The 131,954-nt window shown below is 29.4% G+C and overlaps 3 protein-coding genes across 3 annotated transcripts; all 3 read right to left on the reverse strand.

Annotated features, from left to right (window-relative positions):
• Nucleotides 1-489: 489 nt before the first annotated feature.
• Nucleotides 490-60,767, reverse strand: LOC136972896 (epidermal growth factor receptor-like). The gene is given in 28 exon segments (XM_067267554.1): nt 490-1,615; nt 12,465-12,632; nt 12,739-12,937; nt 13,032-13,303; nt 15,213-15,359; nt 15,440-15,515; nt 15,592-15,683; nt 15,790-15,853; nt 15,930-16,115; nt 16,189-16,287; nt 16,375-16,512; nt 16,603-16,738; nt 16,824-16,936; nt 19,594-19,845; nt 19,925-20,026; nt 22,601-22,688; nt 22,773-22,897; nt 25,978-26,047; nt 32,438-32,570; nt 32,664-32,973; nt 32,975-33,038; nt 33,117-33,240; nt 33,347-33,590; nt 33,687-33,877; nt 34,794-34,931; nt 35,005-35,215; nt 35,306-35,430; nt 60,574-60,767. Coding segments are annotated over 28 exon segments (4,206 nt in total). The 5' UTR covers nt 60,653-60,767; the 3' UTR covers nt 490-1,355.
• Nucleotides 60,768-64,834: 4,067 nt separating this feature from the next.
• On the reverse strand, nt 64,835-81,281 carry LOC136972908 (outer dynein arm-docking complex subunit 4-like). Its single transcript, XM_067267571.1, has 10 exons — nt 81,068-81,281; nt 78,830-78,961; nt 77,910-78,063; nt 77,670-77,695; nt 77,433-77,607; nt 76,873-77,127; nt 76,106-76,313; nt 75,941-76,027; nt 65,540-65,736; nt 64,835-65,464 (listed from the first exon to the last, which is right to left on the reverse strand). The coding sequence occupies exons 1-10, from the start codon at nt 81,197-81,199 to the stop codon at nt 64,845-64,847; spliced, it is 1,986 nt and encodes a 661-aa protein (XP_067123672.1). The 5' UTR covers nt 81,200-81,281; the 3' UTR covers nt 64,835-64,844.
• Nucleotides 81,282-91,097: 9,816 nt separating this feature from the next.
• On the reverse strand, nt 91,098-121,709 carry LOC136972909 (metabotropic glycine receptor-like). The gene is made up of 7 exons (XM_067267572.1): nt 121,379-121,709; nt 119,378-120,335; nt 114,168-114,276; nt 111,295-111,654; nt 109,369-109,437; nt 96,813-96,922; nt 91,098-91,329 (listed from the first exon to the last, which is right to left on the reverse strand). The coding sequence occupies exons 2-7, from the start codon at nt 120,247-120,249 to the stop codon at nt 91,098-91,100; spliced, it is 1,752 nt and encodes a 583-aa protein (XP_067123673.1). The 5' UTR covers nt 120,250-120,335; nt 121,379-121,709.
• Nucleotides 121,710-131,954: the final 10,245 nt, after the last annotated feature.

Below are 131,954 nucleotides of genomic sequence, written 5' to 3' on the forward strand. Positions count from 1 at the left end.
AAAATAATAATAATTCTTGAATTATAATTATACTGATACCATCTTAATTGCTAACTCAAGTAAACTCAAAGATTTACTTTTTCACAATTTAAAATTATTAGAGAATACGTCAGATTAATGGGGATAGAAAGGCGGTTAAAAAGAAACTCAGTCGTTACAAACTATTGGAAATTGTAGACATCACAAAGTACAGAAATTAATCAGTTAGCATTCTAACCATAATACATAATACCATTCGGCTTTAGCAGTATAAACCAAACTCTACAAGTAAATATTAATTTAAAAGAGCATGCTTTATAACATGGAAAGTCTACGAAATTGATATTTATTTTTTTTCCGAAATACAACTGGTATTGCTTTTAGTGACGACAAACTTTGCATAGACCAAAACAATAGCTTGTTGCATGTATAATTCATTAGAATAATAAAGAATATTGTGCATTTAGTAAGTCGTATAAAACGATCTCCGGTAAAAATATAAGTCATCAGTACGTACAACTACATAGTTTATTTATTACCACATAAAAATATCTTATGCAAAAATATACATCCACAACCCTTATGCAGTTTTCTGCTTTTCACTATACAAAAACATCACTGACATCAAAGAATTATGTAGACATTCTACACAACGCGCACATCAGTTGGAAAGTGGACTATTTTCTATTAAAAAAAAAAATCTCTGAATATTTTATATTCCAGCACTTTAAAAAATTTTCCAAAATGTTAAAAAATTTATAGTAACAAATTGCAATAAAATCACAGCGTTATAAAAAACGTAAGTAGTTTTTTAAGTATATTCTGTTTTCTGTTAAGTACCAGACATTAGAATATTTGTACATTTTTATGGAATGCTTACAACATAATTAAAATGATTTAGCTCCTTTATTACATCATGCCATAAGATTTATCAAAACACAATAAAAAAAAATAACTTGCAATCTGTACAATATGGCACTTCGGTTCGTTTTTTGCTGGTAGTCCTAATACTTTGTGGAATAAAAAAAATGGTCCGCTTCATCAACTGTTATAGTGATTGACGATTCCTGTCTGAGTTCATTTTAAAAATGTCTTTAAAACAGGCACTTTGAAGTAAAGATGAACACAAAAATCTACACGTATGAAAAATAAGGCACTTCAGCATGGATATGTACAACAAATGCTGGCAAATTGGTCCTCTCTTCTTTGTTTTCTTTAATACCACACTGATGTCCTTTTGTATAAATAGCAAATTGGCTGCTAAATTATGCTGTAGAGCACTAAGTTATAAAAATTTGGCCATCAGAATAAAAAATCTGACAGACAGCATTAGAACTGTTCTGTACGTCTTTCGTGCAATAGATTAACATAATTTTTCACACTGTGGTTTCACTTCTACAGTGATTCAGCGGTTGGAGTTCTCGCTTCAGTCTGTCGTAATCGTTATAGTATTCGTGCTCGTCGATGTCTTCGTCACTACTATTATTTCTTCGCGGTAACGATTGTGTATTAATATAATCGTGGTCCCTGTTCATTATATGATATTCCAAATTATCCAGGCCTTGAACAGGGGATTTTACAGGAACAAAGTCAGGCATGTAACAAGAATAATCTTTGGGATGAACGTCATTTGGGTCTGTAAGAAAGAAAAGGTTATCGTAATTGTTTAAATATTAATTTCCTCTATTTACTCCTATGTAAATAAATCATCATCATCATCCCAATTTGATAACAATATTTATAACATTGTATATAATAATTTATATATATATATATATTATATATATACAACTAAACATTTATGTTAAATTTTTGTAAATATATTGCAAAATATTTTTTTATTAAGTTAAATATAAATCATTAAGTCAGAAAATTGTTTTTCTGTAGTTTGATCCAAATATTTATTAAATCTGATAACGTCTTATGTACTGTACATTATATATTAAGACCAAGCTTAATAAAAAATTTCATATTATTCAGTTTATTACTAATTTCTTGGAAAATTAACTGATCAGTTCTTAATATAATTAAAAAATACATTTCTTACAAAATAAATTTAATTAAATATCATTTGAATTTGATTTTTGTGGTTGTATAAATTGATAATTTCAGGCATTAATAGTGAGGTTGAGGCCGAAGTTTTAAACGCGAAAACGTGTACGTCGGACACTGCTTTCCCGTAAGCCTAGAAGTTTGACAATGGCATTTGGAATGTCGAGCACGATTCCACTGACCATTCCAAATGCCATTGTAAAACTTCTAGGCTTATTGGAAAGTGGCACCAAACGTCCGACGTACACGTTTTTGCGTTTAAAACTTCGGCCTCAACCTCGCTAGTATTAAAAAACAGTGTATCAAACTATTGAAATGATGATTAAGATTTATTGTGGCGATGAAAAGATCTTACAAGAAAATAATAGTTGTAAGAATCACATAATAACGGGCTTGTTTTTGTGTAAATGTACAGCAAAATATTAAGGAAAAACTTATTATTCAAACAAGCATGTAATTTTCTAAATTTTTAATTCTTTAAGGAACCATTAATAAAATACAAGAAGACTATTTGGAGAATAAATAGTTTTAGTATGTTCATTTAAGTATATTTTTACAGAAAATAATGTTCATATAATTGTTAATTTTCAAGAAATCTTATTTTAATACAGTGAAGTAATAAAATTTACTGTAATTTTCTAAATACTGATAGAATTATTGATTTATTTTTAATTATTTGGAATTATTAACCTAAAAAATTACCTTCATTCATATTAATGCTTAAGCAATATTTGATTGATTGTGAATAACTGAAATTAAATTTGAATCTGTTCAACTATTTTAAACACTTTTAAGTACTAATTTTAAAAATGTTGTGGTTTTTTGGGCAGTAAAATTTATCCTTTTACCCTCAGTTACTATATTACTTAATTACTAAGATGATAATTATTTCAATTCCACTATTTTAAAAATATAATTTGCTCGTATTTTCTTAATTTTTTGCTCTTTAATTAGCAATGGGTTTCGGGGGCAAATTCAAGTGTCTTTTTTATGAGTTCAAATCTGGTAGTAATGCAGCTCTGCTTTCATGTAGGATTTTTTAAGTGTAGTAGAGGGTTTTATTAGCAAATATGACAACAATGGCTTGTAAAATTCCATTCTGTTAACACAAGTCTTCAAGATAGACCACATTCTGGCTATTCAGAAATCATTGACAAAGACAATCTGGGATCACCCATCAATTTAAACCCTTGCTGTACAATGTAAGAAATTGTACACAAGCAAAAGTGAATAATATAACTGTGGCCATCTTTGGCAAACTGGATAGGTGAAAAATTGGATAAATATTGAGTTTGTAAGAAAGATTCCTCATGAACTCAATAAAAAGACAAGATTTCTTGCTTATTCCTCCATTCATTACTGGTGTTAAGAAACTAGAATGTGCCATTGTTTCTACTTACTCATAACCAAGGATCAAGAGTTAAGAGTCAAAAGTCGATCAATAAACATTCATGTACTAAAAGTAAAGTGAATGATAGAGTTAGAAGAATTAATCAATTAACTCTTGATCCTTGTTTGTAAATACAGCTATTAATGAGGAGTAAATCATGTTTGTTAATCCTTAATGATGTGAACAATAATTAAATAAGTATAAACCACTTAAATGCAAATTTTATTCAAAGATATGGTGTTGCTTAGTTTTTGGTAGTTATGTTGCACATTATCCATTATGAACTAACACCAGATCAGACTTGTTACAAAAATATACTGCCATCAACATATTATGGAACAAACAAACAAACTGTGATAAAACAGCGAGCTTTAGACAATAGGAAAGTTTACAGTAATATGTAACCATACAATGCAAAAATAACATTCCAGAAGCTACAGAATTTGGGATATGAAATTCTTATTTATCCACCAGCGTTATTTGTCAGTCATCTCTGACAAATTAGGACTTATATTCGCCACTCGTCAACTTTTTACAAAATGGGTTGCTTTGATAAACAAAAGAATGTGATAAATGAATTTGCTGATTTAATTCTCCAATAGCTGCCTAGCTTTTTAATCATAGATGTTGGTAGTTCATATTTTGAAATATTCTGTAATTAAATGAATTTTGTTTGTTTTTTCAATTTGCCTTTTAACAAACAACACCACTGCTCTCAATCTGATATAAGAAACAAGGAAACAAAACTCCCACTAATTACTCATAATATACACAAATTTTGTATATAACATATATAGAGTTTATTAAAATAGAAACAACAAAATGAAAGATGTGAAACTGTTTATAAACTGAAGAAATGAAAGAAACCATTGTTTTGCAACCAGAAATGCATTTTAGTCACAAAATAACAGTTTTCAGATAAGAATTGACTTTGCATCTATTATTATTAATTATATAATGAGTTTCCCTTTCTGCCATACTGTGTTATTGTAAAAGTCGTTCCGATTAATCATGCTATATTAGCATTCTAATCACCATAATATTATTTTCACATTTTGAATATATGTGATTATGTTGGATGTCAACTGCAAGGAGAGGAAATACTGGCTGAAGTCAGGCATTCTAGTTAAAAGCTGTAATGCAGTATTATTATTTTTTAACTCTTTCTGCCCTGTGGGCCTCTTTTAGCAAGCCCATTATGGGTTTGGCCAGGCCCAGAATGGGGTGACCTCTCGGCCATCCGGCCCTCGTGTTGAATTAGTGCTCAGCATACGATCTACGTGAGAAAAATTACTTGATATTCATTCATTTTATTGTGAAGCAAACGACAATGACACAGGTACAATGAATTTATCAGGAACTATTTCTACAGAGACGACCACCACAACAGATAATATATACCTAATTTTACGGACTATAAGACACACCTTAATTTTGGACGCAATTTTTCAAAGAAAAAAATGTATCTTATAGTGCGTAAATTATGATACATCTGATAGCATTTGTGCAAAATAAGATCACTTCAGCTAAAAAGACAGATGCACTATACAGAAGAGACTAACTCATAATATTGACTTTAAAGAAAGGTTTTACAATATTTACAGGTAAACCATATGTTATAAATGTTGTTATATCAGCATAAAAAAATGCTTGGTATAAATTATACTATAAGTGAGTTACCATTTGATTGTATCAGGATAACTGATATGTCAGTTTTGAAAACTGGCAAACTCTGATCACATATGCAAGAGTTTTAACCTCTTCTTCTTGCAGAAAAGTGCATAAGCACTATAAGAAGAAGGCAAAATTAAAATTTGTTATTAAAAGATAGCTGATCTAATTAATTATCTCATCCATACTGAATTTCAAAACAATGTGAATTTTTGTTTGCATAGCCATTTCAATAGTTCATTTAAGAGAGAAAAATGGTGTATTAAGATACCTCCAAGTATAAATACAAGAATTCTTTGGAGTCCTAAAAGAAATGTTCCAGATTCACATTCAGCAAAGATGAGTTATCATTGAGATCATGAAGTGGAAATAACTATTATCCACTTCCTTCTATGGTTTGAACTAGGCAATAAGAATTTCTTCTTCTTTTCTGTCAAAGATGATTTGGTAGAACTTGATTTAATCAGTGAGAATAAAAACCAATCTTGGTTGATTGCTTGAACTTAAATTCCTTGGGTTAGTTTATAGAAAGTAGTAAGGATGGAGACAATTCTATTTTCTCTTCCGAAGGTGAGAATACTGGCAAGTGTCAACATTTGCCTAATGAACCAGTTCTAAAGACGATACTGGAAAAAAAAACAACCTTCACAGAAGAGAAAATTTCTGAGCTCACTACATTCAAATCAGTACATATTGACAATTCTCCTCTTTTTACAATGAATTTAAAAGGAATTATATTGTTATTTCCGGTGTGGATTTAAGATTTAAGATGTAAGATTTTATTCCAGATGTGGATTTAATAAAAAAAACACTGAAGAATTTCTTAAATCGTTTAGAAGGAAAAAATGAAAAAACATCTTGAAAATTGTTATAAAATTCCGAAATCTATCTAATTTAGCAGAACTTAATGACTTAACTTTTAGATCTAGAATGACATGTAAAAATTTCTACTGCATGTTAAGAGGGCAAGATCATCAAATAAAACTGCCTATTTAAAAAATCCAGCAATGAGTTGTATAACTTTTCTGACTATCATGAGATCTTATTTAGAAAATAACTTTTATATTTTTAATTATTATAAAATGACTAAAAACTTAATTTTGAGGGTAGGGATAAGTTTTATAAAAAAGAAAAAGTATAAATGTTAATAATGAGTAAAATTGTCATTAAGTTTGACCCTACTGGAGATATACATGACCCCCTTTATCTCCCCACCTTCTTGACCTTTAACCACCAAAATTTAATAGCACCAATGCTCCTCATATACAAGTCACCATGCAAAATTTTGTTACTTAATCTTTACCCCATCCTGAGATATTAAGCGAAATAGATGCCGACATGTACACGTACCCATGGAACTTTTTTGCTGTTTATTTGACTTTTTTTTGGATTTGGGAGGTGTCAAAATGTAGAGATTTGCAATAAACTTTGACATGATTCCAATATTTCATCTTGTCGTGTATACAGAACAGTCGGCAAAGTAAAAGCAAACTGTCTGATAATTAACAAAGATTTTAGATGGTTCTAGTAAACAGGATGAGATTAATAATATACTTTCAATGAGAATTTTTTCTTTAATTGCCAGGAAACATTGAGTTTAATTACAATTGACGAGATTTCATAGATATTTTTCAAACTTATGATATCTTTGTTATAGTTGAACCTGGCTAATTTTTTATTATAGAAGAAAGTTTTCCATCTTGAACCCAAATTTATCTATTTTTAAACAATTAACAAGGAAATCGGTTTTAGTCCAGACCAAACTTTATAGTGGTTGAGCTCAATTTTGATATAAATTTGTTATCGTAACATACTAATTTGGTTATTGTCCTTGTTTATTTAAATATCCTTAATTATGATGAATTACTAACTGAATTAGAAAATTTGATACAATCTTTTCTCCAGAATGATATATTTATAACAGGCTATGTTAATGCTAGAATAGGTGAGGAATTGGATACTATTTATTCTAGCTCTAATACTAAAACATTAATTCTTGTAAATCCAATGATCTAATACTTAACCAAAGAGAGAGAAAAATATTTACAGTTGATTAAATCTTACAAACTATAAATTTATTAAACTTAATCGCCATAGTGATAATGATTATCTGGCAAATTTTACTTTCATTTCATCAAATGGTATGTCAGTAATCAAGTAACCAACACCTTATTTGTTGCAGAGGGAGTTTATTAAACAAATGAATGTTTTCGATCTACGCCATAGATCATCTATGATCTATGGAGCAGATCGAAAATGTTTGTTTTTTAATAAACTCCCTCGACAACGAATAAGGTTTTGGTTACTTGATTAATTAATTTTGCTGAGTATGTTTCTGTTCAATATGTCAGTAACAGAACTGGTAACATTACATAATAGTCTACAAGATGAATTGCAGGTCTTCAATGTTCTAGATAAATTTGGATCATTCAGATCATTTTCTGACTTCTATGATATTTAATTTTGGCACAGAAAACAACAGTACGGAAACTACAGAAAACCCAAAACATACAGAATCAGGATATGCTCGTGTATTTCATTAGTTACTTCATTACATAAATCATTGAAGACAAATTTTTCATTAAATGTTCAAGATTTTTACTTGGAGTTTTTGGAAGTTTTGTTAACTTCAGCAGCCCAGTGTAGAATGTCATTTGGAAGTTTTGTTAACTTCAGCAGCCCAGTGTGGAATGTCATTTGGAAGTTTTGTTAACTTCAGCAGCCCGGTGTGGAATGTCATTTGGAAGTTTTGTTAACTTCAGCAGCCCAGTGTAGAATGTCATTTGGAAGTTTTGTTAACTTCAGCAGCCCGGTGTAGAATGTCATTTGGAAGTTTTGTTAACTTCAGCAGCCCAGTGTGGAATGTCATTTGGAAGTTTTGTTAACTTCAGCAGCCCGGTGTAGAATGTCATTTGGAAGTTTTGTTAACTTCAGCAGCCCAGTGTAGAATGTCATTTGGAAGTTTTGTTAACTTCAGCAGCCCGGTGTAGAATGTCATTTGGAAGTTTTGTTAACTTCAGCAGCCCGGTGTAGAATGTCATTTGGAAGTTTTGTTAACTTCAGCAGCCCAGTGTGGAATGTCATTTGGAAGTTTTGTTAACTTCAGCAGCCCGGTGTAGAATGTCATTTGGAAGTTTTGTTAACTTCAGCAGCCCGGTGTAGAATGTCATTTGGAAGTTTTGTTAACTTCAGCAGCCCGGTGTAGAATGTCAAAAGGAGTCGAGTCCAAATGTTATTTTTTTTTCTGGGTTTTGTTTTATAGATATCAATTAATTTGGGAATTTTTGATTTCGTTTAAGCATAGAAACTGCACCTCCCAGTTCTAAATTCCAAAAGCTACTTATGTGACTGATTGACACTTGTGGGGATGTCATTGTCAATCTAAAATGGTATCTCCAATTAAGCAATGATCAAAAGGAATTTAAAGAGAAGTCACTTAATTGCATTGTTATCAATTTCTAAACTCAGTAATGTATAAAAAAATTGGACTGACAGCTGTCAGAAACAGATTTGATAAGAATTAAAATTAAATGTTAGCATGTACTGTACTGTACGTATGTAAATGGGATAGTGAACTGAACTAGTTTCAGGACATAGAAGACAATGGAGAAACCTGAATACAGATTAGATGAAGCCACCAGTACAAGGTAGAGCAAGGTAATACTTTCAAGCACAAAGTTTAGTGAGTAAATTGCTCAAATTTCTGGCATTCCTAGTGTGATGGTTAGGCTGTTTAGATCCTAGAAGTTTTTGTAAGTGATGTGATTTTGAGCTATTTTGTTGGTTCTTGTGGAGATTAAAGTTTAAGTTATATTAAGTTCCCAATTGTCAGGAAAGTTTTATGATTATTAATTTTGGTTTTGATTTTGGATTAATTATAGTTCTGTTTTTTTATAACTTATTGGTTTGGTGTAAATTATTACCAAACTAACTTTGTCTTATGAATTAGAATTGTATGTATTTGCTTTGGGTCTATTTTTTTTAATTTAATAAATAATTTTTTTTTTTTATAAGTTATCATTTGCTTTGACAAGTAATCATTTACTGAACAAGTGTGTTTGAATGCAGGCAAAGAGAAAAAAAAATAACAAAATCCAGGCCTGGCAATTGTTTGTACCCATTTTTCATTTACATAACACCATTTATTAGATTTAGTTCTGGGCAGATCAAATGGTGCATTACAAGACTGACAAAATTGTTTGTGATTAAAGAAAAGAAGGAATTATTCTTTGAAGATATCCCTTAAGAATAAAACCAGAGATTTGTTGAATGAATATTGCAATTAGAAGATTTGATTCCGGAATCCCGAATATCGGGATCCCAACCACATTTTAGTCCCAAAATTTTCGGGATTAAGTTTTCCTGATTCCGGGATTTTCGGGATTGACATTATTTTAAAAAGTTGCAAAATAGACGGCATGAAGCAAAACGTTCAGTGCCAGCCTCTTAAAAGAATTACTTGCCTATCATTTCAATATAAAACTTCTTGTATTTTGAACTAAAATGATAGGCAAGCAGTTCTCACTGGATTACCTAGTAATATACTTCATTTTTGCATTTTTGAATTTTTGCAGGCGCCAATCGATTTTCTGGCGGAGTCGAGAGCACTTTTGGTTGGCTGTAGAGTTCTAACATGACCCTTCAAAAATTCTAATAAGTCATTCAATGGAGGAATATCATCACCCTTAAATGAACGCTCCCACCAGCCTCTGGTTGGTGCATCTAATTTAAATTGAATAATAAACATAAATAATATGCTCGAGAACTCACCTATATTAAAATTTAGAGTTTCTAAGGATCGAATACACTCTGTAGTCGATTAAACAAAATTGTAACACATGTCAGGTGTGTTTATGTTATCTAGCATTGATGTACAGTACAGTCCACAGCACTGTCACACGTGTCAGGTATGTTATGTAACTGTAATCTTAAGAACGCGAGGTGAGATCTTCCCATCTAGTGCTCAGTGCATTTTACCTGTCAATGTGTCAGACATCTTGTTTTGCCAGCGGATTTTAGTAGCGTTTGTTGGCGCAAACGCTACTAAATAATTCCGAATAAATAATCCCAAAATCCTGGGATTAGAAATAACAACTGGGATCGAATTCCCTAATTGCAATGCACAACAAGTACAAAAGAATTGGTCATTAGTTAACAAATTCAAAACCAAGATACATATTGTAAACATAATTTCATGTGAAGTCTGGTTAAATTTCTTGAGAAAAAAAGTTTTTTGATCTTCACATGGTTATTTTTTTTTAAATAACCTTTCTATTAGATATATTTCTCTCTTAGATTATCCAATCTCTCAAGCAGAACTAGAATATGCTGTCAGAAAATTAAAAACTTCATAAATCACCCAGTTTAGATAATATTAGAAATGAAATGATCAAATACTTTTCTATTGGAATATTAACTGATATTTTAAATATATTTAATTTGTTTAAATCTAGTGGTGAATTTCTTTTAAAGGAATTAGGTCAATTCCAATAAATTATCATCCAATAGCTTTAACTGATACACTAAGAAAATTGTTCTCTATTATATTGAAAAAAATGCCTTCAACTTTGTATGGAAGAGTATGATATCATTATTCCTTTCAAAAAACTTTTGTTAAAAACAGAGGATTTGAATATAACTTGTTTATAACATCACCATTTAATTAGTTTTGACTATTTCATGCATTAATAAGATTAAGTATCTTATATGCATTTCGTGTATGGAACTAGGCATATCATTTCTTCTTAACTTATTAAATATATGCTTCTGGAAAAAAATTATTGTAATATCAAATAATGATTGTAAACAACTGACATACAACAAACTTTTATTATTGAGTAACACTGCATCTTTGGAGAAGTGGCCCACCACTATCAAAAAAGTACTAAATAATCTTGTATTATTCTTTGCCAGCTGTTTATTTACATTTTCTTAATGAGAAATCTTTTATCACTGCCTATGAACAAAGTTAAAAGATATTTAACATCCTGTAGCCGATATATATTTGCAAAAGGAAGATTACATTTTCAAACTTTAGATAACGTCCCTTAAGTCCATCTATTTACTCATTATCTAATGTAAGCTACAAAATTAAATCATTAATTATTCAGTTTCATTTAAATAGATACATGATTATACTAAATGCAAAAAGAATTAGTAGGCTCTATATCAAATAATGCCAAATGTTCTTTATGTAAAATAATGATAGTGACTATGGTAAACCATTTGTTTTTTGTATTGTGAACCACTTTCTGAAATGAGATTCTTTATTCTTGAACCTGTTTTCAATTACACTGTTTTACTGGATGACAGTATCAGTACAACAATATTTTACAAGCTGTATAATTTTGTATAAACCATTGTAAAAGAAATTTGCTATATCAATTAATAAAGCATTATTTGGGCAGTGGAATAGTTTTAAATCTTTTCACAGCTGGTTTTATATTAGTAAATAACACCGACAAATTTGCTCTTTTAGCATTCTAATTTTATCAAACATTTTGACCCGAAGCAGATCCCATTAGGATCAAAAGTATTTCTCATGGTATATTTTTGAAGGTTCTCTTGGTTGTGGAATAGTTTAAAAATCTACCAACTCCAACTCCGATTTTAACAATTTAAAAAGTTCAATTGAATTATTTCTTATGTATAATCTCATTGCCATGTATATACAATTGTAATAAAAAATAATGATAATGATTCTCAAATTATTTTTAAAAAATACGAATAAAATAATTTTTGATGGCTCCAACTCGAAATCTGCCTAAAATACCATAAATCCACAATTCTGACTCTATACCCTGTTATTATTATTATTTATATTAAAAAAAATTTATTAGATATTAAAATATTTGGTTAATGTTACCTATGGTTCCAAAATGGTGGCTCGCCTGTGATTCAAGGAAACAGAAGAAAGAAAAGGGGACGCACGTTCTAACCTAACCTATTCTAATAAATTACCATAATTATTACCAACCAAATTATTAGAATAGGTTAGGTTAGAACGTGCATCCCCACTGTTTTCTTTCTTGTTTCCTTGAATCAGAGACGAGCCGCCATTTTGGAACCATAGGTAACATTAACCAAAATTAATTTTTGCTTCTGTTTCATAAATTATTCTATAGTTCTAGTTTATGTCATCCAAAAACAAAACCCACACTGAACAGTTTACAAGTTAAACAACAGATATAAATAATAAAATTACTGTTATTAGACTAGTTGTATTTTTTTTTTTAAATCTAGTTTTTCAGTAAGTTTAATATCACAACATTTATTTTCATTATTTCTTATTTACTTAACTATGAATATAATACTAACGTATTGTATTTATTTTATACTACACTTTAATTGCAAAATATTGCCAATTACTTACCAGTAAATTTTGTATCACCAATGAGATCCATATACCCTGCAGAATGATTGTGTAATTGTGGAGATGGCATCAAGTAATCATCTTCATCTACTTGCAATTCCAACTGTCTAGTTTTTGTATCTTTTGGCAATGTAGGACAATTGTATATAGAGAGGCCATTATCACCTTCTGTAAATTCAATAATTACATTTAAAAAAAAAACAGATTATACTTTATATACTTTTGTATTTAATAAGATATCTAGACTTTTAAATATTATAATCTTGCTATGTACCTTTATTCAAAACTTTAAGGGGATCTGAACAATATCTGGAATTAATGCTATTAGTCCAAGGATGTCCAGGAATGTTGTTCATGTTGGTTCCTTCAAGATAGGAATATTTACGATTTGACTGATTATGATGGAGATTGGGGGAATTGTTAGGAGACTCGTTTGTTAATTCACCATCAAATCCTCTTTCATCCATAAATTTCTAAAACAAAAATTTATTAATTTGGCACAGTTAATAATTTATTATTATAACAATAACAAATTTATTTCTTGAAATGTTAAAGCTTATATCTTACAGTGACTGGTGTAGGAGGTTGAGCTGTATCAGTTGTAGATGGTTGTAATTTGGGCTGCAAATATTCTTCAGCATCCATTATGATTTCTGGACCTTCATTTGGCATACTGAGGGTACGAATTAATTCTTTTTCATCTTGTGGAGTGTAACTAGGTAAACGCATGAGTTTATCTCCTGGAATGACCAAGTAACGACCTGGATCACGAGCCATTTTAGCAAATTCATCAGAAAGTTCTTTAAAAGAAGGTCTTGATTCTGCATCTAACATCCAACCTATATAAAGAAGTTTAAAGAAAATAAATCATAATATAACTGTATAAGTTAACATTATGTTTATTATTAATAATTATGTTTAAAAGCTACATAAATTAAAAATTGAACTGCACTCAGATAAATTAAATATAAAATAAAATAACAAACATTCTATTTAAGTAAATATATTTGCTGGCTTTTGAATATAGAAACTTTTTTAACAGATAAATTTGAATTTAAAAGTTTTAATAATACATTAATACAAAACACACTGTTGGAAGATGCCTAGTGCAGACAATATTCACAATTTCTGGTCCAGAAAATTTACATCTGAGCACAGGAAATAGCCAAACATATCTTACACACACAATCAACAATCCACAAGATGTGTCAAAATTTTTTACACAGGACATCACATATATGAAACCCAAAAATGAGAACACCACACACCCTACTCAATACAGAGCAATCACATGCCTTTCTACAATCTACAAAATACTCACTTCCTGAAATTGGTTAGTTATACATTGAACACACAAAACTAGAACAACTTCAAAGGAAAACAAACAATATTAACAAAACACATCAAACATTACCCCAAGGGTCGATTTACACACAACAGTGACGTGCCAGCACAGTGATCGTTTGGTGCAGTAAACATTGATAAATATCACACATAGCCAATCAGAGTTTCATCTACGACACTTGTATGATTGACAGAATACAGATCACGTGTCTTAGATGAAACTCTGATTGGCTATGTGTGATATTTATTGATGCTTACTGCACCAAATGGTCACTGTGCCGGCATGTCACTGTTGTGTCAAAAATCAGCCCTAAATCATCATAGAGATAGAAGACAAAATCTCACACATACAGTAAATCTGCACTACAAAGTGAGAGTTTTTCTATAGAAAACAAAAAACAACAATTACACAAAGCAATAACTGTTACAGGGAAAAACAGTACACCATTAAACTTAAGCAACACTGACCTGGATCTGGCACACCAGTCTTAGTCTCAGAGGATTGCCACGTTAAGCATCCTATCAATCTCAGCCAGGATCACTGACTCATGGATGCCTCTTTGGAGAGACAGAAGAGTTTATGATTCCATAGAAGACTAGGTCATAATTATAAGAGTTCAGAAGGCACATTTTAAAAGATAACACTTTCACAAAAACATGCATAATGTGACACTTGTAGGAAGTGTTGCATTAAGCATGAAACCATAGAACACATCGCATCTGGTTGCAAGCTTCTAACACAAAATTTTATTTGCATCAACATACCCAAATAGCAAATATAATACATCAAAGTGCTGAGCAGAAAAACAAACTACTACACATCTAGGAATATTACAAATATACACCTTGGACAGTCATAAAAAAACAACACAAAAAATATATTATGACCATACCATAATCAGACAAAACAATCCATTATAATAGGCCAGACATTTTTCATTGACCAAAAAAAAAAACCACATACATCATAAATAGAGTTATACCAAACACCCACAACAGACAAAATATATACACTGAAAAAATTAGGAAATACTCAGAATTTGCTCTGAGGAGAACGGATGGGTGGGTATATATTACGCCAGTAATACTTGCACAGGCATCATACCACATACATTACACAAAAGTCCCAAAATATTAGGACTTCACAATAACAAATATATCACTCTACTAAAGGCTGCCATACTAAACACATATCTTATAGCCAGGAAATTCTTACATAAACAAAACATTTGTTTTCTGTAGTAATGCCTTGGGTTGCACTAGGCTCTAGTACATACGCCATATGGGATACATTCCAACAATAATAATAATAATAAAATTAAAACTAAAAAGTCATTTTAATGAATGTTTATAAATATAATAATAAGTATGTTATTAACATCTAAATGTTTTAAAAAAACTTACACTTGATCATAATCATGTAAACATCAATAGTACAAATAGATGGCTGTGGTAAGCGCTCTCCCTTTTCTAAAAGATCGGGAACTTCACGTGCCGAAATATTTTCATATGGTCGACCTCCATAGGTAAGCAATTCCCAAACAGTCACACCTAAAAACAATTTTCATTTATAATTAATATATTTTCAAAATAAAATTTTTAAATTTAATAAATAACTAAGTAAAACGTACCAAAAGCCCAAACGTCACTTTTGTGTGTGAATATACGATGTTGAATACATTCCAGTGCCAACCACTTTATGGGCATCTTTAAAGATATTAATTCAATTAAGATAAAATGTTTTATAATTATTAAAAGAATTTATAAATAAAATATTTTTTACCTTCCCACCAGCTGCTTTATATTCATCTTCATTAATGTCTAATAACTTTGCTAAACCAAAATCAGTTATTTTAACACATCCAGGTGTTTGCACTGAAATTAATATGAATTACTTTTATTTCCGAATAACAAAAATTGTAATTTATGCCGAACTATAGTTTAAATTGTGTCGTTTGAAATTATATTATATATCACTTACACAAGACATTCCTTAATGCAAGATCTCGATGAACCATTCGCCTCTCTTCCAGGTAAGCCATTCCCTAAAAAAAGTAATAATTTTAAAATTGTGCGACAAATTTAAATATTATTTAGAACACACAGCAGCAACCAACTTACTCTTGCTATTTGAGCACACCAGTTTAACAATGGTTTTGAACCAATTTTATCCTTATTGTTACGTACATAATCAAGAAGACAACCGAGAGGCATTAATTGCGTTACCAACATCAGTTGTGATGCCATGCAAACGGCTAATAATTTAAGCAAGTTGGGATGATCTACACTAGCCATTATATATGCCTCCTGAAAACATGACATATCATTAATATATTATATAAAAATTCAAAAATATTTCATTTTTAGACAAATAAATTACCTCTAAAAATTCTTTATTAGTATTAGGACAAGTTCCTTCTCGTAAAACTTTAATAGCTACTGGTATTTTGACATTTTCGCCTTCGGGAACCCAAACCCCCTATTGAAATTTTTAAATTATTTTAAAATTTAATGCAAATTTTCTTTTTAATTTTAAAATTAGGCTCATAATTTTTTGTTTACTTACTTTATGAACAGTACCAAATGCTCCATATCCTAAAATTCCTCCTTTTCTTAATTCAGCTTCTTTCACAATCCTTAATTTTGCCAAATTTGGTTTGATGTTTGACGGTTTCAATGGTTCATCTTCAAAGCCAGTCATTCTCTGAGATATTTAAATTAATAACTTTCAACTTTTAATTTAACAGTAACATGTTAAATACTTAATAAGTAATGATATAAATATTGAAATTACCATTGTCATTTTCATTGTATTTTCTTTGGTTTTTGCTCTCTGCAACCACTGGTAACTGAAAAATGCTAAGAATCCACCAAAAAGTAATAAGCATCCTACAACACCTCCCAAAATAGCAGGAATTTGGTTTTCATCCCTAAATATATTTAAGTATTTTTCAATGTAGTGTTATAAGAGAATACTTTAATAAATATCTAAATATATATTTTAATGAAACATACATTCCATGTACTGCAAAATACGAAGGATCAACATCAGTACAATATGGATCTTTGGTATCATCGTCAAATTTCTTATACGGCCTATCAGATGGACAGGATGCAGTGCAATTAAACTGAAATTTAGAAATTAAAATTTGAAGATTCTATATATTTTTAAAAACATTTCTTAAAAGTCATAATAAATAAGCTTTTGTTCCTTTCTTGTTGGGATGCAAACTATATTCCAATTAGAAAATTCTTGGGAATTCAATAATCCTGCATCTGCAGGTGTGTAGGAATGCTACTGGTAATTCAACGATCCAAAACTACATATTGTTGAATTACCAGTAGTATTCCTAAACACCTGCAGATGCGGGATTACGGAATTATCAGGGATTTTCTAATTTAGCTTTTTGTTATTTATCTATGATTTGTATAAATTTTCTATATCAGTGCTTCATCCAAGACTAGTGCAAATCCGTGAGTCATATAGTCTCTGGAAAGTTTTCAGTTCAGGAAAGAAAATGCAATTCAAAACAACATATAATTTTGATAATTACATCATACTGATGTAGTATATATGCACTTAAATACCAACACCAGAAATGGACAGTAGTTAACTACTAGTTACAATTACTCTCCCAATTTAGTAATTAAATTAGTAATTAAACTACTAGTTAACTACACGTTTAGTTTCAACTACTCTTAACTATTCTGTAATTTTTGTTTTTATTCATTATAATATTGTTTTGGAGCAATCTATTGTCTTAGTGTATTAAGCAGTGCAAACATGTCTCATTTTCAATATAAGCTTCTAATCTGTATTATCAATTAATTTGTAATAATAACTATGAACGTTGCTGGCTTTACTGTTATAATTCCAGATTCACCACACACTTTTTTCAATTTTTATTTAATTAATACCTAAATGGGAACCAGTTTTCCATAAAAATCCTCTTGAGAGACATAATCTCCATCCAAGTGTTGCATTGCATTAAGCCATCAATCCAATCCACTTCTAGTTTGACTGTGTTACACAACTACTGGTATGTAAAGAATAATGTTTAAAATACAAAACTACAGGGTGCGGCGCCAAAATCCAGACAAAATGCAATTTCAAATTCCCGCCATTCTGTACCACCGGTAGATGTCGTGTTTGGCGTTCAAATAGCTTGACATGTGTATTAAACCATTTTAACCGCGAAACAGTCGCCATGTTGAAACAAAGTGCTGAGTATAACCGAAGAGCCGCGATTATCGAAAGTATTCGCGCTGGGCGCTCAGCGACAGAAATTATTCGGTTCTTCGGATACCCGAGATCGACTGTTTATGATGTCGTTGCAAAATACAATCAGTCGGAGAAGTCAAATGAAGGTTTTGCAACACTGGCAAGGAAAATTCACTCGAAGGAGCGCATTATCAGAACCCCTGAAATCATTCAACGGGCTCAGGAGCTGATTTTTGAGGATCCAGGTCAGTCGATCCGAAAATTGTCGTTGGTTGTTGGTGTGAGCGAGAAAACTATGCGTAGAATCGTTGAGGAGGACCTCCGCTACAAGTCTTACACAATTAAAGTGAGACAGATGCTTTCTGAAGCTGCCAGGACAAAGCGAGTTGAACGCTGTAACCTGCTTTTGTGTTCCTTAAAAAACAATGCTGCCGGACGACTCAGATTTTTTTCTGACGAGAAAATTTTTACTGTTGATGCGAAAATCAATCGAAGAAATGACTCGATGGCTTGCCCACGACCCAGAAGATGTCCCTGTTATTGCAAAAACGAAATTTCCGGCGAATGTTCATGTGCTAGGTGTTGTGTCCAGTGAGGGTGATGTCATGCCACCGTATTTCTTTAACAAAGGGGAAAATGTCACAAAAGATGTTTATTTGCATGCTCTGTCAAATGTAGTGAAGCCATGGATGGAAACTGTGTCATCTGGAAAGCCGTATGTTTTCCAGCAGGATGGTGCGCCCGCCCACACAAGTCATTTGGTGCAAAATTGGTTGTCGGATAACGTCGACATGTTTTGGTCAAAAGAATTCTGGCCTCCCAACAGCCCAGATTTAAATCCTCTGGACTTCTACGTATGGAGCGTAGTTGAAAGGGTCACAAACAAGACCAGACATGCAAACATCACATCGTTGAGAGCCGCTATTGATGCGGCATTCACCAATATCGACCGTGAGACATTAAAGCGCGCATGCGCACGATTCAGACCGAGAATAGAGGCTGTCATTCAAGCAGGAGGGAGCTATATTGAATAAATGTATTCTGTATGACATTGCAAACAATGTGATTTAAAAAAATTTGTAAACCTTTTCGTTTTTTCAATAAGAAATATGTTTGAAAAAAATGTATAATTTGTCCGGATTTTGGCGCCGCACCCTGTATACCTTGGAATTTGCACATTTCACTGCAATAATGCAGTGGAGCATGTTTTCCTTGGACAAATTTTAACACCTAGTAAATGCATAATATCAGATGAAAAATTTGTAAAACTTGTATTCTGAGACATCAATTAAGAAAGATATGAAAGTGTTAATGATAAAGTATGTATAGTAGATACAGAGTACTAATACAGTACAAAATACAATAATACAGCAAATATAGCAAAAAATATGGTACCAGTCTATGGCAAACTGAGGAATATATTCCCAGTCCATCACATCAATTTGTTTGAGAAGTATTGCTGTATATGAAACTATTTAAAAGTTTTATTCATTACTTAATTATTATTATTTAATAATATAAATTATGTTATATTTAGTAAAATATTTATATTATTATTCTCACCATTGAATGATTTTGTCCAATATGTATGCGAAAATTTCTGCATGTTATACATTCTAGTGTAGTAGGCCCATAACAGCCTCTACATTCTTCTGCACATTTTACACATTGATGATTTGCTTCATCTGCAAAATGATCTCTTGGACATCTATCTTCACATTGTTCTCCTGCACTGTAGTGCAAACAGTCACACATAGAGACATGAATGCCATAAGATGTGCAATTTTTGCATCGTTGATGACATTTTCGACAAATCTAAATAATACAATAATTTTATAAATATAGTTTCATTCGAGTTAATACAAATTTAAGTTTTTACCAAAATTAAATTTACCGATTTTCCAGTTAGAGATTTCAATGGACCCTCTTCCTGAGGACCAATGTAATCGGGATAATAACCATCAGGACAAGGTTCGTCTGCTTTAAGGCATTGTTCCTAATATAAAAAATTTTAAATGTTATTTTAGAATTATTTAAATTATTAAATCTGCTTATGTATTTCAATTCTACTGAACATTTGTTTGTAATAAACTAAGAGTAAACCTTATGAAGCCAGTAGTAGTTTTTAGATTCCAAAGTTACTGTTTAGTTCGATATTCAATTTAACAAAATTGTAACACGTGTGTTTATGTTACGTATTGTTGATGTACAGTCCACAGCTCTGTCACACGTGTCAGGTGTGTTGTGTAACTATAGACTTGAGAATGCGGGGAGAGATCTTCCTGCCTAGAGAGGGAAAAATTGTGCTTTTCCCTTTGGTGTGGCTGGGCAGTGCTAACCGGAGTGTTTAGCTGTGCTGACCAGTGTGTGTAGCTGTGCTGACCAGAGTGTGTGGCTGTGTGGCTGCCAAAGAACCAGTGTTGTGCCTTTATTAATTAATTGTCGGGTGCCTGAATGTTACTCGCTTGTGGAGTGCCAGAGTGTTACTCACTAGTGTTGAAAATAAATTACAAATAGTGTTGTTGTTGTGTTATAAATAATTTGTGTACTGTGTTTAAAACATGTAAACAGCAACATGTTAAAACATTTTACAGTTACTAAAACTAAAACAAAGATCATTCAGAATAATGTTTGTTCTCGTAAATGTGAATAATTTCCTTATGTTTCTATATTCAACGGTTGACTCAACAGTGAATTTTCCATAGAGTCCCTCTGTTGAACGATCTGATGTCATGTTTTGTAGAAAAAAGAAACATTTCCATTGAAAGGGCACTTTTCGTGATGGTCAACTTAATTAAGGAGAAGGCAACGATTGCGACTGTTTTGCTAAATAATTAAACTAACTCGCTTAACCATTATTCGAATAAATCCTTTTATTCAAATGAACCCTTATCTGTAACATTTTCTAGTATACTGGGTCTTTCTTTAATAATTTTAATTAATTTCTTGAATATTTATATCATTAGGAAGACTTAAAGAGGGCCAAATATCAGTCATGATCAATTTTGGACGAATGAAAAAAATCTTAATATTTCGATATTGACCAAATTATCCAACATAATCGTGCAATCACATGTTTTATTATATACAGGTCGTTCATTAATCTGTCCACGATTACAGCATCCACAGCAAGAGCGAATAAATAGTTTCTATAAGAGAAATTTACTTTTCCTTGGAAGCCGCCATGCTAGTTTGTTGAATACTTGACGGTCTTTCAGACTGTTGGACTCAACGGTGAAACAGCGCTGACGTCACTAGCCTCAACAGAGAACTCAACAGTCCATTTAAAAACATTTTCTTCTCACTGTTAAGTCAACCGTTGAATATAGAAACGTACGGTTTATTGAAATATACGAATTGCAGTAAATTATTCAAATTCATATTTGCAAGCTTTTTAAAATGGAAATGATTAGATTACAATCAAAAAAATTGTTTTAAAATAATTATTATTTATCTGAATTAAACTATCTATTAATATGGTGCAAATATTTATATTCTAATAATAGTATTGATTAATTAAATTCTAAAATTTCAAATTCCAATGAATATTCATATTTGAATTTATTCATTATATAATGAAAACAACTCCAACTTCTTCAAAGCACATTTTAGTTATTATTAAGTGGATTTTTTATATTCTTTAAAGCTGGGAAATTTAATCAACAAATTTAAGTTTGAAATTGCTACATCGATATCAATCAGTTTTTATAAACATACCGTATATTTCCGTGGATAAAATGATAATCATAAAAAAGGCCCCCAAAATCCGAGGTCGTCTTATAGGACAGATACAAAAAAATTAGATAGTTTTAATTTATATAAATTTCAATTATAAAAAAAACAGACAAACCGTAATTATTTACTAGTAGAGAGTAGGGCACGTCCACAAAATAGAATAACCCATAAGACATTTTTGTGAATAGTCGAGGTCATTACCCGAATGCCCAAATCGGTGCGAACGTTTGCAACAATAGCGAGGTAGAAAATAAAATTTGTTCATTCGAAAAATTACGAATAGGACATAATTCCGTATACGCTATACAGTATTATTATCCAGATGATGATCGCCGATCTAAACTAAATTCATATGCCATTGATAGTTTGGGGATCGTCTTATAGGACGGATATATGCTAAAACTATAAAACTTTGTCGAAAATTTATACCTCATCTTATCTGAAGGTTGTCTTATCCGTGGAAATATACGGTTTTTAAATATGATATCAGAATCATAATATTAAGCTTAATAAAAAAAATTACATTTGTATTGTAAGAATTTAACAATTTTCCTTCTAAGAATAGGAAAGTTAGTTTTTTAATGTATTAATAAGCTTAAAGTAGATAAAGGTTTATTATGTGTTAATATCATTCAATACAACCATATCCACTACATTCTTTTCAAAAATTATTTCTGACAATTAAATTTTCGTCTTTATATTGTATAGAATATTAATATAAACAAATGACGAGACATTTTTTTTTTAAATTTCATTATTCAAATTGACAAATTATATTTATTAATACAGGAGACAAAAAATGAAATTTATTTTAAAATTCCTAAAAGATACTCACAACAACATTGGGATCTAATGCACTAACAATAGCTTTTTCACACGAGTTGCATCCTCGTCCTCCAATTGTATTATCTGGACCAGTACATCTGTTTAAATATTTTAATTTATATCAATTATAAACGAATTTACTGTATATTATTAAAATAATGTAATAAAAGTTATATTTTTACCCTCCAATGCAATTCTTATGACAGGGTAGGCATTCGCCATTATCATTATATTTCGTTTCAGGACATTCGGCATAACAATATGGTCCATCTCTGACATGACGGCACTGACTACAATTTCCAGGACCCTAAAATAAATATTTAATTTCGAAGAAATAAGAACCGACAAACTCATAATATGAACTAAAAGTGAATTAAATTTGTTAATCAAGAATATTAATTTTACTATTAATTCTCATTTCACGTGTAGGATAATCGCAATTAATTAATACGACGGAAGGATTTTCTTTTGGATTTTTTTAGATCCGCAAAGACTGCGACACTGCTTATTTCTAATATAAAATTGATTTTTAATTACTTCATAATCAGCTTAAAAGAAAATTGATTGTTTTATAAACTGAAATTTATTTAATTTATATTAAACTGACTGGATTGTTATTACTATAGTATGGAGCGTAAACACTAACTCAGTTCATATTAACATTTATTACATAAAATTCAAGGCTGTCAAATATGATTAAAGTTCTTATCATCTTTTGAAATCGTTTACTGGAATGATTTCAAAATACTACTGATTTTATACAGGTATTGAAATTTGAAAGTTTGAATTTATCTTTAAAAAGATAAAATTTTTATCTAAAATTCATTTAGAAGAAAAATAAAATGAAATTATAAAATTGTTTAAATCATTTATCATGTATACTATAAATAAATCAGGTATCATCTCTTCCTGTAATTAACCCGACTTAATTATAAAAAAAAAAAATCACCGTTACTGATTTCTTCGCATAATATAACCCCCACACGTTTATAGGGAAAAAAGAAGGTAATTAGGTAAAAAAAAAATCCAAAAATACATTTTATTGCGAGATCGCCATTTCAACCATATTTGCAACTTATTGCAAACATTTCAAATCAAAACGGCCGGTTTCATATTTGCTTATTTTCAGACAACTATTAGTTTTCCATTAAGGATAAACATAAAATTATTTAATAATGTTAATTATTAAACAAAATTTGAAAAATTAAATAAAATTAAAAAGTAACTTTTTTGCAACTTTATGTAGATGTTCCTTAATTTGAAAATGCAATTATGATCAGAGAGCTGTAATTCTGAAATCATTTTTAATCCTTAAATCAGTGCTGAACAAGTAATACAAACTGTCAGCAAAAAGTTAATAGTTGTATAATAATAAAAAGATATCAATATATGTTTAAAAATATAAAATACAATGCTGAATACTAAATCAATTCAAATAAAATGGAACTTAACAAAACATTATCATGAGATAATATGTATCAAAACATATAAACATGTATTAAAATGAGTGTCTTTGTTCATTTTTCTGAAAGATCTGATGAATACCTCTGACTAAAAAGAAATTTTCTATCAGATTTCTTTAAAAAAAAAAAAAAAAACTATTAGAACTACTTGTATTTGATAGTATGGGACACATTCTATACTCAATAATGACAAAAATTAATTATTAAATTTACAAAAGCATAAAGTTCAATAGACTACAATGTCCTACCCTGATTAGAGGAAAAGAACCTACCAGAAAACTTTAATCGACACTCCATTAAATTATAATGCAATGGTTTTAAGCTCTCATATAGTTAACCAATACAGCTAAAAACATTCTTGTCAGTTTTACGATCCTATTTTATATACATCAGTGATAACATACTGGTTTTTATATTTTACTGGTTTTATTTTGAATCATAAATTTCTATATTTGCATTCTTATTATGGTATATTTGATAACTCAACTACAGTATTTTGTCACTCTCTGCCACAAACATATAAAGGACAAACTGTCTGCATCAAATGTCTAGAAAATGCATACTGAATACACCAACAGAGTATACTGTATATGTAACACCAACTATATAGCACTCATCTGTAAACCTGATAGATATTCAAAAAACAGTTCAGATGATAATACATGTCAGTTACTATTAAAATATATATATATAGCAAATAAAAAGCAAACTTTAGATATTTGAAAATAAAAAGATAGGAAACTTTCTCAATCTGAAATCCTATAGATTCAGACAGAATCTAGCAGATCAGTTTGTTGTAAAATTATTAACTAAATTTTGTATAAGTTATTCTTTTATGCGGCAAAAATAAACTTTTTTTTTTTCATTTAAATTCATTATTCATTATTTTATAAATTGGAAAAGCAGATAAAAATAAATATTTTAATAAATAATAAGTTATTTATTGAAAATTGTGATGATACTATGAGTGTGGTTTTTTTTCAAGCTCCGATGGCCCATAAAACAAAGACAAGTGTAATAACAAAATAAATTTATTACTAAAAGTTAGGTACAAACATGATTACTTTTTGACATAATCACTGTGAAGATTGAGGTATTTGTCATATCGGTGGATGACCTTTTCCATCCCTTGTCATAGAATGTTGCCACCAGTGAATCGAGATGGCCTTAACAATGTTGTTTTGAAGATCATCATTAGTCTCATACCTCTGCCCTGCTAGCCACGTTTTCGGTTCAGGAAAGAGGTAGAAATCTTCATCACCTTTAAACACCCAGCATACAGCCCCGATTTAGCGCCAAGTGACTTCCACCTCTTTCCCGAACAGGAAAAGTGACTAGGAGGGCAGAGGTTTGAGACTAATGACGATGTTCATAACAATGTTAGGGCCCATCTCAAGTCATTGGCGGCAATGTTCTATGACAAAGGAATGGAAAAGCTCATCCACAGATATGACAAATGCCTCAATCTTCACGGTGATTACGTCAAAAAGTAACCATGTTTGTACCTAACTTTTGGTAATAGATTCATTTTGTTATTTACACTTGTCTTTTTTTAATGGACCATCAGAGCTTGAAAAAAATAACAGCATACGTATATACATTTTTACAAAGGCTTCTTACAAAAGCTGTACTTTGATTTGCGTATCATTATATAATATAGTTTATCACATTTTTTAAGAATTTACTCTCAATATGTATGTCAAAAAGTCAATAATAAAAATTACTATAAATAGTATAATATAAACTATAATTGTAAAATGCTTAATTCTGTAATATTTAAAAAGTTATATATACAAATTAATACCACTCAAATTGTTTTTCCCCCCTACAATTATATGATTTGTATGTAACAAACCATTTTAAATATAGAAAAATTTTGAATTTAAATAACGAATAATTTTACATTCAATTTGAACAAACTTACTGGTCCATAACATTCACCAAGACATTCTTCATCACATGGTTTACATTCTTTATTTCCTGCATCATAAATTCTAGAGAAAGAAATAATTAATTTTAAATGATTTATTAACATAAACAAGAAAACTAATATTAAAGTAGATGACAATAACAATAGAATGTAGGAACAGGGTTTCATTGTACAATGAAGCACTTTTACTGCATTGCTGCTGCAGATATATTATGGTGTTAAATAATTAACATTATTAATATTTAATAGTAGCAAAACAGAATTTCATTAATGTCAAATAAAATTGTCTTTAATTCTTCACCCAAAAACCTAATAACCAGTGCCAGTCCACTTAAATTATATGGCAAACGTTTTCGGACACTTTACTGTGACCCTTCCTCCTATAATTTAAGTGGACTGGCACCGGTTATTAGGTTTTTGGGTGAAGAATTATTTGCAATCCGGTGTTTTAGTAGGAGTTTATTAAAATTGTCTTATTAAATGATATTAAAAAAAGAAGTTTTATCATCATCAATATCTAATTATAACATGAAATTTTTGAAATTGAAAAATCTCAATCTTCTAAATAATGTAAATGTATTAGATTCATTAGAGGAAAGTTCAATTTCCTAGTTTTATCTGTAATTTGTTTATAGACAGAGTGATCATAACTATATAGTAGGTATTCAGAGCTCTCTTTAGAAAAGCTATTGGGCAAATCGCATCCAAATTTGGAAACATTGTCCTGAGTAGGCAGTTTTGATTTAGGAACATTTTTTGCTTCGAAATTCAGCTGCTAGAGTAAAATTTGGTACTGCTGTTCCTTAATGTTCATACTGCATACATTTTCTAACAAATTTCAAGAGTTAGGAAATAAAGTGCAATAATTTTATTTCAATTATAGATATGGAATAAACAATTAGAAGAGTTTAGCAAGTAATCTGTGACACGCTAAATAAACATCACCACTGCTTATCTGCTGAAGAATTGTTAACCACTCTGCAGTGATCGACGGATATATCCATCAAGGGCGATCACGTGGCAGCGGTTAACGACATCTATATCCGCATAGAAATTTTGCAGATATCGCCAAAAATTACAATGGAAAAAAATTCACATAAAAAAGGAATTATATGACAATAAAAAAAGATTTTTCTTTACTAGACATAACTGTTTAAAAGAATTTTTTTGAAACAGAAACGAGAAAACGCATGGGAAAATTCTTAAAAATTTCCCACGTTAATTCTCCACTACATCATGGTAGCTCAATATCTGACCAACCCACTGTAGAAAGGTTAAGAATGCTTTGTGACTACTTTTATACCCAAGATTTGTTAGAAAACTTTTATAATATGGGACACTTTAATGAAACAGAAGTACTATTTTCACCCGAATGACTGAATTTTAAAGTAAAAAGTTTCTCGAAAATGAAAACTACATACCCAGGACAATACATATGGAAAACTGAGGTTAGTCCAATAGTTCATTCTACAGTGTTCTGAAACACCTATTCTTTTAATTATAATCACACTATAATGAAATTACAAGATACAGGATTTTCAAAAAGTGTCTTCACATTGGGTGTTGTAGGTTGTAGTTGCCCCTTCCAGCTCAGTAGTTGGTTTTGGATGATACTTGTACATCCGGTGGCATTGTGTGTGCTCCACTATCCCACAGCCACATACAGGTGGTTTAATGCATTGTTTATACGTGCATCACGTCTTGGTTCGATTTAACCTACAACACCCATTACTTAGAAACTTTTTAAACACACTGCATTATGATATAACTCAATTGGCTTAAGATCAAGAAGTTTTAAATGATTTTTAAACTGCATTCCATAGTTATACAAAACTTATATTCTATATATTTAAAATTAAATTATAAATTTCAAAATACATATAAAAACTAATAAAAATATTTAGATTAATGAAACAACAACAAAATTCTAATGTTTTAAAGTTTTTGTTCATCATCATAAACATGTCTAACAAACAAAAATTGGAACACAAAGAAAATGTACATTGTTTTGGAAATAAGATATAAACAAATAAAAATATAATGCTTACAGGGAATAAATTATTGTATAATTAACAGAAGTAATTATAAAATAACAAAAAAGGGTTGATAAACATGTTCATTTTTATAGTTCTGCAGGAAATCAACCATTTCCAAGAGTTTTTTAAGCAAGTGGAATCTCTCAGATTTACATTGTAATTTAAGCTTCTTTGGTAGTGCCAAAGATTCTGTTGTTTTAATATTTTCATCACAATTTAATATTTCTAAAAGATTTGCTTTATCCTATAGAACATCAAAATTCTTACTTAAAGTGTTTTCTGATAGTTTGCTATTGATGATTCTTCTTTTGACATCTATAAGTTTTCATAATGTTCTTAATTTACTCCAAATAAATTTTTAATAAATTTTATTACATCTAAAATGATAAGCATTATCTTTCTGTATCACCTATCCGTTTAATCACTACATTTTTTCTTATTGGCAATTGATAAGATTTAGATAAAATTGCTTGTTTTTTCCCCCTCTGACTTTTTTTACTGTTTTGTTTAGATAAAATAAACAGCATAATAGTAATAATTTAGATATTCTTTAAAACTTTAATGATATGGGAACGTATATCAATCTTTTTATGGAAAAACTTATTTATTTAGGAAACTACCAAAAATTATTTATAGGCAAATAAATAAATTTGTTCTGTTCATCCAATATGACATTCACCAGAGATCAAGAACCACTCAGAAGATAATTTTAATTTAAATAAAATTTATAATTTTAATAAATAAAATATCTGTGAATTAAAATTGTCTTCTGAGTGCTTCTTGACCTCTGGTGAATGTCGCATTGGAAGAACAGAACAAATTCGTTTATTTGCCTATAAACCCCTTTTCAATGGTTTCATAAATAAGTGATTATATCTCAGTGGCGTAGCAAACGTATCTGGTGCCAAGGGCACGACACTTTATAGGCACCCCCTCCCCTCTCCAGAAACACATATAGTTTGTCTTGGAGACCATTTGGGTGCCCCTCTGCGAGTGACGCCCTGTGTGTGATACACTCCCTTTCCCCCCTTGCTACGCCACTGTTACATCTGGTAAATATTGCCGATTTTAGCTTTGTATTAAAAAAATTATGATGTGTAATAACTACTAATTAGAAGTATTATACCAATAAAAATAATATAAATTTGGTAAAAAAAAAAAATAGTATATATTCTTCCAATGAAATAATTATTGTAATCATAAATATGTTTTAATTACATTTTGAATTAATACAGACTGTTTATGAAAAATATAAATCGTATTACTAAATAGCTTAATATTTACGCTAGCAAGAATTTAGAATTTCTGCTGACTTATATTTTTTGTGTGGATATTTTCAGATTAATTTGATATCTAATAATGTCTTTACTGAATCAAAACATTCAAGATACAAATCACATCATCATAATAGAGTTATTCACATAATTTTAATACACTACTCAAAGATTTTTATCAAATTTTTAAATAAATAACTTATTAAGGTTTTAATATAAATCTCTATAGATAAGTAATAGTTGTTATCATAATGACAGATGAATACCAATAATAATAATAATATATAATTCTTAGTAGAAATGATACTAGAAATATAAAATTAACTTAGATATCCAGCAACTTCAACCTTTAAATTTCCGGTACAAACGACGAAAATTAACAGAAAAAAACTAACGTTTTCGAATCTCCATCGAGATCTTCCTCAGGTTCGTTAATGGAATGTCATGAGAATAGAACTTTATATGTACCGGTAGTCACGGGTGAAGTTTGTTAACTTAGATATTTGATTGCCTGATGATGATCATTTAAAATAACAAAAAATGCTTGCTTAATTCAAAATAACAGTTAATTTCCTTGCCGCCAAAAGGTTTTTGTGGCGATTATTTGTAAAAATTAATCGTTAAGATAGTGAGTTTTTACATACAAATATTAACGTACGTGCAATTAAAACTTAAGCCAATCAATATATAACCGGTTATTAATAATTTAGATTGAATTAACAGATAGTTTCATATGGACCTACATTATAAATATTATAATTATATAATTTATAAACTGTAGTTATTATAGAAGTACAAAGCCACTATTTGATGTAGAAATTTAATATGCTAAATTTTTTTAAATAAAAAGAAAAATATATTAAGAAAAACATAAGACTAATATCTATAGTTGCAACCGACTACAGATGTTGCGCGGTTCATATTGTATCTGCTTCTACATAAGCAAAATTGTGTATTAAATGATGTACTAAAAATGTCGATTCATAAAATATGAATCTAACAAAAAAAAAAAAAAAATGCAACATATTTTAGATTAAAAGATTACTTTTTTTTTAAATTTAAACTGTGATTTTCTTTAAAGAAATGTATTGATTCAAATTACAAAGAAAGACTCTTTCAAATCTCCATTAGTAATTAAACTACTAACCAACATATATTATATATCTAGAAATAAGAAATTAGATACAGTTAAAAGATACAGTCGCTATATTATACAAAAACAGAAATAGTGAAATTTCTAATAATGTTTTCCATAAAGATCAGAATACTACATATAATACTATATATAAAACATTAGGAAAGAAAGAAAGAAAGAAAGACTATATATAAAAGTTTAATTAATTAGATTAAATTCTCATATCTATGATTTAATGTGTCAATCTTTCTAAAGGGTTCTTTTCATATATTTTTTTAATTAATTAGTATATTTTTATAGATATTTGAGTATTTATTGAATTTGGTGATTCTATCAAATCCAAAAAAAATACCAGTAAATGTAAAAAAAAATTCCGAATTTTTCATTTTTTTTATTTTATAAATGTATTGCCAAAAATTTCTGTAAAACAATTAACAAAGACAAATTCTTTACAATATTCAATTATATATTTTATATTAATTTTTTATAATACAACAATACTAATAACTGACTTACCAAAAATTCATATCTGTGTAATTTAATATGATAGATATAATATAGCTTTAAAATATATAATACAATGATATATAAATAAAAGGAAAAGCAATATTATTTTATTTTTATGCCCAACTGAGACTAAATTTTATTCTTTTTGCAACAAATAAAATGATTATTTAATGCATTATTACATTTTAAAAAGCTTATAATGCATAAAAATTACTGAAATATAATACAAATTAAACATTTTAAATATGGTATAGTAACAATGCTAAAGAGGTCTTATTGATGGTAACTTGGGGTTGCCCAGTGGAGAACATATAGAATTTTAATGTAAATGGTTTATATATTCTATCCTATAACCCATCTACAATAATTTATATGCAATATACATATTGTAAATTTATAATCATATATATATTATATTTTTTTTCATCAAAGTTTTAAGTGAAATAATTCAGGTTTAGTAGAAGGTATAATACTAAGAGAAAATTCTTTATCAAAAGATGTCTATTATTAAAACTATAGTACAGTTTATATTCATTCTGTAATTAGTAAATTTTAAATTAACTTCAGTTTCCACAAAGTAAAATGAAAACAAAATAGAATAACACATGAAAGAAAATCAGTCTTGCCAACTGCATTTTTTGAGAAATTTGACTGTTATTTCAAATTTTATAGGAAAACAAGGTTCATACCCACTTTCCTATATAGTTTTCAAGTGGGCCAAATATTTCTCCCATTATGGCACAAGTTTAAATACTATTCTCATAGAACATGTCTAGTTGCTTATGCAACAACAGTCAAATGGCTGTCTTCACATCTACATCACTTTCCAAGTGATGAAGATGTGAACACAGCCAACAGTTTAAAATAGCAAACACTTTAAAAGTGACCAGTTAACACCTACTTGAGGAGGTCAAAATGGTGATAAAAAAATGGCCTGATCTGAGCATCCTGGAAGCTCATCATTTAGTTTCCAAATTTCTCACATTAACTCACATCTTGCCATGACAGACAACTGTCCCCACACAAAGCACTCATTTTTCAATAAATTTTGCTCATATTCTTGTCAGGTGCTCACAAAAAGCAAATCACAGTTCTGTGTTCCTCCAGTGTAGAAATTGACAGATGATCCACCATTTTTGAATGCCCAAGTTTCCACTGCATCTCGCCAGACAGCATTGGAAACTGCTGGGGCAACACAGAAGAAACAGTCCTCTCATATGTACTGTACATTTCAAAATTTTACAACTATAATTATTTTTCAAGAAAACATGCAGTTGACAAAGACTTTTCCATTTCCTCTTGTACATTGTTTCATGGAATAAAAACTTGTTCAAGATATTAAATTTAATTATTAACACATATTTTTATATTTTGCTATATAGTTACATTTTCTTTTATAAAACTGTTATAATTAATAACATTTTTACAAATTAAAAAAAAAAAACAAAGTTTTGTAAGAAGAAAATATGTTAAGTTTCTAGTTTATAACAGTTTTTACTCACCCGTTGGAAGTATTACAACTTTCTACACAAGTATCACCTAAGCGATAGGAAGCACATGAAAGACATTCTTCTGGTCCTAAACCCCAACAACCATCCTTAGAACATTGGGGATCACATACTAGACCGTTCCGTTCTGTAATAAAATTAATAAATTTTATAATTCATAATTTATATTTTATTGTTTCATGTGTATTATAAAATAAATGAAACGTAATATGATACTAACTACAATCTTCTTTGTCAGCATTTCTCTCCAGGAAATTATTGTTGTTGTTTGAACCCGAATGTGTAATTCTGTTCCAATCAATAGAATTAGCAAAACATAACTCTTGATTTTCCAAAATTGCAATTATTCCCGATCTCACTTTCTTCAAAGAATGCAAATTTAGTGATTTAAGAGATGTTTTCACTATATACAATGCTGCTGATAATTCTGTCAATTGTCTTCCGTCTATGATTTCCAGATTGCGAAAATAACTTAAATTCGTAAAATCTCGATGAGAACCCTGTATACTAACAAAGCCAGTTACTTCTTTTTAATGTACTGAACACTTCTAATTTACTTGGATGCATTTTTCCATGTAAAGGACCAAATGTGAAACTATTGTTAAAAAATTAAGAAAATGTTAAAAATGAAAGAAATTTGATATTTGTTATTTCAGAAAATTCTTTAACGTACTTGCTATAAACTTCTTGAAATCCACCAAATGATGAATCGAGAATAGTGAGAGATCCTTCTATAATAGTACATCCTCTAAAACTATCAATATTATCTGCATGAACAACGTCAATTCCTTGACAATCTGAAAATTATTATTTTTTTTATTTATAAAACATTTACATAAGCATTTTCATGTTATATATTAATATGGGCATTTTTCCAGATTATTGTTTGAATAAATTACTAACTTTTAGGACAAGGACCATCACATGGTACACATTCACCATCTTCTGCTTTCTTGTTTGGGGGACAAGATCGAACACAAGCACCACTGTCTCTCAACAAATGTTCTGGACATGTCTTAACACACGTTGCTCCATAAGCATATTTCCCGTCGGGATTACTCTCCCAGGAATAAGTTGCTGGATTATATCTTCTCATCGGAGGGCATTCTTGTTTGCAAACACTGTCGTCGTAGAAATTCCGGCAAGCCTAAAATTTTCAGTAAATTTATTTAGTTTTTGTATATGAAGTACATCAAAATTTACAAAAGAAAAATAATGACATAAACAGTTTGGAAATATTTACCAAACAGTCACTCATAGTTGGTCCAGTGCAACCACCTGCACAAAATAAATGACAGCATTCTCTTGGTTTTGGACCAAAACAACGCCCTTGATGACATTGAGGGGAACAGTTAATTTTTGAAAATTGTTGACAATTTTCTGACCCTTCTCCCCAGCAAGATTGATGAGGACAAGACTGATCACAAGGAGGACCTACAAAAATAAATATTATAGTAATTTAATAATGTTTTTCAAATATATTATTTTGAATTATTTAACTTCTCACAGAAGTAAGATTCCGGTAGTTTTATAATTAATATATAATGTATGATTTATTAAATACGTATTAATAAATCATTATAAGGAAGTAACAACATACAGAATTATCTATGTATGTACAGAAGGTTTTAGGAATCTTAATCAAAATAATTGTTTACGATTAGCAAAAAAATTTATTACAAATTAAATTTCAATTTTGAAATAAGAATTAAAACTTAAGTTTCTTTCTTTTCGTAAGAGTAATTTTCTACGCGAATATTTAAAAATGTTTCCATTACAAAATAAAGAGCTAAGTATGATAGAAGTAATCATAAGTTTAGGTTTAAGAAATCCATGCAAGATTCAACATTATGCTGATTAAATTATCCAAAATAGGCCAAGGTTTTTTAATTTTAAAGTAGATGCTATTGTTGCATACGGTCATTATCTCCCTGATCTTTCTTGAAATAATTTACACCTGTCTATGAAAAATTGGCAAACAATGTTGCATGATTAGGGAGATAATTTTTTGCCAAATTAAACTGAAATTTTTAAAGTTATTATAATTATTCAATTTTTTTAAACTTTATTTTACGCAAGTTTGGTTACCTATAGATTTTGTTCTATTTAATTTGATACAAACAAACTATTCTTTCTTATGTAATATAAACAAAAATACACACACTATATTTTTAAGAACACTAAACGAGATTTAAGTTTTTAAATTAATTAGCAAAAATTCTTTTAAACTATTTAACTGTTACATAAAGAAATATTTAATATTTTTATATTAAAAACTTCCCTTAATTTTACATAAAGTCATACTTTAAGTCATTCTAACAATTTAATAATATATTTTTTTTAAACTTACATTCTCTTTCTGGTTGAGTGAAATTATAAACATAAATAATTTTGGCTCCCAATCCAGTAAGAATTTCTTCCCAATTTATTGTTCTCATATGACAAAGGTTATAATTGTTGAAAAATCCCACGCTTCCCGACAAAATATCTGAAAAGATATAAAAGATTTTATTGACGAGTTTAAAACAAAATGACAATAAAACTGTGTCTAAAAAACAAACCTCTTAAAGAAGGCATTTCTAAATTATCCATTGTGCTGAGAGTGACCAAAAGAGCAAACTGTTCTTCTCTGACATTCAATTTAAATAAGGTACGACCCCTGATAATCATAAGTTTCGGAAGTATAATTCTTTTAATATTAACATGCGATATTAAAACATATCCAGTAACTTCTCTTATCTCTTTTAAGAAGGACAAATCCAAACTTTCATCCTAAGATTAACATACAGATATATAATAAACATATATAGATATACAATGTATAATTAGAAATTCATCGCAGTTTTTTTATTCAAAATTTACCTGTATCCATGTTAATTCTAAATTTCCGTCCACGTATGTACAGTTCGTATATCTGTCTCGTAAATTTTGATAGTGATGTTCGCGATTCGAAGGAACAGACATTCTTCCATTTGTACCAATACATACTGAAAATAAAATATAAAAAAAAAGCATTCCATTTTTTTTCTTAACGCAAACTGTTCTGTTTTTAATTCAGATAAATTACTTTAAAAAATTTATATAAATCTGCTGCAGAATGAAGAAACTTTTCAAATAATTCACATATAATTTTTAGGCAAAAGAATCCATTCCATGATAAAATTTTCTATTAGAATCATATTATTTGCTGGAGAATTTTGTTGGCTGTAATTTAACAGTTAATAATTTTAACAAAGTATTTTCTAACTGTATTTGTATTATCAATTTTCCATATGAATAACAGTAATAATAATTACAATAAACTAATGTAATGTTTTTAAAATTCACACCTCATTAAAAGATTCATAACAAATAAAAATACACATGAAACGTTTATGAAAATATTATGACGGTAGTCACAATATTATTTTATATATATATATATATATATATTTAAGAAAAGAATTCCAAAAATTATCATAAAAAAAATAATTAAATCATCTTCGACGTATAGCTGCCTCGTGTGGAATGCAAATCCACATTTAAGATAATATTAAAAAATGAAAACTAACTTTTTCCTCTCGGAAAATATTTTTCTTGTTCCGCTACTTTATTGGCGTAGGGGATAGGAAGAGCACCATTAACACACAACAGATGTATAAGTAACAATGAAGTCCACATCTTCATCATGTACAGCATATACAATTTAGGATTCAGGAACAAAAACAATGAGGTAACATTGTATAAGGCACTTTGTAAATATGTACAGAATTGCATGTTTTGTACCACCTAAGTAAGCACCACAAGTCCAGAATATATCCTGGAAAGCTTTCGCATGGCGAACTATTGGATAACAGAAATTTTTGACAGTTTATGCAGTCATATTTAATTTTTCGATGTATGTACATATTACTGAGTTAGTTCTTGACATGAGGTAGAATAAAATATCCACTTTGGAAATATGGATTTAACGAGTTCTGTAAAAAAGAAAAAAAAGTTAAATATAAATGCTGCCTAACTTAATGATTGATGCAATGGTACAGAAGATATCGTTCGTGCGAAATCATAGTAAGAAAAACTGCGGGGATATCATTAGAATTCAGATAACTAATAGGAAAACAAGTAACTGATGGTAACACACTATTATACAAAAAAAAAAAAAAAAAAATTAGGAGCCCTTCCCACATATGCGAGATAATTCTACGCGATAAATCCAGAATGGCAAGATTTTTTTAGATAAATCATTAACGGCAATAATAGACGGCATATGAAGAAGTACTAATGAAGTAATCAATTTAGATTTCAGACATGCAATCATTTAACTTGGATTTATTCAACCCGGACGAGTTCATTACAGAGGTGGTTGCTTCCGAGAAGTCAAAATTAGAGTAGTTCGTCTATTTTATTGTTTTAAGAAAGTAAGGAATGGAATTTTCCTTCAGGTGCGTCGTCTCGTAAAACAACTCGAGTGTTTTAAACTATTAGAACGGCTCTGGGGCAGTTTACCAGGAACAGATATAACCTACGCACCGGCGCAATTTTCTACAAAAAATTATTAGCTTCATTATCAGATTTTTATCTGGACAAGTTTTTACTTATAATGTGTAAGTATAATCAAAAATGATAATTAACTCCTCATTTATTGCACGGGTAATTGCAATTTTGTGTGACGAAACCTCCGCATCCAGACTAATTTAATATCTTAGATGGTCCCCGCCTTTCAAAAACTTTGGAATAAAGGATTGCAATTCCCAGAAAGAAGAGTGATTTTTAAATGAACTTCTTACAAAAACGAAAGAAAAGAGGAAGAAAACAAAACAAAAAAAAAAAAAAAACAGTTAAAAACGTAAAAGTTTAAAACTGTTAATGGATTATCGGAAGGGCATAACAAAAGGGCTTCTCTTCATTATTATAACGAACAGATGTAAACGAATAAAATACAATTTCCGTTGAAGTGACTATGGCGTGTTGGAGAAGTGGCCGCGATTCACTAGACTACATCCAGTCACGTTATAATTATATAAACCAAGTGGTCGGTTCAGTTTTTTGAACCTCCTTTCCGAACGTGGGATACTAGGATGTTTACGAGCTATCGTGCGAAAGCCTTACAGCCACACTGTTAAAACTTTTCTATAGTTTTTCTCAATACTCTATTGTTCTGTTTTGAATGTTAATCATTCTTCATTGTTTTCTGTATTCGAAGATTTTGTCTCGTTAGCATACGAGTGTGAAATAGTCGTCTCGGAGGAAAATTTGTTATGCGGCCAATTCTAAGACTTGGTCGTGTTACAAAGGGGAAAGAAATTGCGTGTGGTGAAACATCCGAAAGAAAAATAATTTACAATTCCATTATTTTAATTTTCCGCAGACATATTTTTATTGTCTCGATTTTTAACTAGTAAAACAGAGGATCGACTTTCGATGTTTCGTTTTGCTATCAAAATACATTAGTACTAAGAAAAACAAACAAACAAACAGTGTCGAAAGAATTTCTTTCGGGTTTGACGGCAAATTTTTTAACTTTTCTCGAATTACTTTATTGTTTTAAGAAGTTTTGTTATTGTTCCTAGATTATAAAGCGTTTTGGTGTTTTACGAAACAAAAATAAAACTGCAGAAATTTAAAAGAATTCAAAGGAAAATCTATAATAGAATCGACCAGTTTATCGCTTGTTTAGTCCAGGTAAAGATAAATGGAGGAGAATTAGCTCCGAGCAGTTTTCGGGTCATCAGCTTAGCGCCCATAGCTGGCAAATAGAAAATGGCTGATATTTGTGACGAATTTCCCGCACGATTTCTAGTAAAAATAAGGTCGATACGTTTTGTAATATTCTACGAAAACCGTGGAATATTACAAAACTTTTACGAAAATCTTACGTACGAGTACATTCACCCGTGCGCGTACTGTACCTCCGTTTGTCTCGCTACTAGAGATTAATCTTAGCATAATCGACTCCCCTCAGTGGAAGGCATGGGCATTATAACAGTGGGGGTTTGACTTCTAATGAATTTCCGTAAGATGAGATATGATTCGTTCCACAGAATGAAAGATATTCTTTCCTAAGGCTACGGCTAAGCGAGATGACTTAAAATCTATATTTATAGCTTATTGTACTCGTACTTAAAAACTCTGGAAGTCCAAACGAGGTAAGACAACTCTTGTAAAAATAAAAAACAATTGTTAATAATTAAAATTTCTACTCGGAAATTAAGCTAATTTCAAACAAGTTTTAAATTATTTTCATAAAAAAACATTTCCAGAAATATGGGAAAATCGGTTACAATCTGAAAATACCGGTTTTTTTTTTACTCAGAAACATATCCTTGTAATATTTATTCGTAAGGAGGAAAGAAAAAAAATCAACAGAAAACTTGGCCAATAACATACGTAAAAAACTAAAGTATGCGTTATTGTGCCTCTGTTCCACTCCAACCAAGTCCTTAATTAAACGGGACGTAACCTTCGATATAAAGCGGTGCCCAACAATCACGACTCCATTAAGATGTACTATTTAATTACTAATACGAATATTAATTAGGCGAAAAGTATATACAACTCGAAAATAATGGAAATTACGAAAGGATGTTCGATTTAAATATCATTAAATAAATAAGAAGTAGGCGCCAATCTTCGACTAGAAAAGAACAGAAGTCGTCTTTGGCGCCAAAATTCGATTTCCAGTTCTGCAAGATTTTTGCCAACTTTTCCAAGAACTATAGACGATATCTTATCGTATTGCCCACCAATATAACAAGTTAGTTGCGTAGTAAAATAGATTAGAATGTTCGAAGGCGGGAATATTTGACTAAAAACGGGCTAGGAGGAAAGACGGAAAACTTACCACCGCCAAAGAATTGATGGAATAAATTATTTATATTTAGTTGTTGGAAAAGGGAGGGAAATTTACAACTTCGTAGTAGTAAACGACTTCTGTGAACTAACTAAATAGTCAATTATGTCATCTAAAAAGGCCACTTTATAGATAAATAATCTTATCGAAAACGTTTTTACTTATCAATATTCTTAAAAGCAATTCGAGATAATGATTTAGTTTGCGTCGTAATCGCTATGTACGCATTGAGAAACTATGCAAATAATTCCTTATAAAAAAAAAAAACTATATAAACACATCGAACTTTATTGTTTTAGCGATAAAAATCGAATCGAAAATTTTAATTGCGTATTTTCGTGCCTAAGAATCGGTCATTTGCCAGGAAAATCTGCGCTTTATTATTATTTTCTGTTTTCGATGAAATGAAATTTGAATTTTTTTTAAAAACCACGTAATTTTGACGGCAGAGAAGCGAAAATCTGTTTATGCTAGACAGTTGATGTAAAACTTGAAACCGAAATGATCGGAATGCCGACCAGGAACAACTAACCTAGCATATACATGGTTGAAGTCCAACACCTCTCTACGAAGGCGTTCGGAGGATTGAATTACTTTAAGCTGGCAGTACCAAGTGGCGTCTGAACTGACCGGGAAGTTATTCCGCGCAAAATTGTTTCTACACTGTCGAGAAATGATCGGTTTACTAACAGCGGGACATGTGCTACGTAACGCTAAGTAACGCATCGATGGTGCATCGATTCCAAGTACTTTACTAAATTAATCCGGTATTTTTTCTACGTAATAAAAAGTAGAGTAATTTGAAATTAATGTAAATTTAACAACGACAATATATATATTTTTTTCATAATAGAGAACAATTTGTTTTCTTTTTTTTTAATCCTCCAGCGGCCCTACCCTTCCTAGTATTATAAAAAAAAAAAAAACTTAAAAGCAACAGGTTTCCGCGTTCGGCAAAGGTTGTGAGAACCTCTCCAGGTAGCAGAGTTCTCCCCTCTGAAGTTTCTCATTGTTGGTAACCTGCTGGGGAAGTTAAATTTGGCCCTATTTTTTTTTTCTTCTTATAGTCGACTACAATCAGGTTTCTCGTTCATACACAGTATATATAGAAGCTTTTCCAAAAACGAAACAGCTACAGTTAATTATAGTAACAGTTTACAAATATGAAATAATGTTTTATTAATGATTAAATCGAGTACAATTAATACGCACACGCATAAATGACGTTCTAAAGTAACTCGTGTGTGGTGATTATACAAGAAGAAAACAATAGAAAATGTTTGTAAAAGAATACGAACTATGTGTTTGACAATAGTATTATAATTTGTAAGTTTACCAGCCGAAGTGGCTGGTAAAATCAATAAATAATTCGTTGTTACTAATCGTAATCGTGTTTCAAAGGGGAAAAAACTTTTATAAATAAGTAAAATCGATGCCAGACACGAATCGTTACACAAATAACGCGTATATTGCAAAAATTAACTGGAATATTTCAACAAAATGTAGAACATTTATCCTATTATTGCTCAAAGTTTATCCTCAATAATTTTCGTTGTTATTTTCCCCTAAAATATTTTACACGAAAAGTATTTTCGTTCCATAATCGTGTCTTTAAATAAAATTTTATTTATTTCAAAACACGAAAAAAAAAATCAAAAATTCCTAATAATAGATAGAAGCAATAGTATTTTATATACTTTTTTTTATTCCTGTACTTTACGTAGCTCTAAAAATGTCAATTTGTCCATGATTTTTCGTAATGAAAAAGTGAAAAACACAACAACAGAAATCGAAAAAGTTGGTCCTATATAATAAAGGATAAGAACAATTAAATGGACTGATGTTACTATATACAGTATGTGTTTACGATTACGTGTGATCATTGTCTGCATTTTTTATGAATAAAGTATTCCAGAGGCTGGTGAAGTACGAAATTTCTTACTATTAGTAAGGAATTTTGTACTTCTGGAACTACTCTACTTGTATTAGACTACTGTTTCACGCAGATTCCAGGAAATTATTCGATACATTCTATTAGTTTGACGAGCATATATTTTCGTGTATAATTTCTCTATACAATTAAGTAATATATTGTATGTAAATTATATAAGCTCGATATCGATCCCTTTATCAAAAACAATATGAGAATAAATATACATTCTCTAAGAATGCAAACAAATACCTTCATTTATACCGAGCTTATTTTATGTACAAGTATACGCATTTCTTTCCCTATCTTTTTCGAATCATTATATTATCTTAATTATCAAAGAATCACTGTCAAGTCCTTTTAAAAATTTTACAGTTTAACCGAAACATTCCCAAATTTATGCTATCGAATGTAACGTATCCGAATCAAACTAGTTTCACGATGGAAAAACGGACATCGCATTTGAAACGTAGCGCCGTGACTGGTTGATTCGGATCGTTGGTTCCTGTTTGTGATGGAAAAAGAGAAGAAAAAAAATTTAGCTGGTGACATTCCATCCGAAAAGATGACTCCCCTCGGGCCACGCATCGTTCTGCACTATTAAATTTTCTATGCGGTAAAAATACTGGCGATTGTGCGGAAGTGGTACTAACTGGCTAATAATTGACACTAAAGACGTATCGGTGGCTAACATATTTCATAGAGTAAACAAAATTGATTAATCTTAAATTGTTAGTATATATTCTCTTATAATAATAAATATAGTAGATTAAATATTGAGGTTATACATCATAAATAACGAATAACCTAATATATATATTTTTTTCTCACGTATATAAGTTTTACAATTAAGTTTTTCTATAGCACAGAAGAAATGTTTTTAAAAGGATTAATAAGGAATGAAATTTTATATATTTAAATTTACTTTTTAAGACTAAACCTGAATAAATAAATTCGAGATTTTCTAGATTATTTTGTTCTTTAGTGTATACTAATATATTTACTGTAATGATAATTAACAAATTGCTATTTATACCTAATGATTAATCATAAAAGAAGAAAATTCGATTTCGAATTGCGATTAGCATTCTTTTATTATGTACTAGAACAAAGGTTCTCACGAGTCGATCTTTTTTTTTAGCCAATGGCACAATATTAACAAGTTTTGGTAGCATGCCAATGGGCTAGTGCCGCATCAAAGGTGCTCTTGACGTATACAAGAAAATGTAGCATTAAAGACATATATTTTTTTTAATAAATAGCATTAAAAAGATAGAAACAATTGGCATTTTTTAAAGTCTTCCGATACTACTATGAGAAGTTCGCGACCACCGATTGAGAAGCATTACATAGTTTTTCCTTATAGCAACTATTGTATATGTCGGAAGGGAGGGGTCGTCTCTTCGCGAACTCTAGATGAAGGAGATACACATCCTTATGAATACAAACGGCTCTAAAAATGTAAATATTAGAGGAAAACGGATTCGAAAATAAGAAAAAAAGATCAATTATAATCTTCAGGAAACGCTTTTTGAAAGTTCAAAGATCGTTTTTTCCTTTTAAACCCGTAATAAAACCATAATTTGGGGTATTATCGATATCATACTTTAACTATCAGCAACAACGTATTTCACGATGTCAGAAAACGGTCAGATCTGTTTACAGAAACTTTATCTACTTTAATTCCGAGCATAAAACATAAAAAAAAACTACAACTACTAAATCTTCAAATCCTTTCGGTCAGACAAAGACAGTTGAACAAACTTCTAAGTTGAGATTACAATATTTGTTTACGCAAATTCCATTTCTATCCAATCCCAATTGGTTTCTTTTGGTCTCCAATCTCTACCCCCCTACAGGTAGAACAAGGTAGAGCGAAAACAGCCCCGGGCATTTCTATTTAAACATGTTTTTCTGTAACGTTCGCCAATCAGGAGCGAGGCCATAATCACAAATCAGGTGATTTAGAAATTATCATTAAACGTTTGAGTTTGTAACTCAAGTATGTAACCAAGGCAATTAACAAAAAGTCAAGAAAAAATAAAAGAATGTATTTACAATGTGTCTTTAGTACACGGCGTTAAGTAATTCGAGAAAAAATACCGATACTCGATTTGAAAAATAAATAAATTCGCCGATACATTTATACTCGTGCCAAAATACCTGACAGGTAACACAGAAACGCCAAGTAGTAGTAGTAGCAGGTAACCTAAAGAAAATAAAAGTTTGCGAAAGTAGGCTGTACTTGTAAGTCAACCGCAGGAACTTGTGCAGCTGGCAAAAACACACCAGGTATACTCTTAACTAATCTTTGACCCAAGCTAAATCAGGGGAAATGGTATCGCGCAACGTCACTTAGAACGATACGTAACTGTCATTGCATCAATCTATCGAAAGTAGCAATAAAAATAAATCGAATTAAGTGACGTGAAAAACTTACCTGGCACTCGGAGTCTTTCGATGACAACAACAATCCCGACCAGCGGGCAGATAAAACTACCTGTAGACGAACTGTACACACATACTTTCAACTGGCAACACTTACAGAAGAATTCGACACATCCAAACGCGCAGCTACATCATCCGTAACTGGACACTGCAAAGTCGTGTGCGCCAAATAGAAATGCACGCGATCTTTCACCTCTTCTTCGTTGGTACAGTCGTTCGCTCGAGTTGCGGAGCGACTCGATCAGAGAGGCCCTCCTCGCAACTCCAGGTAAGTTATCAAGGAATGCTGGGAAGGAGCTGTCCTGCCTGAGGCGCGGCAACACTTCACTTGTATCGCTTTGAGTTAGCAATGCATCTATCGAAACAAACTAACAAAGAACTTTTGCATTTTCCAAATGATTAAATCGTTTTCTCCTTTTTTCTCTCTCTCTCTTGCATTAAAATTTAGAAAATAATACCAAAAGAAAAAAATTATCTCTTTGTTCGTTCTCCTAGTAACTGATATTCGAGTAGTTTCTTATCAACAAAGTAGGCGTTATCTTTTAAATTATTCATAACAAATAAAATACATTGCGATACACAGACCCGTAACATTTTTCTCGCAAATCCAATCCGATTGCATACATATTTTCCTTATTTCGTAGGAAAATACGATTATTATTATTTATTTTTATATGGAATTGTTATATATTAAAAAAAAACAATGAATAATTCTCGAAGTAATGTTTTAAAAATTAATAAAAACTTCGCTCGACGTATGAAGAAAAGGGGAAAATGGGCACATTACAATTTGCATAAGTTGTCGCAGGGGTCATTTGTACACGGGTGACCGTGCAATCTGTGATGTCATAAACAAAACATATTATTAATAAAGTACAATTGAATACACTGCGATTGTTTCGGATTTTATGATTAATATACATTAAAAAATTATAAACGGGTTAATTAGTTTATGCAGTTTAAAGATATTTTTATTTCCAGTTCGGTTTATTTGACGCGACGTTAAAAAATAATTATCTTCACTGATTATCAATTAAAAAAGGACTTAATAAATAAATAAATAAATAAAAACCTTAATGAACTGTAATCAATCTTCGCATATTAAATGTATTACTTTTCATCGCGATTGCTATAAGATTACTCGATAAAAAAACGGAATTTCGGGATTTATTTTAGAATAATATTTATACCTTTTCTTAAAATAATCAATTAGTTGTTAAATTTAATAAGATTATACCCAAAACCAAGCGATCTATTCTATTAATTCTACGGGCAATTTTTGTTTTTAATAATTATTACAACTATAAATTGTATGATTGACGTATTAAATGTGTAAAATTACATATTTATAAATCGATTTACACGAAAACGTACGTCTATCCATACGGCTTTTCATCCTTAAAGTGAAAATTTTAAACAAATTAAAGGTCGATGTTACCTATGGTTCCAAGATGGCGGCTCGTCTCTGATTCCAGCAAATAGAAGAAGGGAAACAGTGGGGACGGACGTTCTAACCTAACGTAACCTATTCTAATAAATTACCATAATTATTACCAACAAAATTATTAGAATAGGTTAGGTTAGGTCCAGTTTCCTTGCTGAAATCAGGCGAGCCGCCATCTTGGAACCATAAATAACATTAACCAAATTTTAAAAAGACCGGATTTAATTTAAGATCATCTTCTTAATTCGCTTACTTATTGTATGTATTTTATTACATACAAAACTCGAATAAGATGCATAAAATAAATATAAATTTATATTTTTCTTTTGTTATAAATAAATTTTAAATTAAGTCAATAAAAACTACAAATACGAACGAATCGACTTCGAAAATAAAGTTAATGTTTAACGAAGTGCGTTTACCTACCGAACCATTGTTTTATTCTTTCGAGTGAACTTTTAAGAAATCCTTAAACAATAAACAGTAGTAATCTGCGAAAGTTTTTAAAACAGCTAAAGGCAAAAAAAAAGATGCTAGCGAAATGTTGTAAACAAGGGTGCAGCGAGACATCAGTTTACTGCTTTTAAGAAAGTTTGCGCTCACTTAAACACACCTGCAACTCATAGGTGAGGTATGTCCTATATTTGCAGTGGATAAAGTAAGAGATTTTCTATTCGCTTTCCGAAAAACTATATGCTCATTTTGGTTATATATATATTAAATAGAATTTAATATGTCTTTAGGTATAAAATATTTATTTTATTTAAGATCTTATTAACACTTTTAATCATTCAGATGGAGTAATATAATCAAAGTGAAGGTCAAATTTCACAACCGAATCTTTGTAAGTTTATTTCATTAAATGGCCTAATAAAATAATTTATCACCGATTCAAAAGACAGTAATTAATATATAACAACAGGAAATTTTGTCGCTTAAAGTGACACTAAACCTATAGATCTTACTCCCATATAAAATTAATTTAACCATAAACTGTCTAAAACGTTAGAAAAATTGTCAAATTAATCAAAACTAGGAGACGTATTCTATTTTCAAGGAGAAAAGGTGTCATTGGTAATGACATCAACGAACACGTGCGTAGAACTAAAACTAAAATAGCAATGCCCACCTGTATATACACTAAGGTGCAATTCTGTCAGAACCCTAACAAATTTCGCGGAACGACTCATACAATAGACCCTCCAATATACAATGTATCGAATTTTTATGACTCTTGAATAGTTGGGTACCCACAAAACAGAATAATCGAGAATGCACGTATATTATTAATTGATAACGAAGCTTCAAGAATGGATTAAAACAGTCTAGCGGAGTCGAGTTGATAGACGGGTGTTTAGAAACAACGTAAGGGATTGTGCTTAAAATATTTACGATACAAGCACAGCCGTCTGGTTATTTATATATCGATATATACAGATAATATTATACATTACTATTGCAATGATGATAAATACTAGATTTTTTTTTTATTTTATAGATAACAGTTTCTATAAAATGATGTTAAACTTTTTATCAAAATTGTAAGAAAAGATAAAGTAGACAAATAAGAGACTATTTTAGAACTGAATTAGTACACAATTTAAAAATATTAGCCAATGCAAATTTTCTATTTCGAATTTAAATTGAAAATACAGTTTACGAAGTCGGAGATAATTATATGATTTGAGGAAGTTCCATTTGTGCAGCTAGCCGTAAAAATATTTATATTGTTCATCTGACAAAAAAAATCATAATCGAACAAATAATATAGTAAGGATTTAGTCTAATAAATTTTTTCCTATGTAATAAATGAGTGCAGTGAAGCACGACGATCTGATTAACTAATCTTCATCGTCACTTTGAAGTCGGATTGGATTTGTTACGCGAGAAAGCATCTGACAATGGGCTACACTACCAGCTTCAATTTTCTCCATTATGGGCGAGTCTGACCCATAATGGACAAAATGAAGGGCCAGGATGAATGAGGATAGGGATAACTACCCATGAAAAATCAGGCTGATCCTCGTTGATTTCAAATCCTAATCCTCAAGAGAACCTCCACTTGATTACTACAGAACTCGGACTGTCATAGTATTTATAATTTGCCTATTAGACTGTTATTAAAAGCATCTTTTATATAAGTATGAACAACTTAAAATAATAATTACGGTGTAAGCACTACTCTGAAATGATTCATTTTCATGTTAAAAAAACATTTTAAATGATTCTCTTTACTGAATTAGATGTCATTGTCTGTCATCTCAATGAGTCAACAAACTTCAGATATTAAGAGACTCGGAAAAAAATTCAATGGTGATGTCATTCTTAAGCAAGGAACAATCAAGATCCGATGCTATCGCGGATACTTTAACTACCCTACCATCGCGTATACGAAGTCACATGACCAATTACATTCACCCCTAGCTAGTTGTATAGGTGAGTAACCATTGTATGGTTGTTCGATCGATATATATGAAGATCCTCCGGGGGAAAAAAAAACTGTTTACTGTGAGTCGAATAGACGAGTCATATAAAAGAAGAGCTCGGGTTATCGGGTGGATAATAGTTGAATGACTGACGTAATATAATCGGACGTAATCAAAAGAGAGAAATCTGAAGTTATTTAAAGCCGTTAACAAAGTAAACTATTATAAAAAGCCAGTTTACACGATCAGTTAATTTCTTAGGGAATTACGTGTAAAAAACGGTCAAGGTAAGCCGTAGTCCAGTAGAGTCCAGCTGACATAGAGAAAAAGTGATACAGGAAACAGTTGAACTTGATCCACTTGTTTCACGAAAGAGGAAAGACGGCGCCAAGGATTTGTCATATTGCAGTTCAGTGTACTCCCATTGGTTAACAAAGAGGGAAAACTGATTAGGAAAAATATATTCAAAATGTTATTTTTCTCTGTCTGTCAGTTTTTATATAGATTTCGTTTTCCTCGAAGCCGTTAATTTCGGAATTATATTATAAGTCGTTTCTGTTAAACGCGACGTTAAAAAAAAAGTTTCATTCTTTATAGGGCTAATGTATTTACGAGTTTTAGAATATGCATAAGGCCGGGAAATAACGACGGTAGAAATAATATATTTTCGAAATGAAAAACGCCAGCAATGTCGAAATTTACAGCGCGAAGTGGAGGAAATGTAAGGAATTAGTTTCTGGAGGGCAACGGGCCGAAGTGAAGATCACGAAAAGTGTATAAATATGTAACTAAAATTCTTGAGATAATATCTAGGTGAGAGAAATGGTGTGCGGGCTCGCTCTATAATAAACGAGAAAGACAGTATGAACAGAAGTAGAGAAAGGATGGATCGGAAAACCGGTTTGACTAAGGGGATAAATAGAAGCAACGATATTCCGAAGGGAAAATTTGGGATGGAACAATAGGTGAAGAGGGGAACCTTTTCTTATCGTCGGGGAGACGTTTGGAAGATACTGGTTTGTATAATAAAAAACCAACCCAAAATCCTTACCCATCCCGCATCACCTTTAAGCTTTGTCTAGCCGAGAATCAGAGTACGAGTTCCCATCGTTTTTGAAATCGTTTGGTCGCAAACATCTCAATTTATCTGGCGATTCTGAATTTATTTAAAATCGAAATTTATTAATGAAAACAAGTGTAATACAGTGTGAAGGAGTAAGCTGTGGCGAAATCTGCCACCGGTCGGGTGCAAAAAAACAATCATTTTCTAAACTGCACTTCCTCCGGATTCGAACTTTTATCGTTCTCCCGTCAATTAAGAGAAAAACACAAAACTCGTTTATCGCCAAATATTTTTATGTATTCAAATTTATAGAACAATGGCGACAACAAAAGTGGCAGATGAAAAAAAAGTCCAGACCACAATGGAACGCAGAAAAGCGAAGCGATTAAGCCTCCAATTAAATAATATAAGCGAGATATGAAAGAATTAACAGCAAAAAAGTGCTGCTCTGAGGCTTCGTGACTAGTCTAGAGGCGGTCTATCCCTGGGCGTTCTGCATACGTCATATCGGAGCCAAAGCCAGAGCTAACCAGTCATTAATGTTCATATCACTGCAGCTATACATCATTGCTTAGTCCGTTTTTACAGTTCGGCCGAGGGAGTCGTGAGTGGCCTTGTATGGCAGCATTCCTCAACAGGTTTTCGTGATCTGTTGTCGGGTCAACACCATGCCATTGGTCCATGTTATTTCCTATTAATTACGTATTGCTCACTACTTTTTCTACTACCTCTCTGTTTCGAAAATCGTCTCTGAGGTGGTTATCGCCTTCGGATGCCATTTGGACGTTGTTTTGTCTACTCGTCAAGTATCTTGTGTTCAATGAGTCATAAATTTACAAACATCAAAATGTCGATGTATGTTTTTACAAAAATAAACAGTAAATTTTCATCCGATCCATTCGGAAAATATATTAAGAAAGAAAACTCTGCCTTCGTCTTTCGAAGTGTAAAAATAAACCTCTTCGGCATCAAAAACTCAAAATACATATTACATTTACGTTAAAACCTTCAAAATATTCTTGTCTTTCCGTTAATTGTCACCGAGCGATGTGATATTAGAGAAGGCTCGAAGTCCAACTAAATAAGTAAATAACGTATCTATATCTCATTTCGTTAGCAACATATCAATTCTCCTGTTGCTATAGAATTGATAAAAACAAAAAAAAAATCTAATATGGAGAAGGATCTGCCAGTGTAACGAAGACGAACGATGCCGTAGCGCAGTATGTTATATATTTTTTTATTAAACTTACTTCGAATAATCGTTATCGGTGGAAAAAGTCCAAAAGTCATCGTTCGTTTCATTATAAATTTCATTGCGGTCGATAAAAATACCATGCAAAACAACAGCAACGATCGATATACAATGTTCGACTTTGGGTTTTTCTACCTTTAATAAACATGGTTACAAAGTATAATAATAATAAAACAAAGACTGTTACAATGGAAGTCACATCGAAGAAGGTTAAATAAATAAATAAACTTTTTCTAATTATCAATAAAAAATAAAAACGAACATATACAGAATAAACACGCGTAGGTTATAAAATACAACGGTAGAGAAAACAGCAAAATGAAAAGCCACGTCAAAGAGTATAATTATCGACACTTTTCTCCTTTGGGAACTATAAATGATTCCCATCGAATTGCCCGAAAAGACGACCCTTCACAACAAAGAGGTCTTGTTGGGTGTAAATTCCAACGCTTTCCATTAGGGGGTTGACCACGAGTAAGGGCGAACGAAACCCAACTGACCTTGATAGAACAGGATGGTTCGTAAACGTGAACAGTTAACTCGGAGGATAATCATCTCGCACATCTAGCCATCGTTTTGGCGCCAAAAGTGACGTCAGATCTCTATTTATCGGCTTTGTTTTCAGGCTAATAAGTTAGATCGAGTTCATTTAGGTGTAACGAACGTCGCCAGCCAATTACAAAAACGATTTAATTTAATATCTATTACAATATTAAGTTATTAGTCAATGTGGAATAAACTTTAAAATCTCTTTACGTTCTCCCGAAGTTACGAAGATCTTAAATCATTCTTTACGTGTGTTTACGTAACTGAACTTTAGTGAACTTCCCGATTGTTTGCAACTTTTGAAAATTAGAGTTTTTACCATACAAACAGATGAGTATTTAACGTACAGCGTCATAAGGACACCGCCCTGGGTGGTCGCCTCGACCGTCCACGCAGACACTTCGTCCTTGCACTCTCCTAAATCACAGTTCGAATCGTCAAGGTCGGTCCTACGACTCGGGAGACAACCGACTTTTCGATAACGTCACAAATCCCCTTCGTCGCTTAACAATAAATAAATCACGCTCGTCTTTTCTTTTACATTGTAAAAAATAAAAAATAATACCAATAAAAATATACGAGTCCGACTTTCAATATCGATAGATAGGAAATCCGTACCAAAAGTAATAATAAAGAAGTGGGTGTTTTTAATGTTCTTTCGACATCTGTTCCATCTTAACCTCGTTCCGAACATTGTGAGAGGCGCAATGAAGTGGGAAATGAAAATTATCGGGGTGACAATCTGTCCCATTTACGCCGCACATGTCACTATGCACGACAAATCGAACAGGATACGACTACCGAAAACAAAAAGAAATATACCCAAACATTTCTTTCTAATGATCGCGACCTACAAGAAAAAAAAAGTGTGGAAAGTAAAAATAAATTGGTAAGGGGCGCTTGTTGATCTAATTTGCTTGTAAAAAAAAATACAAAACAATTAGTTTCTCAGAGATACCGGTAGTTTATATACAATTCAATAAATACAACTATTTTTTATCCTTCTTTTGAATGACTCAGAATTTGAAAACGTTTCAAAATACTAATGTAATCTTAGAACTAATGATCAATGTAATTTTTACATCGGATAAAGGAGTTATATATTAATAAACTATTTTTAAAATATTACTTTCCTTTAAAACAAAGGCGAAAGAAGAAAAAAAAAAAGCCCCTTTCTGTAACAAATCTCGAATAACTCTGACCCGACATTTCTAGCCTGGGGAAGTTCTGGGCCTTCTAAAGTCACGAATGTATTCCAGTTATTTCTCATAAACATTCTCCACTTCGGCCTGCCACGCACAACTATTTCCCCCGAATTTGATTTTTTTTTAATTTTTATATTTATTACAGTATTATAAAAACAACGAGCTCCAACGGACATAAGACGCATATATTAATTAATATACTTTCACCTACTGTTACCGATAAGGCGTAGGTGTATTTATGTCCACCTCTTCACCCGTTTGGAGTTGGCAGGTACTGTTTTTCCTGTTTGACAACAGAAGTTGGCACACTTCGACGAAATCAAAATTGACAGCTCGGCTCTAAGTAAAACCGAATACTTTGCTAACAAAGAAAAATCATTGTGACAGCTGAAGATGATTCAACCGAACGTGAGCCGATTCCCTCATAAGCTTTCCCATTATGTTGTTTTTGGAGAAGAAAAACTAGTCTCAATTCCTGCAGCTTCAGACTCGAGTCGAGCAGTCGATGGCCTTTAAGCGCCACTCGCGCCATCTAGTAGCTGGCAACTGAAACAAAAATATTGCCATCCCGAAGTTTCATTTATTTCTTCCTAAACTAATCCTCTATTTATAGATTTTATACATAAATAATTATTCGGATTAGGATTTACACGCGAAACTATGAGGCGCGGAGGTGTAAAAAATCTCTTATAACTAGTATCGATTATCAATTGATGATTGTATATCGGACAAGACGTATCGGTAGATATTATTTTAGTTTAGGAAACGTTAGGGGGAAACCATTCCACCGCCAATTTCGTTCGGCACGCCGAAACAACTGAACCACGCCAAATTATTCCACGGCTTGTTTATGGAATGAGTATTGCCATCTGTTGTCAAGGAGGAGAACTGAGTGGGGAACCAGTTGGGTAGTCGAGTCGGCCTTGGCAAATGATCCGATACACCGATACAAAAACGGAAGTTTCCGATATCTTAATGCCAACGTCTGTCGTCTATACACTAAGATTGGCGTATGAAGCATGTTTTTTTACGGCGATGTAACTAGATATTCGAGTATCACTTCCTGATGGTTATAATCGGGATTAAGAGTGTTTTGGGGCCGTCTTGGCCTACTTAACAAAACCACCATTCAGCTAATGTAATTAACTTTTATAATTTTATACATGATATTTCCGAATAAATCTATTTAAAGCACTAACATTCTTACTTTTTGAATCATTTGCGGTAGCGCGATTATCTCACAAACACACACATACACACAAAAAAAAAAAAAAAAATGTAATAATGGTAGTCGGAAGTTTGAATGGGATTTCGAAAAATCGCAAGGTGAGCCAAGAGGGAAATCGGTTTAGCCCCCGTACTGACTATCACTAGAATGACTTATAACACAGGTGGGAATCTGGCCAAGACTTTTATAACAGGAAGTGGCAAGAAGAAAGAAGAGTGGGGAGAAGAGAAAAAAACTAAGTTGGGGTATATTCCTGACTAGACTGAACTCTAGCTAAGATCTATAGTAGTACATTGATCGGTTTACGGATCTTTTCGTTTAGAAAACTTGTAAAATATAATTTATTGAATCATAAAATTGAAAAAACTGGATGTTTTTATATAAGTATGACTAATGAAGATTTTTAATTACTCTTATTTTATGAAACTTCAAAAATTCGTGCAGTTAAGCTGTATTGTTGATTTACAGATGCCTGTAAATATTTAATAATCAAATAAACCAATTATTAGTGTTTCATTTCTATAATTCCATTACTTACAAGTATTGATTTTTTATTTGTTTTATATAATAGACATTATTTAAGAATATATTATATCAAATAAATATTAGTTTATATTCTCTATTATAAATTATTTATTTATTTAATATAATATAAAATACTTAACAAAATATTTACTATATATATTATTAGAAACAAGCCAAATTGTTGTTTTTACTTTATCTACCTGATGTTTTTACATAGTAATTAACAAAGATTTGACCTAAATTTCGAGATTTTTTTAACTAAAAAATTGATTTTTTTGTCAACTTCTTACACTTGATCCATATTAATATAAACATACATTTCGGAGTAAGTAAACCAATCCGTGTAAAGTTTACTTTCGATTTTTGAACGAAAGAGAAAACTGCTGCCTATAAATATAACCGGTTCTATAAAAAAAAAATAAAAAAACAAATGTTTTACTTTAATTAAAATACAATTTTAAGCGTTATTTTGTTTTCGACATTTAATTTTACGTCGTAATAATAATAATAATAATAATAGGGAAAAAAATAATTGACAAGCCTTATTACGGGTAGAGTGTGAGAATGTTTTATTTCTTCCATACTAAGCGATGACTTTAATATGTGATTCGTCCGTACGAAGGCTTACACCCTGGGCGTTATTATTAAAAACCGCGCTATACTCTCGATTATCCGTGGGCGCATTGTTGAACACCACAATAAATGTTATTACATTAAAACTAATTTTACATAAATTATTCTTTACATTTAGTATACATCTATATTTATGCCCTATATATAAAAATGTAAGATGTAGTGGTTTTTCACATGAAAATACACACTTATACATAAAGCAACATATTAAAAATAATAATTTTCTTCTAATCTCATCGGGCAATTTATTGTTGTTAAATTAAATTCGAATTAGAAATTTACAAGATTTACAAGTTGAATGATTATTATTATTATTATTATTATTATTATTATTATAAAATTTTTACAGAGAAATCTTGTATTTTCAAACATTTTAATTGTTCAAACGGGTGTGTAATTAGGTTAAATTTAATATACAGCAAAAGAAGTTTTCTTCGACTAGTGTAAAAGAAAAAATTAGGTAAATTTCGACAATTGAATACCAAATACAGAATATGGCAGAGAATACAACGAAAACGATTATAGGAATTTCTTTTAACTTTCCTCAACCGACTTTTCGTTAAGTAGTTAACGGGGACACAACGAAGTAGTTCCGCACCCTTGAATCCCATTGGGTATAGTTAATTGCCAAGCTAACAAAAATGCATGAATGACTTTAACCGATTTTGGATGAAAGCCAAAAGAACGATAAACGATCAACACGTTACGTACAATACAATAATATTCAAGAAATGTTTTATTGAACTTAAGTTTAAATCGATTGCATTAAAGAATGCTCTTGCGTTTTCTTACGAAACTAGCGACGGTCTATTGTTTGTCAATGCATGATGGAGCAGATATGAAACGAACCAAAACGTATTCTGTCAACGGTTTTGACTGAAATGCAACTGAATGTTTTGCCTCCCTTTAATAGAATATCTGCTTTGAAATCTTAAAAATGACGGCTGATTTCTTAAACTCGACTCGCAGCGAATACTTTTATTTCACGCATGGATTTTTAAATTTTATAGTACTTTATACACCTTCAAAAACTCATTTTTTTTTCCTAGTTGAAATACAGTATAATAAGTTATTAATAACTTTGAATAGTGAGTAACGTTTCCGGTTTTAACATCTAATCGTTAACGGCAATTAAGATAAAGCATACAATGAATCTCTAACGTTTATTCTTCGATGTACTCGGTAGAAAACAAGCCACTTTAATTCATTCAAGCATAAATATTGATATCTTTTACAACTTTTAATTTAGAAAACATTAATAATTTTAATCGATTAGCCTAATATTTACACGAATAATATCGAACTCTGACATAACACTGAAAAATCAAATCATAGTATAGTCTACATACAGTAGTATTAACGAAATTAATATACACGCTTGTGTGACGGTATAAGATACAGTATTTCCTGCTTCTTTATCATAATTTTTGAAAGTATTGTTATCAGAAATCTCTCTAAACCTGTTCGAAATTTACTATGCATTAAATTATGATTATTATTAATGGATTTTTAAATCGTGTTAAATATAGGACTTACAAATAACGACAAAATACAATTAATTTTTTTGATCTTTTACATTATAATGTAAAAGATTACTATAGATCTTTAACATTATTTCTAATGCCCTAATTCTTCCTACCAAAAATATGCCAAACAGTAAAGATTAATTAATTATTATTGCGTGTATACTTAAATACAGATTACCGATTTCTCATTTATATATTTTAGAATACGGTAATGAAAATAAAACTTAACTGTGCTTCAGATAAGCAATGATTAAATGAATTACGCTATTAGTTATAGTCGATACTATTATGTCCGTCGAAAATTATAAATGCTCTTAACAGATGTTCGAAAGATCGCGGATTCAATGAAGGTCAACAGGCCTAAATAAAAAGGAAAAAAAAAATTGTGAAAGTGCTATTAAATTAAAGACCATGCCATCTTCGAGAGTTTTTTTAGACTAATTACTCATCGGTTCGTTAATTTATAATAGAAAAATAGTTATTGAATAGAATATTTTCGATACGTTTAGCAACAATAATACAAAACGCTGTCAGTATTCCGCGCACACGAAATAAAAATAGAATGAGTTCATAAATTTTAATCATATAAAATAGATAAATACTAGTTTAACTATATTATAAATAGCATGACTTTCAACTATGTTTAGAATTCATTTTTTGTGAAGATTGTTTACAGCATTAGCCAGGCTATTAAGTTGTAAACCACGATTTCAGCCTATTAAAGATAATAACGAAGATTTTATTCTACTTAAGACAGGTCAAACTGTTACTTAAATGGATCATAACTGTTAGACTAATTTATCTTCAACTAAGAAATTAACTAATTTTTATTCTGCCATTATCATATGTCTCCAAATAGGAATTCGTACGTAGTCGCAGCGACCTTCTTCCTTCCTCCTATTCGCTGATGATGATTATTAGGACACATTAACACGAATCTAATAATTATGAAATTATTCGAAACACAATAGATGAATATCGTAAATCGGAAGATATCAAATTTAGTAAATTTCTTATCGTTTTTAATCATTTAAACACCCAAATTATCATTCAGTTTGTGCACTTATTAATTTGTATTACATTCAGTTCGGAATTTTCAAACCGAAAATTACCTTAATTCGTGTTCATAGATATAAAGTAAATTTGTTAATTTTAAGCCGTATTTATTAACAATATACAAAAGTATATAATTATATATATACGTAAAATGAATTGCGTTATAACGGGAACGAGTTATAAAAAGCGATAAAAACGAAATAATGTTTTTGTAAATGCTTTTATCCTGTTATTAATAACTATTATTTCCGCATTCCTTATATATTATTCTTTTATATCGAGTTTTCGAAATATTTATTTTGAATCTAGCATGTAAGATAAGTATTCAAAATCAAAATGTGTTTACATCTTAAATGAAGTATATCGGCGATAAGAAAAAGAATGAGATATTGGTAAATTTCTTTTTAAATGAATTATTAATACGTAAAATCATTTGGCAAACAATCCACTCGAGATCATTTGATTAAATAGCTTTTGTCATTGTCTAGCAAATACGAGAGATTTTGCAAATCTCTTTAATTAAACTCTTCTTAAAAAAAAAAACAGTAACTCGACTATTGTCGTGAGCATTTTGAGACAGGTACAGGTAGAATTCGACCATTAAGAAATAATCCATTGTATTAAGAAATCTAATAACAATATATATTACCACATGGTGCTGAGATCGGAGGCAGTGTCCTTGTAAGGAAGGAGGGACTTTTACAAGTAACCTTTAGCAGCTGTCTTCCGGTCTACTAAAGATTTTTTCTTTGCTTCCCTCTGCCTCAGCAACCGAGTTGGAAGCTATGCACCACTGCCTCTTACAAATAGGTCAGATCCTAAGCGAAGACGTCAACTGAGTATTGTATGACCTTCAAAATTTAACCCTTTGATACTACATCGTTGAATCTATTTTGTCATTGGAGCTAGAAATTTCCTGTCTAATTTTCTTTCTAGATAAACCCGTATCATCTTATTTTGTTTTTTCCATATAACTACGGCTTCAAATTTTAAATGAGTTTCAGTTGTTCCAGAGGGAGTTATTCAATATCACGTAACGTCATTACACGAAATACTTGGAAATTTTTAACAAATAACACGCTATATAATTTGGACCGCTTATCTTCGGATAACAATAGTAGTTTACATCTTATCTACGAATGCAAATTTAGAAATTATCCTTATTCCGCTGCATTTGGTCTACATCATCTCGAATTTCGAAGATTTTACGTATACAAAATACGGCGATTTTAACGAATAAATACAAGCAAATACTACACTTTTACTATCGAAGAATCTGGCTTAAAATTTAAGCGGGTTTTCAGGCCATATAATCTAAAGTTAACTATATTAAATTAAATATAAATCAATCTCAAGATGTTTAACCTCTTACACATAAAAAAATGGATGGTAATAAATATATTCTGACCTTACATATTATCAGATATAACCTACAACACTGTTGGTCCTTACATGTGCTTGCTACAACCGAAGCTACTATAGAAACATTAAAAAATAAAAAAACTTTTTCATTCAGTATTTTTTTATTTTATCCGGTGAAATGATAATTTCCTGTCGTACGTGTCGTAATTGTCAACATATGGTTTAAGTTTTTACATGTTACGTAATTTAAAGCGGGAATACTTTTAACGTATAAATATATATAGTAGTAGATGTTATCAAAGAATAAATATGCCTACTTGATTTATGTAATCTTACATCGAGTGGGCATATTTATTATTAAATATAAAATAATTGAAAATTTCTAGTTTTATCATTTCATTTACATTAATGAACATAGTATGAAAAATTCTCCGTATTATAATTCGACGAGAAGAAAGATATTTTCTTTGTCATGATAATAAAATCTCGTAGTTGGGCGTTTTCTTGCTACTCTAGTACTGGGCATTACTGAAACATGCTGCAGATATAAATGAGTTAGCCAAACGAGTTGCCTTCGCTTATTTATCTTCAAACACAGACCTAAGTGTTTTTTAAAAAAATTCTTCTAGCAGAAATGTATACAGCTTTTCTATTGTATAATATATACGCATGCTGTTTATTGTGAGATGTAAATTATGAAATTATCTGAGCAGTGTTTCTTGTAAGGAATAAAAATGTCAATGGCGCCAGTTTATATAAAAATGGAGGACGAGTTTGTTGCTCTGAAATAACTCAAGCGAATCTTCGCCATCTTTGTGTCTCTGACGCTTCATCACAGAACTGCCCCGAGCAATTTGATCGTGAAACTAATCAATGAAGGTCATCTTAACATTATCAAAAAATTTTTCGATTTGTATATAAAGTTTACGTTAAAGCTTTTAAATCTTGGCGTTGACAGAAGAAAAATAGGCTTGTTTTCTCTTACGTGGTTTGTAATCTCTGCATAGTGACAAGATATGTTATTGGAGACATCTAGATATCACCCATATGGTCAGATGGCGTCAAAATGTCGAAAGTAGCTCTAAACTTTGAGGGAGGCAAAGATACTGCCAATGATCACGTGAGAGACCCACGTAGTGTCAAGATGCTGCGAAGGGGTACTGTGTTTGTATGTGTTTGAGGGAGTCTGAGGGGGGATTTTTTTTATCACTTGTCTGGAACGAACACGTGTTCCTCCAATTGTCGAAAGAAACCATCAACTTACATTAAAATGATTTTGAAAACCGAGTCAAACAAAATAACAAGATTTAACGTAAAATATTCAAAACTATTTTAGTTGTATATCTGCATTTTTTATGTTTATACTTACAGCAGATCTAGAAAGTTTATGGTCTGTGAATATTGCCTGCAGGCTCATTATAATGTTTCCTCTACGGTAATCTCGAATAAAATGCGAAAGATTAACACGAAGAAATAAAGAAAAACCCTCCCAACTCCTTTCGATCCACGAATAGAGAGAGATCGATTATTCTACATCGTATTAAACTATCCACATAGAATGATTCCAAATTAAGTAAAATCATAGCCGACAATCGAATAATTTGAAGCGAAATGTTCATGCGTGCAATTATTACATTTAGTAAAACGTAGAAAAAATTATCTATTATTCTCATGATGGAGAGATCTTACTAATGAAGTATCAGACATCAGAAATAATGACCACAACACACGGGCAATTAAGGTCAGGAACCTTCTAAAGTGTCACAATGGCTGAATAGTGATCATGAGAAATAGAAATCGGCCAAGCTTAGAGCTCTCTTATCGGTTGTAAGAATCAAAGATGAAGGGTCACCCTATAGATGACAATGCGAATAGCAACAATACGAAAACAGTTTGTCACGCACAAATTTGATCACGATTCAGATTGTTGGGACAACTAATTACCGGTACACACATCGAAGTTTTGCCAAAGATAAAAAAAATGACTCCCGAAATTTTCCAGATGTTCGACAAACTGACTGATATCACTTTTTTTTCCCATTCTTTCTTTCAATCAATACTGGAAACAATGACTTTTAATCGCGATATCGTAGCTTTTTAACAGCCGACATTCATTTCTATCAAAGTTATAGTAGATTACAGGAAATTGAACAGATTAGATATAGGCTTGTAATTACAATCCGTTTTTCCTGTATTGTTGGTATAACAACTAGTGTACTCGATAAACGGATAAGTTTATTAAATGAAGACGTCCATCCTCTTTCCGGACAATGCAAACAATATTAAACTTTACGTTAAGTTACTCTACACCACAACAAAATAATAAAGAAAGTGATAACACAAGGGTAGTGTCTCAATCCAACGAACAGGTAAAAATCAGGTGATTCGATTCCCACCGATAAAATTATGTATACGTTTAACAGTAATAAAAGACAAATATTTACACGTGGTGTATTTGCGCAAGAGAAAAGTATTATTCTGTGATTAAGTTTTCGAGGAATAAATATTCTTGCGAGGTAAAGACAATGTCACTACACTAACTACGACATGGGAGAGACGAAAAGCCGGTTTAAGACGACGGTAGGTAGTACATTGTGCGCAAGGAACCGTGAAAGTCTGAGGTCACTGTGAAAGTTCTATAGAAGACATCTTACCTTTCTCATCCCGTACACCATTGCAGGTAACACATAACAGTAACAAAATACACAACGAAGGAAAAACGTCCGAGTTCATCTTAAGTTAATTTCTCATCACCAACTTGTCAACAAATGAACTTAGTAAACCCTTACACACTCGAATGAATCAAAGCTACACGCCGTTTCGACTGTCACTCTTGCCAAACAACTGTTGACTGGACACCAGTTGAGCGTCTTCTCTTCTCTCATTGGTCGTTTTTTAAAACTTCTTATAACTAATTATATAAGCGGTTAAGGATTATATTTTCGTTTTTAAATAACTTTTAACATTTATTAGATAATTTTATTGTATATTTTACACGTTTCCATCGATTTTTGTATTATTATTTTTATCCAATAGAAATAAGGATAGATACTTCTCGGGTAGTCACGTGATTCTCATTGAAGCGGATTAATATCGACGCTTAACTTTTAGTGTTTCGACTGTTTCGATCTTGAAGCAATTATTTCTGCCGATAATTGCTCGATAATTAGTTTTAATGTGACTCTTTAATAATTAAAAAACGATTTGTTATGCAAAGAATTTAAATTTACAAATAACAATATAATTCAAATGAAATAATTGAACAATATTACTGTAATACTATTAAACGAATATTTTTAGTACAATTAAAATAAATTCTCCTTGAGTTTTATTAATTTTAATATTTAATCCTCTATTATATTTGTCCGGTGTTAAATATGTTTTCATGCTCAATTAATTTTTATTCGTAAAAGATAGCATTTTTCTATTGAAATAAAATTCGGAACTGTTTTTATTTGTTTTAAAATGTATTGTTAAAATTTTATATTTAGTTAAAATTCGATTTAGCGCCACTGATATTGGCGCTAAATCGAGTGTGGTGCTAAACCGAAGCTCAAACAATAAGAGGCTATTTTATTAATGAGTGACATTGTTATGACGTGATTTGTGTTTGATAAGCAATGAAAAATCGTAATTCGTAGTTACTAAAGAATTCTCTACTTAATATTTATTTCATATAAGCTACACTTACATTGAGACTTTTGAGGATTGGCGCTATATCGAGGTTTGATTGTACAGAATTTTTAATATTTAAATATTTTAATAAGTTTTATAGAGTATTGATGATATAAACTCGTATCTGTATGTGTGTATTTCTATTTACATAAGTTGACCAATAGTGATGTGTTTATAACCTATAATACATTAGAACTGTAACGCTTTATCAAGATAAAGTGAATTTATGATAAAATCAATATTTTTAATGCATTTTAATCTGTCGTTTTTTATGTAATTTATATGTTTTCTTATTAATCTGAAAAAAAAACTCTTTTTAAATAGACTATTATCTTGTTAATGAATATAATGATTGAGATTTGAATCGATATTTCATTAACGAAAAATAAAAAATGGCGACCTGTCCGGAGATTTATCCAAATTACTGTTAAATATTCTACTCAAACAAATTTTAATTGCTAATGGTCTTAAAATCTAATTATATAAAAAATTGTTTATTAAAATACTTCAGAACTTTTTTTAAGGATCCTTTCACTCGAAGAACGCATCAATTATTAATAAATGACTCATATTCATGAATATAACTACAGAGATCATTTTGTTGTCATCTAATCTTTATTATCAAAAAAATAAAAGATAAAAAATGTAGTAAATCATAGGCTCATGAGCAGGATTTTTAAAAGGTTGGGTTAAAAAAAACCACATTATTTTTTCATAATATATTTTATTAACTTTTACAATATAGATATATAGAGTAACACAATACAGTAGATTAAGGAGGAACTGAACGGGTAGAGAATAAATATACACAAAATACTGTTTTATTAATTTTGTTAATTCTTCCAAAATGTGGGGGGGGTTAAACTTTCAAACCTCCATTTTGCTGTATTAATACAATGTCACAATTATTGTAAATAGTAGGCCTATCGGACAATATAGATGAAAATTAATTAAATAAATCATTTTACGATCGAGTAATTTAATAGAGGAGAAGGTAAACATGTTTATATCCGTCGGTTTTCTCCGTGTTATAGTGGAGAGGGAAATAAAAGAACTAGGAGTACCCGGTCCCATTTCTTTCTTGTGAAAGGCTCTTTTCTCACAGTCTTGCATCGGTGTTTGTCATTTCACGCTACTTCTTACACTTTCGGGGATAACTAAACTGCAGGAAACAGTTTTTGAAAAATGCATTGTGGTGATTCGATACGTCTTTAAAATAAACGAGTTCGGGATAATTATACGATTATTTATTATCTTAGGAATAAAAATTGCCCTACTTTTCAAATAACCACTTTGTTTAAACAAGAAGTTATTTTTCCACATTCATTATCATAACTATCATCTATTTTAGATATAGATATTTATATGTATGTGATAGAGGATAAATAACACGACGTGATATTTTCGTTAAGAAAATAAATTAATGTTCGTTAAGTTTATAAGAGGTAATCGTTATTGATAATTTAGTTCAACATAGTTATAATTAGCAGCCTCATTAGACGAAGTATTAAAAAAATGCACAGCAGTTTAACTTCCTGATCGGTTATAAATTTATAATATTTAGTTAAACGTGAGTATACTTTATTAATTAATACAATATTACAATTGCATTGTGCTATTTAATATATTGTATAATTTATTACATTAAAAAATATACAAATGATAGGCGCCGATAAGATTTATAATAATGTTAGCGTTAATACAATGTTACGTAATATTCTTTTATATATTATATTTTTATTTTATGATAAATTGATTGGTTATAAAAGATGATACGTAAGCATTTTTATTTATTTATCGTTGTTTTATTTGCTATAACCGTTTAAATCAATTGTGATGCAAATCACGCTATAAACTGGTTTGAGATTCAATATTAAGCAGGCATACGCTTTATTCGACGATGCTTCATAATTAAATAGAAAGATTTTTAAAACTCGATTTAAAAAAATAATAATAAAATAAAATAGTATGCAAAATATCAGTTAAACGATTTTAATAAAATTATTGTAATTAATTTTTTTCAAATAGTTTATATGCAAAAAAAAAATTAAAAAAAAACATAAATAGAATTACTATAATCATTATTTAAAGTGCTGATGAGTACAGGAAATTGCTATCAAGAAGCCAGTTATTGTTATTACAGTGGACATCATCGATATATACATCTAACGAAGCCAAGCATTTGATTTTTCACACATCAACAATCATATTTTGCGTATCAACAGCGAAGCTAATTAAAATTAGAACCTCATCTTCGAAACCTTAAATGCCTTAAGGCTTCAGCTATCTACAGACAGGAAGTTGACGTTTTATCTACCTTTAAAATCTCTCTCTGTATAGATTATAGTCGACTGGTACGTTTTTATGAGGCGCGTTTTTTATAAATACATTTCGTTTCTAACCGGTATAACGATAGTCCAATAGTTAATACAGAAAATAAACATTAAGTAAGTGAAGAAGGTCATTATACTGAAGAAATTGCGTATTACTTTTACATCGAGTATTATTCAGGTAATTAGTAGAAAGGAACGATGTTCGACTGTCATTATTGCCTCTCACTAAATCGTTAAAATGATTGCTATTAATCATAAAAGCTATTTTATATTGTTATTGAATATTTAATTTCCGTTGGCTGTCATAGAATATTTATTACACTAAAAATATATATACACACCGACATAAATACATAATTTTTTTTGTTAGATAATAATATAATAATGATATATATAACTGACAATTTTTAATGAATTAAAGAAAACGTTTTAATTATGCAAATTTAATAAAATTTGCATAATTTTTCTTTACACGAGATTTTAAATTTAATTTGATTATATTAAATAACTTCATTACATTTAAAAATTTTTAAATATAATTTTTATTTAAATTTATTTACACAAACGATTTAAATGAATGAAGTTAATGATGATCAAAGTGAATATAACTTTAAACAAAATTAATACTGAAATTTTGAAAATATTAGAGAGGTTGAGGCCGAAGTTTTAAACGCGAAAACGTGTACGTCGGACGTTCAGCGCCGCCTTCCTGTAAGCCTAGAAGTTTGACAATGGCGTTCGGAACGTCAGTGGAATCGTGCTCGACGTTCCAAACGCCACTGTCAAACTTCTAGGCTTACAGGATTGCGTCGTTCACGTTTTCGCGTTGAAAACTTCGGCCGCAACCTCTCTATTATATCATAGATCAAGACGTATGTTTAATTTTTATTTATTTTGTCCCGTTTTCTGAAGAAATCTTATCCTGTGAATGTCCTAGAATTATCGCTTTTTATTTTATTATTTTCAGCATCCGAAAGCTCAACGATGGCCTCTTGTTCTTTTGAAGATTCTGATTGAAAGAACGAATTATTTTGAAACTTCGATCGCATTTCAGAAGAATTGTAAAGAACTTCATGAGCATCTTTGATCGGTGTGGAATGACATTTTATTTCTTGTGGATCCACGTTTGTATCGTTATCGTCCGACTGTAAAAATTTATTCGAATCTTTACATTCAATTGACCTTGTGGTCATTTCTTTTTTTCGTTCACTGTCTTCGGTAATTTCCGATATTGAATCTTCTGTAACATCAGTTTGTTTTTTCTCTGGGTTGTGCAATGCTTTAATGTCGGATGCCCAGCTTTGCAATAAAGATTCTTCTTTCCAACTTTCTTCCGGTTGAAATTCAGAAGGTTCTAAAAATTTCGTCGATTCTAACTGTTGTACTTGCTGGGAATCCGTAATTTTATCATTGTATAATTTCAATTTGTAAAGCATTTCGGTAATTGCTCTTACGTTTTCATAATTTGATGAAAATTTGGCATATGATAAAGCTATTTTAAAATATTTAATTCCTTCTTCGATATTTTTTGCGTAAACTGTAAATACAAGTTTAATAAATAAACACCGAATAAACTATTAAAATTAACGAATATATTAAGAAATATAATTACTATAAGCTTGTGCCACTAATGCTGTGCAATTTAATTTCCAGTCTGAATTATAGCACTGTCCAGCACATCCCATGGCTTTTTTACCGAATTCAATAGCTTGTACATATTGTCCAAGTTCAATGTAGGCTCTACCTATTTCATGGTACAACCAAGTTTCTTCTATTTTCTCTTTACATAAAGGTATTTTTTGTTTCCATCTAAACAATATAAAATATAAATTTCAGTCGATTCTATTGTATAGAAACAGTAAACATTTTATTTTATATACATTAAGAAAGTAAGTTAATTTTCGCACATAAATGTCAATATAACATTCAATTTTACTTGATTACACAAATCAATTTTTTTAAAATTAAGAGTATAAAGATATGAAGAATTGCAATTTATTGAAAGATATACGGCATATAATACGAGAGCTTCAGGGAAACTAATGTAAAAGTAAGCATAAGTTTTTATTGACCGACATAGATCGTTCAAATTACACTTGTTGATAGAGTAACTCGTCCTCTATACACAAAGATATACTCATTATAATCTCCACTATAAGCCATGCATATGCTCCATCGTTAAACCCAACTCTGGTCCTCTTTGAGAAAATCAGGTGTGTATAGTTGTACCCACTTCTTCACAGCCACTTTCGCCTCGTCTGTGTCATCACAGACGAGGCGAAAGTGACTGTTAAGAAATGGGTACAACAGTGCAACCTGAATTTTTTCAAAGAGGATTCCAAAGTTGGGTTCAACGCTGGTAATAGAGACTATGTCGAGCAGTACAGTACGTTTGTACAGAGGAGGAGTTAAAATACAATTTTAGTAATTCTTATACTTGATACTTGATTATTAACTCATTGCAACATCAAATTGATGTAAGAGGGAATATATATATATTTTTTTTTCTGCAATTCTATTCATTTTAATAGAAAAAAAATCTAAAAATGAGTTAGCAATTCTTCTATTCTGAAAAAAAATCATTCAAATAAATTGAGGGGAAAACGTGCAATGACATAAAGCGAAAGAGATTGGAACTAGAAGTACAATTTTACGTAATCAAATTTTCGAAACATTTTCTTAGAAAATGTTTTTATAAATTTGACATACATGTTTATACCTATTTATACATTTAATCTTATTACGTCATTAATTAGTTATAAGTTTGATATTACATTTTCTATATTAGTACCTTTATACTTCATTACATTTCTCTGTTTCCACTTCGACAGCAATGTCATTTCAATAAAATTTTATATTAGTTAATAAAATAGATGATATAGATATATAATATGAAGACATTTATTGTTTATTCTATTCTATTTTATTCAATATATTTATGTACGAGTTATTATAATAGATATGATTTTCAATCTATTAACTAACATTTTAATGAATTTATAAATTTTTATGTATATATATATATGTACTTGTACGTTTTAAACGAGGAATTTAGGGCATTAGTTATATAACAGATGAAGACATGTATATGTACAAGTATAATGCTTTGGAAAGTTAATTTTTCATTTTTATTTTTACTTATTTTTTTATGGAAATGATAAAAAAAATTTACTTTAAAAATTTCACTAGAAAAAGTCGACTAGAAATAACTGCTTAACAGAAATAGGATGACGATACAATATTTTTACTTTCGCTTTCAGGTACTTGTTTCCTATTAATGTTCATCTAATATTCATCTAATCATTGAATGATTATATGAATATTTTCTTTTTGTTGAACTCAATGATTAGTAAGTATTTTGTACGTTTACAACATAAATATTTATCAAACGTTACATCGAATTCCATTTATGTTGCTTAAATAAAATTCATTTAATATCATTAAAATTCAATTAAAGATTATATTTCGCTATTTACTTGTTGAATAAATGGCATTGCTGACAAATAAGAATGCAAATAAATATATAAGTTAATATTATTGTTTCATTTCTATCAGGAAAATTAAAATAAAAATGTATGGGTATTGGAATGCAATAAAATTATCATAATATGTTACAATGATAAGGCACCTTTTATTATCTTAGAAGATATTTATCATCTAGAAGTCATAGAATGGAAAAAATAAATAAAATATCTTTTGTTAATTCTTTAAAATCTTATTACTAATTAAAAACAAATTACATATATTTTGTTTTCACCTCTTTTTTTTAGTTTATAAATTCAATATAATTGCGTGACAAAACCAGAATAATGCTTTACTATGTTTTTTATAAACCATATTGTTAGTAAATGAAAATGATGTTTTTCATAATAAAGTGAGATAACACGCACTGATTATTTTCTAACATATTTTTAAACAGATTTATTATAGTTTAACACATTTCTTTTTACATTAAACTTAAATTAACTCCTTCTTCTTTTTTTTTAAACTTTAATTATGCAGTTTAATTTTATCAAAACGGGATAATTCCGTATTGCCAAGTGCAACACGCAACATCAACTAAATTCTATTCGTTATATTCACGTCAAAACAATAATTTAAACGATAAAGCTGTTATTACAAAATTGTTTTTTTTTTCTTTTCTTTTTAACTCAAGTTCTAAAAATATTTGCGAAGAGTTAATATAAAAAAAAAAAAAAAAAAAACATGTAATAACGCTAACAGAACTATTTTAAAGCAGAATAATTGAATAATAAAAAATAATATACTGTACAATTAACATTTTTTATAAGATTGTTTAATATTGTTTATTGTTTTAGATAATAGGACAAAGTAAATTCATTTATTTAAAAAAAAAAACACAAAGATAAAGACATATCTAAATTATTTTCTATTCTAAGAAACTAAATAAGTTACATATATTTACATTATTTCTATTTTTCTTTTTAATAATAAAATAATGTTCATCGTGACCCGGTAATTTTAATTGACTAAATACAAGTCCCAGTGTAGAAATTTAATGTTCATCTATCATCTATAAACAGAAAAAAGAACCTAAATTTCCGACCTTTAGTATCTATCTAGCGATATACTGCACTTTTAATTAACTTATTTGATTGGTTAGTTGAACATTATTAATTGCTTAATTAACCAATTAAGTTAATTAAAATTTATTATTTAATTTATAAATAATAATTGTTAAATAATAAATTAAAAATAATTATTTAAATGTCTTCGTTTGTATTTTAAATTTAAAAATAAAAAAATTAAAACAAAAGCAATACAACATTTTTAAAGAAATTTCTCTACAATACCAATTTATCGTGGTTTATAAGAAATTTTTTTTTATAATAAAACGGAGAATTTTTAAATTTTATATTTCTATTTTATTAGTGTTCTATATAGGGAGTAATTAGGCCTATATTTAACCCAGAGTTATAACTGTATTTGCCATAAAATTAACAGAGGATGGATGCTCAGGAGAACGGTTAAGAATCATCAGAGAAGATATAAGTGAGAAAGAGAATAGAATAATAGAATGATAGTGTAAACAAATATACCTTAAAATCGATCTTATAAATTTCTAATGTTTCTAATATATTACTTATATTTTTGAAAATAAAAAAAACCACTGTAAATGTAAGCTTCACTCTTATTCGATAAAACCGACCTGGGTTGTGATTGGTCGAAAGTTTCCGTCCAAAAAAACCTTTAAATTGCGGAGGGAACAGAAGAGGAGGAGAAGAGAGCAAGAGACTGGTAACACGGTAGTCTCAGGCCCCCTGAGCTTAGAGAGAGCATCTCAGGGACGGATAAGTGCAGAGGCTGGACGAACCGTGCAGTTGAGCCACTCCACAGGCTAACCGAGGTCTCTATAGAGTTTAACAGTTCCCGAAGCCAATTTAGTACTTGAGGCACCACGCTTTGTGTATCTTGTAATTACTGTGTTTTCCAACCTGTATACTCTACTGTAAATAAAGTGTAATTTCTGTCTAACTTGAGTGTAGAGGTGTTCTTCCAACGAACCTGGATCATATCTAATTGAGTCGTGATAAATACCGCAAACCAACTCAACGAGACGGAGTTTGGGGAAGAAACTTCACTTGGGTAATTAACACGAAAAATCGACGGATATCGTAAATTTTATAAACCCTGTTTAATCATAAAACGGCAACTTATAAATGAATCATTAAAAAATTTGGTTAATGTTACCTATGGTTCCAAAATGGCGGATCGTCTCTGATTCCAGCAAATAGAAAAAAGGAAACAGTGGAGACGCACGTTCTAACCTAACCTAACCTATTCTAATAATTTTGTTGGTAATAATTATGGTAATTTATTAGAATAGGTTAGGTTAGGTTAGAACGTGCGTGCGTCCCTACTGTTTCTTTTCTTCTATTTGCTGGAATCAGAGACGAGCCGCCATTTTGGAACCATAGGTAACATTAACCAAAAATTTATATTATTTAGAAACAAAAACAATAATTTATATAATAAACTTAATAAATATACGAAATCTACTAGATATTACGTGATGTGATGTAATTTAAATTTAATTACGGTGCTAAAAATAGTTCTGTTGGAATCTGCCGGACATTTATGACAACGTTTTCCTAACTCTATAGATATTAAAACGCTGTTTTAACAATATTTGCATATTTTCACTTATTTCTACATTGTTTTAGCCTATATTTGTTCATTAAACGAACTAAAATTAGAATAGATCCGTTAACAAAAATCAGAATTCTTCAGCAGATACTGTTTTTATCATCATTTTTCATGAGAGATTAAGCTTAGAATAGTGTAGGTCTAGTTATACAAGCTAAATGATTCAAAATGCTAACAAACAATTCACATTTTTAATTATCTCTTTTAATGAAAAAGTCTTTGTAATAATTAGAAATAAGCCTTCAACGATCCTACTTAAAATACCAGCAAAGAGTTGCTTAACATTCCTGGACACATTTAAAGACCTAAGGGCTGTTCCACACTGGAAGGAAGGGAGGGGATTAACACAACTTGGACAAAGTCCAACGAGGGGTTGGGGTTGAGCTTCAGTGGACGTCCGTTTATTTCGTTAAATTTATATAGCTTTATGCATTTTATAGTCAAACTTCCACATTACGAACTTCTATACAAAATTTCTCCGTATAGCGAATTTTTACATTTTACAGGTACAGTACACTGCTCTTTCAGCCAAAAATATATGTAAAATAACGAAGTTAAATTTTTATATAAATGTCGATCATTAAAAGTCGATTACTCCATCTGGATCGAGTTTGGATTTAGATTCAATTTCAGGTATCAATCTGTAAACCCTATGTAAAACCGCAGCACAGATGTGAGAGATACTGGTCATTAGATTTTAAAACCATCAAGTAATCTACCCCATGCGGATACAAGTCGTAAAGAAGGGAGAGAGAGGTTATCTGACAACCAGGACATTTGGACCTAAACGATTTACAATTAACGAATTACAGTATTTATGTATTAAAATAAATACTGTATTATACAGTATCTTCTAGTAATACTGTAAATTATACTTAACATATTTTTATTTGTATGTAAAAAAAATATTGTACTGTATATATTTAACGACCTGGAATACATCTCTATTCACTTCATAATACAGTAATGTACAGTATAATGGATTAGTTTTTCTCTGATTTCGTTTATGCCGCTTCCTCTGGGTACGCAAAATCAGGACAGCCTGTACAATGAATATTGATATCAGCGACTTTTTTATTGTTACATGCATTTTGGATCCCCCTTCCAAGTGAGCCCTGTGCGAGTGCACCCGTTGCACCTGCCTAATTATGGCGCTGAATGCAAGACGTGCAAGAATCTGTGTTTACATAGATGTAGATAGAGAAGTTTTAATGTGCATAATATAATCAAAACATTTCACAAAACCAAAAAAATTTGGTTAATGTTACCTATGGTTCCAAAATGGCGGCTCGTCTCTGATTATTAGAATAGTTAGAACGTGTGTCTCCACGTTCTAACTATTCTAATAATTTGGTGGTAATAATTATGGTAATTTATTAGAATAGGTTAGGTTAGGTTAGAACGTGTGTCCCCACTGTTTCCTTTCTTCTGTTTGCTGGAATCAGAGACGAGCCGCCATTTTGGAACCATAGGTAACATTAACCGAAAATTCTTTAGCAATTCGTTTCCCAGTATCTAAAGATATGGTATATATTAGCAGAATGTCATTTCTTACGTTTTGACTTTACTTCATAAATTAGTCATGAATAACTACTAGTTTTTATCGTCGAGCCTACGCAGTAAAAGAATATAAAAACCAAGATGAAAAATTGTCAAGACTATTATACTAGGGGTACGCAGTAGCATAGGAGGGATACCAATAATTATACTCCGTAATATATCAAAATAACTGGATGGGAGGTAAAAAAAAGGACACCAACTCCGACTGCGAACTTTTTTCCCATCCAATTTCGATATCATTTCCTGAATGATTACATCCATTATTATTCTCGTAACATTTTCTAATATCATTTTTTCTCTATCGGTAAAAATTGCAAATACGTTTATAGTTACAACAATTACTTAATACAGTAGTTTGAAATGCCCTTTGGATTGAGTTAGGTATGTCATGACCTAATTTCACCATATTGTTTTAATTCAAAAAATCTTTTCTTTAGTTCTACAATCACAGAAATACTTCTCAAGTGAAAGGATATTTTACTGTATATTTTTATTCCAACAAAAATATAAGATTGGAGAATTATTTGTCGAGAAAAATGCAATTGTTTTACTCAATTGCGGTATTTCATTCTAATGAAATAACTTGTGAAATAATTATTACTTGTTTAAGATTTTTCCAAAAATATTCATTTTTAATGTTGAAATTTTATCCACATCTTATTGAAAATTAAATGTCAAATGAAATATACTATTAGTTACTATTGTTTCTAAAATATTGAAATTGTATGTAAATTCTTCATACAGACCTGAAAGAAACTGTTTAAACGTTTCTTTTAGGTCTGTATGAAGAATTTACGTGCAATTTCCATCCTTTATGTCGTTGTACAATGAAGTTTTATAATAAAATGGTTAATGATAATATAGTTTATCTATTATAATTAAAACATTTTAAGTCCAACAAATTAAAAGACAAATTATGAGGTGTTGTTGGTTGGATCGTTCGCGATAAAGGATTGTCTGGCTGTCATCCCGTCGACCTTTAACCACCAAAATTTAATAGAATCAATCCCGTAATACACAAGCCTCCCTGTAAAATTTCAGAAATTTTCGACAAAAAGCACACAGGAGTTATTAAGCTTCAAAGTGGGTGAGCAAAATCGTCCCCCATACATACTAACATCCATACATACAGGGAAAAAAAACCCTAATTTTTTGCATTTCTCGACTTTTCAAGGTCCTCCGAGTCCAAAAATGTAAAAATATTGGAGGGTCATTTTTCCACCGATTGCTATTTATAATTACGTCGTATGCACCGTATGTTATGATAAAAGGAAACATTAATAACATGCAGTCGGTATCGACGTTCATATTGAAAGTAGTGCGTAACAATGCTATTTCCATTCAAAAACCTTGTCAGTGTTTTAAGTACAGAAGAATTAGAATATGTACGAAATCGTGTACTGTACATTCAAGAATACTGACCAACAGAATTATTTTGTTTCGCGATAATAATAGATAGCACCATACACAATTTTAACTCTTGCCGGGAAAGTCACGCAACTCGTTGCGTTATCGCTCATTTATGAGTTCGAATCAGTTGGAAAATAACAGTTAAGTAATTATAAACCAAATCACAAGTTTCATTGAAAATAAATGATAATAAATTTCGATTTATTGTACACCTAAATGACTTTAGAAGAAATTATTTTGGGCAGTTTCTTTAACAGAAATTCAAAAAATTTTATTTACAGTTTAAGTAATCAAACGAAATGCCATGTATATTTCGTTTTAGTACACAAAGCACACTCAGCAAAATCAAGATCCGCACAGACAAAATATATTTTATTTTAGATGAGGAAATAATTAATCATATTATATGTCGTCGGGCATCGTGATTGATATTTACGTGTTTATGTTAGATGGAAGGCTAAGATCTGAGTCACTTGCTTAAATATGGAAATTTTATTGAAAGAGATAAGAATATTTAAATAGACACAGTTAGATAATTTCATTATCGTAATAAATTCCAAGTGATTTAATCAATTTTGTTGAAATGTAATATCCTGTTATAAAAATAAATAGAAAGTGCTATAAAAGAACGGTATATCATTCAGGCATTATAATATAACCGCTTAAGATAGACAAGTAAAAATATTTATTGTCTTTACAATATTGCAGAGAGGTGTTAATTTTCCTCATATTTAGACGTGAAGATTTTTAACCCATGCTCCACGTGGGTTTAAAATCTTTAAACAGTTTCTCGACAGCATTTTAACACCATTGATTGAAAATAAACAATGGTAAATTCGACAAAAACAACTATCGTTCCTATTGTTTACTAAACACAGCTTAGCAGATGTGTTTAATTATCACATCGAAATTAGTTTCTTATACGCAAACACGCTTAACTTAATTAAATAATTGCAGTGAACGTTAAAACGTGATTAAACACTTAAATTTCTATGAAATGCTTACAAATTTCTTTCGTGATTAGTAATATTAAATTAAATCTGATCCAGATCTGTGTTTATTGATTATTACCATATTATATCCAGCTCGAATATAATAAATGCAAATATAGGTACGAGTAATTATAAACATTTTCTTATATTTGTTGTTAAAACACCAGAAATGGAAGCATATTCAATAAATAAATCTTGTTTATTCATTATTAATTATGTTCTGAACTCGAATTTTATTACTTTCCCTGCTGTTTTGTACGAGGAAAAGTATGGCGATCGATCAAAAAAATGACCTCCCCAATATTTTTTGAACTCGGGAGACCTTGAAACGTCGAGAAATGCAAAAACAAATTCGGGGTTTTTAAACTGTATGTATGGTTGTTAGTATGTGTTTGTGTGGGACACGATTTTGTTCACCCTATTTGAAGCTTAATAACACCTGTGTTTTTTGTCGAAAATTTCTGAAATTTTGCAGGGAGGTTTGCGTATTAGGGGGATTAATACTATTAAATTTTGGTGATTAAAGGTCGAGGGGTTGGGGAGATTTCGTTGATAATCAATTAATTTTATTAATAAATTTATTATATCATGTAAATGTAGAAAAAGTATCATTTTATAATTTAAATATCATTTCGTAACGCAAAAATAATTTCCTTTATTTAAAAATATTTTTAAACCATACCAATCCAAATTAATCAAAGTGTTTCTATTAGTGAAACACTAGGCTATAGTGTATTATACAAAGTTTTATATACAGTATAATGAATAGTGAACAATTTAACCTACGCAGAATTTTGTATGATTAATGGTATTAAATTGAATAAAAAAATAAATCGTTTAGCAAAGTAAATCCACATTTAATAATGTGGATTCTATTTTATGTATCACAAAGCTATGTATAACATTTAAAATAATTTATAAAACTAATTTTCAGTCACTTTCTCTAAAAATGCGTTTATCTGACAAATTATAACGAGTCTATAAGACTTTTTATTACGAAACACTGTCCGTGATAATATTGATAATGAAATGCTTTTAATCATCCCCGAACTGTGTCCATAAATTAATTTCGGTTAATGTTACCTATGGTTCCAAAATGGCGGCTCGTCTCTGATTCCAGCAAATAGAAGAAAGGAAACAGTGGGGACGCACGTTCTAACCTAACCTAACTTATTCTAATAATTTTGTTGACAATAATTATGGTAATTTATTAGAATAGATTAGGATAGGTTAGAACGTGCGTCCCCACTGTTTTCTTTCTTCTATTTGCTGAAATCGGAGACGAGCCGCCATTTTGGAACCATGGGTAACATTAACCTTAATTTCATATATATTACAGTAGAGCATCGATTATCCGACTTAATTGGGGACTGGGGTTGGTCGGATAACTGAAAGGTCGGATAACCGAAAATTATGAAAAATTACATTATTAGTATAGTGTATTAGGCCTGGTTTAAATACTAGCCTCCCTTTCATGGTCGAGCCAGTGCTGCCAGCTAAAACATGCAAAAATTTAACAAAAATAATATTAAAGTAGCCAAGACATAACCAAATATTGTAGCGCCGCATCACTAGCGGACATTTGAATTTGCCGACTAGAACGCGGTCGGTTAACCGATAAGTCGGTTAATCGGGAGGTCGGATAATCGATGCTCTACTGTAATTGTATAATATTTTAATTTACCGGATTTATTTGAATAACGCACAATAAATGATTTCCTAAAATAGGATAAGTTACCACAGTTTCGATTCTTTCTACGAAATGTCAATTAACATTACATCAACGATTTATATCGGAGGATAACGTTAGAAATAAACTAAATATAAACCGAATACAAAATAGTATTTGATGGTTAAATGAATATAAAATTGGAAATATTTACGTTTCGATAGCATTATTATAATCCTTCGACGCTGCGTACGCTCTTCCTAAATTTTCTAAAGCAATAGATTTTGCATAAGTAAGATTGCTGTAATAAATGATATTAAATTAGTAAATTAAATATATATATTATTATTATTTAGTAAATCAACCGAATAAATCTTACCTCTCCGAAACGATATTCAGATCTTTTTGAAAGCAACTTACAGCGGCGCTAAAATTCCGTAATTCTAAATGGGCTATTCCCATTTGACTAAATACTGCCGCTGTAATCTCGTTTTTATTCTCCAGTTTTCGTCCGTAATGAGTGTTAAGTGTTTTCAATACTTCTTTACATTTATTCAACGTAACACGATAGCAACCACGATTCAAACCTGAAAGGAAATCACGCAACTGAATCTTTTATTCGATCGTAAGTAAAAAAAAGCTCGTGTTTTGGGTATTTCAAATGAAACAACAAACGTTAATAATATTTTATTCTTTATTTCGTTGTACGCTAAGGAAAATACTATGTAAAAATAAAAATTTTTTGAAACGTAAATTATTAATTTAGACAAATTAATTGCAGGTTTTTACTCGGAAAAGCTTTGATCGACTATACGAATATTTAATTGGAATAGATGTTACACAACAATAGCTACTTGGCGAAACATAATTTATATGTTTGATTTCGAATAAAAAAGAGAATAATTTACTACGTCCAAAATAATAAGAGCAGTTGTTTTGGTCGGCTAACCGCTCGGTAAAGAAAGGATTTTTCAAAGTAGGCCTATGTGTATATACGAGTCTTTTTATCTGGCCCGAGCATTACGTATCGGACTTTTAATTTTTCTCATTACGAATTTGTAAAGGAGAAAATTACCAGTATGATATTTAACGATGGCCGTATAACTTTACGATTTATAACCGAAACGATTTAAAAAATATCTTTACTTTTATCGATTTCTTTCAGCAGGTTTATCACGTCTTCCCTTATAATTTTTTTCGTCTCGTATTTCTTTTTCTTTGGAATGAAATATTCGGTTGTTTTCGATTCGAATGTTCTTAACGTTCCTCCTGTTTTTCGAGAATAAATCGGTTGTTGTTTCGTCCAGAATTCTTCTCTTGTCTTGAGATATCTTAAAGTCTCTTTGATAATGCTTTTAATGCGGCAAATGTTTTTATAACTTGTTTTATTCATTAATAATTCTAGTAAAGTCGAAATGAAAATTTGGTTAATGTTACCTTAGGTGCCAAGATGGCGGCTCGTCTCTGATTCCAGCAAGGAAACAGTGGGGACGCACGTTCTAACCTAACCTAACCTATTCTAATAAATTACCATAATTATTAGCAACCAAATTTTAGAATAGGTTAGAACGTGCGCCCCACTGTTTCCTTGCTGGAATTAGACGAGCCGCCATCTTGGCACCTAAGGTAACATTAACCGAAAAGTTTAAATTATATAAAAATTTGACGACAAAATAATAAATCGCTCACACACACACACACATTACCTTTGCTCGATAGTAAAGCATTTAGATATTTGCGATCTTCGTCAGATTTTTCTAATGTTATCCTAGATATATTTTCGTATTTTTTATCTACTTTCTTATTTACCGTTAGATCGGATGATTGATGAAAGATGTCGGTAGATGGTTTTGTCGATATAATCTTTTCCGTTGTATTAGGCTGCAGCAATATAAATTATCGTGAAATATTTAGCCGTTAATCTTAAACTAATAATAACCTACCTCAATTAATTCAAACGGTGCATAAGCTGAAAATAAAAACACATTTATTTATTAAAAATTAAGCTAAAGATTTAAATAGTCATTAAATAAAAATTCGTTACACTGTATTATGTACAGTACAGTAGCTATACAGGACTATTAAAACGTGGAATTACATAATAAGAATATATAACTTTTTTATTATACTGTATAAACACGAATTGTTACATTTATTGTATATTGTTTGAATGAATGACTTACCTCCAATTGCGTTGTTGATGGCTTCCTGACACTTCTGAATGCCGAATTTGAAGACGTCGTAATTCGATCTCAATTGATAGCCACGTTGAAAATACACCAGAGCATGTTCGAAATCGCCGAGCAAATAAAGAGTTTCGGCTATTTGCTTAATCGACTAATGAATAATCAAATAAATAAAGACAGGCTATTCGATAAAATTCTATTAAATTGTTCATTATAGAAATATAAGCATTAAAATTAATGTATGTTTTAAAGATTTTTTAAATTGTATGGACATGTGCTTAGTTAATGTATGCGCCTATAATGACTATTAATATGGGCGCATACATCTATTAAGCACATGCCCATAATATTTTTATGAATTTTGATAGATTATTCTTCTTACAGAAGCGATTAAAATATTCTACTTATCTCCCTTTAAGCATATTTTAATGTTTTAAATAACTATTCAAAAGCAGCTTAAGAGCTTTCTAAATGAGAATTTTACGTTTAAAATGAGAAACAACAATAAATATTATGTCTAATTTACTCATTTATTTATCTATTAAAATAATAATACAGTGGTTAAAGACGCCATTTTTTTTCCATTTGTTTAAAATATGGCGAATAGCTTTGTTTATTGAGAGCTTGTTTATTTCTATTAACAATTGAAACTCCTTTATTTTAATCTTATAAACTTAATTATATCAGCCACTGTTATATAAAATTTTTATATATAAGAATGTTACATATTTTCCCATCTAAAAGTGTTCTATTTATATCTTATCATTTTATAAACGTTCATCTACATCGCTGATGAAACAGGTAATTAAATTGAATAAATATAGGTACAGTACGACCATTGTCAGTAAATGAAAATAGAACAAGGTAATACAATTTAATGTTACGTCTACAAAAAAATACATTTTATAAATTCTTACATCGATGTTATTAGGATCATTTTTCATAGCTTCTTCGACATCTTTCAGAGCTTCTTCATTTATTCCCAATAAAAGATGACATTTCGAGCGATAAGTTAAACATTTCTCATTTTTCGGAACTAATTGTAAAGCCTATTAAAACGAATATTACATAGATCTATTAATAAAATTCAATGTCATAAGCATTTCAAAATATTATCGAGCAATTACAACAAATTAAAAAAAAAACAAAACAAACAAAAAAAAAGATTAGTGAGTCTCATTATAATTTCTTTAATATAATTATTGTTCCACGAAAGAAACAAAAAAAGAAATATGAACATTCCAGCACGCTTGGTCATGGCAGACAACTCTCAAGATCAAGATGATGTGAAAGATCTACAGGTACGAGAATGGACACGCATGGATGAACATTCAACAATGAACACAGAGCATGAAGACAAGGCGAGTTTGGATTTGTTTGCCCGTGAAAATTTCTCGATACACATCTTTGTTATTATAATTAAAAATTTCTATTTATAATGAACAAAAACGTTATTTACTCTTTTCCCTCCCCGTTTTGTATCGATTAAAACGGAATTCAAAAAAGATCGATTATAAAAACTCTATTATTATAAAGTCAAATAATGAATTTCAATGGAGTCGGCGATTTATAACATCGTTCAACCACTTATTTTCGGCAATAAATTCGGCTGATAAATAAACAGAATTAAAATTTTAAAAGCAAATAGGCCTATATATATATTGTTACAGTAGATAAGTACTTATTTACACTGCATTTTTTTTTTTTTTTTTTAATTTGAAAATGCTAGTAATAAATGAAATATAGTTCTTTTATTCATAATATGCAATTCTTTTATTCATAAAATATGCGAAATTTAATTTATAAAATATTTGCAAGGTCTAATAACGTCGGAATTTAAATAAAATTGACATAATTTTTTTTTATGGCACGAAAACATTTTGTTGCATTATTGTCTTTTCCGCCTTTTATTTACCTAATTCTTTGCCATTTATAAATTGTAACTTCTGCTTTAACTATTTGCAATATACCTTTTTTTTTGTTTTTTTTACGACATACCGACTTCATTTTTCTTTATCTTTATTATCCCAGACAACTGCTCCTGCTCGACCTTCGTCCATACATCGTTCTTTCCTTTTTCTAGCTTGGAAACTCTCGGTTTCTACACGGCATCGTTTTTACATTTAATATACACTAATTTTCCTACATACGAGCACCTATCCAGAGTTTTCCATGTTTACAAAAACAATTCGGTTGCCGAGTAACAAAGTTTAAATAACTTGTATCGTAGTGCCATCTGGTATCATTTATTACAACTAAAGATAGCAAATTTTAGTAATTTTTTTTTTCGTTGACGTTACAAAATTAAATTATTTTGTTTGTTTAAGTTATGCTGCGTAAAATAAAATCACGTAAAAGTAATTAATTTGTTGGGAATTTTTGAAATTTGATAAGTTTTCCAATCAATAATATCTAATTGTTAGGTCAATTTTTAGAAAAAATGTAAACAAAGAAATAATAGCGAGGTTGAAGCCGAAGTTTTAAACGCGAAAACGTGTACGTCGGACTTTCGGCGCCACTTTTCTGTAAGCCTAGAAGTTTGACAATGGCGTTTGGAACGTCAGTTGGATTCATGCTCGACGTTCCAAACGCCATTGTCAAACTTCTAGGCTTACAGGAAAGCGGCGCCGAACATCCGACGTACACGTTTTCGCGTTTAAAACTTCGGCCTTACCCTCGCTAATAATTTAATATTACTATTATTTAAACTGTAATAATTGCTCTTTTCTTGCAATGGTTACAAATTAACATTGTTTTTTCGGAATAATTCAAAACCAGAAAAAGTTGTTCGAATTATCAATATTTCGCCCTTTGTAGTTAAAAAAAAAATCGTAATACTTCCTATAGAGAAAGTTGAATGACAGACTTATAATTGTAATATTTATGTTAAAAACATTCCTATTTTTATCTATTACAAAACTATTTTTTTTAAATTTTATTTATTTATTCATTTTTTAAAGCTCGAAGAGACGTAAACCAGAAAATCTAGCCTATTTGGCATCTGTAGTTAAGTACAATTTTTCATAATAAACATAAAGAAAAAAAGTGATTTTTTTTTTTACTTTGTAAGTAAATGTAGCTACATGTAAAATATAGTATATTAAATTTATTATTTTATACTTTACGGTTGAAAGAATTACAATATAAAAGTTTACCTTGCTGAAGCTTGGAAGGGCTAATTCGTATTGTCGAAGTCTTAACTGCTTCATACCTTCAGATTCCAATTCTCTTCTTATTCTTTCGTTTTCGCGCCTTTTCTTTTTAGTAATAAAGTGTTTTACGGACATTTTGAAATCGACTTTCTTATTTAAGTAAGAACAAATTATTACAAATGTCTCGTCAAGAAATTTATTATTATCGTTTAACTATTATTACGTTTTATGATGTAGAAAGAAATGTGTATTGTAGAATTTCTCTGTGTTAAAATGAGGGGGAAAAAAAACGATAAATTTCAAAAATTAATTTGGTCAAAAATAGTGTTATTTATTATAGACCTATAAATTCCCACTGTCGTCCGTCCGTCCGTCTGTCTTTCCTTAATCTCGAGAGCTGAGTTAGGTAGATGAAAATCGAGATCAGATATGGAAACCTTAGGGGTAGGAGGTCCCGATTAACTATACACGAACTTAAAGCAAGAGGTAACGTTATTTCAATTCAAAAATTTTTCCCGAAAGCGGTTAGATAGATAACCTATTCTAACAGGAAAAGTATGATGTGCAGGGGCAAGCCACACTACTAATTTAAGGTTGAGAGCATATATTTTTTAAATTAAATAAATCAAAAATATGATTAAAAATTGCAGTCGGGCATTACAATAAATAATTGTTGGTTTTAATGTCATTCTTCGGAATTTCTCATTGAAAAAGTGAAGATACGATGTTAAATTGACGTTACATTTTTGCACTATTTTAACCAAACGGATAAGCCCGTAGTTTTCGGTACATTATATTTCTATAGCATACGCGAGAGTGAAAATAATAATGCTATTAAAAATATTCGGAAAAAAATGTCCATATTTTAATTTTCTAATTCTCTAAATAAGCGATGTTACCAATTCAATCTAATGTAAAAAAATCCTGTAATATAGTTACTTTAACACGTACAATTCGCTATAACTAAAGCCAAAATGTACACTTTCTTCGAGAACAAATTAATAATATTTAAAAAAAAATTGTTTTAAATTCTAGAGAAATTCTAGAGTCCATTCGTTTAGCCTTTAAAATCCTGTAAAATAAAATAAAATAAAATTCGTGTAAAAGATAATTTCACTAAATTATTTACGGGAATGTATTCTACGTGTTAGAAATAAAAAAACAGAATAAATAAAATACATTATAAGTTCTAATAAATAAACAGATCATTATGTGTTAAAAAAACCATAAAATACTCTTAAATTTGTTTTATAGTCATATCATGCTTTCTAACATTTATTCGTGGTATTCTTTACTTAAAAATAAATTACGAGTAAAGATCATAGTCAAAATTATCTTTCATATATATAAGGGAGGACAGAGTAAAGTGAGTGTAAGGAAAATGCCTTTTAAAATTATTTTCTATACGGATAAATAAGTGATATTTTGTCTGTATTTAGTATACTTAATACAAAAGCAGTAAACAGTATTATTTATTCAATATTTTGTCATATTTTCATCTTCTTTTATTTTACCTGTAGTTTTGCAAATGGCCACTTTACCCGACACAAGCGAATGGGTTCAAAACGCAATTACGAACACAAGTAGAATATATTTTTAATTAGTCACAAAACAATATAAATAATTAGTCGAACGATATACTCTTGAATCATTTTTTACACAATTTGAAATAATAATCTTTGCGTATAAAGTCATGGTCGTCGTCTTTACCTCGTGTGCCAAAAGAATACAGCCGTAACATTTGATCCATTCCTCGTTGGATTTAAAACGCAAGTAAGATTCTCTACAATACAAATATCCTGTAACACTAGTATCACTGACACCACTCTCTTTAAAACGCCTGGACACTTTTGGAAGCCATTTTACACATGCTTTTGAATCCAAACCAGTTAACTACATAATAATACAATACATTAATTTAAAGCCTGGAACAAATACTTTCGAGGATATATTAATAAATAAGTATATCGTAGATAGCAGCATCTAGCAAATAACTCAGACATTCATCACATTAGCGAGGGAAACAGTAGGGGCTTTACCACTTTACCCTGCTCCCACTTATGTAAACAATTTTAATAATTTTCGACAGTTTTACTCATATTGTTCCCTGCAAATTGAGTAGTTTATTGTTCATTTTACATCCATTAAATGTACGTAATTTACATCATAATTTATTTCAGTTTATATTTAGACTATTATTTAGTAGAAGAACGTAGTTTTAATTTAAATATGTTTTGAATAAATGAAATATGTTTAACTGAAAGTCAGTAATAAAGGCTGTATTTTCGTATGTATTTTTGGAGAGATAAAAACGAATAATTAGGAGTCGTAACAAGGAAAGAGTCGATATTTGCGTCAAAATTAAAAGTGATCTATCTCGTTACGTCAGGAATACGTCAGCGTGGTAGAGTCGTAACAATAGGTGCGTCTAAATATAGTATTAACTAATTATCAAGAGCAGCACAAACAATATGTAATTTTCAGGCACGTGATGCGGGTGAATAAAACAGCAATATTAACCAGTCAGTCACCGTGTATTTTAACTAATAGAAACACTTTTAAGGAATTCGCTAGTTGATTGTAAAAGGTAAGTGGAAAGTAGTGTATGGTGCCGGTGATTCCGCCAAAATGTGGCTTTTTGAATCGCTTTCTCTACAATTGTGAAACAAGTTTAACATAAGGAAGTACTGTACATAACTACCTGGCAATTTCATTTGTAGAAAACTAGAAATACAAAAGAGATATGTATAACTGAATAGCTAAAAGAGTTAGAACGGGAAATACTGAGGAAAGCAGAAAATAAAAATGACATAAACAAGTTAAGTCGGAATGTAAGATTAAATAGAACAGAAGAATTAAAAGAAAGAAATCTATTCAAGTATGTTAAAATGTATAAGAATTGACATATCTTCTATCTCCAATCAGAGGGTTCTTTCCTTATTATGTAAGCAAATATTCTCGTAGAGATAGAAAACATATCAAACATAGGCAGAAATAAATTGGGAAAATTAAGAATATTGTTGAAAAAAATATATATATATAAAATAAAAATGTAGAACAAGAATTTTCTCACAGAAAAAAAAAGCTGGCAAGGGCTCTTGCTCGACTTTCTCATCACTCGAACAGGAGGTCAAGGGGACGAAGAAGCTCTGATAATTTTCGTTTATACTACGATATAAAATTTAAACATAACTTAAAAACTTAAAAGGCCTGCCAAGTTTCAAAAGTTTAGTTCAATTCAGTCTTGAAATACAATACAAAATACACACACGCACACAATTTTGTAAGATTTGTTTTACATTTCTGGACTCCTGGAGTGTCAAAACGTCTAGAAATGTAAAATATATAGGGGTGAAATTTTGACCGATTACCATAGATTTTCTATGTTCTAACCATAACAATTGGAAAAGTAATAAAACAACAGTTACATAAAACAGATTACGAGAAATATTTAGGATCAACGGATTAATAGAAGGAGAATCAATAGAAGCTAACTGAATTGTTTTTAAGAAAATATTCATAAATCAGATAAAATAGTGTGAAGCAGAACAATATGAATAAATAGAAAGTGACTGACTTCCAATGAAGAATGAAATATGAAATATTAGAGTGTAATTGAATTTACACGGTTTTCTTTTGAAATAAAACAATCTTGAACGTTAACTTACGAAATCGAAAGTTTGCCGTAATAAAATATAAGAAAATATATCCGTATTTTATCTTACTTCTTACTTCTTTTTGCTGTTATAAAATACAGGAAACTTCATCTGATTTTTTAAGGAAAATTACTTTTTCATACAACATATGTGATTTTTTAAAATTTAAATTTATCTTATTGATGTTAATTATTTAAAATAGCGTGAAAATAAAATGAACCGATAAATCCTTACATGGTATTCCATCAAATTTTAATACACTTTTATAGAATAATTGGTTTTAAGTTGAGGGAATTTTCATTTACTTGTGCATTGCAGAAACACAACATACACATAAATCACGACGGCACAAGAAACAATAAGGGATAATTGAGAGAATTATAACTCTTTGAAAAAGAAAATGAACGAATTAAAATTGATTATGACGTAAATTTTAGAGGGAAAATCATTTCTCAATCATTAGTTGTTACTAATTTGGTAAAATTATTGATTTTTGTTTGTTTCAAACTATAGACTGTAATGCACCTAAATTCAAGTTTCAAATATTATGGGATTCCGAGATACGATAAATTTGAGTTTAATGTTTTTTTTTTTGAGACATAAATGACGTTATCTGAAAATTCCTAAAGTATAAATACTTACAGATAAATAGAGTTTCAGTTACCCCAGTACCTCTTTGTAAACCATGTTTGTGGTACTGCCTTTCGGGGCTAAGGCTTTTTAAACTTTAATCCTCTCCCTCTCCCTCCCGCGGAGGAATTTCCAAAAATCCCTTCTTAGTGTGCATTTTCATGATGTACCCTAACTGTGTACCAAATTTCACCTCTTTAGGTTCAGCGATTTGCTCTGGGCGATGATGAATCAATCAGTCAGTCAGTCAGGACATGTAATTATAGAAGAAATACAGAGAGCTACAATTAAATTTCATATTTAATCAAACCTTTTAAATGCCATTCGTTCAATAAAACTGTAATAACAGTATCCAATAATCGATCATAAATAAATGAAAAACGGCTCTCGGAGGGGTCCACCTCCAACGTTGTCGGCCTCCTACTTACCTCCGAGTGGCCATTTAGATAACCCGTCACCCACTTTGGAAACCACTTAGTTAAATAAATGAACTAAAAGAAAACAGTACGCGCTCGCTTTTTACGACCAATAATGGAGAACTGTCGTTAAGCGAAACGTTCTATTTCACATAAAGTTCGGTGTCGTAAATTAAGATTAACCGTTCTCGGAAATGCCATTTTAACTATACAGGCCCAAAACGGATAACAAAAAAATACGACTTAAATATAACTTGTTATACAGTCGGAATAGAAAATATATATATATAGGCCTATACTAGTTTTAATTGGATTATTTAAATATTATAAATTATACAACGGTGTAATTTTGATGAATAGGATAATAATTGACTATCTGGAGGACGAGTAGGTTGGAAATGTAGTTAGTTCTTCTATGATGTCATTATATATTGTTTACGCTTTATATTTTTAACTGATATGTTAATAATTATTACAATTTAATCAAAAATATCGGCTATTTAAAAAAAAAATTAATTCGATTCGACGAAATTTTAATTAAAAACACTGGAATCGATGCACTAAATCTCGGATCTTTTAATTTGAGAACGAAATTCCAATTTATAATTCATGGGACTATTAAACGAGTGGAAATGTGCTCGACTTTTTCGAATAAGTTTTCCACGCAACATATTTTAATAATTAGCTTTTAAATTATACGTAAAGGAGTTAAATGATTATGTGCCAATAAGCATTTGTTTTATAATATCTTAACCTGTAATTGAATAAGTAAATATAAATTACGATCAAATTACAGGATAAGATTTTACAAAATAAATGTATATTGCTAAATATAATTTAGTTATAAAATTTAGCAAAATTTTCAAAATTAAAGAAGCAATTTTCTAAATTTTCCAAAAATCAACAAAATATTTAAATGTCATTCATTACCTGACTGAATTAAAAAATTTATATTGAAAATTTGTTTAATAATAAATCAGCAATTATAATTAAATAAGTTAAAAATATCTTAACGTTTTTGCGATAATTTATTATCGAAATAAGTGAAAGTAATTAAAAGTGGTTAATGTTACCTTAGGTGCCAAGATGGCGGATCGTCTCCGATTCCAGCGAGGAAACAGTGGGACGCACGTTCTAACCTAACCTATTCTATTCTAATAATTTGGTTGCTAATAATTATGGTAATTTATTAGAATAAGTTAGAACGTGCGTCCCACTGTTTCCTTGCTGGAATCACAGACGAGCCGCCATCTTGGCACCTAAGATAACATTAACCTTAACGTTATAAGACGTTTTCGTTATTTAAAAAATTAGACTGATTGTTAATAATTATATTATGATTTAAACAACAAACAACACTGATTTCGCGGTATTTAAGCTTTATTGTTAATTTAGTCCTAAAAGGTTTTATTTTTGTTTACAAAATTTTACTCGTTTTGGAACCGAATTTAATATTTTATAAAATGAAATTCGTTTTTTATCAAAAATAAAAATATCTTTTCCAAAATTTATTACACAGTTTTCACAAATAATCTTTCTCTGGTGTAACAAATCATAATATATTTTAAGATTTTATACTTTTTATACAGTAGCCCATTTTAAGTAGAAGATAATAGTATTTGAACCGATGCATCTAAGTGAATTAGACACAAATATTTTGAATAACAGAATATCACAATAGAAATATTAAAAGTAATTTAATAGAATATCACAATAGAAAATATTCGTGGAAATTGTAATTACTATTATATTATAGTTAAAATTTGCAATATGACTTAATACACCGTAAAAAACAAAGTTCAACTTAAGAAAAAATGTCATACACTAAATGATTTATTCGAAGTTAGAATATAAATAAATACATTTTCAGTAAAAAAAAAATTTTTTTAAATGTACTTTTTGAGTCATACGCTATTTTCATTTAAATGAGAAATGCTTATAAAGTTAAAAGTGTAATCTTATTCATGAAATATAATTCATAAATCTTAACAACGCCGTAATTTAAATAATGTAAGAATTATTCTACATACTACTACTGTATTTTCCAATCTTCTTAGAGCCGCAGCATCCTATAAATTCTAAAAGTTTATTGAGAGACAATTGCTATTATCGTGATTATATGCGTATATTTTACATTGTAATGTTAAAAAATAAGAGCAGTCTTTTATTTTAGTATAACTATCAATAATCTCTTTTTTAAAAAGAAGTTTATAATACAATACAGTACATGTTTCCTGAGTATATACCAGTATTCATTTCTTGTATAGGCTATGTAACGTTACTTGCTACTATTGAACTTTCATGGTTTTTTTTTTTAAAGATTTACTAAGAAAACATGAAAAAAATTACACCAAATTCCTTAATATTATACAATAAATGGTTATTTTACTCGATAAATTAATAATTTTAATAAAAATAAAAACGTATTTTGTACTGTACTTTCTTATGAATTACATAAACAGTATTTAAAAATATATTTTAAAAACATTAATTTTGACAAATGCAACGAGAAGTCACATTATTTAAATAATTACAAAGTGAAATAAAAACTCCGATCGTGGGAATTCATAAATGCAGATTTTACGTGCTACATTCTGTTTGCGAAGCGATAAATCACAATTTAGTTGCAATGATATATATATATATTTCCTCTTTAATTCTCTCGTACTTTAGAACTATTCCCACTTTTAATTACACAAAAGAATTGACTTTTACTATTCAATTACACAAAAGAATTGTCGCTGTTCAATCTTTACACGTACACTCTTCTTTCTTCTACTCGTACTTTTGATTCGTCGTCGCCTCTTGTTTACATCCCTATTATTAATATAATGTAATTTTTCAACATCGCGGCATTCCTTCCGGTGTCTCGATGTTTACAAAATAAAAAAATAAAAATAAAAAATGGTTTCCAGGCGAGACATTTTTATTTTGGAATCTAGCGCCATCTGTTGCTGTTCAACATAACTAAATAAAATTTATAATTATGATGTAGAAAATTTATAATATAAAATTTAAATCTCGCTAATTGAATTTTATTTATTAAGAAAGAAGAAAAATATGTAAAATCAGGCGAGATTCGAATGAAAATATTCAAAACGCACTGGATAATTTTCAAATAATTTTTCCCGTGTTCTATTTTTAGAACAATCTAAAATAGAAAATCGAAAATTTATTACATTTGTAAAAAATAAAATAAATAAAATAAAATAAAATAAATCTCTGTAAGACTTCTAAATTGTAATAACACAACAAATATTATGGAAAAAGCTAATGGCTAGTGTATTTTTCAGATATAAATTAATCAATCACAAGTTTATTTATATTTATGTTAAATTCTATTTTTATCTATTATAAAATCGACAACTATTTTGTTTTCGTGTACAGACATTAACCAGATATCGACTTGTTATTCCTAGTTAAATATCAAAGTTTTTAGAATACACATGATTAAAACGTACCGTATTTTATACATATATGAATTTAATTTCTTAAAATAACTGTATTAAAAAAAGAAGCCATTACTTACTTTTCATAAAAAGACTTAGATTTAGTGGTAACGTTATATGAGCTTTATATTTTATAGTTGAAATAATTAAAGTGTGTCATTTAGGGCTAATTTTTAGTGTCAAAGTTTTAATGGTTTCACTTTTTTTTCAGATTCAAATTCTATTTTCGTTCTTTTAGTTTCGCCTTTTATTCATAATAATAAATTGCTTTTCGGACATTTTAAAGAGTCTTTAGAGTTTTTTTTTGTTTAAATAGTTGTAGGAAATATCCCAAAAGGGAATTTATGCGTGTGATTTAAATATCACATTACTGTGATAGAAAAAATGTTATAAAAAGAAAATGTTGTAATTCATGTCATGTCGATTGTAAGAGAAAGAAAGTATTAATATGAATAAAAAATTAGGCAAAATTTAAAAATGATGCAAACTATTTTAATCTAGAAACAAAAAAATTCGATTACACAATGATTGATATAGAAATATTTTTCCACACAATATCGGTATAATATGGGAAAAAGAATGCTATAGTAAGTTATGAGCATATGTAGATGATCCGGCAAGAAATAATCTCCACATCAAAGTATTCGATGAATAAAAAAGTCTCAATAGTAGGAAGTTTAATACTTCCGTTTGTTCGTTTTATACTTGTATATATGATCTATACATAATATTGATAATGTGAGGTGAGAAATAGAGCAGTTAAGAATGTGTGTACACCTCCTTATGCTCATTAGTCTCACTCAGCTGTCTAATAAAGTGAGGAGTTTTTCCTTATTTACTCGTGGTAATAACTCATATATATTTCTACATATATATGCTATGTATGACCCTTGTTGTCTTTAACTAATACTTAGTAAAGGATGGGCAACTCTTATTCTGTACTAGCTAGATTAAAAGAAATTTACATATTATTAAGTCGAGCTATGATTTCTCATTGGTAGATTTCTCGGAGATATTGCCCACTTATAATCTTTACATCTTGCACTTAGAGCATTTATATTGTGATATATAATGCTACCTTTGATTTAGAAAATATTAGTAGGATTCACAAGATCCAATAGCTGATGATGTTTCTGTTTTAGTGTTTTTTCCATAGCAGACAAGAATACATTTCTTTGCACACTAAAAGATTATCAGTCAAGACTTTAACATAGAGCACATTCTTTTATTAATACGTCACTCTCGTACTCTCTTTATAAATGCATAGTAATATAAACGCTGAGACGAGACCTCTATATTACATTATTAATTGTGATAAATATTCATGTGATTATTATTTCTTATATGTAATAGTTTTTATTAGTTATAATATTATATATAATATACCCCTCATACTATATATATATATAATAATTAGTTGACCCCGACGATTAATAGATTAAATAATTATATTTAACTCCACATATATTTATCAAGAACTGGTGGGACCATGTGAGACAAACGCATAAGGAATTAAATAGGTAGTTGAGAGAGTTGAAATTATGGAGAGTGATAAAACTAGATATATCATGGAGTTAATATTAGGTAGACCAGAGAATGCCTTCAACGATTACAGATAAGAGGTCACATTATATATTTAATCGAAAATTCCTCCCCCAGGGGAGCACCGGGATTAAAGCCAATATATATTTAAGGCTTAACGACATATGCGATATATGATATGATGTGTAGGACAAGCTTAGATCACACATGGTGCACACTTCATACTATACAAAACTTGTGGCTACTCTATAGTGTGATTCTAGTTAATAAGATGAGACATTATATGGTTTATTGAATAGAGAGGATAGCAGGAGATGAGTGTAGGCATTGAGTGTGTTTTCTATTTACGTTTATACGTCACTTTGCCACTGTTGTCATCTGTTCTAGAATCAATCGGAAATGGCATGGTCCCTTCTATACTTGCCGTGGATTCTTCGGGAGTCTTTGATACTTCTGTTGTTTCGTGATCGTGATCGTGATAATGTTTATGTTTATGGTGAAAAGGTTGAAGGGAAAAACGCCTGCGCGCAGATAAGGTCATAACCTTATATCGCTCCTTACGACCCTCACATCTAAAAAAATTCTTAATTTTTTGTGAGATACTGATGGGTAGACTCTCGAGTGTGTCTCTCTCAATTTGTTTTACTCTCCTCTGGTAGATAAAATCTCGGTTAACGTGCTTGTGACTTGACTTCTCACATTATAATAATTCGAATGTGCTATATAGACAGCTCACTAACATTCGATACTCTCGATCATACACATCAAAAGAAAATTACTGTATTCTCTTGCGATACAGATAGCAACACATAAATGCTAATCAATATCCATATTTATGTCTATATATTGTATCCTAATATTTAACATCTCACCACTTCAATTTGAAAAATTATTGAATAACTTGGATATTGTTCTATCTCTTTGTAGAGGATGAGCTTTTATTCATTCTTATATAGTTATTATTTTGAGAGTTGTCTTGACTTGTGTAGTTTATACCGATTTGTTAAATTAATCTACCTTACTAAGTTTCATTGTTATATAGCTATAATATTCTAGGGATAATAGTTTTTATAGACTCTTGCTAGGAATCTAACGGTGGGACACTGTCACTGAATAAATGACACTCGTAGCACTTGCTAGTACTCCTTGGTGACGTATAGGAAGACGATGGAGATGGAGTGAGTGTGATAATATCGCAATAAAGACTAGAATATAAGTATATGACATAAAGATTGACGCATGTGTGTGTGAGAGAGAGTATAGATATACTTTTATTATCATTATAGTGATCAACACTCTCATATTATTAATCTGTTGTTTCTCAATTTTTATTGGAACACTCTCTCATTATAATCTGTTATAGATTTAGTGAGTTTATTATAGAATACACAAGTATTTATTACTACTCCAGTATAACACATACGCATATTTTCTCCTAAAAAGTTTAAATAACTGTATTATTTATAATACCACTATAAATTGCAAGTATTGATATAAATAGAAAAGTATTGACATCTTACGCTACTTTCCAATTAGGTTCATCATTATATATTCATTCTGTGCCGACTATGAATTATTATCTCAGCTCTCTACCTATTGATTTATAATTACCGCATAAGAACTCATATATAATTTGAATTATTATTCATATATCTCATTGTGTGAAATAGATATTTCTGCTTTTTAGTAATAGATCTGATATATCGCTATTGCACATTCACTTATGTATTGATGAAATTAGTATTTGGTTTTAAAAAGTGAGCAGCACTTGTTGTTTAAATAAGAAGTATGAGATAAGTCGAATTGTAGTATAAATAAAGTATAATTATTATATTAATACATATACTTCTATGTAATTAAGATACGTAATAGGAAATTAATATCGCTCACTATCAAACTTAAATAATAAAGTGAGTTGCGCAAGGTGTTATAATATTAACTTGGATCTTTAATAACTTCTCAAATTCTATATCTCAAACTATAAAGAGGATAAAGAATTTTAAACATATTTAGAAATATCGAATATATACGATGCACGTGTATATATTGTCTTATTTACTCTCGTGTGGATAGCAGATGGTTTAACATTTGTAATCACACACGATATATAACAGTAATTAGTGTATGGAATTAGATCTCTTGAATATGTAGAACAATTAAACTTAGATCTGGTGCAACACTTCGTGAATAGTGAGATTCAGAATTTTTTTCCTACTATATGCTGGCACAAAGATAGTTTCAGACACACGAGAATGTCTAATATCTCACGGGAGTCGTACTAGTAATATATTAATATTAAATTTCTTCGAGATATTGTGTTATATTTGCATAGATCTATTGTATTAAATACTACTACATTTCTCTGCGGCAAAAGTACTTTTAATATAAAAGAAGTGTATGAGTATTAGGTAGGTTATGTTTTATAATATAGATGTTACATAGATAGTGGATGAGGAGGTTTGAATTTACAGGACACTTGGACCTAAAATCTGAGGGATTAAAAAAAATTAATAGTAAGATGAAGTAAGCTAACTAATTTCGAAGAAAATGCAGTCTCTCTCTGGAAAATATTGTGAGAGAGTACTCAGATATAATTGTGCAACCTATTATTTTATATGTATAAAATAGTGTGGTGTGAGAGAATGTAAATAATTTATATATTATTATAAATAATAAAATAATTGAATGTAAATATCAGATTTAGTAAAAAAATTTTATATATATATTATTTTAACTTCATCGTTGTAACATATTTCTGTGAGCACTGTGATTATTTATGAGTTGAATATGATAGAAAAATAATTCCACGATAAATGAATGGAGTAATATAAATTTTAACTTAATGATGTTTGTTTTTATATTTAGATTAGAATTTTTGAGTGATAATAGTTTTGATTGTTACAAGTGATAAATAAATCAATAGAATCAAATAGTAATAAACAACACAAATTAACACATGAAAATTATATATATATATTATAAACTACTAATTCATTGGGAATTCTCGGTAGTGTAAATATATAAATGTGGGTTACTTAAATCACTAGCTTTGATAATAATAATATTAGTACAAATTAATAAGATTACCAAAAAGTAAATTTTTGAATATTTAATATATATTTATATTATCTATATATTCACATGTAATGTTATACAATTGTAATTATATATGATGATATATCTGATTGTATATAATATATACAAATAATTCCTCTTTAGTTATTATTTCATTTCAATATATACTACGTTTACGGTAATCAATGTTTATAATTTGTTAATAATAGCTATTTAGTCAAATTGGATTTCAAATATGAGTTTTTTAAATGACACAGCGCTATTAACTATAAAGTGTAATTGTAAGTTAGAAAAGTGCTGCGAGATAACAACATTTGTAAGATATAAATCTTGAGCATTCATTAATACAAGTAACCATATCACATGTCTGTAAAATAAAATCGAGCAATTAATTAAGTGACATTTTTATTTATAATATGTTTTTTAACCTATGTATATATATGCTTTATAATATGTTATTATCAATTTGTTTAGTATAATTGATTTTTTTTTCTTTTAACATAATACGTGAATTATAGTATATTAATTTATAACAGTTCAATAATAAAATGTAAAAATTAAATTTGACACATATCGAAAATTATGACTCACCAATGTCAGGTGAAATAGTATTGATAAAGCTAATATTAATATTAAAGAAGAGGTAGAAGGAAACTAAATACATAAAGTGTATGATAAATTTTCTCTCTTATTGAGAAATAAAATCTCATTTCTCTGGATTTGCTCGCAACAACATTGACTCACATATTGATGTAAGAATAAAATTAATAAATATTTTTAACTAGTGACACACAGTAAGAATAATAACAATTCGCTCCATATATAAAAAAATTACAATGAATTTCATTAACATTATTGTTCATCATGTTTATTATTATAATAAAAATGTGAAATTATTGTATACTAGTACCTTATTATAATAGAGAGAGTACATTATATTGTATATAATTTTTTATTATTGTTATTTAAGATTAACGAACCTATTTAGCATTCGTATTATGGATAACATTCTAATTCTCTTATAATTTGAAAGATATTTTAATAAATTATTACTGCTAAATAGTGGATCAGATTACAATTATTCCCATTTTGATAAGATTCTGTGTTGATTTTGATTTCCACTGCTTCTATATATATAAGATATAGTACTAATTGTTTCAGAAATTACATTATTTTTTTTTAGATCATATATGATATATTCTCGTAAAGAGAGTGTATATCTTGAAGTAAATAAGGATTGTAATCAGTGCGGGTGGACATATATCAATGATTTAATTACATATCACAATATTATAAATAATTGTTAGCTTACCAATGCTCTTTAAAGTATAATGAATGTGTGGCCTTGCTGAAAATATTTATTGTATTTAAACAACATCTCGGATATTATCCTTTCAAACATAGTTACAAAAACTAACTGCTATTAAGAGTACGACTAAATTGCTTTAACCAAAATGATTAATGCCATTAGTGAACTAATTACAGAATTAAATCACAACAAATAACAAAGGAATACGTTAAATAAACCAATTAAACTCATTGTGATCTTATTTTATTAAAATACATAATATATAATTAAAATTTTAAAGTATTGGTTGGCAGTAAAATGTCGTTTCCCTCTAATGAAAGATACGACAAGGAGAAAATTCATTAAATGCTGTTGCTCTTGACACAATAGTAGAGAATATAATTAGGACATTCAGTTCAGAAAAATTATTTTTTAATAATCCTAATGTTCAGACATCAGCACATATATTACAGTTAAAGATAAATGTTCACGAGTCAGTATTGAACAGATAAATCACCTAATAAGATGGATAAAATAACAGCTTCTTCTCGTAGAGTTTATCTTTATAATTTACGCAAGAATACAAGATAAGGTCAATTTATCACGATGAGCGATCTGTATTAACATATAGTTATTTGATAAAGTATATATTTTTAAGTGAAATCTCTTTTGGATCACACACGTATATTATCGCTGGTAGTCAAGCTTATATTAATGAGGTGTAAAAAAGGAAGATAAACATTTAAATAGACAATATACGTACTGATTCCATATTTACTCACTAAATAATTTTTAACAATATAATTGAGAAAATATTAAGCACATATGGATATATATATATATAATAAAGAAGAGTACCCGAGTCTAAGACAGAAGGGTCGTGAGTATCTCATCATTTTGTGTTATATATAGTTATTGATATAATTTGGTAAACAGGACTTTGAGATGAAAAGTATGACATTTGAGTGAATCACCAGTTTGATATGGCCCTGATCAAGCGAAAGATTATATATAGCACTCATTATAAAGTCACATCCCAACTTTTATATTTGAGCGGAATCAAATATGCATTATCCTGACTTTAGTTAAATTGTATTGTGGATTTATTATTTACTAATGCTTCGGAGTTTTAAATATTAACGTTTCTAATTTTTTTAGAAATTTCTAACCACTCTGACTCACTCCATAAAAAGGCCCCCCGCACATAATACTGAGGTACAAATAATACCAAAGGCCATATGTGCTCTTGTCTACTTACGCATAAAAACCAAAATATAATAGTCCTTTGGGTCTGGTTTCTAGTCTGAAACCCATTACTATAACTACAAATGACACTAGTGTGCGGGTCGTCTTCCTAAGGTTGAATACCTGTGAGCCGACATGATTCGAGTGAACGCATGGCCGTGTACCAATGTCTGCTCACGGTGAGATCAATCTACTCGTTTATCTCTACTATCACAAATTTAATCGCGGAAAAGATGGAGGTTCTAAGCCAGATTTTATCTCGGAACACAGACTCCTATGGGCCTTTCTAGTGATTTGAATATGCACGCACACTAAAAGAGAGTTCGACTTAGATATTGATGCTGCTTTATCCTTCTAATATACATAATAAGAATAAAATAAAGAGAGTGAGAATACTAATAAACTAAACGTATTTTCTTAAAATAACTAAATTTTATGTATTCTTACCTATAAATCTTCAAAACGATGGCACCGTAACAAATGGCGAATCCCAATTCACGAAACCAAGGTTCTATCAGACAAATTATATTCGACGGTTCAAAATATCTGACGATAACCTGAAAATATTTCGAACTGACTCATTTTTTTAAAAATATAATATTACTTTATTATATAACAAATTCTATTTCAATATTAAATACACATACGTATATAAATTTACAAGATATTCCATTAAATTTGAACTTATTGATTGATTCGTTTACTTTCCAGTTCACAAAACCTGGCAATATACATTAAAATCTCTCCAGATGACCTACCCTTTAAATGGTCACATTTTTTTAGAACACAATTTTTATTCCATTTTAATCCATTTTAAGCCGACTACCAATTTATGAGACCAAAAACAACTTGGATTCATAATTCCTTTGTGTGAAATACCCTCTTTGTGGTGTCATTCCATATGGGAAGACGAAATCGAAACCGTATGCGTGTGTATACTGTACAATGCTGTACATGTTGCATTGTTGCATTAGGTGTAAAAGTTTCTCCATTTTCTCTTATTCCCTTTCGTGGAAAAAATACATAATTTACTGTTAAAATTCTTAGCAGTCTTGTGTTCTATTTATTCTTATTAAACTAAATAATATAACAAAACCAACGAATTTCATCTTCTAATAGGAATGAATAAAATTCTAATTGATGACGACAGATTTAGGTGAGATTAAGACGGTTTTTGGAATCCGTTCAGTCCCAAGAGGAATTTATTTGACAAATAGAAAAACAATATTAAAGACACTATCTTGTCAAAACACTCGAAACAGAGAAAGCAAAACTGTACTTCGCATTACTTTAAATCAAATATTTAAAACTATATGCATTACATTTTCATGTACAATACTCAAAATTACATGTGATGTATTAATAAATAAATTTTCTTGCAGTATAATGTTAATCAATATATAACATTTAAACAGTCTGTTGTATTGCCTACATAGCAGTCGGTGTAGTGTTACACTAGAATACCACATTCACTATATAATACTACTATAGTCTGTACCCATTATATTTTCGTCATTATCTTCTTTAAAAAATCCATGGCTTTGGACCAACCATTTTTTTGAGTTGCTCTGCTCCATGCTCCGGTTAAAATATTCTTACAGGAATTACATTAATTTTTTCTTTGATATATAAGTACATATAAAAAAAAATTGTTTATTTACTACTAATTTATTTATTATTAAAAAAATTAACATACAACCTAAAATTTATTTGTTGATTTTAATAAATAAAATGGCAGACAGCAAGTCGTCCTTCCTTGCCTATTATCAGTTAAAATTAATCTTAATCCGGAAAATAGACGCTCAACACTTGCTTGAGAAGTTGGCGACTCTGCATGCTTTTCTGATGTGCTCCGGATATTGGTCAATGGCTTCTAATACATTTGTTACAGTCAAAACCCGTTTTTAGTTAGAACGCGTTTTAACTAGTTGAAACCAGTTTACACTGGATGTCTTCGTTAAAACCCGTTTTGTCTAGTTAAAACTAGTTTTAACCCAAATTCATTTTTGACTAGCAGTAAATTCTAGTTTTAACTAGTCTTAACTCAAATTCATTTTTGACTAGCAGTAAATTCCGTTATAGCTTTTAGATAGTTATTCCGTTATAGATATCATACTGGTTAAGGCTGATAAATCACAACATAGTTGATTAAGTATATAAAAAACAACGTTTAACAAATTACTTTGCTTTTCGTTTATTCTTCCGTCGTTCGCTACCAGTTGACCAGTCCACATTTCCACAAATACGAAGGCGACCTTTCTTTATAGGCTACTGCCGACGTAACAAAACGTAGTTTCAAACAAACGTAGTTTCAGTAACAAAACGTAGTTGCCGACGTAGTTTCAACTAGTTAAAACGCGTTCTAACTAAAACGGGTTTTGACTGTAACGTATATAATATATAGTAAAGAGTGATATGAAAAAAATCTTATACAGTACTAGATTTCTTTCGAGCAAATACTATGTAGAAATCATATTATTGAAATTATAAATATCGTGCAAAAAGACTACTTTTTCACTGTAAAGGATTCTTCAATCTGTTATCGATCCCTTTTTTTTTTTTTTGCTAATATAGTTAATAATAATAGTATGTAAATAAGCAATTCTGATGAGTCGGTATTAATTCACACACCGTTTTTACAGAAAAGATTTAAAGTGTTTGCAAGTAACAATTTACACAGTACTGAACTGTCATATACGTAACCCATTGGACTAATAATTTTTAATGAATCATTTTCAATTGACTTCCCAATCGACCCCCGAAAGTGCCTTATCGACCCCTGGGGATCGATATCGACTACTTTGGAGATTCCTGCTTTAAATCATTAAGTTTAACATTGAATTGCCATTTCAAAAAGAATAATTTTTCAAATTTTACACTATAATAATAATATAATTTTACTTATAATTATTTTTTAAAAAGGACGAACTTCTAAACAGTTGATTCGCTTACGTTTTTTGTTGTGTTTATATCAATTAAATTAATACAATACAAATCAATGATCAAATGAGATATAATAAAATCTATATTTAGGTACAGTATAGCCTATTATATCTCATCTGAGCGGATCCGGATAACCAGGAAGATCTAGAAATAAACAGGATCTATCTAGACAGGAATCCAGAAAGATCCTATTTCGATTCAGCTAGATCGAATATATGGCTTTTATTATATATATATATATATATTATTTTTATCTTACCAAGGTAGCATTTTATTATATATGATACTAACAAAATTTTACATTTCATATAAAAATGACATTGGGTTAGATTTATTGCCAACATTTTTGGGCGAAAATGGTTTAGAATTCAGATAATCTATCAATTATAAAGTAATCTCAGCAATTTCTAATTATCGAAGCAATTTATTTTAATCTACAATAAATAAAAATGTTTTCGTGAAGCCAAGCCATTTTCGAAATTTGAACTGCATCGTTCTTCTTTATATAATTAATAGAAATAATATAGAATATTATAGCATATAATTTAAACGAAAGAATAATTATTCTGCACCAAATAATTCGAATTATTTTTCGAGCGATAATATCTATTGATTTTTAAATAATCTATGATGTAAAAGATGGAATTAATAAAGCTTTTGTCCGTCGTGATAAATATGAAGTAAAATTTTATATGAATAAATTCATGCATGTGATAAGCGCACGATATGGCTAAAATCTCACGATGATCACGTTGAATTTTTATAATTTTGATTTGTCGGAAAAAATCAATTATATTCAATATCTTAAGCTGTATACAAAACAGCTTATTAAGTTCACAGTTTTTTTTTTTTCATCTTCTTAACGTAAGAATATAAAAGATATTTGCATATATTATTCTAATTTTTCAATACTTTAATAATAAACAGTGATTTTATCTGATAAAAGTCATTATATTCTGTTTAAAGTCACAGTAAATATATCCCAATTTGAATTTCGGAATTTATAAGGTCTAGCTTTATCGAATATCGAATCATACATTTTAAAAACATTTAATAATTATTTAAAATAGAAATATTATATACTTTTTTATAAGTAACAATGAAATAAAATACTGAAATTTCGGTGTTATTTTTAAGAACCAAGTTTTTGTGTTTTTATCTTTTTTTATAATGTTCAAGCTCGCAATAACTTTACAAAACAATTTATATTATTTTTAATGCACAACCTGAATAACTTTTGCAAAAAATTACGTTGATAAATATGAAAATACATGCTCTTACTTCCTCTCAAAGAGATTTAATTAAGTGACTTTGTTATCAAAAGATTTATAATCTGATAAAGAAACAAACTCACTTGATTTAAGAGAATTATACGAAAAGTTTCATAAGATTAATTCCGTTTTTATTTTTATTTTTTTTTTTTTCACGAAAAGTTAGAGCCAATGATCCACAAATCCACATCCAAATCTATTTCAGTTTGATTCTAAACTTATATTTAATGACAATGACAAACCAGAATGTATTATAGATTCATATTTATAACTAAATTTTAATTTAATAAATCAGTTATATGACATAATGACATTATTAAAGAGCAATAAAATTTAGAAATTAAGACCAAAACATTTTAAAATTTACAGGATCAGGATTTCTATTCCGTACTGTATTGTATAAATACTGTATTTCATTGTGTAATTTATATTACACAATACAGTAAAGAATAATTAATAGAGATAAAATGAATAGGTCGAATAAAATTTAGAATAAGAGTCTACTGTGTAGAAACATTAAATAGAAACTACTGGTAAGTTTAAGATAATCATTCGATTTTATTTATTAAATTGTAAATACTGAAATAAGTTTCATTGATTAACATAAAAACTGTACGAAATATAAATTGACTGTACTATTTTTATATAACTGAATTTTTATAAGTCAATAGAGTTTGTAGAAAAAAATTATCGATTGAAAAGTTAATCGTATCAACTTAACGAAGTAAAAGCTTCGAGTTCATAGAACTAATTTCTTAAAAATCTTCTATATTTTCTGAAACAATTGTCAGAAATTCATGAATTAATGTCAATAAAAGTATTTAATGATATTCACACATAACAGTTATTTATATACAAGTATATAAATAGAACAGTTATAATACATTGCTACCTTTATTATTAGTTGAGTTTTTACTACTGTTATTAACTGATAATTATTTTTATTTCAAAATCTCCAAATAATGCAAGATTAGTACTACAGAAAGCCGTAAAAATTTACAGTTTTCCAAATGCTATCGTGACACGAATTGATAAATGAATTGATGTGAATGAACAACTTTTCCAACAATTGCTGTAATTAGACTTTCTTTTGTTTTGTATTTTACTAATAAATTTTTTTTTCTGCTAAGACATTTCAATCTTCTTTTTGTTTTTACAAAAAAGTAAGATTCTCTTGCATTTCTTGACTCTTTAGTATAGATCATAAGCTTAAGAGCAAATAGACTGAGACTTTACCGCAGCGCTTAGCAGTACAGCATAGCGTGTTAAGGGGTAACTATTCCGAACTTTAACATCCTCCTAGAGCTGAAACAGTGTATCTTACAAACATATAGCCCTTAAAGGGCTATGTTTGTGAAACATTTTTGGATTCCCTAGGCCTTTGGAACACGCTATAAAAAGTATTGCTACTATCTCGCAGAACATTCTGTATGTGTGTGTACTGTGCAGTATATATATTGTATAATATATACGTATGCTTGCGTGTACGTGTTTTAGAATCAAATACAGATCACGAAGGAAATTTTGGGAAGCGATTTTAATTCGTATACTAAAATAAAACTTTTATTTGCTTTAATATATAATTTAAATAAAGTACATAAAGTTAAATAACATAAAAATGTAACAAAATTAAAAAGTAATGATAAAATATTAATACATAAACATTATTTTAGAGAAATAATGAAGTTCTGGGTAAATTTATCTTAGGTTGCCAAAATGGCGGCTCGTCTCCAATTTTCAGCAAACAGAATGGAAACAGTGAGGATGCACGTTCTAACCTAACCTAACCTATTCAAATAAATTACCATAATTATTGCCAATCAAATTATTAGAATAGGTTAGGTTAGGTTAGAACGTGCGTCCCCACTGTTTCCCTTCTTCTGTTTGCTGGAATCAGAGACGAGCCGCCATTTTGGCTACCTAAGGTAAATCTAACCGAAGTTCTCTTACGAACGAAAGTGTATGTAGGGTAGACCGTTCCACGTCCAAACACCTTTTTACTTTACAATCATTTATTAATACATAAATATGAGCCAGTTGTTATGATTTCAGTGAATTTACAATCATCTATATACATAAAAACGAATGTATGTCTGTCTGTGTATGTGTCTGTGTGTCTGTCCTTCATGCATTACCACACTATTTATCCGATTGCCATGAAACTTTGGGAAGTTGTTTAATACACTCCCGCGAAGGTTTGTGGCATATGTGAAGACCACTATTTCCCCCCTTTCAAAAATATATTTATATATGGATTAAGGCTTTCATGTCCAACAGATGGCGCTAACTTCTGACAACCTAAGTTGGCTTTTCTGTGAGGCATTATGCTTTTCTGTTAGAATGGACTAAAGCAGATCATTTTCTATCTATCTATATAAATAAAATATAACGTTTGTTTGTTCCTACCGATTCCTTTTGAATTTTAACACAACGTTGCATTCGAATACGCAAGTGTTTGTATATAATATACACGTCTAAATTCCCCCTACTGGGGAGAGATGGACGGGATTAAGGCTTACCGTGAAAAACTTGGCTTCTATTATACTATTTTAGATGCGGTTTTTTGCGTTTTTAATAGGTTACGTCAACAGAATATACACTAAAAAGGGATTTTTCGATATTCCCTTGCGGGGGAGAGGGACAGGATTAAGGCTTACCGTGAAAAACTTGGCTTCTATTATACTATTTTAGATGCGGTTTTTTTTGCGTTTTAATAGGTTACGTCAACAGAATATACACTAAAAAGGGATTTTTCGATATTCCCTTGCGGGGGAGAGGGACAGGATTAAGGCTTACCGTGAAAAACTTGGCTTCTATTATACTATTTTAGATGCGGTTTTTTTGCGTTTTAATAGGTTACGTCAACAGAATATACACTAAAAAGGGATTTTTCGATATTCCCTTGCGGGGGAGAGGGACAGGATTAAGGCTTACCGTGAAAAACTTGGCTTCTATTATACTATTTTAGATGCGGTTTTTTTGCGTTTTTAATTGCGTTTTAATAGGTTACGTCAACAGAATATACACTAAAAAGAGATTTTTCGATATTCCCCAGCGGGGAAAGGGACAGGTTTAAGGCTTACTGTGAAGAACTCTGCTTCTATTTATACTATTTTGCATGAGGTTTTTTTGCGTTTTTAATTGCGTTTTAATAGGTTACGTCAACAGAATATACACTAAAAATGGATTTTTCGATATTTCCTTGCGACGGAGAGGGACAGGATTAAGGCTCACTGTGAAGAACTCGACTTTTATTATACTATTTTAGATGCGTGTTTGATTGCGTTTTAATAGGGTACGTCAAGAGAATGTACACTAAGAAGGGATTTTTTGAAATTCCTCCCACGGGGGAGGCGTTATACATTTATAATAGATACATTTTGAGCCACAGCAACGCGTGGCCGGGTCTGCTAGTTTGTTATAAATTGAGGATATAGAGAACAAATTTAATTATACATTGCCACAACACTGCATTGCCCAACTTTTGAAGTTACTATTGTATTTCGTCAGTATCAGAGGTTAGTTTACCAGAAAAATTTAACTTTTCAAAAAAGGCAAATTGTCCAATGATTGAATAGGTTAATACACGTCCGAACACTGGTGTTCCACATCGGAAATAAAGATCTCGGGTCAAAGAAAATTCAAATATCATACATATTTTGTAAAAAGTTCAAAACTATCATCCTCGTATTTAAATTATTACAAAATGTTTGAGAATCAAAGAAGTAAACTCATTTGACAATATAAAAATTTTGAATACATAATATTCACTTTTCACTAAAAAGCCTAATCTATACAAGCTAATAATAAAATGTTTGAATATTAGACAACAGTGGCATAATTATCAAAAGAAAAATTAAGTAAAAAAGATACTGATATTGCTTAAAGGACGAATAAACTACAGCTGTGTTTGTAAATAACTACGAACGGTTTTTCCTTGTAAAGTTATGTGACAAGTTCGTCATCAGATGCCCTGTATTTGTACCCAGGCAATGTTTCGGCAATTATATTTTGAAAATCGTTACCCACCTAGAAAACTTATGACGTAAATATAGCTTTTATAATAATTAATTCTCAAAAGGTACAATACTGATACAACATAAACGAAGCGTTCTACTAGTGAGCACATTTCCACCGCCGGAAGCTTCCGGTAGTAGAACGTCCGATTGTGAAAACAGTTGTTTTGCTATGTGAGTAATAGTGACAAAACTTGCGATTTGACAACGTGACAGGGACCCACATGCACCCCAATAGACATTTCTCCACGGCTTAGTTCAACTGGAATGCTGCAAAACATAATTGTGACTGAGAATCTCACAAGTTTCGCCTGAAAAAGTTAAAGTTCCCAAAATTTATTTAACACTTCTTATGTCCCTACAGTGCGGTTGACCCGTCTTACTGGGCCGGATGGCCGAGCGGTCAAGATGGCAGCCTACCGCTCTGGGGGACCCGGGATCGAATCCGAACGGGTCGAGAAATTCCCAGGAATTTTTCGGGGGGGGGTGGTCCGTTCGGATATGTCGGGCCCCGTTCCTCACCACCCGGTCGTCCCATTGTGGGCCTGGCCGAACCATAATGGGCCTACTAAAAGAGACCCTCTTAGTGCCCACAGGGCGGAAAGAGTTGAAAAAAAGACCCGTCTTACTGAAGTTCATACCGCGAAGTCTTTTGACGAGATACAGGTCTCGAAATTTAAATTGTCCGTTGTCCACAAGTGGAACGGTTTCCCTTGTGTTATAGCCTATACCAGGGATGTCCACCCCGCGGCCCACAGCTTACTGCACCCTACAAATTCTTTACATACATTTCCATTTGTTTTGGTAAAGTATGTCGTAAAAATTATTCTCATTTCACTGGCTACACTTTTGATGTCATAATGATGTAACTGGTTTTAGAAAACTGTTATGCATATGAGGGAGTACTGTACATACCTTTTTTCCCTGTATGTATAGTCTACTAAGAAAATTTTTGAATAAAAATTTTTGAAAAACTAATTTATTCTGGCAATTTTTTAAAATAAAGTACAGTGGGTGATCGGTTAACGAACATAATCTGTTCCAAGACCATGTTCGCTATCAGAATTGTTCATTAATCCTTTATCTGCTCGAGTCTTTTTGATTATATCTTTATTAGGTAAGATCGTGTCTACTGTAGACCTGTTCAAGTCATCTGCCTTCAATATCAGACATCTTCTGCCCACTCTCTACCTTGGATATTATCTCTTACTTAGTTTCTATAGATAACACAGTTCTTGATACTCCAATCTTTTTAGGCCCCGTAATATTATCAGTTTTTTAAGTATAAAGTTCACACAAAAATTCAGAGAACAGAAATTAACTAATGCAAAAAAGGTTATGTATACAACTGCGAAAGTCTCGTTCCATAAACCATGTATAGATGCCATTAAAATATACAGTAGTTTTATAAATCTTAAATGCAGCGTCGCTTCTTGTGTTTGTTCTGTCAGTTAACTGTACGTTAACTGACAGAACAAATGGGTAATCGGTTAACTGTACGTGGATAATCGGTTAACTGTACGTTAACCGATTATCCACTGTTGTACATACTGTTGTAAACAATATTCTTTTCGTGCACGAAACACATCAAAACTGTCGAAAGAAATAGATTGAGTGATTCCCATTTAACTAACATTCTTAGAATTAAGACTAGTACCATAAAAGGAATGCAATGTCAAAAATCTCATTGAATTTATTTTTATTTCGTGGGAGTATAATTTTTTTTTTACTGACAATAATACAGTATTTCTAATTTAGCCCATTAGAAAGAAAGGTCGGACAACCCTGGCTAGATGTAAACAGTATTTTCATGATAAATAAAAAAAACATTGATAAAAAGAATTTGTATTTAATAAATTACGAAATAATTAAAACTTTATAGTACATTGAAAATTTATTATTATTATTATTATTATATATTTAAAGAAATAATGTCAGCTATAATATATACAGTATATTATAAACATTTTTGTACTTATCAGTACATATAAAACAAATAGAAAATAAATTTTATTAGATAATTTAACTATATTGTTAAATTATCTCTAAAATTTAATATTAAATAAATAAATAAATTATATAATTTTTAACAATTAATATAAGTAATAATTTATTCTCATAAAATGAATAAAACACTAACAAACTAAATTGTATTCAATATAATTTATAATTGATTATGGAATAAAATAATTAGTTATAAATTATTCAAATTTAAATGAATAGTTTTTTTAATATATTTTTTAAAATTTAAACATTATAATGAATAAATATTTTCTTAATGTTAAGTGATTATGATGAGTTATGATGTAAAAACTTTCAATATGCTTCGAATTCGATAATCTTTCAACGTATAACATTTGGCTTATTGTTAACGTCAGTATTGCGATTTCCTAATGGAAAAGTTTGCTTTGTGTATTTTAATGCTTTGTAGAATTTAATCAAATAAAACACGAATAAATTTTTATAGCAGTATTTTATTAAGAAATCAAAATTCAAAAGTTTCGAAAACAATTGCTTTTAAAGTAGTTTTTTTTAAAAAAAAAAAATTATTTTCCACTCGTTTACTGTTGTAATTCATATAATTTTTTTTTTAAATTCACGGCAAAATAACTTTAAAAAATAGACTTAAAAAACGAAAACAAATATTGTAATGTTAAAATATGAGTTTAAATACTTAATTCGCATATCTTAAACACGCAGAGAGATGTCATTTTAATTAGCGAAACTACAAACAATTAGGATATACAACAATTTTATGAAATAAAACAAAACAAATACGATTCATTCGACTAAATACACCTAGATTCAATGAATCCTTAATATTCTATTGCGTTTGATATCATGATTTAGACGAATATCCAAAGTTATTCATTATATTTAGCCTATATTAGTTATATAATTTATTAAATTATGGATAATAAACAAGCATTTTTTTAAGTGAAATGTAAATTTAAAATAGTTCAATTCCTATTTACTTTATAATTTTATCATATATATATATTTATTTATTGAGAATTTTCCATAATAAAATAATAAAACGAATAGGAATTGAACGATTTTAAATTTACATTTCACAAAATTTAATAAATTAAGCGAAATATAAACTTAAAATAATTCTATTCTAATTCTAAATTTAACAAATTTACTAACTATTATATATTTTTCTCTCTTTATAATTCTTCAAATCTAATTACTAGGTTAAAAAATAAACCTTCATTAAATTACTTTTCAAAAGAACTGCTCGAAGGAATGCTTTTAAGCTTGATTTTGTAAGCATTAAAAAAATAAATAAATAAAATAACGAACGATTTCATTAATATTTAAGACGATAATCTTTAAATATATCAATGTTTAAAGGACGTCAATTTTAATATAGAACGGCAAAGGAATTTTTAAATTTGACACATTTGCCATTACAGTATTTGAACATAGAAATAAAAATTCGAAATCGATGGTCCAATATTATATTTAAAATAGTTTTAGGTTAGTAACCTGTGAATTCCTTAGATCAGAATATTGATAAATCATCGATCACTGAATTCATCAATTTAAAATGAGAAAAAATTTGATATTTTCTATTTTTCCAATCATATTTAAAAAAATGTTTATTAAGCACACAATAAAAATGAGAGCAATTATACTATTTAAATGTTTGATTGATGCCTTCGCTCTTTATTAATGCTAAATATATCTCATTACAAGTTGATCCTATCATTCATTTATAATTGATAGATTTATTACTCTTTAATAGGAAAAATTACTAAAAATTAAGATATTACTTTCGATCTTCAAATTCTTTTTTTTTTATTAAGTTACAATAATAATTACTTATTATATTCTATACGTTATCGTGATTAAAAATGCTTTCTATTACAGTTTTAAAAGAAATTTAAACCGAACAATAATAAACAAAATCCAGACAAAATGAATTTTTGTGCCAGAACTTAGAAAAACATCTGACAAAATATAGACCTATTAATCATAATATATTATTTTCATTTCATTAAGATGTAAAATAATTCGAATGTAAATAAATAAAATGAAAACAAAACTTCGCTAATATTAAAATACACGAAAGACATTAGATTTACTACATTATTATTAACGAATTGGGACTAATCTCAAATAATTACTCTGATAACTACGATGGTAGCGATAAATTCTCGTTTCCTCTGTCAATTTTTTAAGTCACTAAATGACTAACAATTATCTGATAAATATATTCAAGTATAATAATTTGCAGATTTTATTTAGATGTTAGAAAGTTTAAATTATATTATTATTATATTAAATAATCATCGGTATTTTGTATATTTAATAATGTAAATTTAATAATTACAATGTAAAATATTATTCGGTAAATAACTTTGTATGTATGCACGGGTAGTGTATATATATATACACTCAATATCTGTACACAAAACTATTTATTTAAATTATTCTCCCGAAATGTACTGTACAGAATACTTTTGACAATTAATAAAACAAAGTTCCTATCAATTTATACATTTATTTTATGATGTATTTTTAAGATATGTTTTGTTCAACAAGCATTTAATATAAATGACAAATAATGAAACATATAAAAAATGTTTTCAATAAATATTTTAATAAAAAATAAACTTTGAATTATTAAATTTTAAAGTTATCGCATTTATAAATTTATATCTCGATCTTGAAAATATTAAATTAAAAAAACACCAATCAAATACCATCATCGATATAACAGCGATAATGTAAACATAACTGGCAGATTTACATTATAACACTTACCGTTTGGTAGATTAGCAAGGCTCCAAATAGAATCATTTCCAATTTCACCCATCTTGCACTCGCAACAATCTGCGAAAAAATATACGTCAGAAATTCTTTTCATGCCGAAATTCCAAGCTTGTTAATAATAGAAACTAGTAATGGAAATAGTCAAATACGACAACACTAAGCGGCCACAATTCTTTGATTAAAAAAAAAACTCGAGAGATCGAATGGAATCGCTACACAATGAAAGGAACACTATCTAACTGGATTATTCATTGAGAATCATTCAGTCGCATTCGTTTCAAATATTCGCTTCAAAAAATCATGATTTATGCTGTTACTTTTCAGATTCTTAAATAATATATATATATATATAAAGTGAAGGCTTATGTCCGTGAAAAGCCTAACAATTAAATTATCTATTTAATTGTTAGGCTTTTGTTTTGCCATTTACTAACTATTATATTATACTAGTAGCAGAAGAAGGGTGTTTTTTAGAACAAAATTTATTTAGTTATCTACATAAATAATAACTTATATACTACTGAAAGTACGCTTTATAAATAATAAATAAAAATGTAAATTTTCGAAATTTACAATTTTTACATTTAAATATATATATATATATATATACATATACAAAATGACAATATTTTTTACGAATAAAAAATGCAATATTCAATATTAAATTTAAGCAGAAAATATAAGAAAAATATACTTAAAATAATACACGATTCTGACTAAAATATAATAATTAAGCTATTTAAAACACATAAAAAAATAAAAGTATATGACATTAACAGTTTCAAGATATGTCTAGAAAGTAATTTTAGCAAAAAATCCAACGTAGGACGACGAATTCGCGAAGTAAGTTAGCTTAATGAACTTTTAAGTTTGGGAAAAGTTTCAATTTCGGAGAAGTGAGAGATAAAAATGGCCGTCCTTCTTTTAGCCATCTGACTATTTACATACTTAAAAAAAAAAAAAAAAAAAAAAACATTATAAAGAGAAGAATTTAATTCGGAATAAAAGACGGTTGTGTTCTTAAATTGTCATTTTTTTTAATCGTAGTGCTGATTTAAACTGATGGATGCCTAAGAAAAAAATTCATACAGCATACGACGAATGAAATCATAATAAAACTTAATTCAATAATGAATTACGAGTTTAAAACTTAAGATTTATTAGTTTTAGACTTACGTAAATCGATAAAAAAAAAAAAAAAAAAAAAAACTAGTAGTTTATGTTATCTTCGGTAAAGTTAAACAAAATCAATATATCAATCACGAAATCCACATCCAACTTTTCTAGTTTTAGCTGTTATTTTCTAGTTTTGATTTATTTATAATATTCACAGGCATTATTTAAATTGGTTAAATGCATTGATCGAAATTGAAAATTGCTAATTTAATGAGAAAAAAAAGCAGTTATGAAATGTATTCAACAATTTAGTATATTCTTGATAAATGTAGAGAACCCTTAAATTCCTATCTTTCAATATAATTAAATAAAAATTTAAGTGTTATAACTCCTCACAAATAAAGATTTAAAAGCTACAAATTTTGTGAAAACAAATGGATGTCATAAGCATATTTAATATATGCTTATGACATCCATACGTAAAAAGTTAAGTATTTTAAATATATATGGTGACCTACTTATTAATACTGATACTAAATTTTCGCCTAGTTTTTAATAAAATACTCTTCCATTCATAATTGTATCAGTAAAAAATTAAAAGCAAGCAGTTACGAATCTGATATTCATTAATCAATTTGCGCAAATGCTGAAGTACCGGTAGTTTAATTACACTAATTTGCAGAGTCTATAATTAACATTCATAATCGGTAATATCTTAATAGAAGTTATAAACTAACTACCGATTTACTACTGTATTAAAATGTATATACTTTAATATAAATAATAATAATAAGTACTCACTTTTGATTTTCTCAAACGAAATACGACTATAGCCAGTACGATAGTTACGGTGGTACAAAAGCTCTGAAATCCAAGCGCTAAACTTCTGAGTATCATATTATATTCAACAAAACACGGCGATGAATCTATACAGCTTTCACAACCGATTTTACAAGGTAAACATCGGAAATCATCGGGGTACATTCCAAATTCTTCTTCCTCCTGCAGCTGGTTGGCAACGAATGCGGATTCCAAAAGAAGTCCATTGAAGCCGGATACTTGGCTCAAGTTACTAGATCCTTCGGAAGGAAAGTAAAAGCCTCTTCGGCATTGGCATTCATAACCACCTCTTCGAAAGCCAAAACCGCTAATGGGTACACACTGAAAGAGAGATGCTTTTCTAAATCGTTTGAGCAGTCATAACAGATAAATTTAATAACTACGTTAAACATAATTCAGATAAAATATCGTTTAAAATTTTACAGTTTACTATAAAACAGTCAATTAAAAATAAGTTAATTGTTTTTCCTTCTGTCACAATAAATCAGTTATAAAAATAAATCTGATTTAATCTGTATTTCATAAAGCAGGTTTCGTTTTTTTACTACGTAAAAATATGGTAAATAGACCAACCTGCAGAGTTTTATTACAGTAAAGAAATGCTTAACTTTAAAACATTTCTTCTATTTTTATCCGAAAATGAAAATTTTCAAAGAATATTATTAAATGGAGTAATTTATTTTTCAATTTTCTATTTCATCTTTCTAGTTCTGCTTATTAGAGAAGATAAGAGATCCATTTATCAGTATTAGTATATATATAGACAATAAAGATAAATTGCATTATTGAAGAATCTAAAAGAAGTAAAATTAATCCTATTTATAAAATTCTACTCGAAATTGACTGGTGAATTTTGTTAAATTGCTTCGTTTTAAACTTTTTATAGGCCTGTATGTAAATAAATTATTTGTAAATGATAATATTATAAAAATTATCAAATCGAATCATTTCAAATACGCACATTTATATATATATTAAAGAAGAATTAAAATTAATAGTACTGAAATTATATAACAATGCATTATTTAGATATTACTTCATGATTTTAAATAGGGCCATCGAGATATCGGGGGGCCGGAGGAAAGCGGGTCACTTTTGTCGTTTATTTTTGAATATCATTTTATACAGAGTATTTCAAAGATCGTATCGCTAGATTAATAAGTTTTTAAATAAATTATGCTGATAAAAGTTTTATATTCCATTTGCTGTTGTGAATAATTGCTGTCGACATTTCTTGCACAGTAGTTTTAACAAGTCGCATCGAGTTTCCTTTCGTTTATTTTAAACTTTAATATGAAAAGAGTTCATTTCTGAACTCTAGTTTCTATTGACAATAAATAGAATTGTATACATTTGATACTTTATCTGTATTATATATAATAAGTTTGATTCACTGTATAACTCTGCAACCAGATTTTTTAACAATATAAATTGATTTAACTTAACTTTAAGGATAAACATCAAATGTACTCGATCAGTGAAAAATAACGAGATCGAAAAACTGCCAAAAAAGATACAGCACACAAACTATCCATAATACATTGTTCTTCTTATACAGAAGTCCTTGAGATTTTCGTAAACTTCTCTAAATTTATTATTATTATTGTTATTATTTCAAACTTACACACGCAATATATATATAATATATTACATGTAATATAGTCAATAGTTTTTCTTTGTTTTATTTTATTATAATAAAAAGACATAAAGTCTATTTAAATTTAAAAAAAATCATTAAACATTTTAATATTTATTAATACATTAAATTAAAAAAAAAAACAATTTAGTAAATTGAATGATTATAAAAATTCAAATTTGAAAACAAAGACATGGAAAATTGAAATTTAATAATAATAATAATAATTAAATAAATTTGCAGATAATTTTATTTTTTAAATTTAATTTATGTATTATCAGTGAAAAACGTCGTGTTGACTATTATAAATATATTTACTCCATTTCTATTATAAGGAGCCATTAAAATTATTACATTATTGATGTAAATTTTTTGTATAGCACTATGATAACGATACACAAAATGTATTTTATTATTCATCAATAAATTTATTTTAAAAAAATTATGCAACGAGAAAGATAAAATAATTTAATAAAATTTAAAATAATTTTCTAAGAGTTGTAAATTGTAATATCTGTTAAAAACACACACCACAAACACAGAAACACATACACATATAGACACATACAGTACAGTATATATATATATATATATATATACTGTATATATTGAAAAAAAAATCTAAAGGTACAGTAACATATCTATGACAACCGATTCAATCTTCGACAGTAAAAATGCTATACAAATTATTTTAATGCAGAAAATAATACAAAGCAATTAATTAAATTTTTAAATATTTAAACGTGTCATCACGAAATACTTTATTAAAGTGATCCTTCAGAAAGTATTTAAAATAATTGCACTGCAATTTGAAAAAAATTGTAGACCTATCAATTTCCACTGTCTTTCCTTAATCTCGAGATAGATGAAAGTCGAGACCAGATATGGAAACCTTAGGGGCAGGAAACCCCAATTAACTATATACGAACTTCCGATATAAACTAGAAGTTACGTTATTTCAATTCAAAACTTTTCCCCTGAAAGGTGTTAGATAAACGACCGGCACGACTCTATCGTTAAAGGAAAAGTATGATGTACAGGGGCAAGCCATTACTAATTTGAGATGGAGAGCATATATTTTAAATGAAATAAATTTAAAAAATGTTATTAAAAATTGCAGCCCGACATTGTAACGATGTCACAATAAATAATCGCTCGTTCAAATATAAATTACTAGCAATAGCATGTAAATACTTACCCTTGTAGTAATTCGTTCACATTTATGAGTCCCAGCGAACAGAGAATCGTCATTTGCACACTGGTTAATATCCAAGTTTCGCAAATCAAAACTTAAAGCAACTACGCCGCTAGAAGAGAAAAAGATCAGAAAAAAATAACTTTTATTAAATTTCATTAGAACTTTCATATATATATATATATATTTCTTTTAATAAACACGATATAAAAAGTTACTCGAAGAAAAGACACAATCTATTTTTATTCATTTGTAGTTTTTCTATTACTTTGATAAATATAATTTATTTGTTATTAAAAGTATCTTGTCAGATTTCCGTGTTTATCTTTGAAGTAATTAAACTTAAAGTATTACTATTTATAGATTAAGCGAAATATAGCCTAATAGCAAACTTAGCCTAAATACCGCTTATAATAAAATAGCGAAGCGAAATATAAATATGGTTTTATATAAACCATAAAAAAAAATTTATAAATAAATATATACATATGTATTTTTATATGGCTTTAAATGTATATTATTATTGCAATAATTTATTCTCTGAAGAATTAAAAAAAAATTGGGAGATAATAATATTAAATGAAATAAAATAATATCCATTAGTATACTGAAACTATCTTGATTAATCTGATCATCCTTTTGTACACAACTAATTCTGATAAAATGAGTTCTTTTGATTAATTCAAACATAAATATAACTTTTATTTACTCGAAATCTATGTTTTTCTTGTTTTCCAGTTATAAATAATTTAGAAATATATTATATTTCTTCTTAGAAAAATGAAGAACTTTATATGATATTTTCAAAAACAAATACACACATTTAAAATGGATAATCGAATAATAGCAATAAACCGATAATGTTTATAATTTAAAAATTCGATTTGACTAGATTATTAATAAAAAAACATGATTAATATTTCATGCAGACTACGTGCCTACTGAAATATGCTTTCTGTCCTGAGAAAGTCTCCAATTTATTTTTAAGCTCTAAATAGCAATAAAAATGCTTATTAATCGTAGTTATTTGTTATTACAATATACACAAAATTACTTTTTAAGTATCTATATTTACAAAAAAGAATATGATACAAATGTAATAACACAATAAAATTATTACAAAAAGACGAATTTATAACTCTGCTTAGATTTTAATATATGCCTACCGATTATAATATTTGCAACTTTAATTAGATAATTTTTCGAAACTACTGTAAATCATTCCCCCAATTAAAGTCAACTATAATAATTTATATCACGTACCAAAGAAAGTTCGAATTAAAAAAAAATGAATAAAGGAGTTGTTATCGCAGTAATTATTCGAAGAGCTTCACAGGAGTGTATCTTTTCGTGACGTAAGGTGTCAATTTATTCCAAAAGCAAAACGAGTGGGCAGCAATCACTCGGGTTTCCATAACTGGTATCATATAAATTATTTTGGAAATATATTAGATCTGATACCATAATTCTTCATATAAAAAGCAAAGTATTTTATATCATAAAAATAATTTTTAACTTTAAAAAAACAATTGAAAGAAAATCAGTGAGAATAATCATTTTATAAATGGAATATCTTATCACTCGACTAAAGCCTTATAATTTACAAAAGGTAATTTTTATTGTTGTTTTTTGTCTGCTATTGTATCGTTTAAAGACACGTGATATTTCATAAACTTCCATCTGATTGATAACAACTAACTTAAATCGTTTTAGTAAGTTCTTTAAATATTTTGTAATATATTGATTTTTCAAGCAAACCTACAAAAACATTCTTATATTTGATAAATCGTTCATTCTTATTAAAATAAGTGAAAAAATTTATACATTTTAAGGTTACTTCATTAAAATTACGAAAGAAAAGTTACATAATTAATTATAAAAATTAGTCACAAATCGCAACTGTTTTATGTAATTCTATTATGTTATGAAAGAATTTTAACGTGTTGCTTATTAAAAATACGCGTTAGTCGAGGATTTAGCAGTTCGTATCAGAAAATGGTTACATGCCAACAGTAGCTCGAATGTGAGGACCACACCCAAGCTTCTGTTAGAATCTGTGATCAATTTTTCTCATCTTATACGATTTCTTCTTTTAGTGTCTCTATTAAAGTTGAATAAACTTTAATTTGGTATTTTGTATGACTACTGTTATAAACTGTATTTATTTGTTTTAAACAATTACAACATTGAATCGTTTTGTTCTATAATGAATCTGTTCAGTATAAAAATCTTCAAAAGAAATTCAAATGAAATAAAATAATTATCTTACTAATAGATAATTTTAATAACTTTTGAAGAGAGTTCATTTATAATTTGATTTCAAAGTTAATAATTAAGTTAGTCCAAATTTAGAATTTTGTTTGTCCATGTCTAAGATAACATCTCTAATGAGAATAGCCATATGTCTACGTATTTTAAATGCGAGGCAATGTCTAATGTTTGATTCCTATTCATCAGTTTGTACAGATAATGTGGTTTCCACATTATCGCATGATATTAAAATTTATTTTCTGAGATATTAAGCCAAGATTACTTATCTTTATAGTAGTATGTAAATTTATTAATTTTTCTGGTATGACATTTTATTTAAATAATAGTATATATATATATATTATAATAATGTGTTTGCTGTATATATAGCAAACACGTTACTTGTCTACTCTCAAGTAAGTGTACAGTACACCAAGATACCAACAAAATTTAAGATATAATATATGAAAGAAATTTAGTTGCAGTTTCATTTTTCCAAAACAGTAATTAATATTAAACATTTAATTATTCATTTATTATATTAAGATTATTCACTTATATATAAAGAGTTACGTACAAGAATACTGATTTAAATAAGTTTTAATTAATGTTGAAAGCATTTTTATCTTATAATATAATTTTTTTTTTAATTTCAATAAAATAACTTTAAAACTTTATTAGTTTTAAGATTGAATTTGTATATTAAGTTATTCATTCATTTATTTTAAATTTTGAAGAGATTAAACAACCACAGGAAGATTTGACAGGCGAAAGTCAATTAACGCTTTAAATATATAACAATATCAACGAATTAAAATTAGAAATGATATATCAGAAAACGATTTTCTTATTTTAATTCGAGAGTAGGCCTAATCTAAATTGAATGCATTGTTAAATTCGAGACAAATGACAAAAATAAATAAATAAATAAATAAAAATAAACGAATCACAAAATATAAAATAATACTGTATCATAAAAATAAATGTTGAACTAGCTAAAATGAATATATATAATTTATTCCGAATTCAAAATATAATATAGCGTATAGTAAATTTAAAAATAAAAATTTTTATGATAACAATGGAACTCTATTCCATTTTAAAATATGTGAAATATTAAACTGTCGAAAGATTTATGATTTTAAAGTGGAATGAGAATAATCAAAATTGACAAGACGTTAACATTAAACGTTTCCAGGTAACATTAAAAAAAAAATGCAGCTACTTTAGGAGCCAAAATACGATAGCTTTTAATAATAATAATAAAAAAAAAACAAATCTAAATTACAAATTCTATTTGTTTCTCTTGAATTTGTATTAATATTTATATATCCTCTCATAAAGTAAGTCATGTAAGACTACATCTTATATATACATCATTTATTTTAATGTTGTTGATACATACTGTATGGTTTTTGTATGAATAATGGTTAATTGTTGATTTAATGTATTATTCTTTAATTAAACTTAGAATTAAAATAACAAAAGCACACTTTAATGTAAAAAAAAAGAATGATGGAACGAAAATATTAATAAAAACTGTGATAAAAACTTTTTTATTAATATATTTTTAATCATTAATAACTTGCATCGTGTAAATTATGCAATATTTAAGAAATATTTTTGTCTGAATATACGTCTGATCGATTGATGTTGTAGGCTATAACCTGGCAGTCATACCAGCAAATAAGTTGTACTTTCGCTTTATAAAACTGCTGGTGAAAATACTTGATATACTTGAAAAATTCCGATCGATTTTTTTTTTTTTTTAATAAAACGTTTGAAAAATAGTTTACACCGAAATGACCCGGCGATTATTTGTAAAACCAAAAATATAATTAAACGACGCCGAGAATAATATTTTTGGTGTAAGTAAAATTTTAAACCGCATTAAAATTTAAATTAGAAAACGAATGTTACACTAAAAATAATAAAAATACATTAGAAAAGTTATACTATACTGTATAATAAATTATACAAACTATAATGTAGATTTGGAAAAATTAATCGATATAAATATAAAATTTGTAAAGAAAATTAAAATATGTAATATTTTCCTATATTTAAAAGCATACAATGACGTGGTCTGTAGTAATAAGGGTGTTTTTCTTTAATGCAAAATGTTTTAGTTAAGATATTCGAATCGAGTCAATTCAAAATATAGGTATTTAAATAGAATATTGCTTTTAAAACACGCAATACACATTTTATACGCAGAATAATGTTTATCGTATTGAAAAGGTGGACATAACACTTATGCAAACTTATACGTGTAACAATAGATTACATTTTAAAACGTAAAGAATTTTCTTTTATCGGTTATTATAATTAAACTATAGACAAATAAACTTAGCTTAATTTTTAATTTAACGTTATAAAATATTATTTTCTATTATTATTTTTCATTTGAAAATTTTAATTATTGATGTGTTAGATATGTCACAGCGTTTAATTTCACCAAGAGAATTTATTAAATATCTTGTTACATAATTCAATTATTGTATGATGTCATAGAATCCTTACTAGATTTTTCTAGCAGAAAAAAAGTAATAATTATTGAATGATGACATAAATTGTGGAATAAAAAAAACATTTCTAAGAATTTTAAATTTAAGAAAGAAATTTTAATTATAAATTAAATTCCGTTATTAATATTACTAATTAAGTTTAAAAATTTCAATATAATTCTATTACGATAAATTCATTATTCGTATAATTAGCCATTGTTATAATGTGTGAGCAATCTGACTATATATTTTATCAGTAAAAAATGACAAAATGTATAATGATTTTACTATATATGTAAGTCTTTCTTGGAAATCATTAAGTTAGAAAACGATTTTATAAACGTTTCCAAGACAGATGTATCGATACAATTTATCTATAATGAACTTAATCGATATTCGACACTCAATAAAATTCAAAAGGAACTACTTGGGAAAACAATAAACAAATCAACTCACCCAAATTCGATTTTGGATCTGTCGCTTCTACTGAAAAATGGAACGGAATAGGTCACAACCCACGTGTTTCCGCCTCCACAATCGTAGTATGGTGTAGACCACATTCCATCTTCCGGTCCAACAATAATATCCATTTTCCAATCTTCGAAGACGTAATCACTATTTTTACTCAATAAGATATCCGAATAATTTTTTAGCGCTTGTTGCCGGAACCAGTTGTTTCCGGTCCAACTGGGATCGTCGTAAGAACGATTATAAGTTTTGGCCAGATCTTTAGTTTCGATGATGGCACCGATTCTATATGCAAAAGGACAGAAGAGAGAGTTTTCAGGACGGAATCTTCCTCTTTGGAATGCAATAGCGCTACTGAACACTTGTTGCTCACTCTGTACATTAAGTTTCACAATCGTATAATAGAAGTCTTCATTGTGTAAAAGTTCCGAGACGTCTTTCGTCTTTAGAAAGAGCGTTGTGAGAAAATTGGCTGTTTTAATTGCTGTAAAAACTTCTGAATCGAATAAATCGTAGGTCTCGTTTGACAGTTCATATCTAAATTGTGACAATGAGGCCGGTGTGCAGTATTGACTATCACTGCGGTTGTGCGTTAGTTCAATGTAATGAAGAACTGCTGTCACAAAATCATCACGATCTAATAAACGTCGAACTTGTTCGTTATGTTGCAGATGAAGAGTTCTGCTAAATCTTCGAAATCTTCGCGATAAATGGGTTAAATTCGCATGCATATCGTTAAAATGGAATGTTAAATCTCCATGTTTAACATTCGAATGCGTCCAAACTATAAAACATAGACGTAGAACGAGCACTAACAATAACTGTTTCTTCATTGTAATTTGACTTTTAGCACCAAACATGAAATCTTAATATCTCCGGTCTCGACCTCCTAAAGGCCATTTTTAATCCGCCTATCAACGCAGAGCTGATTCTTTGTGGCAGATTTCTGTAATCCAATATTTTATAGATTAGTTATTTAAAAAAAAAAAAAAAATGTATTATTACTTGGCCAGCTAAAATTTGAATAAAAAAGAAAAGAAAAAAACATACACACAACTTTATTAAAAATTAATTACAGAAAACAGATATAAACTATTTATAGTTATGATAACTAATAAAAGTCTTTCATTAAAAATTTAATAAAATCTTCTTATATTTAACATTCATAATTATGTTAATTATGTATAATTTTATAAATTATAAATGAAAAATCTATAACATGAAAAAAGTATATATATATATATATACACTAAATTCAATAAACAAATCTTTATTTTCTTTAAACAGTCATAACTTGTTAGAAGCCAAAGAAATTCAAAGTTAAATGTAATGTAAACATTTAACTCAGAATACAACAAATATTTTACTTCGCTCTATTTAGGTGTACAGTACTCTTTATTACAGGAAAAAAAAAAAAACCCAAGCAAAATTATTTAGCTTAATTTAGATTTTTAGCTACCAGTCTCATGTAGCAATCCTTTCAATCATTTACTGCACAAATTTTTACGTTGTCTTAAACTATCGTAAATCTATTTTTAAAAAGATTTTGTATAATTATACTTTTATTTATTATTATTTTTTAAATGACAAATATATATATATATATTTATAGTCAACAAAAACTTATTAAAATTTTACGTTTCGGCAATTTAAAAATAAAATCAATCTTAAATGAACGGAAAAAAAACAACCTTACATCTGATATTTAACAATTCCGATAAGAATCATTACACGAAAGATTTTTTTTATTATATTTGAATATATAATTACATAGTAAATTAAATTTATTTTGTTAAGAAATCGGCGATATATCGAATAAAATGAAATTTATATTTACACGAAGAATCAAATATTAGGATATCATTTATAATCGAATTGTACTGTACATTTAAAGAATGCAAGACTAATTTACAGACATAAGATTGAACTGGAAACAGATACGTGCTACGTCATTTATACTATTTAAGTAAATCGATTAATTAAACTTACGTAACGTTGTAAAAATCCACATTGCAATGAAATATGTCATGCACAAAACAGTCGCTCCCTTAGCGTTGTATTTTCATTCAGTCTTAAATGGCTGCTGACATAGTATAGAGGGCGCTCGAATATAGTGTACAGACTTTTTTTTTTACCTATAAAACGATACCACTCGTGTATACGGTTATTGTCGGCGTTACTTCTTCTCTTGTCTATATTGCTACAACGATAGCGGCGTAACGTATAATCACTTCACTTCTGCTTCATTCCTACACCCCCTCCGTAAACGTATCTTACTTCCCTACCCTACCATACATCTTGCGACAGGACCTAAACGCCATCTTTCCTTTTGGAATCGATTTGTTAAGCGCCTAGTCCCGTCTGGATACATACTACTTTAGTAACAAAACCGTCAGACTCATCTATTGCTTTTGTTATATAATTTAAATTAAACGAAATACATCGATCTATTAATAATTATTTAAGTATATTATCGCTGGCCTTTCGTATAAAATTATTGAATTTTTAAAAGAATATTGCGAATTTTTATGAATTCGTTAACTGCATTACCATCGTGTAATGCAGTACCGTTGATGATATTTGCGATTACTAATCGACTATATCGATTTATTTAATTGCATTGTATTTTTTAATTATATTAGAATATTTTTGTTTCTGTATTTTTTTTTTTTTTCGTTTTAATTTTAATTTTCCCCCATTTTCTTTTTTCTTTTCAATTATTCCATTTCATCTGTTTCTCTTTTAGCATCTCATTCCGAAGTCATTTCTGTTTAATTATAAGCAATTTCCGTAAATTTTTGCAGGAAATATGAGATGATTGATGGTTTATTAAGAAAAAGAAAATACGAACGAGTACCGATATTAAATGAAATCACCCGAAATCGAAGAATATTTTCGACTATTCCATTTAATATTACACAGGAAAATATATATATAAAAAGTTAAATAATTAAGCGTGTTTGTTTATTTTTCAATTATTTATTATGGAAGAAAAGAGAGAAGGATTTTATTTTAGTAATTATTCCTTAATCATTATTACGTAAGAGATAAAACATAATTGGAACAGTTAACTATTGTTTTTGTTCATTTGTTCGATTTAGTTAAACGAGTCGTTAGTAGATGGCATTACTTCTCAATTGAACTTTCGAATTAGTTTTAATAAGTATTGATCGAATAAAAATTATCCTTATCACTTATCTGATTGATTTCCTATTAATTTAAAAAAAAAACTAAATATTTTTAATTAAAAATATATTTATAGGAATTCATTTCGAAATGACACATCAATCCGACTTTATAAATTGAACATTCCTAAAAATAAATTGCATTAATTTTGAGAGATTTATACTATTTTTATTGATAGTTTATAAATGTCCGATCTGTTACTATGTGAGAAAAATGTTGGCAGTCTATAAGTCTATGCGGATATATAGATAACACAGATCAATAATAGAATCTTTTCACAGTTTGTTTGCTTTTGAAATGCGTGTTTATATATATATACACACATACACACACACAAACTGCATAAGTATAACATAAGTGATTTTTTGGAAAATTACATATCGATAAATACGTCGTTTATAATAGTTTACATTAAATCTACGAAGTAGAACATATTCTAGCGATTTTTTCACATTGTTTTGAATAGCCATTGCTAAAGATTTATTCACTGATTAAATAAACTTAACTCTTTGAGTATATTAAAATATAATATATGTGTATTACCTCAGGCGCCATTTTTGATTAATTGTTTTCGAATTCATTACAGTCTAACACAGTCAGTCCAAATACAAAGCATACAGCATGTATTGCATAGAGAACGAATAAAATTTTTAAAATCCAGTTGAACGTCCTTTCAATCAATGTGACTCAGATACGAGAGGTCATTGGTAAAGCAATTTGCATCTGACAGCTCTTTATAAAGAATTAACTCGATTTTTGCTATTAAATGTATTTGAATGAAGATATGAAAGGCTATTCAGATATTAATAGGATTGAATAGTCACGCATTCAATTTTTCCTGAACGAAAATAGAAAAAATATACTATTTATTATTAAATTATATTTATTATTATTAATTATTATTATTAATTAACTCTTTAAATGCAATTTATTAATACTTCAAGAATGCAGTTAGAATGGGAAGAAATGATTGATAGTTAGAATCAATTGGCCTCAATGATGTATTGATAAATATGAAAATTTATAATTAATAATAGAGGAAGCAGATTTAATAATAATTGATTTCAAGTTATAAAGAAATTAATTCATTTTATTTGTTAAATATTTTAATAAAGTAAAGTAATTGTAAACTTTTTTTTTTCTTTTTTTTACATATAAGACTTATTTACATTAAATTTATCAAAATGTACAGCGATTTAAGTTAATAAATTCTTACGATAATGTAATAAATCGATCATTTATAAAAAAAAAAAAATTCATTTATTTAAAACAATAAATACATAAAATTTTTAAAATTGTGAAATGAAAATACATAAAAAATGTGATGAATGTTTTAAAAATAGTTTTAAAATCTGAACGATGATGCCGTGATCTCCGCGAAGATTGACTCATATCAAAATGTTTTAAGTTTGTAAACAGTCTTTTTTCACTTAAAAAAAGTTATTATCATTTACATTTTCTATGATATTTAAGATCTGGGTAGATATATACTTATTTTATGCTTAAGAGTATATTTACACGCATTTAGAAGTAAAGAATCAAAAGAAACACGATGGAAGTACCGTTCAGGATTATGGATAAGTGGCAACTTTAAAAATTGATTTACATACAATGTTGATAAACGTATATCTATATGAAAATGTTATTAAAAAGCTTAATAAGTCTACAGATCATCTTATCCTCTTTTCGTTTATTCCCCACTTAAATACATTATTAAATGTAGATAATTATATAAATTATTTGATTAATAATACTACATAAGTACAATTTTAACAATCAAATATGTGAAAAATCTTAAATATATAAAAGAAATAAATTTTATGTAATTGATAAGTCTCTTAATTATAAAAACAATTCAAAGTACTTCAGTAAATTATGATTAAAGCTCCATCAACCATTACCATGTAAAGTAAGTATTCACTTCGTGACTTTCTTTAATAAGCGATGATATTTACTTTATGCTTACATTAAGGTTAAACAAGCTTGTTTCCGAGTAAAAACCTTTATAACAAAAATTACACATTTATTTAATACAAAATTAATTAAATTAAGTAAATTATCAACTAATTTCGTTATTTAACGACAAATAATACGTTTCAAAATATCAAATTTCGAAATAAAAATTGAATAGACGTTACAAATGCTTATTTAAAATGTTACTCTTGAATCAGTAAGAGTTTACATTCAATTAGTTTTTAGCCGATAACTAATAAATAATAAATTTTATGCAAAATAATGTTACAGGAAATAATCATTCGAACAGCTTTCTCATAGACTTCTAATCGGACATTTTGTAAGAAAGTGAATGGGCACCGTTAGATTGATAGTCAATTGCCATTCTGTTGGTATCAACTCGACACATCAATTTTGGGCAATTACTTTACACTTAATTCAATCAAATGAACTTACTGTACTTGCTGGATATTTTTATATGCAATGTAAATAGATATATCAGAATGCCCAAACGACGCGCCGAAAGCATTTAACATTATACTGTGCAATCCATTTCAGCAATTCTTACAGGTAGTACTGTATTAACAGGATTCGTTATTTTACGCGAATTTCCGCTTATAGCAGAAGTCTTGGAACGTATATTGAAAGTGAAATTATTCATAACGGAAATATCATAGAATGAAGATAATCTGATAATATTTTAAAATATTGAATATTATTATTATATATACACTGTATAAGATGCATAAATCATATGTAAATATTCAAAACAAAATTTGTCATATGATTTATGCATCTTATACAGTGTATATATAATAATAATATTCAATATTTTAAAATATTATCAGATTATCTTCATTCTATGATATTTCCGTTATGAATAATTTCACTTTCAATATACGTTCCAAGACTTCTGCTATAAGCAGAAATTCGCGTAAAATAACGAATCCTGTTAATTATTTCTTTAATTTCATGTTATTAACGGAAAGATTATTGCAAAGTAAAGTTTTTTCGAGAAGACTGATGTCATTTCTTCTGAATAAAATGGCACCTAAGTAGAGAATTCTTCGGATTGACGAAAAAAAACAAAAATATGAAAAAGCACGTTCGATTATACATCACCGACTTAGATATTCATTTCTGCTTGCAAATCAACTGTGGAAATATTTACATAGTTATTCGAATATGTTTAGAAAAACGGTCACGTGATGAGAGGACATAGGGACACGTAATAATATTGTGTTTGTTAGAAGTAACCAGCTTCTTTATTTCCCCTATTTATTTGTAACTTTAACAACAATTTTTTACAGCAAATATTTTTCTGGGTACAGCTTATATATAGGTCTATGTTACACTTGTATTTCTAGTAACTTCCTTGTATTTCACCTAAGATATAACAAATTATACAGATTCATAGGAAGATGCACATTGTCTAGCGTGATCTTTTTCTTATATATTCCTAACACATAGAAACTAGACAGCTATATTTCTTGCGCATCATTTTGCGATAATATTTAAGTTTAGTGGTAAATTATTGTAACAAATGATAATGAAATAATTATTAGATTTGTTCAGGAACTCAAATACTAAAACTTTATGAGAATACCTTCTAGAAGACACAAAGAACTTAGTAGGTCGCACATTATTTTTAAAACGGCGCACTCTATAATGTTTTTAGAGGATTATGATTTATAACTTAATTTTGTTTAGATAAAATGTTTTTCCAGTAATAAAGTTATTTTTCATCACCTATTTAAATGAAAATTTGTTAAAAATCAAATTAAAGTTACAATCCAAAAATGTAACGCATTATTCTTGCTTATTAATTCGAGACTGTTAATGAAACATTGCTGTGTTTTAAAGTGTGTGTGTGTGTGTGTGTATGAATATCTTGTGTAAATAATTATATATGCATCTATTCAAACATGTATTCAAATATTTAATATATATATATATATAAAGCTTAAATTCAGTTAGTTCAGCTTGCATAGAAATCGACAGGACATACACGCAACATTTCGAGTGTGATTCTTGAAAATACGATCATTTTGAATATTATAATTATTTCATATGTCAATATCAAAGTAACAGACTATTTGTACTGTACATTTTTCAGGCACATATGCCAACGCTATTCAATTTACCGTCTTTTATGAAACCTACTATGTAAAGTAATTCATTTGGATAGTTTAAATAATTATGTTTAAAAATAAAAGAATGTTTACATACTGAGTATATGTGTTACCGGCAAAACCCGATTTTACGCCAAACTAGTTTGGCGTAAGCGTGTCAGGCCAAACTAGTTTAGAATTATTATTCAAGTATATTAATGGTTAAATATATCAATAGTTAATTTAAGTTCATCATAAAACACAAATAAGTTCATTTTTAATTTTAGTTTGATTTTAAAAGTTATTTTTATTATTTCGTTTGTATTTTTGAAAATATTTTCGAAAGTTAATTACTTTTAAAAGTGCATGGCTTAATAAAAAAATACAAACTGATAAGTACTGATTAGCTTATTTTTATTTTATAGTTTTGTACAAGTGTTGTGTCACTTCTAATCAATACCGTTTTTGGTTAATTTTACCCTAGGTATCGAAGATGGCGGCTCGTCTCCTATTCCAGCGATCAGAAGACAGGGAACAGTGGGGAAGCACGTTCTAACCTAACCTAACCTATTCTAATAATTTGGTTGCTAATAATTATGGTAATTTATTAGAATAGGTTAGGTTAGGTTAAAACGTGCGTCCCCACTGTTCCCTGACTTCTGATTGCTGAAATCGGAGACGAGCCGCCACCTTCGATACCTAGGGTAACATCAACCCCGTTTTTTATAATTAAGTAGACTATGAATAAATATTGTTCATCTAATTGATTGCCTTTTAATTTTATTTTAACTATTAATGTATTTAACCATTAATATACTTGAATAATAATTCTAAACTAGTTTGGCCTAGGTAAAACTAGTTTGGCGTAAAATCGGGTTTTGCCGGTAACATGTGCACGCAGAGGAAACGGGAACAGTATGGAAAACCCTATATTTTTTCGGTTAGTGGGTAGTGCAACTAGCAAAAATTTTATAACGCATTAGTATTACACTGCATCGCACTGTCTAGGTCACAGTGAGTTGGCAAGGTCCTTATTAAGGATCTGACAGGACGAAAGGTTAAAATTTTTGACATGAAAACAGCCTAAATACTATCTTAATTTGATCCTAAATGGTTATGTATTTATGAGTCATAATAACTAGTATTAACAGGATCCGTACGGGAGTATGCAAATATCCCTTGTTTAGCACAGCAATCTTTGCATTATTAACATCGGTCGGCAGTTACCTTTTGATATTTTCCTTGTGTACACATAATTTGTGACCGATCAAATAAAGGTACCTATTTGGTGAATAAATGTATATTTATGTATCCTTAGTTTTAATACAGTTTAAAATTTTTACATATTGTTCTTTTCTTTTTTGTTCCAAGTATTTTTAAGGCCATATTTCTTTCAATTTTCACATGTTTTATTAAACTTACAGGCTTGCAATAGCAAAGTCTTTTTGAAGTCTGTCGTGAAACCGTATTCAATATTTAAGCAGGGCCGTGGAAAGGCAGGAACAGAGGAAACACACCAAGATGATCGGGTATCAAAATTCCATAATTTTTACATGGGCGAACTAATAAATTCACAGAAAATTGTCATATACGAATATAAATAATTTATATTAATAAGTGTTTTTAAATCTGTAACAGATTAATGAAAGGCTTATCTAAACGGTGCCATATTTAAGTTTGACCCTGGTGTCAAATACTGTAGTCACGTCCTTACATTTAAGTTAGTCATTTGAGTGTATAAGTACAGGTCCATTTGTTTTACCACCATATTGAACCAGCTTTTTAATTAAGTAAAAACTTAATTCTTGAAATTCTATTCTCCATCACTAAAAAGTGATGGAGAATAGAATTTCAAGAAGAGAACTACCGTTCTTCAAGTTTTTTTAAACTTAAAGAACGGTGTCTGACTGTCCTAACATATTGAAACAATTTTTAGTTAAAATAGTGAATGGTTAGACGTTAAACTTTTCTTTTTTGGAGCAAACGGTGCTTAAGAAAGAAAAACCATCGGCCGACTCCCAAAAGTCATTCAACGAGTGGCAATGGATTTCGAAAAAGGAAAGTAAAACTTTTGCTGTCATCAAAGTGTTGATGAAATTATTCTTGCAGCTAAATTGAGCTTGGAGGCAAAGCCAGTACAAACAATTATTCTCGGACATGCGAGATGTGAAAACGGGGGTTCCGGTCTACTCTGTCTCACAGGGATGGTTGTTATAGTTCAAAAGAAGATTACAAAAATCTTCTTGTCAGTCCTGATATCACGTAGTCTAATTCGCGGACTAAAGCCCAAAGTAAAGTAAAATTTGTATTACCGGAATATAGGAAGGTTGCTTTAAACATTAACAACATTAGTTACATAGATTACGTGGTTTCGTGGTAACATGGGTCGACGACGGAGTTAGGCATTAAATTAATTACTCAAATTAGGATTTTATCTATATTTATTAAGACTAACTATAATTAAATTCTATACACAAAAGCGTACCTTAAACATATTAAGAACAAGCAAATAAATATCGCTATTAAATACAAACAGAGAGGATCACGAATCTAACCTCTAAATCTAACCTGACTTGAGAGAGAGAGTTTACATAACAATTTAATTACCTGACGTTCAAATACGTCTGAGGAAGAGTGTTGAGAATCCTCAGGATCACATAGAGGTTGGAGAACTGGGAGAATGATGATTAAAACATTGGACGCTCGGCAACGGCGCCAAAATGAGAGCAATGGCTAAACATTTTGTTCAAACGTCAAACGAGAGCAAATTGAAAAGTTACTTTTCACCTTTTACACTAATCTTCATCCAATAGAATCATTGGAATATTTTGCCACGCTTCCGATATGAGGAGGAAGTCGGGCGATCTTGCAGATAGACAAGTGTGACATCGCACTCGAACTATCAATTTTGGAGGAACCAAACTGTTTCACTCCATCAGTCAAAGGAAAGAAAACAATAAAAGATCGCTTTCGCAAAGAAATGAGATGATGATTTTGATTGACATACTCAAACCAAGATTTGATACGAACAATAGCAGGAAGATTTTTGGAAAATACGCCTTTGAAAATCATATATTACTAGTATAAGTGAGGAACTGATTCGGCGATTTGGAACTAGCCTAAAAGCAATCAATTGCCAGTGGTTACAGAATCAACCTAGAAAAATTCAAAAAATATTGTTCTGAAACAGCGAATTATACGGAAAAAAACAGTATTATAATTGTGCATAAAATACTAATCTGTGGTACGCCAGGACAAATACTTTTTGTCTTTTAGAGGGGTCATTAAGACCCGAAATGATTTCCTCCATTAATAAAGCCTACATCAATAACTGTTCCTTGTGTGATATGTTACTGAAAAAAGCCAATAGCTTTAGGTTTTTTTTGGAAATAATCCACAGAAATCAGTAACGGAACGATTAATTAACTTTTTCTCCTTTTTGAGTATTCAACTTGAAGACTATCTATAAGCGGGTCCGAAGAAACCAACATAAATTGCAAAAAGTTTATCATTGTATCGCTTCTACAGAATTTACGGTATAATGCTCCCCGAAACTTTTATAACTTAATCCGTATTTCGGGCCTCTTGCGCTTTCTCGGACATCATTTCAACTGGAAAAATGGTTTCTTTTACTAAGGGTGCATATACTTTTCGTTTCAGATGGATCGATCTGTAAGAGCGGATTAATCTTTGTCACGCGATCATATTTATTTTGTGAATAAAATTGTTCACAAAACGTTAAAATGAGAAAGTACACGCCATGCATTCTTGCCGTAAATCTCCAAAATTCTCTCTTAATATTTATTTTTCCATCTCAGCTTATGGGATATTCTGATATGCCTAATGATGTTTTTATTTATCATTTATAAGTTTTAAATAATTTTCATTGTGTACAGTTAAACATATTTTTTTGCTGTCAGCTATAAGCTCGACTTTAACTATGGAGTTCGCCATCTTTAATCTTTTTCATCCTATCCTAACGATCCTACCCTCTGCTCGGATTAGTTTGAACGCGTTCCAGTTGATCCTAAATGACGTTTGTATACACTAGCGGTTCCCAACCTTTTTTGACTTGCGTACCGGCAGCTCACTTTCCTAAGTTTTATTTCGCATATTCGTCAAACAGTGGCTCCTTGGCCAATTATACAGCGCTGTATAATTATATGTAAAAACGTTTTTTAATCGAAAAGCGTTGGATGAAGGACACAGATAAATATAATAAAAAATAATTATATTTATACTTAAAACTAAGTATCGAGTGCCGTGACATCGCCAAAGTCCTCAATCCAGATTCCGACTATTCTTAAAGTATAATCGCCATTATTAATTTTTTTTACGTACTCCTAAACCACCAAGAGCGTATCTCCGGTTGGGAATCGCTGGTATACATCGATTGAGATTGATCACATCGCTATAGTTCATTTGTATACGATCAGAGTAATTTGTAATATACGGTATATGCAACTCTATCTGTGTATTGAGGCGATTTCAAGATGAAGCTGATAGTTTTAACAGAAGCATTAACAGAAACAGAATTCATTCTTTCTCGAGTTGACATTCTTTTATTCATTTCCCGGTGCTGAAACAGAATTCATTCCTTCTCGAGTTGACATTCTTTTATTCATTTCCCGGTGCTGAAACAGAATTCATTCCTTTTTCCAGTAAGTTTACTGATTCGTATTCTCTGAATAAGTCAATCAAGTTAATGTTAAGTGTTATACGCACTGTTATTTCTTTAATATTGCACTTTGAACTGTAGATTCGTGTATTTATATTATAATTCTTCAGTTTCTAATAAGCTAACGACATTAAAACATAACTGCTGTATCTGGGCAGGACTGAATCAGGTTCCTCTCTGCTTAACACGTTACCAGAGGAACTGGTGATTTTGGAATATTGTTAAGAGTCACAGCAATTTTTACCTTATTTAAATGCAGACTGTGACAATAATCGGATACATTATGGTGTAACCTGATTATTGTCACAATTTACGTTTATCCCGATAGGCTTCTATTGTTTAAATATTGACTTTACAAACTAAAAACATTCGGCTTCCTTTTACAGCCGAATTTCTTTTAAAATACGCAAACACAATATTAAATAATAGAATCGTTTATACTTTCTATTAGTATACTGAATATTATGATATTGATAAAATAGAATTTTTATATAGAATATAATTTATCACTCAGAACATCGTAGATTAGTTTTATGGGAAATTGTCACCTAAATCGAAGAAAACCCGGAAAACTCCATTGGTCCGTGCACGAACTCACGATTATCAGTGTAACAGTTTCGACTTCATGCATGCTATG

Source organism: Centruroides vittatus, unplaced genomic scaffold (assembly GCF_030686945.1).
Source record: "Centruroides vittatus isolate TY-2023 unplaced genomic scaffold, ASM3068694v2 contig_3060, whole genome shotgun sequence".
Taxonomy (NCBI): domain Eukaryota; kingdom Metazoa; phylum Arthropoda; class Arachnida; order Scorpiones; family Buthidae; genus Centruroides; species Centruroides vittatus.

Excerpts from the sequence above, each read along its gene's own strand:
- LOC136972908 (XM_067267571.1), bottom strand. The coding sequence starts at position 81,199 with ATGTCCGTAAAACACTTTATTACTAAAAAGAAAAGGCGCGAAAACGAA. Across the intron at positions 77,608-77,669 it reads CACCGTTTGAATTAATTGAG|CCTAATACAACGGAAAAGAT; the intron begins GTAGGTTATTAT and ends ATATTGCTGCAG. Across the intron at positions 65,465-65,539 it reads ATTAGTGGCACAAGCTTATA|TTTACGCAAAAAATATCGAA; the intron begins GTAATTATATTT and ends TTGTATTTACAG.
- LOC136972909 (XM_067267572.1), bottom strand. The coding sequence starts at position 120,249 with ATGTTTGGTGCTAAAAGTCAAATTACAATGAAGAAACAGTTATTGTTA. Across the intron at positions 114,277-119,377 it reads AGATCCAAAATCGAATTTGG|CGGCGTAGTTGCTTTAAGTT; the intron begins GTGAGTTGATTT and ends TTTCTCTTCTAG. Across the intron at positions 96,923-109,368 it reads CCTTGCTAATCTACCAAACG|GTTATCGTCAGATATTTTGA; the intron begins GTAAGTGTTATA and ends AAATATTTTCAG.